Source organism: Melopsittacus undulatus, chromosome 2 (assembly GCF_012275295.1).
Source record: "Melopsittacus undulatus isolate bMelUnd1 chromosome 2, bMelUnd1.mat.Z, whole genome shotgun sequence".
Classification (NCBI taxonomy): Eukaryota; Metazoa; Chordata; class Aves; order Psittaciformes; family Psittaculidae; genus Melopsittacus; species Melopsittacus undulatus.
The window spans coordinates 104,346,104-104,489,472 of NC_047528.1; the positions used below are offsets into that span (position 1 = coordinate 104,346,104).

Sequence of the window (143,369 nt, forward strand, 5' to 3'; positions counted from 1 at the left end):
CAGGAATGTGACTATTTTTATCTTCTGGCACAAGGGCAGAGAAGTAACCTATCAGGGACAAGGTCTCTGCTTCTGCCAGAGCTTGGTCATTTTACTTGAACTCCTGTTGTCAGACACAGCCCTAGGATCATCACGTTGGCTTTCTGCAGCTTGTTTTAGGGGTTTTGCTATTGAAAGTTGCATCTGATAAACACTTTATGGTTTATGCTGTAACATACGCTGTATCCCTGTAGAGAACTAATAAAGATATGAGTGGGTAGAAAGGATCTCAGTTCACCCCTGTTCTGGTACTTCAGTATCTGGATCTCACTTTGGTATGAAGGAGGCAAGAAAAACATGTTGGTCCCTTAATCATGGAAACAGGGATGCAGGAGGTTTCACACTAATGCCCAGCTGGTTGGCTCAGGCTGGCACAGATGAGCACAGCTACTGTGCTTGCCTACCTGCTGTGGCAGCATGCTTTGACTGTCCTATGTGGCCGGAGCTTTATCACAGCCCTCTTTTGAGTAAGCAGATGAGCTGGGAATTCTTTGTGGTTACATGGTTACAGGAGAACTAATCCTTCCTGGGAGAGAGGGGAGAGCTACTGGGACCTGAGGAGGAAGATGGGCTCCTCCTGTGATGCCCTGACACTGTTTAGTGTTCTCTGTGCCCCAGGCTTAACAGAGCTGCAGAAATGCTTTGGAGATTCTCCTTTCCCATGGCTGAGGATTGGTGAGCTTCTGCCAACCCTCTGAGAGACACTTCTGGCCTTCCCACCAGCCTGGGGCTGGTGCTGGTGAGTGACACTTGCTGCAGCTCCTTGCAGCAGAGCACCAGTGCCTGCATGAGGTGGTGCCAGGGTTACTCCAGCCCAGCAGAGAAGTGTGCTCACTCTTCTGACAAGGAATAGCAGCCTGAAGCTAAGGATGAGCGCCGGATAGCAAAGGAAGGCAAGAAGCTTTCATACTGTTGGTCACAAAGTGGGTCCAAACCTGTGCTCAAGGCTGGGCTTGAGACCACCATGTGAACTGGGGGCACTTCTGTTGTCTCAGGTATGTGATGGCTAAACACACCCAAAAGCTGCCCTCAGATTCCCTTCCTGGGGAGCAGGGCTGCCAGCAGGCACCCTGATTTCAGGGCAGGGCAAAGGCCACAACAGTGGGCATTAGTGAACTGTGGAGGTACATGTTTTAATACTGCTCTCCAACTGGCTGCTGTAACCATGGGCTGAGAGAAACAATCTCAGCCTCAGCCAACTCAGTGAGGTCTCCTCTGAGGTACTAGTCTCTTTTCAGCTAAATGTTTTCTCTTTTATGTGCCAAGAGGCTCAAAGCTAAGTAAAGAGAGATTAATTTAGCCCTGTTGTGTGGATTTGCACCAAAACACAGTCCTCCATCAGGCAAACAAGCAAATACTAAGAGCACAAAGTACCCTGCAGAATGGGAGTCTTACCAGAACAATGCTTATTTTTGATTGACACCTGTTTTTTGATAGTCACCATTATTTTTGCAATGTCTCATGGTTGTTCATGATGCACTGCAATGGGCGATACTTGTACAGTCCCCAGTTCTACTTGGTGCCTGCTTGAAAAGTCAGCAATTCTTCTGAATGTGTGTCACAGAGCATTCAAATCTCAGGGGGTTATGCTGTAGAGGATGTTTTAGTTCTGAAAAACAAGCTGACAGCGTGACCTAAGAAATAAGAGGAAGTGATGGGCTCTAGTGATACACACTGAAACCTTTCTTGGTTCTTCTTTCATAGACTCATCTATCAGTGAGTCACACAAAGTGAAGTGGTTTTCCTCATTCTTCTTAAAGGGGATGAGATGGCAGGGCTGACATGCTGAGCCATGCTCTGTAAGGATGCTGCCTTGTCCTCTCTGATTGGGGAGATGTAGTTGATGGTCCCTGGGTGCTAGCAGGGCTCAGTTTCACTTTGTGATGTTCTGCAGAGCCAGTGCTGAGAGGATGGGGGGAAAGTGCAGTCTAGTGATCCAAGCAGGTCTGTAGGCATGCTGTGGTTCTGCAGCACTCACCTGTTGTGCACCCAAAAGGTTGGTTGTATACCAGATAGAAATCTTGTATCTCAGTCTTAATCCATGTGACATCAGCAGCATTTGCTGCCCAAACTTGGCCTTTCTAGTAGAAGAGACCTCCTTGTATGTCAGCCAGATCTTCGGCAGTCCAGGGGAGGCTCTCTCACTCCTGGCACAGGTGGTGCTGGAGCCAGATAGATCATGTAATTTCTAAAATAAAACTCTGAGCCTGTAAAAGGACAAGTAGGAAATGCTGGCTAGTTCAAATGTCTTTATTGGGATGCTTGACAGAATGATGCTATGGGGAAAAGACACAGTTCTGCAAAAAAACGTCAGGCTCTGATAAGGCGATAAACCCCAGCTGGAACTGTGTTGCCTTCCAGCTCCCTTCTCCATTCTGACAGACCTCAAGGCATCATCACCTCAAGTTTTCCTCCTCGGCAAGGGAAGCTGCTCTCTCCCCAGAAACAGCAGGGACCCGGGTGAATGAGCCTTCCAAAGCCTGTGGCAGAGCAGCATGACATGGCTGCTGCTCCCCTTGACCTTCTGGTGCAGAGAGGAGCAGGTGCATAAGGAGCTACCTCATGTCAGGATCAGTATGGGCATATGCCAGCTACTGCCCAGGGCTTTGCAGCTGGGGTTTGGGGTAGAGGAGGAGGGCAGGTACTACCTGAGCTGGCCAGCAGATAGGCCAAGCTCTGTGCATGTAGCACACTGAACAGGGCAGCTACAACAGGATGGGCAGGCACAGAAACAGCTCCCTAAGATGAGCTGGACAACCAAGAATCAGGATTTGAGTTGTGTATTTTACGTTCACAGTCCCGGGATGGGGCTTCTCTTTCTTAGAAAGCATTCATCTGAGCTGCAATTTACCCTTTAGGCAGGGGGCATGCGTTGGATGCCTTGCTGGGCCTCCTGCTTCCCCCTCTTTTTTAATCCCAGGACCAGCTGCCCTGTTCTCACCTCCTGTGACACTTCCCCAGGCCGCACTGCTACAGCATTAACTTCTATTCTAGCTTTCCTTCCTATGAAACGCCCACTATGGGTGGCTTATTTTTCTTCTTTGAATGACACCTCAGCACTCCACCTATATACACATCAGCTTCAGGGCAGTATGGCTACCAAGGTGCCCCTTTGGCTTCGGAGCACAGTTTCTCTTCATCATTCCTGCCCTGGGAAGACCTGCTTGAGATTGCTTTGCTGCTGTCAATAGTCTGGCATGATCCTTGTCTCCAAAAGGATGGAAGAGGAATACACCTCTTTGCTGTCTCCTGCCATGGGAAGTGGACAGCTGATGGTGAGTCCCCTTTCTCCAAGTCTTGCTGGGCATGCATTGAGCCCCATCTGCTCAGAGCCTGTGGTGCCAGCAGGCCCTGCTCTCCCCTCCCTTGGCACGTGCATCGCTGCTGTAAGTTGTTGGTTCAATCGAAGTACATGTGGAGGGAAGGAGAGGGCAAAGACTAGAGCAGAGAAATAACTAAGGTGTTTTGCTCTGCCCACCTGGCTGTCAGCAGCATTGATCTCAACATGGTTCTGATGCCTTGTGTGCCTTTATTTTGGGTGATATTGTTAGACCGTTTCTGCCTTTGGTGCCTCTGAAATGTAGTTTTTGAGATAACAGGAAGAGATAACCCCACAACAAAGGCGCTGTCTGTGCAGTCATTCTTACTGGTTGCATTTCCCATGCGCTTTCTCTGCCTACATAATAATAGCAGGCAAACATTTTGAGTTGCTGCCTGGCCTCCTATACAAATACCTGCCTTCATTTTCAACCCTCTTGGGTGGCATGGGGCAGGTGAGTGAGCACGGGGCAAAGGGAGAGGGGAGTGAGTAGAGATATGCATGGCACAGGCACTGCTGGCAACCAGAGGGAACAGCTCTGAAACAAAACTGTCTGCAGGTATCCCAGAAATGCAGTCCTGTGCTTACAGCTCCCTGGCTGAACAGCAGTGAAATGGGGACAGGCAGTAAGGCTGGTGCATTAGGGCAGCTAACGCTTGAAGAGACTTACGCTGAAGTGTGTTGCCTGCTGGGACAGTATGGGTCTGCTGCTGTTAGAAGCCAGAGTCAGACCAGCCCCTCTTCCTCTGATAGAATGTCCTGTGTTCAGCAGTAGCAGACATTTTTCTCTTCCTTAGTAGCTGGTGCAGTTCTGTGTTTTTGACTTTCAGCCTGGGAACAGTGCTGATAACACCAATGTTTTTAGTTACTGCTCAAATGTTTACTCTGACCAAGGACTTTCTGAGTCTCATGCTCTGCCAGGGAGGAGGGGAAACCAAGAGGAAGCAGAGACAGGACATCTGACCCAAACTAACCAAAGAGGTATTCCATACCACAGCATGTCATGCCCAGTGTATAAACTGGAGGCAGTTACCTGGAAGGGTTAGATCACTGCTCAGTCGGGCTGGGTATCGGTCGGTGGGTGGTGAGCGGTTGTATTCTCTTCCTTTGTTATTTCCCTTATCATTATTATTATTGGTGGCAGCAGCAGTGGTTTGTGTTATACCTTAGTTACTGGACTGTTCTTATCTTAACCCGTGGGAGTTACATTCTTTTGATTCTCCTCCCCATTCCTCCAGGAGTGGGTGGGAGGAAGCGGGGGAATGAGTCAGGGGCTGCGTGGTTCTTGTTGCTGGTTGGGCTTAAACCACGACACAGAGGCAAGGTGAGGTTTGCTATGAAAATGGGAATGAAGTAAAGGGATGCTTGTTTGCCAATGTGTTCCTATGCAAAGGTGTTTGGCTTTCTAGCTTTTCTTCCACAAAATATGTGTGCAACTCACTTGTTTCTATGATGGGCTCTTCCCAAAATCTGCTTCAGAGCTTTCTCCATTCAGCTGGGTGCCACAGAGCTGCCTGGGTTTGCTGTCAGCTTCACTGAAGGGCTCTGCTAGGCAGAAACTCAATAAGCTACCTGCTCTGTGCCAGGGGCCTGTGGGCTTGCCCTGCTCTGCTCTTACTCCTGAACTCTCATCTCACACTGATGGTGTGTCCTGTCCCTCGGTGGCTCTCCTTACCCTGAGCTATAGACGGTGAAACCTGGGAGGGCGGTCTGTAGGCTTGGGATGCTCCTGTGATGCTCCTGGCTGTATTCTTGATGGAAAAAGGGTCCTGAATTCCCCTTTTTTCTGAGAAGGGAGTACTTGTAGGAGGGTCTGGTTGAAGTGGTGATGGTCAATGGCAGCCTTGGCTGCAGTGACCATGAGATGGTGGAGTTTAGGATCCTGTGTGGGAGGAATAGAATACCTAGCAAGGCCACAGTTCTGGATTTCCGAAGGGCCAACTTTGGCCTCTTCAATCAACTGTTAAGGGAAGTCTCATGGGAAAGGGTACTAGGCGGTAAAGGGGCTCAAGATAGTTGGTCAGTATTCAAGGACCACTTCTTCCAAGCTCAGGATCAGAACGTCCCAATGCGTAGGAAATCAAGTAAGGGAGTTAGGAGACCAGCATGGTTAAACAAGGAACTGCTGGGCAAACTCATGTGGAAAAGGAGAATCTATGGATTATGGAAAGAGGGGCTGGCCACTTGGGAGGAATATAGGACAGTTGTTAGAGGATGTAGGGAGGCAATTAGGACAGCTAAGGCCTCCTTGGAAATTAATCTTGCTAGTCAGGTTAAGTACAATAGAAAGGGCTTCTTCAAATACATAGTGAATAAAACTAACACAAGAGGCAATATAGGCCTACTACTGAACGAGGTGGGTGCCCTGGAGAGAGAGGATATAAAGAAGGCAGGAGTGCTGAATGCTTTCTTTGCCTCTGTCTTTACTCTTGCAGACTCTCCCTGAGGGCCCCAGATTCCTGTAGCCCCAGAAGGAGTCAGGACAAAGGAGGAGTTTGCTTTGGTAGATGAGGATTGGGTTAGGGATCAGCTATGCAATCTGGACATCTATAAATCGATGGGTCCGGATGGAATACACCCATGGGTGCTGAGGGAGCTGGCGGAGGTCATTGCTAGGCCACCCTCCATCATCTTTGGTAAGTCATGGGAAACGGGAGAGGTGCCTGAGGATTGGAGGATGGCAAATGCCATGCCAGCCTATAAGAAGGGCAAGAAGGAGGACCTGGGTAATTATAGACCAGTCAGCTTTACCTCCATCCCTGGAAAGGTGATGGAACAGCTTACTCTTGACGCCATCTCTAGACATATCAAGGATGAGGGGGTCATTAGGAACAGCCAGCATGGTTTTACCAGGGGGAAGTCATGTTTGACCAACCTTACAGCCTTCTGTGAGGAAGTAATTAGGTGGAGGGATGATGGTGGAGCGGTAGATGTGGTTTTTCTTGATTTCAGTAAGGCATTTGATATTGTCTCCCACAGCATCCTCATAGATAAGCTAAGGAAGTGTGGGCTTGACGATCAGGTAGTGAGGTGGGTCAAGCACTGGTTGAAAGGAAGAAGGCAGAGAGTTGTGGTCAATGGCACAGAATCTAGCTGGAGGTCTGTGACTAGTGGAGTCCTCAGGGGTCGGTGCTGGGACCAGTGCTGTTTAATATTTTCATCAATGACCTGGATGAGGGAACTGAGTTTACCCTCAGCAAGTTCGCTGATGACACTAAACTGGGAGCAGTGGCTGACACACCAGAAGGCTGTGTTGCCATTCAGCGAGACCTGGACAGGCTGGAGAGTTGGGCGGGGAGAAACTTGATGGAATTCAACAAGGGCAAGTGTAGAGTCTTGCATCTGGGGAAGAACAACCCCATGTACCAGTACAGGTTGGGGGTTGACCTGCTGGAAAGGAGTGAAGGGGAAAGGGACCTGGGGGTCCTGGTGGATAGGAGGATGACCATGAGCCAGCAATGTGCCCTTGTGGCCAAGAAGGCAAATGGCATCCTAGGGTGCATTAGAAAGGGTGTGGTTAGTAGGGCAAGAGAGGGTCTCCTCCCCCTCTACTCTGCCTTGGTGAGGCTGCATCTGGAATATTGCGTCCAGTTCTGGGCCCCTCAGTTCAAGAAGGACAGGGAATTGCTTGAAAGAGTCCAGCGCAGAGCCACAAAGATGATGAAGGGAGTGGAACACCTCCCTTATGAGGAGAGGCTGAGGGAGCTGGGTCTCTTTAGCTTGGAGAAGAGGAAACTGAGGGGTGACCTCATCAGTGTTTACAAATATGTAAAGGGTGGGTGTCAGGATGATGGAGCTAGGCTTTTTTCAGTGATATCCAGTGACAGGACAAGGGGCAATGGGTGTAAACTGGAGCATAGGAGGTTCCATGTTAACATCAGGAAGAACTTCTTTACTGTAAGAGTGACAGAGCACTGGAACAGGTTGCCCAGGGAGGTTGTGGAGTCTCCTACGTTGGAGATATTCAAGGCCCGCCTGGACAAGTTCCTGTGTGATGTACTCTAGGTTACCCTGCTCTTGCAGGGGGGTTGGACTAGATGATCTTTTGAGGTCCCTTCCAACCCTTGGGATTCTGTAATTCTGTGCTGACATCAGTGTTTTATCCCATTTCTGCTTCCCTGGAGATTTTACAACTTTTAAACACACCACCTGAGGGAGCTGTGTTTCTGGTAATGGCTGTACAACACTGGACTGTATGAATGGCTGTACAGTCAACAGGCTGCACAACACAGGGGTGACTGCAAGGCCTGAGTGCTGCTGGCACACTGGTCACTGTAGTAGCCAAAACTTCAGTTTTTGTTGGCTTCAGTGTGATTTCAGTAGCCAGAGCCAGTGCGAGTGAATTGCAGAATGAAGATGTGACTCATATTACAGGGGAAGTGCCTTTATCTCAAGCCCAAAACTCAGCCAGTGAAACCTCCAACACCCTTGTGCTGAGCTTACAGTTTCTATAGACGCTGTTTCTCTTTTTAGCCATTTAAAAAGGGACCAGCTTAGGCAGAAGCTAGCCACTGCAGAAGAGGAACCTAGTAACATAATTTTCTTTTTAAAAAGCACTGACAGGAAGGAAATGTCTGCACAGCAAGTGACTTGTAGGAGCCTTTAGCCCCTGCAGGGGAGGTTAAATCCTGAGTATTGGAGGAGTTGCTGAGAGTCCGAGGTGTATCAAAGGAAGGTCTGTTTAATAAGGGGAAAAGGGTGAAAATAAATGTTGTCCTCACCCTATTATGTATCGAACATCTTACTTTGCCTAGGAATTCAGGCCACAGATGGACCACATTTAGGCCACATAGTTTCATGCTGCTGAGAACAACAAATATGTTTCTGGCTATTGCAGCCAAATATTACTCCCCCTTATCAGGCTCATTCTTGCATCTCTTCCTTGGCATCCCTGTACCAAAGGGACAGCTTTCCTGGGGTGTGTTCTAGGGAAAAGAGTTTGTATATGTATGTCTCTGAATATCAAATGTTGCCTGTTGATGCTGAGAACATCACATCAAGAAAACTGGGTCAGCTTTAGGAAAACCACCAAACTGCAGCTCTGAAGAGCCACAGATGGTGCTAGGGTTAGGTGGGTTGTTGACAAGAGAGGAGAGGCATTTCAAGAAGGCAACTGTAGAAGCAGCTCTGAATCTTCTTTCTCTCAGAGCATCTGTGCTACAGAAGAACATATGTGACAGAGCACCTGAAGCAAATGCAAGCACGATGTCTTATCTAGAGATGAAAAACTGCACCACTACCGGTGGGCATCAAAGCAGCTGTCTCAACAAATGAACACATATGTTAAACAGTGAGAATTGTTGGTCCTCTCCCTCTTCTGTATTTTGAAGGACATGTGCTTCTGAAGCCCCAGTCAGAAATAGCACAGAGGAATGGTTTACAGGCCTAGGCTGATCAGAAGGAAAGCAAAAGTTCTGCTTCTTCAAGGTATAAAAAAAGAAGATGCTGAATCCTTTTGAAAAAAATCCTGCTGCAGGAAGGTGGGATGGAAGAAGTGATACAGACGATACTTCTCCATGGGACTGCTGAGGCTTAGCCCAGCAGTGCTCTGCACATTCTCCCAGCTCCAAGTGTTGTGCAGCTGTGTGATACAAGTAGATGGTCTCATGGGGCAGTTGCATCTTGGAGTCTGGATTTTCAGGCAGGAACCCAGGCAAGGGATCTTTGCCATGGGTCTCCTGGTAGCTTTGGCAAGCTGGACATGTAGTTACCACCACTTCAGTTAGTTGTAACTCAGAGTGAGCCAGGATGGAAGCCCTACTTGAACCATGCCACTGAAAACATTCCCTAGGGGAAGCTGTGTGCATGAAACATGGGAATTTTGTGCTATGCCTGTTTTAGACCCTGAACGGCCTCTTTCCAGTGGGCCTGGGTTAAATTTTCTACCTTGAGTGATGAATAGCATAGCTGAAGAAGGAGACACAAAGCCAGATCCATGCTCAAGGGTCAGCTAGCCCATTGCTTCTCAGGGAACTAATGGCTGCTTCGTCTCACTGGAAGAGAAGAGGAATTTGTGTGCTGGCCATACAATGGCCAGAACACTTTAGGAATGCTGTATGGAAGCACAGCACCAGTGAGTTAGCTTCTGGCATACACCTTTAGGCAGGGAAGGCAATTTACAGCACAGAACCACCCAACAGCTCCTGTACAAAGCCCTGTCCTGCAGGATTTGGCCTGAGAGCTTTGTTCAGTTGCATTATCAGGGCAAGAAGTGGAAGCACCAAGCACCTGTCTGCAGCAGCCAGCTTGGTGCTGGTGGGAGAGTGGGGTGTGCAAGAACATGTTGGTGCTGTCATCTAGTGGGACAACATCAGCACAACCCAGCCATGGCTCTGTGCCGTTCCTCCCATGCCTTTTACTCCTCTCTTGTGCTAATTTATATCCAGCTAATAGGCTTGGGAGTATCTGGGAGCCATAAGGCTTTCTCCTAGAACAGGCAGTGGAAAAGTTAATGTCACAAGCTCCACGAGCTAATACAAACTCGTGAACTTGTTGGGCCTGCACGTACCTCTCCCCAGTAAAGTGTATTTTGCGTCTGTAAGAAAGATTAGCCCAATGTACAAATAGGATAATGGCCCATCTAATTTAGATCATGTCATGCAACCAAGAAGATCTGAATAGTCAAGGCTAGAGATTTTTCTTAAACACTTGATTTCCGTTATTCATATTCCAAACACAACATCATACACTAGTTTCTGTTTGTGATCTCCACTACAATCAAGTTCAAGTTTTGGTTCCTCTTCCAGCTGCTCAGACATGTTCTGCCACTTACACAGCATGTGACAAACATCCCCATGGTACACTGAGATGACTTGTATTCTGGAAGACAAAAAGCAGCTTTGAAGGCTCAGAATCTGGGATATGCTCAAGGCTGAGTGGCAATGGAAGGGCAGATGTGGGAGTAGGGCCTTGCAGCTCATTTTATGTCTTTCCCAGCCTCTAATGGCTTTGTCCTGTAAGTGCCTCCTCTTTCCTCACACAGCAGAAGGAGTGTTGGAAAATCTGATTATGCTAATTTTGGCAGAGGAACTGGAATGCAAACCACAGCCCAGGCAGGGGGCAACAGGGAACTGAAAGCAGCCTCCCAAATCAGACACACTGGCATGGTTTTGTTTTAGAGATGCCAGGATTTCTTCACCATGTTTTAAATAGAATTGTAGAACAGTTGGAAGGGACCCCAGAGATCATGTGGTCCAATCCTTCACAGTAAAGGGAACCTAGGTGAGATTATCTGGCACCCTGTCCAGCTGTGTCATGCAGACCTCCAGAGATGGGGACTCCACCACATCTCTGGGGAGATTGTGCCAGTTGTTCTCACAGTAAAAATATACACCAAGTTGAAGCCTCTCCCAGTACAATTTGTAACCACTGCCCTTTGTCTCATTCATGGGTCCCTTTACAGTTTAGATTAACATCCTTCAACTTTCCACCCCTGAAATGCTTCTCTTCATGTGTGATGGATGGCAATCTTGGATGGCGTCCTGAAGGAAATATAGTTATGAAAGTATGCGTCTCTGTTGGAAGAGCTGTCCTCTTCCACCCTTCCTTCCTACCCTTCTCCTTGTCTTTTTCAGCAAACACATTAACCTGCAGGGTTACATCTGCTTAAGTACAGTTTCTAAAGGCCTCCTGGCTTAACTTATCTTATTCTTTCCTGCTGTGTAAGGCATTCCTTGCTCTGGTTAACTATTTTGGCTCATGGTGTCAACTGCAGTGGCTGCAGCAGCTCAGAGGTGTGACCTCATGGTGAGTAGAAGAAGGTCCTGGCTGGATTCATTTTCTACAAGTGAGGATGAGATGGGGTGAGGGGAAAACAAACCAAACTAAAACACAAAGACCAAAACCCAGACATATTTGCTCATAGAAGACCGGGTTTTAGGGTCCCGAGAGCTCTGGCTTGATCGAGGAGAAACCCCAGCAAGGCCAGAAGAGGGCACCTGAAAACAACTGTTTTGTGCTCTGCCGTGCCTGCTGCTGGGCTTTTCCCTCTCCTTTTTTTCTCTTCCCATCCACCCCCTTCCTTTCCTTCACACAAACCCTTTTTCATCTTCCTGGGAATGGGCTGCTTGAAAATGTGCCTTGAAAGGAGAGCACAAAGCTCCATTAGGTGTGCGGGCAGCAGTGGGCTGTGCCTCTCCCATCTGCATCCAGCCCTGCTTTCTGTGCCCCAAATCCTTCTCCATACCCATGCTCATACCAGTGTCCAGCAATATGCTCATCTGCAACACATGCAAGCCTATTGTAACCACGCAGTGATTCAGGGTTCAAAATCAGATCTGCTTTTTTTTTTTTTTTTTCCCTCCCTGAAAAGTACCCTAGAACATGAAGGTTTTAGTAAAACATCACCTGTGCTCAAGCCACAGTGGGTCTTGGAGAAAGGAACAAACCACCCCCCCTCAGCAAGCCAGAATGGCAAGCTGAAAAGCATGTCTTTTTGAGACTCCACCTCATGCTGGCCCTCTTTGCTGGTTGGATGTTGCTCCCTGAAAAGCCTGCTTTTCCAAAGGCTGAAACATTTTAGCCAGAGATCCTGCCCATCAGACTCCAGAGGCATCAGGCCTGAGAAATGTACAGAGCCCATCTGCAGTGAGGAGTGATTGTGTGCAACACCCATATCAGAAGATTATAAAGCTCCCAGAATGTGTTTGGAGTGAATTTTAACACAGGCAGTCACAATCCAGCATCCCTGCTATGCTTCCCTTCTGGGAATGTGACCATCCCATGGTCTTCCCTCTCTCACATGTGCAGAACTACACTCCTTTACCCCCAACCCCAAATACATGCTGTTTCCTCCTCACTTCTCATGGGTGCTTGCAGATTCAAGTGCGAAAGCTCTATCAACAAATGTTTTTTACATGCTCTGCTATGAAGCCTTGTTGTATACACTTATGCCCTGACTGCATCACTTTCCTGCAATTCCCTTCCTCAGGTTAGTACCCCTCTCTCTTAGTCGACACATGCACACAATAAACATTTCATGCTCTATAGCTGTGCTCAGAGAGTCCACATATAACTCACACTTATATGTACGTCTCCACTTTCTAAGCACAGAGACATTGTCTTCTCTGTAATAAATTATTACAACAGTGTACAGATAGGCACCATTTCCACAGCTTCAAGTATAAATATACTCCTTTTCTTTGCACAAACACACATGCATACACTTACTTTCCTTTCTCCACAACAGACAAGCCTTTGTTGTCAGGTTGTCTCTGCTCCTCTGGTCTTTCTTTCCTGCCTTGTTTCTGACTTCTTTTCCCTAATGCCTGTCTCTCCTACTTGTTCAGGCTGTCAACTAAGCTGCAAGGTGCTGCAGATGAGCCATTTGAAATCACATTTGTCCAAAGCCTTTTCCTGCGGTGATGTGTGACTTGTTAAAATGGGCTCCATGAGTGCTCTCTCCGTGAATCCTTTGCCCCATTTCAAGGATACAAAATGAAGCATTCTGATGGACCATTTTCCCCTGTGGGGTGTTCTGTGCTATAGTGCCGAGGAACTGGGCTCCTCCTCAGGGAGGTGCAATATCCTTCCATTGCTGTTGCAATAGCAAAACCCCTGCTCTTGCCCGGACAGGCTGGGTGGCCCTATCCAACCTGCATGGGCTTGCCTGCACACATTGGCCCTGGGCAGTGTGCTGCCTTTACCACTCTTTTTGTTTGACGAGTAGGTTGCTCATATGCTGGAGCTGAGGGAGCAGCAGAAAACCAGAATGCAACAAGTGGTGAGTGTTGGTGGTGAATGTTGGTGCTTGGCTGTCCAGGAGGGGCCTTGGGGTGGCACACTGGTGTCAGCAAAGGCTTGTGGTTTTTGGGAGGACATCACTTGTGGTAGGGGATGCCTGTTGCTTGAATAGGAGGTGGCCAGGCTGTGCTGCAGCATTGGGAAAGGGGAGGTGGTGTGGGTCTCCTCTCACCTCCATCCTGAGCACTCAGCACTGCTCTTTAGCCATTCCTGGAGAGGTTTCTTGCACCTCGCTGCTGCCTGGTTTGTCCAGGGCTCTTAAGGATCAGTCTTGCTGGAGCATTTACAAGGGCTGCAATGTCCCTGCTCTGGGCTGCCAGCCTCTGCAGAAACACAGCCTGAGTCCTGAGGAAGGGGCTATAGCCCCAGCCAGATTTCAGGTGCTTTTCCAGCTGCATTCTGCAGTTAAATTACAGCTTCCTGCTGCTTGGAGTGAATCACCTCTGGCTGAGACGGGCTGTAAGGAGCTGTGGGAATGACACTGAGAACGTTGGCTTTGTGGGATTTGCTTGGTGCAAAACCAGCTTCTGCCTTTGCACACCTGGATGCTAATGGTGCCCTGTCCCAGTGCCAAGGCAATGTGCAGCAAAAGGAGCTGTGCTAAATGTCTCTGTCCCTCTTCCCTGTCTGCATTGACCCTAAATGCATTCAACTCTTGTGGGGGGCTCTGCTGAAGCAGGATGAATGGATGCCAACTCACCTGAAAGGGATGTGGTATACTGTGATGTGATGTAGGAGGGAGCTTTACATTTGAACATGCCTCTGACTCCACTGGGAAAGGCACAGCCAGGCTCTGAGAGTGAGTAGTATCTTGTGCTAAGCAGCATTTTTGTTATGAGGGTGACACTGGTGGCAGACTCTCAGGTGAAATAGATTCAAAGACAACTCACTGAGAAGCTGGTCTCCACTGCCTTGTCCTTGCAGTGCTGTGCCAGCAGCCCCCTTGGTATTGGACCCAATTCCCCTCCTCAGTTGGCCTCAGTCTGCTGGGTCTCTCACTGAGGTTAGAGTCCTAAATTGGTCTTCCCTTTGTTTCCTTTTCTTATTTATTTCTTCTGTTCAGAACAGACATGATGCAGGAAGCAATGCAGATGTACTGCCTGGCCTGCATGGTTTCCTTGGGACAGCCTATCTCCTCAGAACAGTGGCACTGGTACTCCCATTTTTCATCCCTTCATCTCAACCCTGTGATAAGTCACAACAGTTATCTCTAACAGAGCCAGATTTCACATAAGTTACTGTATTTTTCATCAAGCTCTCTCATCTGCTCAGTCAGCGGATGGCAGCTGGTGCTGCAGTGGTGGGGAGGATCTCCAGCTTGTTTTGCTCTGCTGCTTCATTTGCCTCCTGCACAGGGTTCCCAGCCAAACCAAAGACAGGACACAAATGTCTCTCATATACAGTGAAGCAATGGCTCCAGCTCCCCCTGCTTCAGCTGCTCGCTGACCTGAGATCTCTGGGACTAAACAAAGTGCAGTGTTAGTGGAAAACTGGTGCAGCCCCCAGAAGATCCTGGGAAACATGTGAGCCCGGATGGAGCCAGCTGTTCCGTGTGGGAAGGCAAGAGGTTAGCCTGGATGATGCAGAGGAGAAAGGCAAGCCAGAGCTGGAGCACATTATTTGTCTTGTGGCTGAGAAAATGAGTGCATTGGGATGTGGGTGAATAGTGCTTGGCCACGTTTTGAGGAGTGACCCCCAAGGCAAGCTGGAAGAGCCATAGGTGTCAGCTCTTGTGAGAAGGATGTTGGAAACCCCACAGCTCTGGGAGGCTGACAGGGCAGTGTACTCTGTAACCATTAGCTCGGCCTTTGCACAAGCTTATTGTAGCCTGCAGTTTTCACGGTGAGAGGCACAAACCCAGTAAGTGCTGGACGGCCTGTCTGATTGCACAGCTCCTTCCTTTTCTTCTGGACTGAGATTATGTAACTGATAATCATCAAGACTGCCAAAGGAGACAAAGTCTCTTCCCTATGACTCTTTGCATCCTGAGGAGGTGATTCAGGCTGAAAAGGTCACTTCAAACATCATCTGTGTTCTGTGTTCTGGGCTGGATGTGACTATGATACTGTGAAGTGCATGTGTTAATCAGGGTGATTTGTTAGTGCTAATGGGGAAGCCACAGCTTTTTAACCACCTTTTGAAATACAGCTGGGCTCTGCATGTGTGTTGAGGGTAGTCTGGACTCACACACTGAAAAACCTCCTTCACACCGCTGCCATGGCTTCAAGACTCAAAGCAGAGTGTGAGGCAGCATCCTCTTTGTGCAGTGAGTTGAAATGGTCCAGTTTTCCTTCAGAAGTTTCCGGGTGACCAGCCATGTTAACACAGCTGCAGCTGTGTCTCCACAGGAATGTTGTTTTTTCAAGCTGAAACCAAGAACAATTCCTTCAAAGATGCACTGAGGATAAAAGTGATTATTCTGTAAGGAGCAGTGCTGTCACTCAAGTGGTGCTTTGGCTCAGACCTCTCAAAATTGGAGAACTGTAGGATCAAGGCTTAATTTAGGCTGGAAGGGACCCTCCTGAAGACTATATAGGTCAAATGAATCCCAGAATGAAGTGAGGTGCTGTAACATTGCCGAGTAGAGAAACTGGAGATAAGTCTTGGCTTAGTGGGATTCAGTGGGTCTTTTGTGGTGATGTAAGAGGGGTCAGATCTGTGGATTGCATCCAGACACTTGGATGCTCATATCACCCTCCAGAAGGGTAAGGGTGCTGGTCCAAGCACAATCCTTCACTTCATTATGGATAATGCTGCTGCCTTCCCCATTTCCTGTGTTATCTGGCTGTGACAGTGTGCTCTGCACCCATCATCATGGTTGTGCTCTCCTTGCTTTGGCTGGGTAAATAATTGTCTCTTTTCCCCTCTGCACTGACTATATGACAGTGCAGTGACAGAAACACAAGGGTTACATGACACACTGCTTTGACTCCCCAGTGAAAGGATGGTAGGAACATAGCTTGTGGGGCAGGCATGCATGGACCCAGAAGCAGAGCAGCTGGGAAGAAACCACCTTAGATGTCCTACAGCTTCATGCAGGTGCTGTTTTTGCCTTGCTGCTCCTTCTTCCTGTTTGTGTTCTATGTTCCTCCCCTCCCACCCTTTTGCAGCCAGGGGAATCAAGGAAGATGGTTAGAAACCTGCCTTTTTAGAAAGCAAATATTCCTGCTAGCTAGCAGCAGTCATGCCCTGCCTTGCCCTTGGTAGGAGTTGTATCTTGTTTCACAGAAGGTTAATGCATCTGGTGTTTCTGCTCCTTGGGTCTCTGAGCACATGCTCTTGGGTGCCCAAACCATTCCCCAGGTTTGCATGAGTTTGCAGCTGTGCTTCCTGCTACTGGTTGGTGTGGACATAAAAAGGGAACAAATCCTGGATATTATTTAGCACTTCAGTCAGGTCATTCTGCAGCCAGGAAGCTCAATAGTTCATAATGGAGAACATATGGGATCTCATGCAAACACCCTCACTTGCTCTGCCCTTGCTTTCCTGCGTGTGAAATGGAACTAGTAATTCAGTGCCTCAAAGAAGAGTTGTGGGGCTTACTTAGCAAATTAAGATTTGTGAAATGCTCACAGGCCTTCACCCAGAAGGGGTGGCAGGAGGGTATTGTAAGTGCGGGAGCATTGCCAGTCTGTCTCCTTACCTTGCATCTGATGGAAAGGAGATGCTGGGTAGCCTATTTGAATAGCAGGCCATGGTGCAAGGCCTAACCACCAGGGAACTTCTGGGGTCCTGTTGTACTGGATGGGGACATAGAATGATGGCCACCCCACATACCTGATGGCAACAGTACCTGAGGCAAGATCGGTCCCACTGTGGGAGGTGTTGGATTGTTTCTCTGGCCCTGACATCCTTGTAGCCATTTGGGTCTGTTTCTCACTGCTTGTGTAGGAAACTGGTACCCTCCCATGCAGCTGTCCTTGCACAAGTGTGCTCTGTATCAAATGCTGACTCCAAGAGCAGTAGCATTGAAAAAGTCCCAAAAGATAAGAATATACCACCAGATAGTAAACAAAGTACAAGTTAAGGCAATATATTTTTCCCCTCCTCCACCTCCTTCTGCTTTTTTTAAGGTGAGGCTTTTTATTTTGACTTCAAGGAAAGCAGTAATTTATGTTAGAGCTGGTTTTAAAAAATCATTTTCCTATTCCATACTGACTTTTCTCAGGCAGATGAAAGGAACAACTTTTAAAGAAGAGAGCTGGGTAAGGCAGAAAACCTTCCTCTTCCTCCTCCCTATTCAAGGCACTGCATCCTCTCTTCCTCCTTGGTTTCTAGGACATTGGCTCCATTCTGTTTCCTGACTGACAGGCTCTGACATACACACACACACACAGAGATATGTCGGTTGATATTTTCTTGGTCTGTTTGCTCCTCCCGAGCCCAACACACTGAGGTGATGAGCCTGAGGCTCAAGAGCTTTCAAGAGTGAAAGTCTGGACTCCTGTAACAGGATGCCCTCTCCAGTTTTTTGTGGCAGGGGTTGTAAGAAGTCCTCCTGGTCCCCAAAGCCACCTGAGAAGCAGGGTGGCTGAGCTGCACTGTGACCAGTGGTGTTTGTGTTTGATCAGGGTAAGACACTGTCTCCTAGCATTTAGTATGGCCTGAAAACCTGTATGATTGAGCACACAGCGTGAAGAAGTTGCCCCTGAAACTCCAGTTGCCACCACCTGTCCAGATCAGAAACCAAACAGCTGGCAGAGCTCCAGGGGCCGACAAAACGAAAGAGGTATCTGCCCAAAGGGCAGGGAAAGAGCTGGCATTGTTACTGGGCCAGGGATGCATCCTGGCAATCCGATGTAGGAGGTAGTGAAAATCTGTCCAAGCTGAGATGCACTGAGCACACCAACTCGCCGGTAAATGAAGTGGCATTCTGCCAGAGAAATTTTTGCTCAGCAGAAACTATGCGGCTGCATCTGATATGGATTCTATAAATGGCCATTAGCCTGTTCCAGATGAGAGCAACATAATTGAATTTAAGGAAAAGGTTGAGGATGGAATAAACTTTTTCTTTTGCATAGTTTCCCAGAAACTCTTTTTATTTTTTTCTCTTCACATGATAGCTGAAAATTTTGATAGGTTTATATATAGAGACAAAACTAAGAACCAAGGGAGGGCAAATGAGAAGGAACACTAGGGATGTCCATCTTCACTAGAGCTGGGTGTATGTAGCAATAAACGTTCACAAAATGTGCTTGTGAATAAAACATGCAGCCTGTCTTCCTTAGCGATTGTGACCCATTTTGCTCCCAAACACTGCAGAAAAAAAAAGTTTCCTACCCACAAAGATGTTTACAAAAACAAGCTATCTTTTAGAGTAAAGTGAATAAATATAATTGAATGCTCAGGCTGGCATTATTCTCAAAACCATTTTGAAGAGCCCTATCAGTTACATAATAGGCTCATGGAACAATTCAGCATGATTGCAAATAACTTGCAATGAGAGGATGATTTTGCTGTGTACGAAGCACGGTGCCTAGCTAGAAGCAATAGAGGATGACTTTCATGACCAATGGCAGAATGTAAACAGTGAGTGAGGAGTAGGATATTTACAGCAAAAGGGGTCCCAACTAAACCATATGTTAGAATGCCTTCAAGCAAACTGCTTGTCACGGCCACCCAAAAAGCAGACCCAGCTGGAAGTAGACAGGTTGCTGGCTGATAATTCGAGGACAAGGTAACAGGGCCGCGTTTGTTATAGGCTTTATCTGTAGTGAGCAATTTGATCACATTTAATCATATGTGACAGCAACGTGTAGTGTAAAGTTGTGGTCAATCAGTTTTAATTAATCCCTCCATCAATGTCACTAAACTGAAGATCAGGGCAAGTTGGTGTCATTTTCTGGCTCAGCCAGAAAGAGCCATTTCAAGAGAAATGGCTCTCCCCACCTGCAGGTACTCCCACATTTCCTACCCTGGCCTACATTCCTCTTCGTGAGCATGGTATCAAAGGCAGGGATGGAAATGAGCTATTGGTTCACACAGAGTCCATTCACCTCTGGCTGTTGCAAAGTCCTCTCCAGTGGGTTTTTCATTTTTTCCTGTGTGTAGCAGCAAGTTGCATTTCATATGCCCAAAACGCCTGGGCTTTCCTCGCATCTCCCAGCTGGCTATTACACATTAAACTGTAATTGCACCGTCAGGGAGTTTTCCTTTCTGATGGCCTGCCAACATGTTCCCTTTAAAAAAATTATATCTATCGACGTTAGCAGTTTAGGCAGGAAATAATCCAGACAAATGCAGGCCACCCCATCTTCGGGCCAATTAATCTGAAACAGATATCCAGTGAGAGGGTGATAGAGGAAATGCTGAATGAGATCTGCCGGGAGCGGACAGCAATTTAGCCAGGCTGTAAACTTGCAATTCAAATGCTGGCAGCAGTGCTCAGTGATTATGGGCTATAGAGAGGGTGGAGGAGGACTCGACTGCAGTGGGCAATGGATGGTGCATTTACGGGCAGCAGCTACAATGCTAAGCACTTCAGCCACCCCAGGGCCAGCTCCATATTGCTGGGTGTTTCTAGAAGAAAGGGCCAGAAGAGCTGCTAGGCTAGAATAGCATTCTGGTGGAGATAACAGGTTAGTAAAGTGCAGGAGAAAAGTCTGCATTGCTCAGACCTCTACCCAAGAAACAGTTTTCTGTGCAGCACAGCGCAGGTAAAGAGCTTCCCCATGCAGGGGCCAGGTCTTGGTACTGCAGAGAGCGCCCATGGAAAATTAAGAGCATAGTTTTTTGAGCAGAAGTACTTGTAGAAAACTGGGTGGGGCAGTGTGGACTGCAGCAGAGCCCAAGCCTAGTGTCCAGGGTTCAGCTGTAGCAGTCATTTTTCTCCTTATTGGTAGCTGGTGCAGTGCTATGGAAACAGTGCTGATAACACTGATGTTTTTAGTTGTTGCTCAGTAATGTTTACTCTGATCAAGGACTTTTCAGTCTCATGCTCTGCCAGTGGGGAGGGTCATGGGAAGCCAGGTGTAAGCAGAGACAGGACACCTGACCCAAACTAGCCAAAGGGGTATTCCATACCACAGCACGTCATGCCCAGCATAGAGACTGGGGGGAGTCACCCAGGAGGCCCAGGTCGCTGCTTGGATCAGGCTGGGTATTAGTCAGGGGGCGGTGAGCAGTTGTATTCTCTCCCCTTCTTTTTCATTATTATATGTGGTATCAGTAGTGGTTTGTGTTATACCTTAGTTACTGGACTGTTCTTACCTCAATCTGTAAGAGTTATCTTCTTTCCATTCTCCTCCTCATCCCTCTGGGAGTAGGGGGGAAGAAGCTGGGAAGGGAGTGAGTGGCTGCATGGTTCTGAGTTACTGGCTGGGCTTAAATCATGACAGTAGGGAAATTGTGAGCACCTCGTTTCTTCACTCTAGAAACTCATCAGAGTCTGCTGCAGCTAGCAGATCCCAGAAACCCCAAGAAAGGACCACAGATGAAGAAAACGTGAACTAACTTAAAACATGGCAAAATGAAGAGGAAGAGTTGTGCATTTAATATTCTTTATTCTGTCTATGAGGATTTGAGACTTTTTTGGTGTAGAAAGAAATGAAAAATTGTTCTGAATGCTTCATTTTGACAATACTGAAATGAAAACTTTTGGTTGGTGACTCCTTTTTTTTCTCTTTTTTGGGGTTTTGATTTGTTTTTGTGTTTGTTTTTTTTTTTTTTTATGCCATCAGATTCATAGATTCATAGAATGATTTGGGTTGGCAGAGACCTTAAAGATCATTTAATTCCAACCCATGCCATGGGCAGGGACACCTTCCACTCGACCAGGCTTCTCAAAGCCCCATCCAACCTGGCCTTGAACACTGAGAGGGAGGTAGCATATATAGGAATTGTATATATACCCATACTAGATATTACTCCTGTTATCCTTCAGAAAAATAATCTAAAGAGGAAATCTGAATCTATGTTGGTGTCGTGGTTTAAGCCCAGGCCATAAGTCAGCCACGCAGCCCTCTTGCTCACCCCCCTTTCTCCACCCTGCCCCCTGCCCCAGCTCCTGGAGGGATGGGGAGGAGAACTGAAAGAATGTAGCTCCCATGGATTGAGATAAGAACAGTCCAGTAACTAAGGTATAACACAAACCACTGCTGCTACCACCAATAATAATAATGGTAAGGGAAATAACAAAGGAAGAGAATACAATACTACCCATCAATACACAGCCCAACCGAGCAGTGAGCCAGCCCTTCTGGGTAACTCCCAGTTCTCCCAGTTACATCCTGGGCATGACATGCTGTGGTATGGAATACCTCTTTGGTTAGTTTGGGTCAGGTGTCCTGTCTCTGCTTCCTCCCAGCTTCCCCTCCTCTCTGGCAGAGCATGAGACTCAGAAAGTCCTTGGTCAGAGTAAACACTTGAGCAGTAACTAAAAACATCGGTGTTATCAGAGCTGTTCCCAGGCTGAAAGTCAAAAAACATGGCACTGTACATGCACTAAGCAGGAGAAAAAAATGACTGCTACTGCTGAACCCAGGACAGTTGGAAAAAGTGTTGCCACTTGTATTCAGGTTCAGTATCATCAGTCTGTCACCATTACAAAAGGGAGAGCCATGGGATGCGGCATGAATTTCCTCCAGGAGTGCCATGAAGTCTGTGATAAGATTAGTAGCAATCTGATGAACATTAACCAATGGGGGAGGATGTGTCTAGGAAAAGTTTGATAGCAATGTCTAATAGAAGATTAGCCTGAAATAAAGAAAATGCCTTTGCACTACAAATCATTGGGAAGAAAGAAGTTTTCACTTATTCTCTCTCTTCCCATTTCATTCATAGTTATAATGCAAATAACACAATATCCATGAACCTTGTCTCAGAAGCTCTTCTTCCATTCCTGACCCTACCTCAAGAAAAAAATCAAAGCAACAGAAAACCTTAGATAAAAATGTTCGGGAATGGGTATTATGTGATATATTTTGTATAGATTTTAGTGCTGCTAGTTGTCCTATTTGAGAATGAATTGGATGCAGTAGGGAGGTCAGCACAAGCTGTTGGTAATAGCCATTCTCTTTCAAGATACATACAAAAAACCCCAAACACATTCCCTTTATGAAATAAGTAGCTAAAATGACAGGAGCTGCTATCCAAATTGCAACCAGTACAAAAGGCTGGTCAGCTATTTGTGCTATAGGAGAGTGTAATTAGAGAAGAGAGAAACTGAATGTAAGTGCAGGAGGCCAGTGTACAGCAAGGAGTGGAGCTGTATAATTTTGTGCAGAAAAGCCACTAAAATGTCACAGAAGCAGATAAAGGAGGATGTAAGCAAACATCAAAGCAGGGCTTGCAGAACTACTTAAGAGTTTTAGAGGAAATTAGCCTGAAATAGTGAATGGGAAATCTCTCCTTTGTTTCCTTTCTGTCTTCAGGAAAACAGGCTTTACCCTTGCTTACGTCCTCAGTTCGTCTTCCAAGGAGACAGAGATGTCCCCTCTAAGCAGCTCACTTCACGCCCTGCTGCAGGACATGGCATGGCAACACAGAGATGCTGAGGGGCAGCCATGGCACTTGTTTTGTCTCTAAACCCCTGCTCCCTCGTTGCTCAAAATGTTCATCTTTCAAGAAGCAGTCACTGTTGCAGGCTGGGTCTGTGCAGAGAATGGGAAGAAATGTGGTTTGACTCATTCTTAGGAAGAAAATGAGAATGTTCTTCATGGCCTTTTTGCCGAAACCCGGGAGAATACATATCTGAAATTAGGCAGGGAAATAACCTCTGCTAGAAGGAGCTCTCTCAGCTTATGTCTGCAAAGTTGGCTTTCCTTTAAGCACATTTTGATTGCTTTAAAGTCATGTACTGTGCATGTACAGTATTTTTTTGTGTGGCTAAGCTCTCAAAGTGAGCAGCTGAACAAGACTTTGCAGTCTGCATGAGTGGCTGATTTGCCTGCACAGTGACAAGTCTGGTTAAATGAGTCCCTGTCTGACCCTCTGCAAAGCTTGGAGAGAGCAGAAGACCCTGTGCTGCAGCACCTTGGTGTTTGTCAGAGGCAAAGTGTAGCTGAAATGACTGGCTGGAGAACAGGGAAAGATGTCCCCCCTAGGGCTTGAGGAGGCCTGCAGCTGCTAATGGTCCTGGAGGACTTCTAGACCTTTTAGGGAAAATGAGGTGGACAAGAGAGGTAAAAGCCAAAGTGCTGGGAGGTGGAAATGCATGTGAGCTATTCTGCTTTTTGGGTAGACAGCTATTTCTGGTAGGCAGCAGTGCTTCAGAGACCTGCAGAATGAAACCCCTATTTTCTTTCTGTTTGTCTTTAAAGGCAAAAATAACACAAGCCTTTCCTTCCTCAAGAACTAAGAAAAAATTGTAGAAAGGGACACTGAGGGGAATGGCTACCTTCTCTGGGATGGGAGCAGGATTTCTACCTGGGGTGAGTGGGGAGAAGCCATAAGGTACAAGCACCTTGCTTGAGCCATAGCATGCTGCTAGCTCCTTGCTCTCATGCTGCCCATCTCCTCACACTGCCTCCTCTCACCCCATGTGTCAGCGTCTGCCACAGGTGTTAAATCTGTTAGCCCCCAAGCACACCCTGGGCTGCTGGATGCTGATCCCCCTCAGAGAGCAGCTTTGTGCACATAGCCATTACCAGTCCCCCAGGGAAAGAGGAGAAGGGGCTGAAGCCCAGCATGAGGGTTTCTGGGTGCAGCACTGGGGACAAGCAGAAACGGGGCTGAGGCCAGAGGAGAGTATCAAGAGGAAGAAACAAATCTGTCCCACTCTTGGGTGTGTGGGGAGGGAAAGTGGGTGCCCTCCAGTGTCCTCCAAAAGCCAGGGTAGGCTGCTCCACATTTTTCCTGTCCAACAAGTCTGCTCAGAAACCTCTACTAGGGCCAGACCTTTTGGACCACTTGACTGCTGCTTCCTTCCACAGCCTCTTTCCCGCATGGGAAGGTGCGTAGCATCCTCAGAGGGCTGGGTAGCACCTCGAGACCCTTGGGAGCTCAGTCTGAGGGCTTCTGTTGTGTGCTACAGACTTAATGTGCCTGGAGGACAGGATGGTTAATGGGAGCTGGCAGTGCTGTGTCTGGCATCCCTTGGGATGGGAAGCTCAGACTGAACCAAAGGGGCCATTTAGCATTGTGAATTATTGAGTACTTTGCAACACAGAGGAGCTGTGTGAGTCAGCTCTCAGAAACACTGCCTGACCGGGGGGGGGGGCAAACTCACACTTGCAGCCCAGCAAAGCTGTGGTGGGCAGGCTGGAGCCCCTTGCATTGAGGTGGGGATGTGGAGGCAATGCTGGGGGTCTTGCTGATGGCAAGCCAGGCATTGGGAACAAGGGAGGTAGGGACACAATTTTCCTCTCGGGCTTGGGAGAGCAGGCTGTGCAGTGAGCTGCCAGTGCTTAATATCTATTAATAACTTGGAAAAGCGGAGGAAGCAGCAAGATTTGCAGATGGCATGACATTATTTAGGTTAAAGAAGATGGTGTAGGCACCCAGCAAGTCTTACTCAAGTAGGCAAAGGGGCAGGCAAACGTCACTGTTTACAAACACGGTGATGAAGGCTGGTTCTGTGGCACTGCTGCCGCCTTGCTGGGTTCTCAATAGACTGCAGCTGCATGGATGACGACCGGGGGAGTCTGGGTGTTGCCTCACACAGTTCAGTAGGAACATCTGCTCAGTCTGCAGCAGCCGTCTCAGAAGAGAACAAAATGGCTGGCTATATAAAGAACAGGATTAAAAAAAACCCCACACTGAAAATACTGCCTTTCTGCTGTCTAAGAACAGCAGGTGAATTATGGGTTGGAGTAATCCTCTTGTTGCACAAGTAATGAAGGAGGAAGAAAAATGGGCAAAGAAAATGTGGATGCAGAGAAACTGAAAATAGCAACTGTCTTTCCCCCAACTGTATGAGGAGGACATATAAAGACAAATGAGTTTATCCTCTTAAATAAGCCACGGTCAGACACCCGTTAACACTGATGGACAAAACGTCTAATATGGGCAGAAGGATGGACTCTTTCAAGCCATGTATCATTACCCCAGGGGAAGAGATGGCACAAGATACATCATGCACACCAGAAGTCCAACATGATTCAGGGTAGGACTGTAGATGTAAATGAATCACAAAGCCCTTCATGTTTTGTGATGGGGGTAGGAGGTGGTGTGGCAGGTACTAAGGTGCAGGTCCTGAGAGCTGCCTTTGAGGCCACAGTGCACAGGTGATGCTGAGCTGGGCAGGCTGGTGTGTGGCCTCCAGCAGTGCAAGGCCATGGGAACCATCACCACTTCTTCACAAAAGAGGACATAGACAGTGGGCCGACATAGCTGAGGAAAAGAGGAAGAGATGATTGGAGTTTATACCCAAACTCCTGGTCATCTTTGCCTACCCATCAGCATCCAGGACTGGGGTTCAGTCTTCTCCCTGCACCCAGATGACAGCATCTCTTGGCATGGGGCTTTCACTGCCTGGTGCAGATAGCTGTGAGATAAACACATCATACAAAGGCTGGATCTTGGTAGCTAATGGAGAAAACATGTGAGCTGGAAATAGCTTGTCTCGGAGATACATATATTCATAACACTGAAGAGGAGCTGTTTCTCCTCTAGGATTTTAAAGCACTAGGATGGTAAACGGCATTTGGTCCCTTGCACAGGTCTTTTTTACTCTTCCAGAGCAAGGCAAGGGGAGTAATCACTCATCACCACTTTATAATATTCTTCTAGGGTTGCTAAATCACTCATGCAGGACAAGCCTTTGCCTCCAATACGGTTAGGAAATGTGACCTAGTTGAGCCCAGCAGTTTTTGAGTGCCATGAAATGGAAGCAACTAGTGCTTGCTGAAGCTGGACACTAGAAATAGGGCATTCGCTGCTCTCCTGGCCAGCAGAGCCAGCAAGCTCCAGACCATGGTGTGTGCAGGTGGGTGCACAGGGAGCACCCTGCTGCAGCAACCCCATCCCAATCCTGCTCATCCAGAGCACTGCGGCTGCCCTGGCAGGTGCCGGGGACTGCTGCAGCCCCGGCCCTCCTCGCTCTGTGCCTCACTCTCCTCCATGAAATGCAATTAAAGAGTGAAATGAATTTCAGAGTCACTGCTAGGGGCTGGGGAATGTCCATGTGAGGGGGAGAAAGGCCAGTCTACTGATGTTGGAGCAGCAGAGAACTGGCTCTGGTCTTGTTTTAAGCCCAGCCCCACTGAAAAGCTGCTGCCACAGCTGCAAGAAAACTAAAAACATAGCATGCAACAATGTTATCACTTTGATGGATGCTGTAAAGGCTTTGAATGCTTTTTTTCTCTTCTTCCTTTTACACTGTGGCCTTGTACTTTGCAGCCTCCCTTGCTGCAATGTGCTGATTTCTTTTGTAACTCAAATCCTGCCCCTTTCTCTCTCCCTGTCTCTTTTAATGGGCGGAATACCTTTGTTTGCTGCCCCTTTCCTGCAGGAAAAAGAAATGCTCTACCATTTGAGGGAAAAAGCCTTTCTCCACTTCCCTCACTGTTCCCAGGGCAGGTGTAAGCCTCTCCAACACTGATTAGCATGGTCGTGACCAGAAAGGGGCTCCAGTGAAGGCTGCTCAAGTGCCTGGAGCTTCTTTCTTGAAGAGGGACTGGCCTTGTAGGGACTGCAGGCTCCTTTGGAGGAGAAAGAAACTTCTTGGTCCTGAAAATCATTGGTTTTGGCATTTTCTTCCTCAGAAATAGTTTTCCTTTTGACAGTGTTGCACTTTAGGCAGTCCACTTGAATGCACTGCTGATGTCTTGGATCCTCCAACAGTGAGGGTGAGTATAAGAGCTTGGGAGTGCACCATGGAGATGTAACCTTCATTTGCCGTTTAGGAGTTCTGTGCAAATAGCTGGGCTGGCTGATGCAATGGGTCCTTTCCCAGAAAGATCCCCTCCATCCTTCCCCACTTCTCAGCAGTTTTCCTTCATTCCTCTCCCATGCTTTCCCCTTGTGCATCCTCAGGCTGTGGAGCTCACTGCTGCCAGTTAGGAACAGAGGCCAAAAGCACACAGGGGTTTGCAAAGCAATTAGGTTCAGAGGAGAAAAAGGTCCCTGAAGGCTACTAAAATTGCAGGCACAGCCCCTGGCTGGAAGAGATGTTATAGCGTGGACTATCAGAGGCTGGGAATCCTCTGGGGAGTCACACTCTATGCCTGTCCTTTCTCCACTCTTCCCTTAAACATATCAACCTGGATGCCCACCAGGCTGGTGAAATGTGGTCATTCTTGTGTCCTGCTCCCCTGCAGTTTTCTGACCTTGTCCACCCTCCTTCTTCTGTCTCTCTGGCTGTTTCCCTGATAGGATGACTTCTTCTTTCCCCACTCTGCTGTGGCTCTGTTCTCACCTCACACCATTTGTTTCAGCATTCAGCCCTTGCTTGGCTTTGGGTGTGGGTGACTCACTCACTGTGCCTTGCCTTGGTCCCACCTCTTTGCTGTCTCTTAGACATATGCTCTGTGCTGCATCATTCAAAGGTAGCATGCATGGAAACCAGGCCCTGCTCTGTGCCCTGACACAGCCCCATTACAACAAAAACTTCCCTTCCCTAGAGAGCTGAGGCTTCACAGTGGATAACATCAACAAGAAGGAATTGGTACAGTCCTCTCCTCTTATCCCCAGCCTAAACGTAACTTTATCTCCCAGTCAGCTCAGAGTCACAAGAGCAGTGCCCATCAGGCTCTACCTGGCTACTCAGTTAAGGGAATTTTTGAGGCTTGTTGGTTGCAAGGAGCCACTCAGCCTGCTTGCACTGCTGCCCCATGGCTCCCTCCCTGCTCCTGGACCAATGTCCTGAACGTGCCTTGCTCAGTATGCTCTGCTTTGCCTGCCTCTTATTGCCTGCCTTGCTGCAGGGCTGCATAATCTCTCTGTTGAATTCCATCTCATGAGAAGAGAGGAACCAAGAGAGCTATTTCGTGCTGAGGCCCTGCTGAGAAGAAGGGCTGCCCCATCCCTGTTTGTTTCACAAATTAGAACCTCAGAGACCTCAGTTCCACAGGGGCATTGAGCAGAGGGACCTCACTGCAGAAGGAAGCATTTGTACCCAAAAAGGTGGAGTAACAGTATAATTTCTTTTGGCCTTACTTCCATATTTGCTTCCATGTAGGGCTTTGGAGAAAGATGTTGTGAATGCTCCATCCCTGTTGGTGTTCAAGGCCAGGTTGGATGAAGCCTTGGGTGATATGGTTTAGTGTGAGGTGTCCCTGCCCATGGCAGGGGGGTTGGAACTAGATGATCTTAAGGTCCTTTCCAACCCTGACTATTCTATGATTCTCTAGCTGATCAGCAAGAGTATAAAATATAACAAAAGTAGAAGGCTGAGTTTCAGGCTAGTATCGTTAGACTAGAGAAAACTTAATGAATGTGTTTTCTTTCTTCCCTCCTCTCCTCAAATGCATGCAGACCAGGCCAGTGTTTCCTTCTTGGTTAGGGATTGCTGAGCTTCTGATTCTATGGAAAATGTGACTGTCATGGGTGTGTGGCCAATTTTTGAAGATGGCATTTGTTGAGGGTTTGCTCAGTGTTTGGAATATAAAACTGAACTAAATATATACATTCAGTTGCTGTGCTAGGACTAAGGGCTTTCTGTGTGTACTGTCCAAACATGCAGGAAGGACTCTGCTGCTGGAAGCACAAACCCACTGGCCAAATTAAACACAAAGGTATGCTCTTAAAAAACTCATGTGCAGATTTGTAGTTGAATAACATCTGTGCTATGAAGAGACAAAACCCAGCTGTATTTCCGTGTGAAGACTTCCACAGTTTCTTAATGTCAACAAAAAGTTCTTTTATAGGTGCCTTTCACCTTGAAGCATGTCCAAATGCTTTGTAGATCTGTGTGTATACATGATTGTTTGCTGAGCAATGAATGGAAGGCTCTGGGGTGGGATGTAGCAGCTATTCTGTGTTACGTACAGTGCCCTTGGGCTCCTCCTCCTAGTTCCAGAGCCCTGCAGTGCACAGGCAGTGTTGTTAGCTCTCTCTAACTTCATCCTCCAGCCTCCTTTGCCTGCATGTCTCTGGGCTTTCTCCATATCCCTCTTTGCATCCTTTGCTCCCACTCTTGCCATTCTGTGCTGCGGCTTTTGTGCCTTGACAGCCCACCCTGCTTTCACCTGCGCATGCACTATTCCTATTCCTGGGCAGTCCTCTACATAACTGTCCTCCTGAAGCACTCTCCCATTCCGTCTCCTCTTACAGACTCCTCTGTATTTGAACTCTAACTTTCAGTTGAATTTGCATGCCATGCCTGTTTCAGCTTGCATGCTGCCTGGGACAGCAAAGATGTTTTATCTGCAGTGACAAATTGCTGCTTAAAGTTACGGTGCTACATGAAAAGAACAACCACCCTAACGGTATTGCAACCTGATGGCCATGATACGCCAGGAAGAAGGTTAAAGAAAACAAAGGCTGGTGCTGATATATTAAGGTCTGAAAGCAAAGAAACATACTTAAAAGGTTTGCTTACCTAGTGTTTTGCATCTAGATGCTTTCTGAGATCATCTGTCAATTTGTAGAGTTTTCTGTTTGTCATGGTTTGAACATGTTTTGAGGGTGTTTTTGTTCTAGGTTTTTTCCAGCCAGGTGGAGGAGGGGAGTCCGGGAGGAAGGAGAGACAGGACACCTGACCCAGGCTAGCCAATGGGGTATTCCATACCATAGCACGTGATGCCCAGGATGAATACTGGGAAGGAGAAGGCTGGAGGGGTAGAGCTCTGGAGGAAAATGGAGGAGGGAGCACATGGTGCTCGGCCAGGCAGGGTGGAGTGAGTTATGGGTTGGTGGCTGGTGGGGTGTTGTATTCTTTTCACTTGCTGTTTGCTGTATCATTATTATTTGTAGTAGTAAATGGCAGTAGGGGTTTTGTGTTATGCCTTAGCAATTAAACCGTTCTTATCTCAATCCGTGGGGGCTACATTCTTTGGATTCTCCTTCCTAACTCTCCGGGAGTCGGGGGACTTGGTTTAAACCACGACACTGTTACAGCAGAGAAAGGACAAACTTGCTTGCACCTCAGGGGTGGCCAGAGCGCATTGATCTGAAGAGACATCTGGTAAACCTCCACCATGCTGGGGTTCCCAGATTTCAGTTTTCCAGTGGTACCATTTGAATTGTCTCAAGTGAGGACTCCAATGCCATGAGCCCCACTCAGCCCCTACCTCCTGATCCTCTGCCATACCTGTTCTGAATTTTTGCTTCTGGACTGAGTTTATTCAGGATTTCAGATGACTTTACAAGAGTGAGGGCTGCATAAGTGCCAGCCAGTTGGCAAGCAAACTGCCCCGAGCTGCTGCTCATCATCTACCTGGCACTTGAAAATCATATTTTAGTATCTTTCTCCATGCCTTTGTCCCAAGTTTAGCTCTTCAATACAGGGAGTTGTTTATGATGTGCTAGCACTGCAGGGGTGAGGTCTCTATGTGCATTGGCAGTAATGGCTGGATAATAAATGATGTCCCTCCACCCTAGGCAGGAGCAGAGTTTATCTCAGTGCACCAGGGAGCTTGGAGCCTTTGGCCTATTCCCCCATCAGAAACAGGCTTGGGATTATCCTTACCAATTTCCACAAAGAAATTGTCTGGAAAGTATCCAGGGGACAGTACCAGGCCTTAGCTGAGTTCTTCTAGTCAGAAAAACCAGATAGCTTCTACAGCCCAAAATGAATATCACAGGTGAAACCTTAGGTTGTTGAATGAAATAGGCACATGAGGACAGTGGACAATAGGACTGAAAGGGACCTTCTGTACCATACTGGCCAATTGCCTGTTGTTTAGGGTAGCTATGATATCTGTAAAGAACTGCCTCATCTCTGTTAAAAAGAGTCAGGATTGTTGTCACAATAAAACCTCCTAAAGGTCAATCCCAGAAATGCATTTCATGGGCAGTCAGGACCGACCTCCTAATTTCCAGCTCAAATGTATTCCTGGCAAATTTATAGGCGCTTGTCTTTGTGCCAGTGCTGTCCTTCCACTCAAACAGTTCTTCTCTCTTCTTGGTGTTCTCCTCCAGGGTATTTGTAAGCAGCTAATATATCTTTTTCCAGCCTGAATTTTGCTAGACTCAAGAAACCAAGCTCATTTGGTCTCTTCTTGTAAAAGAAAGCTCTCTCCTCCACTGGTCATTTGAAGAGACAAAGACACAGAAAATGCAATTTTATATTAATTCATATTTTACATGGACATACAGTATTCTGAACTTCTGCGATGGCATTAGAATCTTGCTATTTCTGTTAGAAATCACTCATCTGACATGTCTTAGGTTTGCATTTGTCTTTATCACATCTGCATGCTATTGCCAGCTTACAGACATTTGAATGGCTAGTGTGCTTGGGTCTTTCTCCTCCTCTGTCACTTCCAACTGATGAGCTCCCAGCTGGTAGCAGAAATTCTCGTTATTACATCCTCAGGGCACGACCTCACATTTTGTACTATGAAATTTGATTCCATCTCTATTGCTTCTGTCCCTTTTTCATAGGAAAGCTGCTCTGATTAGTCACCATATAATGCATTAGAAACCTAAAGGCATACTCACTATATTTTTATTTTTAGAAACTGTTTGCTGTTTCAATATTTTCATTCAGTGAATGATGCTGAAGTCTCTCTGTATTACCACATCTTTCTAACAGAAACTCCAGGCTGACGTGGAGAAGGGCGGGGGAAATTGCCTTGCAGATGAAATATATTGTAAGAACAGGTAGATTTCCAAACAGTTTCAAGGAAATAATTAAGTTATTTGTCATTCTGCTGCATGAAATGGTCAGATTCACCGTCCAATCAACAGCAAACCAGACATGTACAGGTATGAAAGTATTCTGTTTTACCTAACTAATTGTTTTCCAAAGTGATCCACTGTTGCAGTGGATGAATCTACTTCATCTTACGTCTGGGATGTAGCTCTTGTCTACAGAGCTGCCATAGTGAAGACTCCCAGCACTTTGGTTTTTAACCATTAAGACTATTTTTATGATATTCAGAATACTTCAGAAACAACTAGTTTTATTGCTTAGTTGTTACATTCAATTACAGTGGCAGTAGGCAGCTTACGAAGATCTGCAGTGGTGAGGAGAATTCACTTATTCTAACCTCTCTCAATTACAAATAATGCTATGTAGAGATCATTTTACCCAGAGAAAGTCTGATGTAATTCAAAACAACCTCCCCATCCTCAAGATGCTGTAGCAGCTCTCAAGAGTGTCTGGTGCTGCTGGTGCTTTGCAAGGAGACACCTTTGCTTGCTGAAGAAAATTGCCACCACAAGAGCTATTTAATGGAAAAAATGTTTTCAGAAAACAGCTGGGGAGAGGTGCACACAACAGTGCTGCAGAATTTTATGTCCCATGTCTGAATTGTCTGCTACATGTTTGTGAGGTGTTTATAGGGCTCCAAGCTCTTTACTGGCTTTGTAGGTGTTTGAGCAGCACCTAAAGCAATGTGACTTCCCACCCTGAGGTCACCTCTGCAAAATCCATCTCTGCAAATGAGTATTGAGGATACTTTAACTGCTTGTGAACCAGAAAAATCTCATGCATGTAGGCAGCTGTAGTATTGACATGGTATTAAAATCAAAGGTGGTTTCAATTTGTTCTCACTTATGCAAAGAGGGCACATCCCACAGGCACATGACAATATGCCATGGTGATCCTTAGGGAAAGTCCAGTTCTCGTGAAAGAACCAAATTTTCTTTCCACACTGTGTTCTTCATATACTCTGAGGATCCCTCACGTTGGGATGATGGGGGATGGGTGTCTGAGCGGAGGACTCTTGCTGTGTGCCCATAATACAGGCTCTGATAGCACCTCAACACCCTGCTCAAAGCATCAGAAGGGCAGGATACCTGCACACCTTCCAAGCTGTGAGTCATGGGTTTTTGCCAGCAAAGTCCGTATTTCCTGCCTTGTCCAGACATGCTAACAAGGCACCCATGACATCTGACAGAGCATACCTACATAGATGTGAAAGAAAACAGCAGGACAGGGAAGGTGAAGTGTCATTTTGAACAAGAACTTCTGAAACATTAATCTGGTAAATAACTCTCTGCCAACAAAATTTCACGAAACCACTGATGTGAATCATGTTGCAGATGGCATCATCTTCCAAAGTGCTAGCAAAACACAGGGCTCAACCTTCAGTGGCCATGCATTGCTATTTCTGATCAGCATAACTCACCTGTAAAAGACAGAGCTTGTAATACTGCAGTTCAGGAAAAAAACCCACCAAACAACCTGTTTCAAATCTGAATACCTGGCTTGCAGAAGGAAAATTGCCCATTTTGCTCAATGCAGCAGTGAAGATGGGCTCATAGGATAAACAGCACTGCATGCTCTAGTAGACTGAGAGATTTGCATTGATGCTTTTTTCTAAGTGTAAAATCCTGACTGTCATTTTTTGAGTGGAAGGTGAATGTGATAGGCTTGGTAAAGTAAGACCAGTCATGGCACAAGTGGAGGGAGGAAGAAGAGATTGCATGTCAGCAGGGAACCTCTGCTTATCTCATTTCATGGCAGCAGGAAGAATGCTTGAAACATTGTTTTAAATACTAAAACCAGCATGACCTGATACCAGGATGGATAAATAGTAGTGCTCTTGGGCATGTGATCTCTTGTATACAAGCTACATCTGTTTTATCACAGCCTAAGGTCTTTTTGGCACTTGAATTTAGAGCCCATCCTCAGCGTTTCAGTAAGAAAAGATTAAAGGTCCCCATCCCCCTACAGCTGATTTCCATGCAGGAGGACATGTTGGCTCCAGATGAGAGCTGCAGTTGCTCTGAGTGGGTGCTCATTTGCATGGCCAGGACCCTGAGAAGAGCCATGGCACATATCCAAGGCACCTCTAAAAAAGGTGAGCACCTCTCCTGGGTGCCTGGGATCTGGCAGCCCCATTTCAGGTGGAATTTCAAAGGAAGGAGAACTGAGGTTTCCACCACCCTGGTTTCCTGAAGAGGGACAGCCCTCCCAGGGACACTGGTACCTGTGTCCTAGGCTTTACCTTGGCACCTGACCCAGAGCTGAGAAGTCTTTACAAAAGTTGGCCAGCCTTTGCACACACTCCCCAACACAACGATGTTAAAAGAACGATGCTGAGGATTGCTAAAACAGGCCCTCCTCAAGCAGGGAGACAATGGAGGAGAGCCAAAATAATGGCTGCCTTGAGCAATCTTATTTTGGGCTCCCTGAGTGGCTAACTCACCTGCCGTTTTAGTGCCTGGAGCCTTGCCTTAGTGCACAGGCTGCAGCTGCAGAGGAGCTGAACAGCAAAGCATGTTCAGCTTTGGATGGAGGAGGTTATTATTGCTAGTTATCCTTTTTGTTGGAGAAACTGGAAGGATGTAGTAGTTGAGGTGGAGGCTGAAGAAAGATGCTGTCTCACCAGGAAGACCCTGGACTGCTGTCCCAGAGAGCTGGACTTTCTCTTTGCCTGTGCTGCCATGTACTTGTGGGATATCACAGACATCACTTCAACCAGGTAAGGTATTCACTGACTCTGAGTGTTTTCAGGGACCAGTGCCCATCTTGAAATCTCTGAAGCAACAGAGATCAGCAAGAGTCCTGCTCTCAGCCTGTGCATGCTATGGGAACATGGTGGTCCCCAGCTAGGCAGACCCTAGGCAGCTCAAAGAAGGTATCAGAAATGACTGACTCTTCTCATGAGGTGGGGAGCTGGTGATAATAAACACAGGAGTCGCTGTAAGCACTTCAGCATTATAATGGTGTTATTGAAGAACTTGAGAGGAAACTAATAGGGCCAGAGTAACCAGACTTGAATAGCACATAGTACAAAACGCTGAAGAATCCATAAACCCTAGGCAAGACCCCTTACAGAAGATGTCAGCCCAGCCAGTTAAAATCAGGAGGCATTAGAAGACACTGAATATAGTGCCAGCGTGCATAATAGACACTGCTACCAGCTATCACAGAAATGAAATTTCATAAAGAAAAGCCCATCTTGGTGTTTCCAGAAGTATTTCCTTTAGCAGACAGCTGAGAACCTGGGCTGATTAAACACAAATAAAAGTCTGAGCAACCAGAACAGTCTATCATGTTTTACTGCACCCTGGCAGTTCCAGCTAAAAAAGATGCAGCAAACACATCCAGACCATTTTTAGCTCATCTCTGAATGTATACACACTGTGAGATAGTTAACCATTTAGTCCCTGCAATGAACATAATGCAACGCAGGGTCCATTAGCAGTCCTTCCATGGGAATGGGCACCCTGCTCAGTTCTCAGGGATGGAAATAGCATCTTGCAGCCTCTGCCATGAGACAGCAAGAGGCAAAATGCATAGATATGCTCACACCCCATCTTGCAGGCTAACAGAGAAAAGCAGGACAATGGCACTTTCTCTTGGTTAGAGAGGACTAGTCTCCTCTGTACTAGAGAAGGACCTGAAGGCAACAGTTAGCCATGAGTCTTTCCATGTTTGGCTCCACACACAGTACAGCTGTGATGCTTCATGTCTGGCCAGAGCTGCAAGCACAGCCCCACCGCTTTGAGCAATATGTTGGTGAGGTTGTTATACCTCTTTGCTGGTTTGAAAATTAGCTGCTGCCAGTTTCAGTTAAAGCACTCCTGGCTGGAGTTGAGGTTATGCTTGTGATTTTGATCTGTGATTGCCTGGTGACTTGTCAAAAGCAGTAAGTCATCAAGGAAAGAGCAGGGGTGAAACCTTGCACACTGAGCTTGTAGGCAGGGAGATCCTCAGACCTTGTTTTCCCCCACAGAAAAGTTTTGTTTGACTCTCAGAGTGATCTGGGTCCCAGTTCACTTCCTCAGGAACCCTTTGCCTCCCTGACAAATGATGTCACCACTAGTGGCTTCTAGCACCAAGCTTTGTGAAATGTCCTACTTTACACCCAGAGGTCTAGCAATGGAGAGACAATCTAGTGAAAAGAAGATGACAGTGCAATTAAGTGAAGGGGTGCTAAAGGCAGGAAAGGTTTAGATTTGCTCCTTATCAATCTTTGTAAAGCTGGATCTGAGGCAAGGCCATGATTCGTTAAACCCAACACCTGGAAGCCACTGGCAGGCTCACAGCACAGGCAGATTATTACTGCTGATGGTATTATTACCATCAACAGTACTACTAACCAAGTGATGACAGAAAAACGTATCATCCAACAGTGCCCACCCTCCATTTCTGCACAATATGGCTTTAATTACACTCAAAGGCTCTAATATAACAAATTAGGGCTTAGTCAGTGTCCCTTGAAGTCAACAAAAAGATTCTTGTTGACTTGAGTGGGTATTTGCTGAGGACCACAAGCTGCAGAAATAAGTCTGAATTGCTGTGGTCCCATACAGGACTCTACTAAGGGATGGCTTTGCCTCCATGAAAAGCCACTGATGTCAGAGCCAGCAGACCTGAGATACCATGACTGCCAAAACAGTAGTGTGGATTTATCAAAGCCCCCTTGCTGTGCTGTTCTCACTCACTTATGATCTGTAGAGGAGTTGCATTCTGGTCCATAACTCTCACCACTTACCCACACACCATCTTGTTCCATTCCTCAGGAGTCACCCTTCTGGGATTTCTATTTTCCTAGTTGTAAAATGAGACCAGGTCATCAGCTCAGGCACCAGCTCAGAATCTGGCCTCTTTTTTGTTTCTCTTCATCCAAAAGAAATGGCAATCCACACTAATTTTTAAAACTGGCAGAGCTACCAAATCAGATTCAATTAGGTTCTTTCCACCCCTTGCACATGCCTGAAATAAAGTGTCTGTTATTGGAGTTTAGCTGACAAAGCTTTTGTGTGAGAAAGGAAAGGCTCCAGATAGTTTTTCTGTAACTGAAGCCACATGGACTTGAAACTTGTTGAATCAATAATGAAACATGACTGTGTCACAGAGCAGTTTTGATTCCAAGACATACAATTGACTGCAAAGTCACGCTGCTGGTTAAAACTACTTTTTTTGTTTGTTTGTTTTAATTTGACAGATAATTTAGGGACTCAGCTGCTTGGGAGGATCTGGTCTAGCTGACTGCCTGAGAAAGCTTTAAAAAGTCCCCAAACCAGACTGAGGTTCCCTGTTGGCTCATTTTCATAATACATTTAACTACACTGTGGCAAATGCTTGCCAGCCATTTAGGCTAGTTGCTTACGACATACAAGAAGAGTAAAAATCATTTCAACCTTCTAATATCCCATCCATCCTTCCCAACACATACATGGTAGCTGCACTAAGAAGCAGGTGAGTTGCTAATGCAGATTAAGCTGTCCTTTGAGGAGCTACAGCAATTAATCCACCCAGTAAAACACTGAACAAGCAAATATTTCTGTGAAACATCAGTGTTTCCAGATTTGGAAAGGACTTGACAAATGCCTAACCAAACTTGCAAAGCAAGTGAACTGTGGTGGAGAAAAGAGTGTGCAGCCTCTGGAGGAAAGCATAGAATGGCTGAGGGTGCTACTTGCTCAATGGTAGCATTTACTTTGTTTTATTTAGGTGCTTGAAGTGAAGGAGGAGGTTGGAGGATGACAGAAATGCTTCAGCAAAGCTTGCCAGTGTCAAGAATGTTCTTCACTTTCACACAGCATGCTCTTAGCCATTTGAAGGCAATACATACAATATGAGGTATTCCCCCTCTTTTTGGTTCTTGGCCTCAGTGTCAAACGGTTTTGTAATACAGATATAAAACAATATTTTGTGGAGCTCAAAAAGCTTTGATAATTCTTTTCAGAAAGCTGAGCTTTTCTCAATGTCTTTTCTCATAGGCCCTGAGAATATTGCGTTTCATAACCTCTTGGTTCATACTGGCCCTCAGACAAGAATAAGACCCCCATGCTTTATGAGCAGGCGGAGCACTGTGTTGCATGGTGGTGGACCCCAGACTGGCAATTTGGGTTTCCTTCTCAGGGACTGTGGGACTTGATGCCTTGGAACTCAGTTTTCCCTGGGTTTTCTCTTTCTATTCTGATTCTGTGTGAGGTAATTAAGGACTGAAAGGTTGCCTTAAGTGCAGCCTTGGGAATTGTATTTTACTGAAGACAGTGTTCCCTGCTATCAGTTATTGTGTTATAACAAGGCCTAAAAATCCAGTGCACATATGATTCTTTCTTGGAAAGGTTTAGTTTTGAAAAACATTAACCATGGAGGCAGATAAAAAGATACCTGCGATTATGGTGCACTGTAGCACTGTAAATGGAGGTAACTGAAGCCAGTGTGTGCTGGAAAGAGGCAGGTGCTGCTGGCAAATTGTTCAAATTCCAGTTCGGTGCCTCCAGCAAAATTGGAGTCCTGGATCAAGGGAATGGAAACTCCATAGGGGACAAAATTGTTACTAATCAAAATAGCTGACATCATCTGTGCTTGCATGGGAACCTGCCTGTTGGTAGGGATATATCTCAATTTCCTGGTGTGAATTTTTCATAGTAATTTATAACTTTGGCAAAAATAAAAACCTCAATAAACCCCAAACAAATGAAGTGAAAAAACAAAAGAGTGCAATGTCTCATAATAAGCTTTCTCTGTTGTGGCAGCAGCTGCAGTTTCTCCTCTCAAATTTCTTTTCTGCTATTACTCAGAAAGAATCAGCAGCTGCTTAGGAAATATTCCAGAAAGATTTATTGAGAAGTTCCTGGGTTTTCTTCACATACTAATCTGATAGAAGTAATGTCTTCAAGGAAGGCACTGGTTCTTGTTTTTGTCTGGTCCTCATAAATTAGTGGCTTCTGATAACATGGTTATCTAAAAGGAAGCAACAGGAGGAAAAGTGCAGGTCCAGGTGATGGGAGACAAGTAAATTTTTTATGTTACAGAGGGGGTGTGGGAATTGCCTAGGTTATTATAATGATCGAGTTTGCATCTTTTCAAACACTTTTGCTCAACCAAACTGCTTTCCAAGTGGGTGTATCTGGAGGCAACACCCATAAGAGGGATCATTTGGAAAAGAGGCAGCACAGGCTCCTCTAAAAGTATCATGCCTTCAGGACATACTAACTCTGAAGTTATTTTGGTGCTGTTATTGTGCTCTGTGCTCTAGGGCCAGAGTGTGCTGCATTCAGAACCTGTTCAGAGAAGCTGTTGAGGTGGAGCTCAGTGGGACACTCCAAATCAGTGCCTCTGAACAGGCACTCCTATTGATGAGCTTTGCTGTTCTTTCTTGTGTGCCTTCTTTTAGCTGGGACACCTGCTTGACAAGAGCATTTCTCCCCACAATGAGAACACCTCACAAGAGTTAGAGCTGATGCCCAAAGCCAGTCAGGGAGCTGGAAACTAGTGATTGTTAAAAAGGTCAGGGAGTAGAGGTGGGCAATGGTGTTGAGGCTCAGAGTTCCTCCAAACTGTGGCTGGAAGCTGTCACCCTGAGCCTTTCACCTGCCATTGGCCCCTGGTTGTAAAATGAATCACATTCCTATTTCCATACCATGGGGGCATGCATCAGAGATGTTTGCCCATCATTCAGAATCAAAGCCTGTTTGCCCTTCCCCTGTCCTTCTGTGTTACAGGCAGCACTGGTCTGAGCACACTCCAGGCAAAATCTAAAGCTCTCATTGGCATCCACAAGTGGAGACATGAGTCTTCACAGAGCCAATATGGAGCCTTCGAAGTTCTCAAGACCATGAATCTTGCTGCATGAAGAATTAAATGTAAAAGCTGCTTCTTCCTCTTCTGCTGTCACTAGAGGAAAAAAATGCAAGCAAACAAAAAACCAAAATCTTGGGTAAAAGCAGTTTGGATCTGTGATGTCCAGTGCTGCAAAACACTGTCCACTGAACTGTACAAACTCTCAGGAATGTGGAACACATAACTGGGGCTTCATACAGCTTTTACTGCTGGCTGCCGGGCCAATTATTTCTATGGAAAAATTCTGTGTCTTTCCCTTTATTGGAGTGAGTTCATGATCATCTGTATACAAGAGAGCTGTATTCTGAGAACACATATGCATTTGCATACGGATGGTGTTCTCCAGAAAATTATTTGAATAAAAATAAAAGAAGAATGAAAATGGGAGTTTTCACTCAAGGGAAAAGTTAATGAACTCACTTCTCTTTCTTTCATTCCCTGATTAAATATTATGTTACCATTTTATCTTTGTGCATGAAGAATAAAGCATCATTCTGTATTTTGCCAGTTTCATTCATGAAGCTTTGTATTATTTTTACTGCAATAAAAAATTCAAAATTACTCTCTCCATATGAGAGCAGAACAGAGAAGAGCAGTAATTCCCTGCAGTATGGAGGAAGGAAAAAGTGAAGACTAGATAGCTCCTTTTGTTTGTCTGAATAAGCATGAGATGTGCTCCAACATGTGCTGATGGAAGCAGTTGGAGAAGACTGGCTACAGAAGCTCAACAAGAAATGCAAAAGCATTACCTACTATGTGACACCTTTCTGAAGAGTGTTTTCTCTTTAATGCTTGTTATTTCAGCGAGCCTGTGGGCTTAGAAGGAGATTGTAGGGATGTTTTAAAGTTGACTGTTTGGTCATTCTAATTCAGAACCTATGTATTTTCAGTGTTGGTAACTAGTGGATCTTCAATTGGACCAGCTAAGCACCACTGGACTTCTTGTTCTGCAGTGGTCAGGTAGCTCAGCTGAACTGGTTTTACTCACATGGGCACCACCTAAAAAGGCAGCAGCAGAAGCACTGGCAACATTCAGATAAATCCAGAAGTCCTTTGTATGGCCAAAGATTACTGGACATTTTCCAGTGACTTTATATTCAAACACTGCTTTCTCAGAGAGAACCAAAATTTGTCCTCTTCTGAAGTCTCAGTGGTCTACATTAACAAGACTCTTACATATTGTGATTTGAATCTGAATGTGTTTCCTTGCTTGTAGTCCGTGTGGTCAGAGAGTAGGCAAGGATACTTCATGCTGTAGTTTACGTTGTGGTGGGATTTTTTCTTTTTGTTTTTTGTTTTTTTTTTTGCTATCCTGGTGAGCCATAGTCCCTGTGCTGCCCATAGAGAAGCACCTTCTAAAAGTGAACATCTTCAAGTATGCAAGATTTGCAAAGGCACAGATATATGGAGCATTGTCCTAGAAGGTAACAGGAGCCCCCATCTGATGGCTGGTCTGAAGTTCTGGGGTGAGGTATAGTTTCTCTGAGAAGTTAGCATCTGAGTTTCCTCCCTTACCATTATCCAAGAGTCACAGAAGTGCTCAATGAGCTTATGAGCATTTTGTACTGCAGATACCCTCAAAATGCTGCAGGGTCAACAGCAAAGTGCCAAATCAGACACTCAGGAGTAACAAGCCAACCAATGGATTTACAGGCAAACTGTAACAGCTTGTTATCTGTTGTCCCCTGGGCATGAACACTGAGACAGCTGCAGGTTTTGACCTTTTTTTTTCTCTGCTGGCTCAATAGCTAGTTAGCTGGTCATCCAACGTGAAAACAAAACAGATAGGATAAGACAGCAAATTGCAATAGGCAGAAGATGGCAGACTATTAGGATGCTGAAAGGACTGGAAATAAAATGCTCAGGTTGCTTTGCTCTTCTTTATTATTTGTGTATCAAGATCTCAGACATTTGTTTCTGGAACTCTGTTACAAGAAGAGGTTTCAGTTTGCCGTTTGTCAGTGAACTTTAATGTTGGTTTTATTTTGCATATATTTTGCACCTCAAATCTCTTTGCTTGGCACAGCAAATTAGAAATGAACCTGAAAAACACACATTGAAACTTCACTGACTTTCACCGGTTTTTATCTGAGAACACAAAGCTCTTTTCATATCATTTTCTCCAGTACCATCAGAGGAAGGGAAGAACTCCCCAGAAGACTGATTTTTGGATAGTCCTTTGGACTGAGATCTCTGCTCCTTGGGATGTGGTGGCTGCGCTAGCTTATATCATGCCTCTCCTGTTTCCAGGCTCTTGTAAATAAAGTGTGTGCATAGATTGTCAGATGGGGTCAGGATCAGCAGCCCCAGCCTAATCTCTTAATTAACCCCTGTTAATGTAAATGAACTCAAAAAGATTCTTTTAGCCTCAGTGTTTATTCTTTTAGCTTCAAGTCCTCTTTTGAAAAGACAGCATGTTTCTTCTTTCACGGTTAGGTATAGCAACAACACTGTCTTGATGTATAAGAAGGATCTGTCATATCCTATGGTGCTCACTTCTCATCCCTGGATTATAGATTATTTTAAATCAACTCAGGATAATAGGTGACAGCTCAGTGTATGTTACATGTAGCATTTCAGTTTTGTGTAGGCAAGACTTCTCCTGGCTTTTTGTTTCCATAATTTTCATGACTCAAAATGGCCTGAAGATTGTGTAGTAGAATGTAACACTGTGAGGTTCTGGGACCTGTCAGAGATATGCACTGTTACTGTTTCTGGTTTAATCTGATTTATCTTCATCTTATATATGTCCTACTCATAGCAATCAAGGTCAGAAAAGGATTTGAGCCTGTTTCTGATGTGGGAAGACAGCAGCCTCACAGGTAAAAAACACAAAGAAGAGCTAAACTCAGACCGACCTTAGTGAATAAAGCAAACTCCCAAAATGGAGTGTAACTGGACTATATCAAGAGAGTGAATTTGAAGCAGTGTAAGTATTGTACCTGCTCATGTTAAAAGCAGACTCTTCTCTCCCTTGTGACTTCAATTTTGCCTAGGAGAATCTGTATAAAAACAAACAAAATGCCAACAGAAATGCTTCTATTGTTTTCCTCCTCTGTTTCTAATGAAAACTGTTACTTTAAAACAGAGCAATATCCTCCCCTATGATTTTTGCAGTCACAATGCAGAAAGAGAGAAAACCTGAAAGGAAAATTGACTCATTTTGATTTTTCCTAGCTCAAGACAGGAAACATGCCAGTGGGAAAGAGAACAAAAAATCATGTTGAGTAAATCTGGATTTTAAACTGCCTCTAATGATCAACAGCAATCATACAAATATTTATTTCTGGTTTTAACAGTTTATTTGTGTTTAAGCTGACAGCTGATCTTTAATTTGATACTACATTTCCTTTACATAAATATATATATCTTTTAGATCAGTTCTTTAATTATACACTTTCGTAGGCGTTCAGACAGCAACTTGTTGGGGAACAATTTTGTCACATACTGCCTTACCATGCTCTTTCTATTCACTAATTCTTTGGTTGTTGATGTTCAGTTCAGTACTTGCGATCAAATACTGTTTACACTGAAGCTGTCCAGTAGTTTCAACAGGGTGCTGATTTTATCCTTAATGTTCCTGCCACAGTGGGAGCTGCCATTAACATCTAAAACAAAATGTTTAATATCTATCTAGTTCTTTGAAGTGCAGCTCCTCACATTGGATAGTAAGCATTCACAGTTTCAACCAAAAAGCCATGGAAGGACTGCACCCCAGCTGCTGGAAGTGCGAAAGAGAGGCATGAAGTAGGAGGATGCCTAATTTATGGCATAACAGTTTGGATAACCTTTTTGCATGTGGTTTGCTCATGCGGCATCATTAACACGGACTGTGCAACCCACAGCCACAAACAGGTGTCTGCAACCTGCCTCTTTCCTAGTTACTATGTCTCCAACCTGTAGACGATCTAGATCACCTTGCTGCAGGCAAGCATCTAGAGATATGCTGCTACATCTGTATGTATTCAATGAAATATTATGACACATGGCTTTTTCTACTTGTGTGTTTAGTGCTGAAAAATGCCATCAAATTCAACAAGAGCTCAGCATGTAACATAAAGCAACTGCTTATGAATGCTTAAATAGTTAGGAACCAAACTTCAAGTAGCCAGATTTGAAAAATGCAGGCAGTCTTTGAAAGATGTTCTGTATTGAACATGAGCTGGCAGTGTGCGCTCGCAGCCCAGAAAGCCTAACCCTGGGCTGCATCAAAAGAAGGGTGACCAGCAGGTTGAAGGAGGTGATCCTGCCCTTCTACTCTGCTCTCGTGAGACCTCACTTGGAGTATTGTGTGCAGTTCTGGTGTCCTCAACATAAAAAGGACATGGAAGTGTTGGAACAAGTCCAGAGGAGGCCACGAGGATGATCAGGGGACTGGAGAACCTCCCATATGAAGACAGGCTGAGAAAGTTGGGGCTGTTCAGCCTGGAGAAGAGAAGGCTGTGTGGAGACCTCATAGCTGCCTTCCAGTATCTGAAGGGGACCTATAAGGATGCTGGTCAGGGACTATTCATTAGGGACTGTAGTGACAGGACAAGGGTAACGAGTTGAAACTTAAACAGGGGAGGTTTAGATTGGATATAAGGAAGAAATTCTTTACTGTTAGTGTGATGAGGCACTGGAATGGGTTGCCCAGGGAGGTTGTAAATGCTCCATCCCTGGCGGTGTTTAAGGCCAGGCTGGACAAAGCCTTGGGTGAGGTGGTTTAGCGTAAGGTGTCCCTGCCCATGGCAGGGGGGTTGGAACTAGATGATCTTAAGGTCCTTTCCAACCCTAACTATTGTATGATTCTATGATTCTATGAAAGGAGGATAGTCTAAAACTGCCCATGAGGTCTGACAGTTTATGATGTAAAGAAACCTGTAGCTTGCAGTGTGTGCTTCCTACTTTTCCTGGATTTCATTATGCCTTCCTGCCTGACAGAACAGCTGCAACATTAAACCTATTGAAATTTGTAAAGTGCTTAGAGACTCACTGAAGGGAGGCAGTAGAGGAGTAAAAGGTACTCAATTTTCATTGCTATTCTATCAGGGAAGATAGTTTCCAGAGTGTCTTCATAATAAGTAAGAATAAATAACTGCAAATGTAGAATCTGTTCTTTGCTCATTAATGGGTATCTTTGGGCCTGTGGTTGAGGAGAATCTCCTTTAAGTAGAAGGTGAGTATAGATTTGAAGATTTGAATTAATATTTCAATACCTTTCATAGGGCCATAGCTTGAACTGGTTTGCTTTACTACTGCATGAACACTATCCATATCTACTGGCATTTAAATAATAGTGGCAAATTGTTTGACCATTTTCTCCTGTCATATTTCAGCTAGGTTTTCCAATAAATCATTGACTAATGCTTTTTCTTCATTATTTGGTTAGCTCAATAGCCAGCTGAACAATATTAGTAAAAAAAAAATACATACTTTTCCCCCATCAATCTGCAAATAATTTATTCACAAATACTTTTTACATGAGGCAGCCAGCTCTAGCCAGGACAAATCAAGGTAATTTCCCACTCTTTTGATCAAATGCCAGTAAGACTTTATCTTGGATAGCTCAATAGAGGCAGGTTTTAATGCATAATACGTAATGGGTAAGCTAAGGTTTTCACAGTTCTGTGTGAGCTCTCTGCTATTACCCATATTTCTCAGTAGTTCAACTGAGAGAGGAACGACAGGGGGACATATATTTTCCATCCAGGTATGCTCAGACACATTTCACAAAGCCAGCTCTACAGCTCTGAGGGTGTAGGGCTCACTTCAGCCACAACCGTGATGGGGCAGCCCCTTGGCTGGAATGAGCAGAGCAGGAGTTGAGGAGAGGAAATGAAGATGAGTATTGTGCCCGCTCCAAAACACAAACAAAACTTAGAGGCAAAATGAAATCAAGCAACATGGAATTTGGCCAGTACACTGGGGATAATATCTCTAGCTTTTGAGAAAATAGTCTTTAATGAGTAGCCAAGACACAAGATGGCTCATCCCCATGTAGATGTCTCCAGGACAACATTGACACTGTGGTTCCTTTTCCCCACGGTTCTCATGCAAGAAGTTTGGAAGTCACTGACAGTCCCTTCCCACCCTTAGTTGCTGTCATATTGCTGACAGAGCTGATGAGCATGGCCTTATCTGCCTGTATGCCTACTCCTCTCTTTTGTTGGGGAGAGCTTAAGGCTGCCACACACCAGCAGCAAGGGATGTCAAGTAGATAGGACAATGGGGCCAAAAGATTTTTCCCCTGCTTAAGGTCTACACTGCATGTTAGTGCTTTTGCAGCCTCTGCCCCTGAATGTGGTGCTAGATCCTCATCAGGGTGGGTCCTTCTGCTGTTGGTTGGAGATGTATGGGACTTCTGAATGCAGTTTACCTTTGCACTCCATGCTGCATGCAGGCCTGCTACGCAGTCGTCTCAGCCTTTGTCTTCTGCTGCTCAGGCAACAAAGTGGGGAGAACAAGAGCTGTTTATCCATGTTTGTAAAGAGTGAAACTTTGCAACAGCAAGCAAATACATGTTAGAAGAGTGGCACAAAAAGGGAGTGGTTGCATATGGGTTTCTGTAGGATCAGTGTGTGTTCATGCACATATGTGCATGTATAATACTATGTCTAATACAACACTTTAATCTTGATCCTTCTTTGAGATTCTGTTGGTTAATCTAGTTATTCCCAAATGAGAGATGCCTTCACCCTGTGCATCATGCAGAAATCTAGGTACGATGAAATACAGGCAAATATTTCTGCAGCATCATTAATAAATGAATTATATGTGGTATCTACTCAAAACAACAACATGCTAAACACTGAAAGTCAAATGGGATGCCTTTCTGAGAAACCGACAACTGACCACATATTTACTCTGCATCTCACGAATAAACATAGTAAAAGTGCAAAAACAGAGGAAAATATTTATCCTAACTTTATACTTGGAGAAAGCTTTTGACTCAGTCTGGCTCTCGTAGCTGAGCTATGCAAAATGGAATTGGCAAGGGGAAAAAATGACATAATCACATATATGTAACAATCCATTGAAAGTAGGACACACAAAAAAGAAGAAAACAGGCTTTAAAGGAGAAGGTAGACTAACACAGTGGCCAGCTTCATGCCTGCTCTTTCTGTCATCTATGCTGGAGATTTATCAGCCTCAGAGAAACAGTTCTCAAACTGAATGAGGGATCTCAAACACCTGCTTAAATTGTCACAATACTACAAAATGTATTTTAACACACCCTGCTGCAAGGCCATGTAGTGAGGAAGAAAAAACGTTGATGATGAATGGTAGAATAAAGATGCTCCCTTAGAAAACACAGATGCAGAGAGAGTTGGAGATTCAACATGGGTAATGGACTCCACAAGCTTTTTGTGCAGTGTGGGCAGTTAATGGTCTAATTCCATTTTTAGAGATGTGAGAGAGGGAAACCAAACAATGACTGAGAGATAATTTTTACTTTGTGCACAGCATGTGTGTGTAGAACACAATGACACCATATCTAGGGTGGGCGCCTGTGAGTCAAAAAGTGCTTAGAAACATTGGAGAGTGAAAAACGCTGCAGTGGCTGAAACTGAATCTTACAGTGTGAGGATTCAACCTCTATTCAGTTTAACAAGGAGAAGTGGTACAAGCATCATGTATAGTTACCCATGAAAATGGGGGGGTTACAGTTTTGAGGCAAAGGCATAACAAGTCCTGATGTCTCAAATTTGGATGAATTCAGCCTTAAAGGAAGCATTTTCCTGGCAGCAAGAATAATTATATTGGAATAAATTAGTAAGTAGAGTAAGGCACTTGCCGTAACTTGGAGTCTAAGACAAGATGTGCTGTCTTTCAAACTCACTTTGATACAGCTGCTGTGAAAAAAAAAAATCTATAGTTTGTGTGTATGGGTCAGATTAATGGGTTACAGTGGTCCCTTCTGGCACTTGTTGAGAACACCACACACCATAGGTCAGAATAGCACGGATTTACCTATTTAGGATTTACCTGTTCTTTTCACCAGTGTAACTAACTGCGGAGCAGTGGTGAAGTAGATTCTGTTATCTAGCAGTTACAGTAAGAGCAATAGGGTATTCAAAATGGGACAATTGTGAGAAAAAAAAAATCCAAGGACATAATGAAAAACATCAGGTCACTGCTGTACTTTTCAGCATGGTAATTCATGTCCTGGATCAGTGCTCCTCAACTGGCAACAGAGCACACGAAATAAGAATTACAAAGCAAATGTGGACTGGGGGTCTGCAAAATCAGTGGCCTTGTGCACACAGTAAACTTTGCATCCATGACTGCATCCATGCGTATATCAGGATCACTGCTGCTAGGCTTAAGAGGCACAAGGGAATGTATTTTCAGCATGAGAGTTTGATGAAGGTGCAGCAGTTTAACCAGCATGATAGAAGGTGACCAGTAAGTGAGAGATGTTCTAACCTGTTTTCTAAATTTTGTTTAAGGGACATGGCTTAGTTTACAGAAGTGGTGTTTTTCAGTGAAGATGTATTTGAATGCTGGCCAAAAGAGGAGGTAGAGCAGAAAGATTGGAAACAGGCAGCAAGAATGAACAGGCACAGGAGGGTATTGTAAACATAGGTGAAGAGAGTCTTGTTTGGGCAGCCCTTTCTCAGTCATGCTTATTTGCAGTTTGGGAGCTAGGAGAACTTCAGTGTAGACAGAACTAGGTGGTCCCCAGGTACCTCAGGGCTGCAGTTCTGCAAAGAGATCTACTGTGTACAGGAACTCAGGTAATTGTGATTGGAGGCTGAAAGTTCTCATCATCAATTTTAGGAGGGTCTTTTTCATTCCTACAAGGAAACCCTCTCTACTGTAAAGCATTACAGAATGAGTAACAAAAGTCAAACTAAAATCCAGTCCGATAATCATGCTAAGTTATGAACACAGCACACACTTCCTGCTAGCGTAAGTAAACAACCTCACCCAAACCAAGGTATGCTCAAGACCAAGGTGCACTGGCGACACTAGAATAAATCCTAAACCAGCCATTTTGTGTGGGAGAATCAGCCCAAAACTGCATTGGCTCTGGAGATTCCCCACTCACAGAAATGGTGTAACACAGACTCAGCTCCACCAACAACAGAAGAACTGATAGCCTGAAGAGAGCCTGGGCAGCAAACTGCACAACGCACATGAGGAGAGCGTTGATTTACGGTTAAGGGGAATGAAGCAGCAGATAACTGGCTGAGTTATTAGAGAGAAGGCCAGTGCCTCAGTTCTTTGTTTTTACAAACAGGAAATTAAATCCCCGGGCAAACAAAAATCTCTGTGAGCAGGCTGGGAAAAAAGGTGGTGGAGCGGTGGCAAGAATCCCGTGTGGCAGCAGCCCTTTGCTGAGTTAACGTGGGGAAGGCAAGCAGGGGAAAAGAAACCTTGTCCTAAACAGGGCAGCGCTGCTTGTGTGGAAGAGTGACCCTATCCCCTGCTTGAGGTACAGGGCATCCACGCTGCCCCTGCACTCCCTGTCCTAACCCAGGGTATGCAGGGCAGGGACAAAAATGGACTCCCGCAGAGGTGGGTTTGGAGTCTATGGCTGCGTGGGTGGGGACACGAGCGGACCCTACAGTTAGGGCTGTGAGACCACGTGTAGGGAACCTCTGGGTTTGGGCTGTGCTCGGGTCAGCAGTCAGCCCTTGGCCACTGTTTGCGTGAAGAGATGGGGGTGACCCCCCCATGCCCGTGTTGTGATTCCGTGTGAGGGAACACTGGGCTGCCGATGTGTCCGTGAGGAAAGGGGCCCTCAGCCGATTCCTGCGGCGGGGGTTCCCGCTTGGGGTGTGGAGGCACAGCGGACACGAGGAGACCTCACCCCGGAGCGGCAGGGCTAGGGAAGAGTGCAGCAGGGCAGGAGCGGCGCCATGGAGGCCCCGCGCTCTCGCAGGGCCCAACTGCTGTTCCCGGGCGCCAGCAGCGGGGAGCCCAGCTCCGAGACCTCTCCCCTCCCCCGCGCCAGGGCCCGGGGGCTGTCCCGGGCTACGTGTGCGTGGTGGCCCCAGGAGGCCGCGACATGCGGACCCGCTAGGTGAGGGGTTCCCCGCACAGCAAAGCCTGCACCGCTCCCCTCTCAGGGTGTGTGGGCTGAGCCGGGCCGGACCCCCGCGCCTCCCCCGCTACCTGCAGAAGGGGGCGGGCGCTGGAGAAAGTTTGTCTCTGTGGTTGGCTGCGCCGCGCGGCGCGGCCGGTCGGGGCGGGCGGGCGGCTCTGTGTGCTTGCAGGGCGGCAGGACGTGAGCTGTTGGCCGAGGAGCACGCTGCTGGCGGTCCTGCTCGCGCAAGGAGAGGCACCCGCGTAACCCTGCCAGCATGGGGCATCGCGGGCTCAAGGCTTCCTGCCTGCCTCTCTTCGTTCTCCTGCTCGGTGAGTCCGCGGGCTGCGCGACCGGGGCGGCGGGGCGGGTTGTGCTCGGACACCTTACCCCCAGGTAGTGGAGGAGACCCGGGCCCGCCAGCACGGGCCGCTTGGCGCGGGGGAGACGACTGCCCGCCGTGTTGTGCCAGCCTGAGGCGCGACGGAGCGCAGCCAGGCGCAGCCCTCCGAGGGGCGGCGAGGCCGGGCTCAGCCGTGCCCAGCCCCGCTGGTCGGGCCGCCGCCTTCGCCCTCTCTTGACGCGCCCGGTGTCATTAACGGCCGGCGCAGCCCTAAAGGCTCCGCATTCCCTCAGCTCCCAGTGCTCCCTCCAAGGCCGGGGCGCGGACTGTTGCCGCCTATCTTCCCGGAACTTTAAGGGGGATGGGGCGCGGGGCGTGCTGCTTGCCGCGGTTCCCCGGTGAGAGGGATTTCCACAGGCGGCTGGCGTGACGTGACGGTGGGGCCGTAGCTGCTCTTACGCGACCCGGTGCATGGGCTGTGGTCGCTGCAAGGTAAGGGTGGTGAAATTACACCTCGCAGGGCGTGAAGTGACTCGTTTTAGGGCCGAGGGGGAGATCCTTTTCCTGTCTTTCTCCCGGTCTCGAGGGAAGCTGCAGGATGGGCCCCCGCAGCTGTCAACGGGAACTAGGGTTCTTGGGGCACCCGGTATTGAGGGGGGGAAGAGATACTTGTGCATCCTCCCCTCCTGGCTCTTGGGGTTTGCTGCCTCTGCTGTGAAGCTCTGCAAAGAGATAATGAGTAATTGTGTAGGTGATGTTTTATGGCATGTTCACGTAATTGTGTAGCTGTCGTTAGTTTAACATGTGGCGTTATTCCTTACTGGTGTCAATGCCAGGCAGGTGGTGTGCAGAAATAAAGACACTATAGCAAGAACTACACAAAAGGGTGAATGGTGGGTTTTGTTTTTTCGCTCTCCTCTCTCCTCACACACATACTCCCCCCTTTTTCCAACCCTGGACTTATAGCATTGTTGTTAACAGTGTTACTGAAGTAGCAGTATGTTTAACTAGAGAACCAGAACGTTGTTCAGGTAAGATATTTGTGTGTAGTACTTAAGTGTTTCTATGTGGTCAGGAGTACTTCAGGTCCTGATGAGCAAGCATGCCCCACAAATTGCTACACACAATTCTTGATTCAGAGCACTTGCAGGTAGTAAGTGGGAGTGTTTTCCAGATTTAGAGGGGAATGGGTAACAGTACCCCAGCCCCATGATGCAATCCTTTTCAAACAAAACTGTATTTACTTAGTTTCTGCTTGTATAATTATATAACTAACTCTTGTTTTAAAGTCTGCCAGAGCACTTTCCTCACGATTTGGCTGTCTTTCATAGCCAGGTCTGCAAAGCAGATACAGTTGAAAAGTCAGTTTCCTAAAGCTCGCTCGTTCTAGTCTCTTTGCTAAGGCTGCTTGCAGGCAGTGAGGCAATTGGGGCAGGTGGGTGTCTACAAGTCAAGATCCTACCACAGGAAGGTGTCCAGTGTGCTTTCTTTTACTTGCAGCTATCAGTCATCTCATTTATCTGTACAATACAGGCATTTTGCCAGCTGGGGAAACAGTGAAGAACTAGAGAGCACCTTTAGTGTTTCTGTTTAGAAACAGAAAAGGAATATTTTTTTTTCAAGAGAATAGTTTAGTAGGACATGCAGAAAATCAGGACTCTCAGGTACTCAGGGCCATGCAGCAAAAAGTAAAAACCATTAAAGGATGATGTACAGCAGGAAAGCTGTTACTTTATTAATTCCAGGTAAAATAATTAGAAGAACTTAAACTGCATGCACAGATATCTGAACACTGTTCATGATATGGTAAGTCAGGATGTTCTGAGTTGCCTTTTGGGGATATATGAAACCTGTGCTGTTAAAATTGAAAGTGCTTTTGTGTGCAGGAGAAAAGAAAAACAACATAAACTTTTCAGTCTTACTCCTGGTGTGTGCTGTGGTGTGGCTGTCTTTATGATACCATTACTTGGTAGCTTCTGTGAGGTATTCAAAGCGTTAAGAGGTTGGGAAAATAGTGTTCCTCTCACTCTGGATGGGAAAAGTATGCTTCTGTGAACATGTGTTTTCTAGGAGCTTTTTGTTAACTAATGTGCTGCAAGTGTTGAATTCTTGTATAAAGTGTGGTGGAGGGAAGGAGTTGAAGCATGGAAGACTTAGTCCCTTGTGTATACTTAGACTTGATTGTTTTGTTCAGATCTTTATGAAATAACCCAGCAGAAGGATGCAAATGGCTGAAGTATTTGACTGTGACAGATATTTTCTCATCCTTTTTCCTGGATCCTGTACAGTTATAATCCTTAGAGATTGTGTATCCTGAAATTAAGTCTTGATCTAGACTCTCTCTTTTTTTCCCTTCTCTGGTTTGGTTAGATCCTGAGAAGAAAGGACAGCATGAGATCATTTTGTACTGCCATTGCCTGTTTCTTATGTGATTTCATTCTGCAGTCAATGTGCGTTATCCTGTGAAATGCTCTGGAAACCAAAACAACTCTTCTAGGACAAAACATCCAAAAACCAAAGCAGGTATCTGGTGATTACCAGGTCTCAGACTCTAAAGTAAAGAGTAAGCCCTACAATTCCTGGATTATCCCCTCCCTTCCCTCCCCCCCCTCCTCCCCCCCCCGGTTCTTGTTTGAGATTTGAAGTAAGAATTTCAATGTAACTGAAAAAAAGCTTTTTTCGTTTAAGTTCTGCAGGGCTTGAGATGAGCAGGCACCCAGTAGATCCTGGTGGAAAACCATTGAATATGAGTTTCCCAGAGATGGCCTTTTTCTTACTACTGTTTAGACCTGTGTGACATTTGCTGTCCACTGTGATGAAAGTCAGTTCCAGCATGCCAGATCCCCAGGAGTCTTGTGTTTACATGAGTAGAGTTGTTTCCTACGACTCATATGTGAAATTCTTCGTTGTTTTTGTGTTTTCTCTTTTTTTTTCTTGTCCCCAGAAGCTGCAGCATTTAGGCCTTTGAATCAAGGTTTAATTCAAGCTCTAAAATAGAAAGCTTTTGGTAATTAGTATAAGTTATTGTGATCAGGAACTTCGAGGAAAAGTGTGCTTTAGTCTTTCCCTGCATTTGCAGCTGAAGTGAAAGCATTAGAAAATGGGAGATCCTCAAGGTTTACAGCAAGGGGCTGGTAGCCCAAGGTGTGTTAGTGGAATCTTCTTCCTGTTCCCTTGCTGGTGCTTGCTCCCTTGCCTGTGGACCCAGGACTGATGATGGAAAAAGGCAGGCTCAGATCCTCATTGGTACTCAGAGGAAAAGCTGTCAGCTAGGCCTGCCTATCTCTGTTGTAGTTTAAAAGTGGTTAAAAAGGCTCCCAAAGGGGAAATACCAGCAAGCCTGTCCTGTCCTTAACAGCTGTGGACTGCTAAGGCACTATAAGCATGTAGTGATCCTTGGAACTGGGTTGGTGAGGCACTGAAGGGCAGGTGGTGTTGCTGAGGAGGAAGCGCTTTCCATATTGTTTTGCTATACTGGTGTATTTCATAGCATGTTGTCTGTGGGAAGATGTGGGAACCAAAGGGAGAGCAATGTCACAACTGTTTCTCCTTGCATCCTGTGTTCTTTTGGGTTGGCAAATGATAGCTTAGTCACCTTTTCGGGCTCTCTTGCATGTTTGTAGATTCTTTTTCAGGGCTTCTTTTTAGGGAGTTTGAGTGCTTTTCCTGAAATCTTTCTACCTTTTCTCCAGGTTTCTCAGTTCTTACATTTCAGCATAGCAACAGCTTGCTCTCTTTAGATACCCTCTGTTGTATTTGGCTGTAATCCCTGAACTGTGGTACAAACCTGCCTGAACAAGATCTGAAGTAAGTGGTAAGGGTCATTTAAAAATGCAGCCGTATGCTTGATTAGAGGGGAATGTACTTAAGAAATAATGTATGTCCATCCACCTAGCTATATAAGCAAACATCTCAGATTTCAGCTTTCATATCTAATAAGTTCATGAGTTGATTTGCTTTTGTGTGATTGTTTTATTTGTTGTTGGGTTGTTTTTTCCAGTCTCCATAATCCTTGTCAAACACTTCCCTGTGAAACAGACCTGTATATTTAGTAGGGAAAAGGTTACATATCTCAATAGGAAAATTTTAGAATGTGAACATTTAAATTGTCTGGTTTTAGATGTCTTTCACTGATACATATGTTTGTGTGTGTTTGTAGATCTGTGTTTTAAAAGTAAGGAAAATGGACACATTATCTGCAAATGGAAATTCTTTTTGGTTATGTATATAAATCAGTCACTTGAAAGTTAAGTTGGGAAGAACTTCAGGAAGACATCACTGATATGAGCTGGGTCAAAGCAGGGGTTATGCCAGTGTCTATCAAAGTTTCTAGTAGTTTCAAAAGAAAGATATTAGGTGGTGTGTAAAGTAAGTGTCTGTATCAAAGGAAAGGAATGCAAAGGAAAAAAAAATTAAAACTTTGCTTTTGACATTAATTGGAGATGTTCAAGTTAATTCCCAGGCCCCTGCTCAACAGCCGGCTTTCTTAGAAGTACTGCACTAGTAAGCAGTAAGTTTCAGACCAAACTGCTTTTGGGATAGGATGATATGAAAAATAGCTTCTTGAATGCCCTAAGACTTGAATAATGTCTTTCCAGATCATTGGTATTTCTGGAATAAGAAGCAAGATGGAATGTATGGAACTTTAAGAAGTTTCTTCATATTTTGAGTTTCTTATCAGAAACTGGCTTATTCATTTACATTAAATTTTTCATAATTCTAAAGCATAACTAAATTCTTCTAACTGAGACAAAAATGAATGGTCCTTTTTCTTCCCTCTGGAGTTGAAAGGCATTTCAAAGCTGGGTTTCCAATGGAAATCATTATCACCTTAAACTTAGTCAGAATGTTCAGTTAAAAGTGAGCTAGATAGAAGGTAGAACCAGCATTGCTAAATACCTTTGCTGAGTCTTGTGAAGTTGTAAAGAAATATGGTAATGCCAGTAGATTTGAGCAGGTATGATTGACAATCGGGGCTGCTTGAAACTTGTGATAGTGTTGCAGTTGGTGCTCCTTTTCATTACACTGTATGAGGCAAGTTGCAGGCAAGTCTTATGTGAAAGGGTCTGAAGAAAAAGCCTGAAGAATAGTATATTTTGTATGTAGCAATGGCAAAATACTGCTGCAGAAATATGGAGAATAGTTGAAGCAAACCAAAGAATTTGACTAGTGTTAATCTCTGTGGGCAGCTGGAATTTGTAGGGATGCTCTACAGGATCTGAACTGTTAGGTGAGCTACAGGAAGAATAGGTAAGACCTGAGTCCTAGATAGGATTTCCTTTAAAAAAGGATCTAAGTATGGTTTTTGGCATTAATTGACTTATGAACTTCAGGAATGAGAGCTAATTAAAGACTGGAGCTGCCAGGCAAGCTGTCGCAGCTGCTGGCAGGCAGGGCTGCCCGCAATGCCTGGAGTCTGTCTGCTTGATACTCTGTTACGAGGGACGTCTCTTGAATTGTTTGTTATACAGCAAGAAATTTTCTGGCCTGTGTGTCTACCACAGATTGACTTTTCTTTTTTTTTCTAGGAAATACCCTCCACCCTGAAAAGCTCCAGTATTTCCAACTGTTACACTTGGGGAGAAGCAGGAAGATTTTTGTTTCTTCTTTTAATTATCATGTGTTCCGGCCAATTTTCCATCTTCACTCTTGAACAAATAATTGTCTCAGCTGCCAAACTGTGAAGGTCTAGCACCTCCATGCTTTAGAGCAAGAGCTGGAAATTTGGCTGGAGTTAACTGCGCATCAAAAATGTGGCTTTTGCTGTTCTTATGGAAAATGTCCAAATTTGGCCACATTGTAAAACTTGGAAAAGCACTGGTTTTTAAGTGCTGGGTAGGGAATTAGTCTTGGGTGCCTAGAGGAAGCACTCTGTCATTGTTTTTAAGGTGTCAAAGGATTACAGCTGGAACTGGGGGCGGAGAAGTGGAAGCCTCCTTTTTAGTCCCGTTTCAGATTTCTGTAAATGTGAAATCGTGCTCCTCCCCCCCCCCCCCCCCCACGTTTATATATATATATATATTTATTTTTTTTATCCTCTCTCATCCTTCTGCCAAATTGGCCAATAGTGGAGTAGCATGCTCGTCTGTGTAGGTCACTGATCATATCTGCTGTGGGAGGCTGCTGCTTGTAGCACACAAAGTGTATATATCACCTTTCTTATATGTGGATTTAAAAAAAAATCAATGTAAGCTTTATGTGTGGTTTTTAACTTGTTCTCTGGCTTCAGCTCTTCTCTGAAGCTTTTTCCCAGGTGCCCCCCATTGTCCTTTACTTCATGCTGGCTGTAAAACAACTCCTGCTGCTATAGTTGTTGCTCACTCTCTCTCAAAAATGAACTTATGCCACTTTCTGTTTAACAGGCTTGATTAGTCTGGACTTGCCTTTCTGCCGGCTTTCTTAAAGATGTTTAGCTATATGCTGCTTAGTGCTGGCTTAATGACTGCAATTTGCATGCTTTCATGCTTTCAGAGTCACTCTTTTCTTGCCGTATAAGTAGCCATTCTAAAGAGTTTGGTGGAACCATTACTAGGGGTCATGTTGGTTAGCCAGGGTCCAGTTCTGACAAAAGCTAGCTCTGCTTAGGTTTGCCACTCTTAAAAAGAATAATTACCAATGTAAAGGACTTTGTTTCCATGCGTGTTCCGCTGTTAGCTCCAACTGCAGAGGTTTAGCATCATGTTTCAGCCGGTCTTCGATGCAATGTTGCTGTGGGAAATCTTTGAGCAGGCTGTTAACTGCATTGTTCTCCTACAGGCATTAAAATGGTTGTTGCAAGAGGCATCCACGGGGACCAATGCCAGCTTCTTATTGATGTGTTCGGTTTCATCTATTGACACACTACCCTTCATTATTAGAGTGAATCCTGTGGCAGTGGAATTTGCTATTAAATCTGCTGGGCAAAAGGGAATTGGCAGAAGCTGCTTTAAAAGCAGTGTGACCACTGCATTTGCAAAGAATAGCTTCTAAATATGAGACAGATGCTGAGCTAATAGAGGACACTTCCTAAATTTTCAGGCTACCAAACATAATAATTTTGAGGGGAAAAAAATTGGAATTCACCTCATTTGTGGATAATCATTCAAGTTTTAATGCCCTTTTCCCTAGAAGCATGTATGTCAAATCAGTAGGTGTATCTATTTGTGCTTGAATACAGGAAGTAACACTAAGGTGAAGACAGGAAATTATTTGTTAATGGATACTGTTAGAATAAGGGGCAAAGTGTTAGCCTTTCCATCTGTGCTCTAATCCTCTTCTGAGTGCTAGAGGGTGGGAGAGGTGATGCATCTTCCTTTGCTTTTTGATACTGACACAGACTATTTTGTACTTTCAGAGCACCACCTGTAATATTTACCCAGATGTTATGACCTCCACCACCTCCCAAAAGAAGCGTTGTCCTTAAGAAGCCCAATGACATACTATGTAGTGGGAGGTGGTGTCAGTGAGTAGAATTTATGTCTATGCAAAGAGTTTTTATGTTGTATGTAGAGTGGGCTTGTTCATATTCAGTTCATATGGAGATTTAAATTAATGCAGAGTAATAAGTCTATTGCATCAACCTTGTTCCCTTTGATCTCTGGGTTTGGTTCTAGACAGGGCATGCTGTACCTTTTGGCTTAGAAAACCAAAGTGCTTGAAGCAGGCTTCATTAGCAAGAAAATAAAAGAGCATGACAGAATCACTCTGTGCTTGTCTAGGGGTGGAAGGTAGCAAGGTAAGCCTGTGTCTTTCATGTCTATTACAAAGGGTTGAATGGACACTAAAGCTATTGACTGAGCCCTGGTTGCTGGCAACTCTATTGATAGGCAGCTGTCAATAGCTGTAAAGCTACTGACACATAGGTTTGTGGGTTTGTTTATTGAATAAATAAATAAATTGAGAAAATAACATATATAGCCTGGGGTCAATGAGCACAGATGTGTGGCTGTTGCTAAAGGTGGGGGAAAGAGGGTGAAGAGAGAGCACTGGTGCAAGACACACTTCTCAGAGAGAAAGGGAAGTGGGTGAATAACTTGTTTAAAATGGAAAAATGAGCATCTGGATGAAGATGGTGTTGGGGCAGTTACCACCACAAGTCATCCTTGGTAAAAAACACAAGCTACTCAAAGCTCTGCAAATAAATCTTGAAATACCCTAATTTTCTATGCAGAGTTTTCTGCTTACCACTGGCAGATAAGTAGAATATCTAATTGAGGATTCCTGCAACAATTTAAAGCAAGGGCTGAAGTGAGCAAAGCAGCAGCAGGTACAGGCTGGCATCCTAGTTAACAAGGTTGCTGTCTGATCAAGGCTGAGTGACTTTGGTACCCAGTTTCCCATACAAAACAGCCAGATGTGTGTTGGTTGTGCCTGACACATGCATGTGGAGGCTCTTGAAGGGATAGCCCTGTTTGCTCACCCACACAAGTAAAACAGTCAAGAACTTTGGCCTTCAAAGTTATTTGAGTACTTCTCTGTACTATTTAACATCACAAGCTCCCCATCAGTTGCTGGTTTTACACGCATTATAACTCTGAAAGGCTCGTGAATTGATGGTTGCTTTAAGTATGTATAGCCAAGGAGATTTTAGACTTGGAATTAAGGCTTTACCTTTAAACCTAGGACTACAAGGAGGTTTTATGCCACCAGATTATGATAGGAAATCTCCTCATGATTGTTCCTCTCTGTTTAGTAAGACTCAAATTCCTCACAGGCAATTACATGTACCCACTTTCTTGTAATTTGGTCTAAAATCTCCTCCTGATTGTTACATTTATCTTATTTAAAACAGCTCTCTAGTACCTTCTCAGAGATAGTAATGTGTATGGCTAAGTCATGCTGGGTTTGAGCACTTATTTCTAAAGATGTGTGAAATGGAGCAAGTGTGGCTACCTTGTTTTGCTGTGTCATTCTTTGGGGATGGGAGGTTCATACACTGAGTGTAGCTTGGGCAGTTTCTGGGAGCTTGCAGGGACCTGTGGCTTTACTTCAGTAGTCTCTGCTGCAGGAGCCTGAGACTGTCTCCTAGCTAATCTGCCTGTACTGAGGTGGCTTTCTGAAAGGGCAGTGCATACCTGCTGGGAAATTCAAAAAGCACTCATTTAGACAGAGTTCTGCCTATCTGGTGATATATATTGTTGGCGTTTCTAGGAGAATGGAACCTTTCTTGCCCTCTTTCAGAACATCTGTTTCTGTGTACGTAGGCATCTTTTGCATGTCTTTTCATCCATTTGAATCCATTTTTACCTAAACAGCCTTCTCTATAGTATCAGAAGGATGAATGCTAGCAAAGTTTGTCAGATCATCTCAGGTGTTTTGTTCTGCAGGGAAGTCACTATAGATAGAAGATAGGGCAGAATTGTGAGAGGCCGTGGGACTTGAGCTCAGCTGAATGTGAGTTCATTGGTGCAGAATGGTAGCAAAGGTATAACTGTGCATGTGAAACTTTACAGAGGTTCCTCACTGCATCTGTCTTGGAAGAAGGACCCTTATGCCATCTCTTCTGACTATCAGCTGGTCTAATGAAAGGTCTCTTAAGAATATTGGTTTAGATCACTGTGGTTACATAAATACAGCTATTAGATTATACAGTTATTCTGTGACTTGAAGTTGTAATTCTTATAATGATTTCTGCCACATGCACTCTGAATTATGCATTTCATGGAAGCTCCTATTGCAAGTCCCAAGTAATAGTAAAATTGGAATTTAAAACCAACCGAATAAAAAAATGAAAGGTTACAGAACATTCTTTGAATTTATGGTGACAGTCGTATAGAAATTTCACTGTCCATTTCTGGATCCCCTCTCACCATCATATGACTCAGATTGTTATGCAAGGTTTTATCTTTTTTTTTTTAAATGATGAGATAGAAACTAATTGGAATGAGTTAGTGTTTTCTTTCTCTGCTCTTTGACATTTCTGGCATTTAAGAAGGAAATAGGGATAAACATTTAACAGGGTGACATCCAGGCCTAGCAGGAGCTTGTGAAATGAAGCTGAGGAATACCCTCCTTTTTAATTCCCTTTTACAGACAGAAGTTAAGTAACTTCATTTTGAAATTTTCCTGCAGCATGTTTCTTCTAAATCCAGTGCTGTCTCATGGTGTTAGGCTGACTTTGAGGTCTGCAATTCAACATTCAACTGTTGTGCATTTCCACAAACATATATAAATTCTGAAACAGTCCACAATAGTGATGTTAGATATGTTGACATTCAAGGACACAGCTTTTACTTCTGTTGTTTCAGGCTCTCTGCAGATAATTTATAGCTTGGCTTGCAGTATATCTGTTTGGGTTGGTTCCACTCAAAGTCTGGGCTAAACAGTGTATATAAATATGTATCCTTCCTGTGGAAAATAGGGTTCTTTCTGATTATGGTCTCAGATGAGTTCTGCTAACAGATGATCATTTCAGATAAGTGGTTGACTGATCATGCCTGTAACTTTTCCCTAGCAGTCAGCTGTGTAACATACCCTGTCTTCAAGTTTTTATCAGCCAAGAATAAGAAGTGCTTTTGATTACAGCACCATGCCCAAGAGCTTTCTTTTTCTACAGATTTTGTAATCTGAATACTGTGGTGTGAGTACAGCTGTATTAGAATTGTAAACTCCCATAATGATTAGAAGGGAAGAATACACCTGCCAGAAGGATTAATGAAGATGGTTCTTTTCATCAGTAGAGAGATGTTTTTCCATACAATCTCAGAATTCTGGGAGATCTTACCGATTGTAGTGAGCAACTGTAGGTGATGGACAGGTAGTGACTTTCTGATATTGAACTGCTAGTAGGTGGAAGTGCAGTAGTGTGAATGGGGCAGGCAAAATTACAAACACCTTAAAACTTAGTGCCCAGGGAAGATAATTGCTCAAGTGTTAAACTGGTTGTTTTTTTGGTTTTTTTTTTTTTTTTTTTTTTAAATCAGTTCTCTCTGGCAGAGGATCTCCTTTCACAATAAATGCTAAGAGTGCTTCTTTTGAATTTAGGGACAGGCTGTGCTTTAAGACTTCATAGCAATCCCCTGTCCAATGCTTGCTTATTCCTTGTGAAGAGGGCAAAGGTCTTGAAATAATCTCTGTTTTTCTGGGGAAAGGTAAAATCTGATCTAGCTGTGTGCTTTGTACCCTGCATTTGGAGTCTTGGTATGTTCAGGCTGTAAAATTGTAAACAGTGGAGGCACTTGTGGGCTGCTGTTGCATTGCGTTATGGTAGGTGCTCTTCTGCTTGAATTCTTTGAAATGTCTTAATTTGATAATTGGATTGTAACTGATTTAAGCTCCTGGAAAATGCTCCTCACAACATTTATCTCTAAAAACCTGTTCTTATTTCTGAAAAATTAAGTGGGGAAGCAGGGGGTGAAGTGACAGGAAAGGTTTGTGGTTAACTAAAGCTCTGTAAATGCTTCTAAACCTTCTCTGTAGGTCTTTCCTAGCACCAGGAGTGCCTTCTAGGTACTTTGCTACTTTCTGTCCTGGGTTCAGCTGTAGCAGTCATTTTTCTCCTTCTTAGTAGCTGGTGCAGTGCTGTGTGTTCCCAGACTTTCAGCCTGGGAACAGTGCTGGTAACACTGATGTTTTTAGTTGTTAACAAGTAATGTTTACTCTGACCAAGGGCTTTCTGAGTCTCATGCTCTGCCAGGGAGGAGAGGAAGCCACGAGGAAGCAGAGACAGGAGACGTGACTCAAACTACCCAAAGAAGTATTCCATACCACAACACATCATGCCCAGTATTTAAACGGGGGGGAGTTACCCGGAAGGGCTAGATCTCTGCTCAGGTTGGGCTGGGTATTGGTCAGCAGGTGGTGAGCAGTTGTATTCTCTTCCCTTGTTATTTCCCTTATCATTTTTATTGGTAGTAGCAGTAGTGGTTTTGTGTTATACCTTAGTTACTGGACTGTTCTTATCTCAACTAGTGGGAGTTATGCTCTCTCAATTCTCCTCTCCATCTCTCCAGGGGTAGAGGAAGGAAGAAGGAGTGAGCGAGTGGGCTGCACGGTTCTAAGTTACCAGCTGGGCTTAAACCACAACAGTTCCTTGTGGTACTCAATGTGGGGTATGAAGGGTTGAGATAATGGCAGGTCTGACCAGAATGTGTCTAATTGTATTTGTGAAAAAATTCACAGGAAAAAAGAGGCTTATAAAAAGTGGAAGCAAGGACAGGCCTCCTGGGATGAATACGGGGATGTTGTCCGGGAAGTTAAGGACCAAGTTAGGAAAGCTAAGGCCCAATTGGAGCTAAACTTGTCAAGGAATGTTAAAGATAACACGAAAAAAAAAACAGACTAAGGACAATGTAGGCCCCCTCCAGAAGCTTTCGGGAGAACTAGCTACACAGGACTTGGAGAAGGCTGAGGTTCTGAATGGCTTCTTTGACTCAGTCTTCACTGACAAAGGCTCTGACCGCACCACCCGAGTCTTGGAAGGTGGACACACAGACTGTGAAAACCTAGACCTTGGGCCCACTGTACGAGAGGATCTGGTTTGAGACCATCTTAAGAACCTGAATGTACACAAGTCCATGGGCCCTGATGAAATCCATCTGTGGGTCCTGAAGGAGCTGGCGAATGAAGTTGCAAAGCCACTGGCCATCATATTTGAAAAATCATGGCAGAGAGGTGAAGTTCCTGATGACTGGAAAAAGGGAAATATAACCCCCATTTTCAAGAAGGGGAAAATGGATGACGTGGGGAATTACAGACCAGTCAGTCTCACCTCTGTGCCTGGCAAAATCTGGGAGCAGATTCTCCTGGAAGGCATGCTAGGGCACATGAAAAACAACAAGGTGCTTGGTGACAGCCAGCATGGCTTCACTAGGGGGAAATCCTGCCTGACCAATTTGGTGGCCTTCTATGATGAGGCTATGGAACTGATGGACAGGGGTGGAGCAGCTGATGTCATCTACCTGGACTTGTGCAAAGTGTTTGACACTGTCCCACACGACATCCTTGTCTCTAAATTGGAGTGTCATCAATTTGATAGGTGGAGCACTCGGTGGATAAAGAACTGGCTGGATGGTCGCACTAGAAGAGTTGTGGTCAATGCTTCAATGTCCAGCTGGAGACCAGTAATGAGTGGTGTCCCTCAGGGATCGGTGTTGGGACCAGTCTTGTTTAATATCTTTGTTGCTGATATGGACAATGGAATTGAGTGCCCCCTCAGCAAGTTTGCCGATGACAGCAAAGCTGTGTGGTTTGGTTGATATGCTGGAGGGAAGGAATGCCATTCAGAGGGACCTTGCCACACTTGTGAGGTGGGCTGATGCCAACCTCATGAAGTTTAACCATGACAAGTGCAAGGTCCTACACCTGGGTTGGAGCAATCCCAGGCACAGCTACAGGTTGGGCAAAAAGGAAATTCAGTGCAGCCCTGCAGAGAAGGATTTGGGGGTATTGGTCAATGAGAAAATGAACATGAGCCAGCTTCAGTGTGCACTCACAGCCCAGGAAGCCAACCGTATTCTGGGCTGCATCAAAAGAAGGGTGACCAGCAGGTCAAAGGAGGTGATCCTGCCCCTCTACTCTGCTCTCGTGAGACCCCACTTGGAGTATTGTGTGCGGTTCTGGTGTCCTCAACATAAAAAGGACATGGAACTGTTAGAACAAGTCCAGAGGAGGGCCACGAGGATGATCAGGGGACTGGAGCACCTCCCATATGAAGACAGGCTGAGAAAGTTGGGGCTGTTCAGCCTGGAGAAGAGAAGGCTGCGTGGAGACCTCATAGCCTTCCAATATCTGAAGGGGGCCTATAAGGATGCTGGTGAGGGACTATTCATTAGGGACTGTAATGATAGGACAAGGGGTAATGGGTTCAAACTCAAACAGCAGAGATTTAGACTGGATATAAAGAAGAAATTCTTTACTGTTAGGGTGGTGAGGTACTGGAATGGGTTGCCCAGGGTAGTTGTGAATGCTCCATCCCTGGCAGTGTTCAAGACCATGTTGAATGAAGCCTTGGGTGAGGTGGTTTAGTGTGAGGTGTCTCTGCCCATGGCAGGGGGGTTTGAACTAGATGATCTTAAGTTCCTTTCCAACCCTAATTATTCTATGGTTCTTTTTACTGTTTCAGATTAGTAGTCACTCATCACAATGCTGATTTATTGCTTCTCAAAGTTGTTGCTCTTGATCGCAGAGTTTCAGCCTATTGTGCCTCACTTGCAGCCTGTATTTGCTGTTTTAATGTTTATCATCTGAGGGGCTTGGGCTAAGGTTCTTGTTTCACTGTACTTTACGGTATGTAGCTGATCTGGCTTGCATTCCCAGTGTGGTCATCATCTCTGTACTTTGGGAGATACATAATGGAAGTGTTTAGCAATTACACATCTATTTTTCCATCCTTGGGTGGTCAACCTATGGAGGAGACATTCCCACCTCCCTCACCAGGCTATTTACAGCATCATTTGAGAGCTCTGAAGGTTTTGAATGGCCTTTAGGTACCTTGAGACCTGCCTGCTCATTGTGATGGGGATCACCATGTTGGCACACATACAGAGGATGTTTTACCCACAATCATTTCATCTGATCTCGAAAGTTAAGCAGAGTCGGGTTTGGGTCTTGTCTAGGATTAGGCGATGAAATAGGAGGACCAAGAGATTTTCCCCAAGGCTGGACAGTCACGAGTGACAGGGTGTGTGGGACAGTATGAGCAAGTATCTAGGCCAGTGGGCCCTTCCAATGCTTTGGAACTTTATCACTGAACAAGTGCAAAATCTAGTAAAACACTTAAATGAGGTGTGTTGTCATTCTGGTCATACTAGAGAGGGACAAATTATAGCAATGTGCTGTGTCTTGGCCTATGCTTATGGAGCTCTATTCAACACTATCCAGCACCTTCAAAGGCAAAAAGCTGTCTCTGGATCTGATGGCAAAGCAACAGACAGCACAGCTCCAAATACAGCAGCTACCCCAACCCCAGTGACAAGTACAGCAGCTACTCAAATCCCAACAGCAATAGGCAGCTCCTGTCTGTGTCCAGGGAGGGAAAATTCTTTCCATTCTCCTCCTCATCTCTCAGGTAGCTGGGGGAGGGGCATGGAAGGGAGGAGCAGTGAGTGAGCGGCTGTGTTGTTCTGAGCTACCTGCTGGGCTTTAGCTATGACACTTTCTTACAACACTGATAATACTGATTACTCTCTGCAAAACTTATTGTTATAGGACAGTGGTGTTAACATGATTTGACTGCCGTACCAACAAGTGAAGTAAGCCCAGGGGATTTAGTAACGTACTAAAATAAAAAGTGAATAGGGAGTTTAAATAGCACTTTGAAGCTTCAAAGTATGAATTTATAAACAATGAAGAAATTAAAAGAAGAATGAAGACTTTTGGTATATTTATGTATGAAGGACTTGTCAGTCTTTTTGTTATGGTTCTTAAATTCTAGTGTATTGTTGACACTGGACATGGCTACATGCAGAGCTGGGAGGACGATCATTGACAATTCTGACTACGTGCATACAACATCTCTTTCTGAGTATTAATAAGGGCATGACTCTTTTTCTTTTGCCCACTGGGGCTTAGATATAATACTGACTTTTTCAAGCAATTTTATCTTCATATTCTCATGAAACATCAGAGCAAGGGGTATCTCCTGGTATTGCACAGCTTTCAGGGCCTTTCTTGCTTATCGCTTTTCTTGTTAATGTCCGAGTTCGTATTTTTTGTAGCCCGAGTTCAAGGCATAAGTGCCAAATGAGCATCTCTTGGGTACAGGTTGATAGGGTACAAGTGTATTTCTCATTTCTATTGTTTTTTTCTGTTTTCTTACATACGGGTACATGTTTTGTGTCTGCGTTCTGAAGGATATGTCAGTTCATACCATCTCTGGTGCTAAGGCTGGATGAACAGGAAATGGCTTCCAGGAAATTTTCTGGTAAAGAAATTGGGGCTTCCTCTGGACATTTGATAGCAATGTGTAGGCCCAGAAAACTGGACCATGAATCAGAAGTACCTTTGGGGAATATTGTCTCTCCCTGTGCACTGAGTATGTCGCCTTCGTAACCCAAGGGCTGTTTGCCCTCAAGTGAAGGGGACAGTTCAGGGAGATGCCTGCTAGCTGGAAATCTTAAAGGTGCTTAAAATGTACTACTGAGAATATTCTCTCATAGTTTAAAAGTGTGGACTGCTAATCCTAGTGTCTGTGGCCAAGTCCATCTACAGGTTTGCAGGGGAATTTTACCACCCTGGACTTTCTAAATTGGTGGTGTACTTTCCATTTCTATTCTTATGCTGCTTTATATTGTTATGCTGTTAGCTGCTGTCTTTGCAGCCAGGCATAATTTATTTTAAGTTGACGTGAAAATTGTTTTTCTGTGTTAATGCAGTGTCTGGTAGAGACTTTGGAGATTTTGTCTGCAGTGCACTGTTGCCATTGCAATGGGTATTTGCATCTTGCAATGTTGTCATTATTTCTTATGCTGCATGCATGTACCTGTTCAGGATCCAGAAAATGGCTGGCATGCTCTCTGTTGGGATGAAGTTTGGCTGTAGAAGTCTTTGTTCTGTTAAACAGTGTAGTACAGGACATAACTGTTCTTGGCATACCACATGTGAGGATGCCTAGGGTGAATGCAATCTGCTGTCTGTAAAAATGTAAGTTGTTTATAAGTGATAGTTACTGAATAATTTCAGTATATTTCAAAGTTCACCCAAATATTACAGCTACTTATTTTGTACGTAGGTTATCTTATTAAATAGTGTAACCTAGAGCAGCTCTGCAAGGAGATGAGCAGAAAAGAAGCAATTAAGCGTTTTCCCTCTGGGTATATTTCAAAAACAGTATTCTCCTCCTCCTGGTATTTTACTGTCCTGTTGGTTCTCTATCCACCTTTATCTTGTTTCATGCTCAAAAGGATTTCCTTTCTTCTGATTTTTAAGAGTTACTTGAAAATTCTGTGTTCTGTGTTTATTCCTTTTTCTTTTGTCTCTCTTCTTACTGCTGGGCACCATGTGGTCACCAGCCCTGCTGCCACTGAGGAGCAGCAGCAGTAGTAAAAGGTGTTTCTTCCAAGCTCCTATTTCCTAAAGATATAGAAAGAGAGGGAAGGCTGACACCAAAGATCCATTCAGCCTCATGTTTTGCCTCTTGACAGTGGCCAAGAGCAGATGCCTAGGGAAGAGTTAGCACACCCTGTTACTATCCTAGTGTTTTGTCTCATGATCATCTGCACCTTGGAGTTAAGTTGGTGTCCTCATGTTTAACCTTGGATACTTCCTCCAAGAATTAGCTGGCTCATGGATGTTGTATTTGGCTATCTCTGAAGCTTCATCTTCTGAATTGTGTAGGGTGTTGATGATTGATATTGGCTGATCTCCACATGTTAACTTTCCATTTCTCTTTTATCACCTGTGGTGTTGACCTTCCTATGCACAGAATGCCAGTGACAGCAGCAAAGTACAGTACATCTGAGGTACCTTTCTTAAGAGTGGGAATAACAAGAAACATTTTAAGATGCCTATTTAGGTGTGCTTATCTGAAAATTAGCAGCTAATGGCTGAATCCCAAGCTCTACTTGACTCCAAGCAGAAATACATCTGATACAGTCTCTTGTTACATGGCTACAAGTGGGTTTTCTTGTGTCTAATGGCATACATTTCCTCCAAAGCTTAAATGTGTCACATTCTGTAGTGCTGTGTGTTACTTTGTATACCAGGGGAGGTCCTGCAGTATTGGCTGTAGGGGTAAGAGTAGTTACTGCTGCAAGTGGTGTGACTTAATCAAAACAGGTAACAATGAAAACTTGCTGGCATGTAATCCAAAGGGAGAAAAGACTTTAAATTTGTGATGGGAACATGAGAAAACGAATGGACTTCTACAGCCAGGTGCTGAATTGATGAACCTTGCTATTCTGCTACTGGAGATAACAAAATGCCTGCATTGAATACAGGCAAGGTTTTCAGAGGTGATGGAAAGGCCTGAGGGCTGTGAGCCTGAAATGTTACAAAGAGACTTGCTTCTCCAGAAGGTTAATGCACAGGGTTTTTTGAAAATGGAACCTCTTAATTTCTTGAACTATCTAACTTTGGTTACAGGAGGGGAGGGTTTCTTTCTTCTGCTTGCTCTTGAAGGTGTAAGTACAAAGGATTTTATTTCTCTTCCAGGACTGCAGTAATTGGGAGTGGAGTTGTACCAGGCGTATGTCTTGCATGAGGTATTTCAGTGCTCTGCTGGTTTCTGAATCTCCTGTGTGTTGCTCACATGTACTTACCTGCCCTCCCATTCCAGAAAAACTCTTCCTTTTGTGCAGTAAAATTAATCTTCTAGTAAATTAAACAGCAGACGCATGCAATACCACTTATTTTCATGTGTGAGAACTGCTTTCTGGAAGTAGAATTTAGGGGCATGGACAGGTAATTACACAACTAATTTGCCTTTAAGCTCCTGGCAGCCAGGATTGCCAGCAAATTTTTTACTCTTGCATGCATTTTTTACATTTTGGCTGTTAAATTTGTTGATAAGGGATCAGCAACACTGCGAAGTGTGAGTGGATTTCATATACTGGCCATACACTTGTTCATGGCTCAGCTTACGTTTGTGATTTAGGGAAAAGTTCCCATTTCCACACTGAAGTTAAAGTTAAATGTGAGCAGCCCTTTAAGTATCCTTGAGGAGCATGCAGGTTGCATTTTCATTACCATATTAGTTGGGTGAAGATTGAATTTCTGAGATGAATCTCCTCACTGTCCCACTTTCTGCACATTGCTGTTTACTGGGAAGCAATCTGAGTGTGTAGTTAGGATTTCTTTGGATGTAAATGAACCAGACATGTCACTGTGGGAGTGTATCTTCTGTGCTTTAGTTGCCCTTGGGTCTTTAGCCTGTAGAACCAGGCCTAGTCCAATGCAAACTCCCAGACATGCATGAGATTCTAGAGGCCTCAGAACCAGCTGCCCCCTATAGCCTTTTCTCCTTTAGGACTGTGCCAGGTGCTAAGTAGACAGTTGTGCTAATCTTAAATTTTTATGTGATGGGGGTTAAGGTTTTTTTTGCTTTTTAAACATCAGTGAAGTAAATAGGTAAGCCCTCTTCAGTTCAATCTTCTGATCTAATACCTTATTCTCATTTTTCAGGAGTCTTAACACAATCAACCAGATGGATTTGAATGTTGTTTGTGAAGCTTTTTCCTGTGGTTCCAGAACTGTCGATGTTGGTATTTGTCTTCTTTAAAAATGAAGAGGGCTGTGGCATGCCTGTTTTAAAGCCATTTGTTTTGCAGACCCATGTGGGTGTAATTTTATTTAATTGCCTGTGTATCTTCTAGATGGCATTTAATGTCCATCGTCTCTCATCTTTTTCTTACCTGGACCTCTTTCCTCTTTTTGCCCCTCCGAACTGCTGATCCTCCCCTTTGCAAGAGGGAAACAAAAATGTAATGAAAAATGTCCTTTCCTGAAACAGAAGTAATTTCACGTGCCTGCTTTTTTTTCATGCCAGAGACCTTGCTGCCTTTTCTGGGGCAAGAGAGCTTCTCATTGTTCAGCACCACAGCAAATAATAAAAGCTCAGCCGCAACAAATACTTGTAAATACCTTGCAGTCCTGTTCTCAGTTACAGAATTAGTTATGTAAATCTTGTATTAAATGAGGAAGAGCTCTGATGTCTCCTAGATCATATTGTGTGTGCATGCATGTGTACAATTCCTTCTTGTCTAGGAGGAAAATATCTGTCTTCCTAACATGCAGGCTGCATAGAGATTAGCATACTAAACAGTATTGCTCTGTATGACCTGAAATTGGCTTTTGAGTGCTAATTGGATCTATGGGCTTTGAGAGAAGGGGGTTGGAAAACTCTGGCTTCTGGTTTTCTAGGTTGCAAGTAGTAGTATGAATATAATGGTGGTGTAGGGACCTTAGTGAAGACCTTGTGGGGACTCCTGAGCTACAGGGGTACCAGCTGATAGGGCTCAAGCTAAACTGTCTGCTTTGCATTTGCTTATGCCTTTTTCCTGACTGTACATATCTTTCTGTTTTCATCTTAATGTAAAGAAACAGTGTGATAAAGTGAGCACCAAGCCTGAGAACAGGAATGCCTGTGGTGTGTTCCTAATTGCTCTTGCTGCTACTGCATGAGTTTGGTCTAGTTGGTAAATTTGTCCAAGCTGGCAATAGGTGTGCTACTGCACTTAACCTCTGTGTGCACAGGAACTCGTTTTCATGCTGTAACACCCATTCTTTGTGCATCTGTTGTTGGCATTTTTAATGTGGCTGCTTGCTTGGAGGTTATTTGGTGAAATATTATATGGTGAAGGTGGGATTGTTAGATAATTAAATTACAGATGGAAAGGATTGCTCTATAAACAGTGAGATCCATCCTTCCACTGGCTCCTATGGCTACAAATCACTTGTGAAGCATGGAGCTAAGGTGGGCCAGTGCCATATGCTGCCAGTTCCAGCAGCCTTGCTGCCCAGCCACCTCCTTCCAAAAATCTCCTACCACAAACAAACTGAAGCTGCCTTTCAGATTCCAAATCTGAAAGTGTGAGAGCCCAGTATGTGTGTTGGGTCGTTCAGCATTGTGGCTGCTGACGTTTGTAATCAGGCTTTCCTCTGTTGCTGCTTTTGCTGAACCCTGCATGATGCCTTTGTTCATCCACTGGAATGCTTGCTGAAAAACTAGTGTCTGTGTACTGAGATTTGAAATGATCCGCAAAACCAATTTTTGAGGAGGTGGAGGTTAAGATATTAGTAATATCTGGATTATGAAAACATGGCTTTTTTAAAAAAGAATCTCATCTTCTGATCCCCTTGAGATTTAACTTGGCTTTAAACAGGACTATGTCTGGTATGGATGGTGTGTGTTAAGTTAAATTGTGGTGGATGAGTGCTATCAAATTTAAGCAGGTAAAAAAAAAACAGAAAACCAAAACCACCACCACCAGGAAACCAAACAAACACCCTCCCCAAAACCAAAAAATAAAATCCCAAACCACAACCCTTCAAAAACCCTTGCACCCCCCCCCCCCAAAAAAAAACAGCCAACAAACCCCCCCCCAAAACTCAAAGCAAAACAATGACCCTACAAAAACATCATACAAACCCCTCACTTCTTTTTGTTTTCTTTGCTTTTTTGTTTTAGTATAATTGTCAATAAAAAGTAAAAGACTTCATATTGCATTCACCACTTCCTATATTTGAAAGCATTTTGAGCAATGAAATGGTTAGTCTCTGCCCAGAGGCAATGGCAGTATAAAGCGAATGGATTTGGACAGCTCTGCGCAGTTCCAGCTGCTTGGGAAAGATTTAAGATAACAGATAAATGCAGGTTAATGATGTTTCAGAATAGCATTTATTTTAATTCCATATATTCCAGTTTGAGGACTTTGTTTAAATTGGTAAATGTTTTCACTCCTCTTGAGTTAGAATTAGTGTTACAGCTTTTAAACTGAGTCCTTCCTCCCCACTAAAGAAAATGTGAAGATACTTTAGATACAGTATTTCTGCAAGTATTTACAGCTTCCAACTGTGCTAGCTCTTCAGCTTTGAGTTGTGGTCCTTACTGCTTTGTCAGCTGTTTTCCTTAAAATGTAACATATTGAACATCTTCTCTGGCAGCACAAATTACTTCTGAGGCAGAAAAACTGAAAATCACCTGTCTTGCATGAAGGTCTAAATGCCATCTGTAGAGTCCCTGGACTTTTTTGGGTCAGATGTCACCAGGTAACCTAAATCGGCTTCTCTGACAGGCTAGGGTAAAAATGGCGTTTTGGGAGACTATTTGGAGAGAAGTAAATGAAAGTCATTAGCAGGGACAGATATTCCAGGTGAGGCCCAGGAAGAAGCAGCATATTGACTCTTGCATTTCATTGCTTTATTTTCTTCTTCTTCCTTTTTATTTTCAGCCATTTTTGGGGCTTATCAAAAGTAGTTCATTTGATACAACCTTTTATCTTCAACTGTCAGTCAGTGGTAAGGAAGGGAAATAGAGATGGAGTTGTTTGACACTCAGAGGAATCTAAAACATGATCTTTATTGTTATCTCTGTCTGCTAAATGTTTGTTCTGTTTGGACCAGTGGTGCCACAGTTCTCTGCCTGCCAAGGGCTGCTCTCTTTGGCAAACAGCCTTCTGCTTTGCACAGCTGGGAAAGGTTTATATGGCTTATCCTTTCCCCTCTGCCTGCTGTATGCCTTGCTTTACCTTCCAGTAGCATACCTGTCTCTGTCACTGGGAAGCAATGGTGCACAGTGGGATCTGTGCTGTCAACAGCTGACAGTGGTGTTTTAAATTCTAATTAGTACTGCATATGGAGCATAGTTACTGCCTTACAAGCTCCCACTGTAGTTTATGGTCTCTTCTTCTCTTACTGTAGCAGGAATAATCCACTGAAACACTTACAGTAAATTCCCATGGCTCATTTTGGCAGAAAATTGAAATGGCTTGTGTGCTTTGGTGGAAGGGACCTTCAAAAGCGTGGAGCTGTACAATGCTTTATTCCCGATAGCCCAAGAGATGGCAAGAGAGGCAATTCTACCTGTTGCATTTGCCTTAGCAGAGATACATGGCAAAGGAAGAAGGCCTTCCTTCTTATGAGGCAATTCAGTGAAGTTTTTCCAAAACAGTTATCTTTGGGCAGTGATCAGATGATCTGCTGACTATCTGTAGTGATGCAATGTTTTATATGGTGAAGTACTGTTCTCTTACTATCCTTGTCTTTTTAGATAAGGCCTTCTGTCTGCAGTTTTCAGATCTGAACTAACCAATTACTATGTGCTTATCCAAAGCAATGTGGTCCAAACACTTCTGTTGGACAGAACAGATCAGATCAGATGCAATGGATGTTAATCTGGCCCAGTTGGGCTAGATGTGGCTGGTGTATTTTGTGTATTTAGGGTAGGAGTGATGGTGGCTTTTTTTGGTGGGTTGTGTTTGTGGCTCTTTTTTTTTTTTTTAAAGAGTAGAGGAAAAGCATGGAAAATATATTTAGTTTTAATGCTGAGCTCGGGTGGTTGTCTCCCTAGGTTTCAACTATAATCAACAGTGCAAGAGAGAAGTTTTTTCAGAGAGCTTTTGTCCATTGGTGACAGATAGAGCCATATAAGGTAGCAAACATCTAACAGTTGTGTACAAGAACTCCTGGAAATGGAAAGATGCACCATAGCATAACTGAACTGCTTGGCTAATCTAGTGGCCTTCTACAATGGAGTGACTGCTTTGGTGAATAAGGAAAGAGCAACTGATGTCATCTACCTTGACTCTTGTAAGGCTTTTAGCACAGTCTGTGTCACTAAATTGGAGAGAGAAGGGTTTGATGGATGGACTACTTGAAGGATAAGGAGCTGGCTGCGTCTAAAGAGTTGCCCTCAATGGCTCAGTGTCCAAATGGTGATGAGAAAAAGCTATGTCCCTCATGGGTCTGTATTAAGACTGATACTGTTCAGCATCATCATTAATGACACAGACAGTGGGGATGAATGCACTGTCAGTAAGTTTGTGGGCAACACCAACCTGAAGGGTGCAGTTTATTTGCTAAAGTGAAGGGATATCATCCAGAGAGACCCACTGAGCCATGGGCCCATATGAACCTCATGAGACTCAACAAGGCCACGTCCTTCACCTGGATCAGGGCAATCCCCTATATCAGTGCAGTCTGGGGGATGAAGAGACGGAGAGGAGCCCTGTGGAGAAGGACTGAGGATACTGGGGAATATAAAAATGGACTTGAGCTAGCAGTGTATGCTAACAAACCAGAAAGCCAACTGTACACTGGGCTGCATCGAAAGATGTGTGACCAGATAAAGGGATGTGATTCTGCCCCTCTGCTCTGATGAGACCCCACCTGTAGTACTGCATCCAGCTCTGGGGCCCCCAGCACAAGAAAGGCATGGATCCACTAGAGAGTGTTCAGAGGAGGGCTGGAAAACCTCTTCAATGAGGAAGAGCTGAGAGGGTTGGTAGTGTTTAAGCCTGGAGAGAGCTGAGGAGACCATATTACGGCCTTTTGACACTTAAATGGATCTTACAAGACTGAGACTTTTACCAAGGCTGATAATGACAGGACAAGGGACAACAGTTTTAAACTGAAAGAGGGTAGGTTTAGTTTGAACATAAGGAAGAAACTCTTTACTATGCAGGTGGTGAGGCACTGGCACAGGGTGCCCAGAGGAGCTGTGGCTGCCCCATTGCTGACACTGTTCAACGCCAGGTTGGATGGACTTTGAGCAACCTGGTCTAGTGGGAGGTGTCCCTGCCTGTGACAGAGTGGTTGGCACTAGGTGATCTTTAAGGTCCCTTCAAACCCAAACCATTCTGTGGTTCTCTGATAATTAAGAACTATGTCCTTGTGAAAGCCTTGTGGTTTGCTTAGGTGTATTTGAAATCCCTTTTCTGGGGGGTAGTGGGTAAGGGGTGAATGGGAGAGACAGCAGGTCATTATTGTGCTGCAAAATATGTTGCTTTAACCTTTTCATGTGAATCTTAATCCACATGGTATAGATGGAGTCCAGCAGGAAAGGTGGTTGCATTTTCACCCAGCGCTGGGGATACAGCTTCTCTGAGATATCTCAGATGGTTTTGAAGATTAGAGCAATCCAGCATCCTTGCAGTTTGATAGCATTTCTGAGGCTTCACTTAAGATGCAGGGCGCGTTTCTTCATCCTGATAGAGATAATGGGTTTTAAGCAATTACACCCAGGCTAATTCTTTTTGATAAGAGCTCTACATTATCTAAAAAAAGAATCCTAACCGCCTGGGAAAGAACAATGTAAATGTCTCTCTCATGGACTGTTTCATTCACTCTTCTCTGATGTCTTCAGATGATATGCCACAGATCTTTCAGGCCTTAAAAATCCATCAGTCTTTTTTTTAGGTAGGGAGTGTTGCAGTCAGAGAAGTATAATAGTACTGCAAGGTGTGGAGGGAACTCTGCTACTTCAGATGAATTGGGACTATTATGGGGATTACAGCTTCAACATAAGGAATCGAATTTGGTCTGTCTTAAAGGAGCCCTTGTTCCCTCCCTGTGCAGGCTGTCTGGTGGTAGGGTGCAGGTTGCTTCTGCTGATTAGGGAGATGTAGTTTTGTAATTTGGAAAGTATCAAAAGCCTACCACTTTATTTAGCACAGATTCCATCGGCTACTCTGTGTTTGCACAGGAAAGAAGAATATGTTATTGTTGTGTGTTAACCAGACATTTTAAGAGATCTCATTTATTTAGATTTTTTCCTTTTCTTTTTGAGACCAGTAAAGAAATTTCAAGTTAGCTGCATTTCTGATACTTTAATTTCTTTTATTATGCTTAATCTTTCTGATTTTTCCTCTCATACACTGTAGGGTAGAAAATTTAATTGATTGTATTCAAAAAGGGGAGGAAATCACAAAGCAACCTGCTGTCTGTGTAAATGTGCCACTTCTAGGAAAATCATGGTTTATATATATATATATATATATATATATATGAAGTGTTAACATCATCGAAAGGTTTTCAAACATTGTGGGCATATTTGCTGTAACTTGCTCTTTCCCTCCTAGGTAGTCGTAGATGGCATTCTTGATGTGCAGCTGCCCGATGACAATTGGAGCTGGGAGGAGAGGCAAGGGAAAAAGGGAAAGATTGGAGATCAGGATTATAATGTCCTGTGCTGTTATGCTTTGGTTCTCCTTCCCCAGAGAAGAGTCTGTGAATGTGTGGCATGTGTCTGTCCCTTCACCTGCCTGCTGGTGAACAGCTTAGTGTGTCTCAAACCATGTAGTTAAGTAGTGCAGGACAGGAGTGGGAGATTTGGGATTTTGCTGGAAATAGGAGGCAGAGTGCACAGCTTTAATGGTGGGGATTCCATTGCTTATTCTCCTGTGTGGCACTAGAAGGGTTGTCCCTGCTCAGCCCCCTCATTTACACAGTGCTGAAGCAAAGTGGTGCCCAGATTGAAAATAAATGGAGGGGTTCAGGGAGGGAAAAGTCATTACCACCCCTTACTAATTTGGCTGTGGTATCTTTTTCCTGTCATAAACTGTTGTGAATTTGAAAGGACTGCTGTGTTTCCTTCCCAGATATGGTAAAGTTTAGTCAGCAAATGAAACAAACTTTTGTTCAAAACATTCTTTTGAGATGAAAGGCATCAGCAAAGTTGTTGCTGTGTCTCCTGTGACTGCCTTGGTCGAGGAGCTGGACTGTATGTTGTAAGTCTTCTTGATGCAGAGGCTCGAGTGCTTAGTCTGAGCCAATTTACTCACTCTTCAGCTCTTACATTTTGGCTTTAACTGGCTTCCTACTGCATGTCACATTGCATTCTCCTTTGGTTTGGCGGATGTAGAGAGCCAACCTGCCCCTCTGGGCTGCTAAGAGCACTTGTTTGCTTATTAGAGCTGTACAGTGCGGGGTGGAGGAAGCACCTTGTACAAGAGAGTGTTGAAGCAGAAGTGTGTTCTTTGCACTGATAATACCTTCTCAGCCTTGCAGTCAACTCCACAGATACTTCTCATCTTGTTCTTTCATGAATGATACATAGGTGCAAAACCTGTGTGAAGATGAAGCTCCTGAAAGACTTTTCTCATCTATAGCAATGCCCCTTATGCAAGAGTAAATCCTCACCAGCTCTTTTCTTGAGGAATTGTATCGCTTGTTGAAAGTTTAAACAGATCACTTGTTCTGTAGATCCCACACAATTTTGCTGGCTTGTTTTCTTGATTTTCTTAAAAATGACAGATTGCTATTTAATGTACTTAGATTGACTTCAAAACCTATCTATTCAGTCATCTGCTTTCTTTGATCCCCCTTTTGAAAGGATTTCATTTAATGACAACAATGAGATGGTGCATGTAGGTGATGAGGTAAATTAATATAAGTACTTCATGGACCATTGCTAGGGAACAAATACGAGCTCCAAAATGCCTAAGTTGTGTCTTGGCTCCCTTGCCACTGTATTATTGAGGTGGCAGGCCTCAGTTTATTAGGTTGGGCTATACTTTGCCTGTGTTCCTGGTAGATTATTTCATGCGTTTCTTTGGGAGAATCTTCTAATTGAGTTGCTTGACAAATGGCAGTGATGGCTCTGTGGTTGCTCTACCTTTTGTGTGTTTCTGGCCTAACCCTGCAAAAGGACCAGTGTTGCCTGGTAGTCCTGTCACCTAATGAGCCCAAGGAACAAATCTTATCCCTTGTGTTTGTGTGCTGGCATCCTTACAGGAGCTCCATTATGTTTTGTTTTGGAAAACAAATTGCGATTTCATCTGGTGGTCTGGTAAAGTTTTGTATTTGGGCTTTTAGTCTTGTGCTCAGGCAGGTTTGATGTCCAGCATTGCAGTTTATGATACAGAGCCAGTTACCGAGTTACTGCTAAATGCACATCTTTGATGGTCTCAGTGATACTGAAAAATACTGAATTGTCAAAGTTCTGTTGTTTTCTGTCACTAGTGTGTACACTGTTCTGTCCTGCTCCATGTGTTTCCACTGTTAAATGGGATTCAAATGAAATCACTAAGAACATGTCACCTTATATTAACAGTGAAATATATTAGGTGTCATGGAAAATAAATGTTTCCACAAATATACAGTGTTTGTAGCTCTTGCATCATGCATGCTGAACCTGGATTGCTTTGGGAGGATTGAGAGAGTGTTATGTGAGTAACACGGAGCACTGCAAGAATAAAACATTTGTAAAAGCTTCTCATTTTTTTTTGCCAGAGTAATATGGAGCTCACCTCTTGCCAAGATCAATGTCTGTAGCTCTGTGCCTTCTGCTACAGTTACATGAAATGTTAATCCCTAATGCACAGCAAAGAGCATAACACCGTGTTCAGTACCTAGGGATACTCTTGCTGTTCACTGTTGCAGCACAAAAGACAGAACCCTGAATTCAAGCTTGCTAGATACTGAGTGTCCTAGCTTGCCTAGAAAAGCAGCTTACCCTTTGGAGTGTCTGCCCTGCCCATGCTTCCTCCTTACCTGTAGTCATGGCACAGGAGGTGCTCTGCAGTTAAGTTCTCATTCTATTACATTGTGATGCTGACTCTGCTCCTGCCTTAGAAGAATCCTGATTAATCTTATCAGTAACAAATGTTACTGCTTGCAAAGAATCAAACTATAAATGCTACAAGATGTCCCTCTTCTGCAGCCTGTTCTTCTACCCTCCTTTCAACTTTGTGTTAAACTGGAATTGCTTGTGCGACTGTGCTGTGAGAAGGGAGATAGTCTTTGCTTCACAGCAATAGGCTACGAACTCTGAACAGATCAATTGAGGAGTCCCTGTGCCTCCATCTTTCCCTTTGGCCTGCCTTCTCTTATGAAGGTGCTAATCACCCCCTACCTTCATTTACTGTCAAACGGTCTTTAGTGACCTTGGAAGAAGAGAAACTGAACTGTCAGTGTTAATCTCAAACACAAATGTGCAGCCCATGCCACATTAGTCATGCCTTTGTGACCTCTAAGTTGGATTAGTGCAGTGGTGGTAAGTACATGGCAGGCAGTATGTGGGTCTACAGCTAAAGATACATGCAGAACAGTGTTGTCTACTTGTTTTAGTGTCACAGGAGAGTATTTTCTAGAGGGATGTCAGTGTTTGAGGGGTGCCCTCAGTCAGGATCCTGAGCTGACTTCTCACAGTGGTCTGCTGGAAGCTGGTTTGGCTGTCAGGCAGTGCTTTAAAGCTTACCTGCTGCTCTAAGAGGGTAAGTTGAAAGATTGAATAGGGCTGCAACTTAAGACCTAATGTCCTGGGTTCAGCAGTAGCAGTAATTTTTTCTCCTTCTTGGTAGCTGGTGCAATGCTGTGTTTTGACTTTCAGGCTGGGAACGTTGCTGATAGCAGTGATGTTTTGAGTTACTGCTCAAATGTTTGGTTTTGTCCAAGGCCTTTTCTGAGCCTCATGCTCTGCCAGAGAGGAGGGAAGGCCAAGAGGAAGGAGAAACATGACACCTGACCAAGGCTGGCCAAAGAGGTATTCCATACCATAGCATGTCATACCCAGGATGTAACCAAGAGTTACCTGTAAGGGCTAGGGCTCTGGGGGTGGGAGGAGGTATCGGTCGGTGCTCGGTCGGCAGGGTGGGGTGAATTATGGGTTGGTGGCTGGTGAGGTGTTGTATTCTCTTCACTTGTTATTTCCTTTGTCATTATTATTATTAGTAGTAGTAGTAGCAGTAGTGATTTGTGTTATACCTTAGTTATTAAACTGTTCTTATCTCAACCCACGGGAGCTACATTCTTTGGATTCTCCTCCCCAACTCTCTGGGAGTTGGGGGAGCAAGGGAGGGTGTGAGTTAGAGAGCTGCGTAGCTGGGTTTAAACCACGACACCTAGTAAGGAAATACATCAAGAGTCCTGCAGCTTTATTTTTTGTTGGTTATTTTTGTGTACCAGTGATTTTTACTATGTGGTGCTTGTGTTTAGAGAGATGGCTTGAAGACATCTGATTGCGGAACATTATAAAGTGGAGGTTTTCTGCTCTGATGTACATATGAATGGTGCAGAGAAGTCCAGCTTCATTATTAAGACTAGACAATCACTTGGTCAGGTACATAATAACTGTCTTCTGGGAGGGATATAAGGGGTAAGAGATTAACCCCAGTCTGCATTACAAGTAAGTTTCATGAAGTATTCATGTTGAATACAGAAGGTCATGGCAATGATGAAATTGGAATGTTATGACTGTTATGGTGTTCCTGCCCATGGGGGGTGGGGGGGTGGGGTGGGTACTTGGTGATCTTAAGGTCCTTTCCAACCCTAACTATTCTGTGACTGAGCCTGTACATGTGAACAGCCTGCAAAACAAAGAGTTAGGAACCACGGAGGTAAAGCCAGTGTCAGTCCTTGGTTCAGCTGTTTGCTGAGCAGTAACTGGGAATAAAAATACGCTTTTTAGTTATGCTTCATAACAGGTTCCCTTGTTATGAAGTGGTTTCTGTCCATGAGACTAACTTCTTTCCCACACCTGGATACCTACTGGCGTGATGGTCCTAAGCCTATGAGTGGGGTCTTAATCCGCATCAAGAAGACATACAGAGTGATAGGAAGGAAAAGGCTGAGCAAGTATATTGGGGTTCATGTCACTAACTGGTGGTTTTCCCAATGTGGCTGGTGAATTAGAGCAGTTGTGGGTTGCTGGACTTAGTGTGTTGGGCATTTTGTTTGTTTAAATTTGGCTTTGTCTCTGTGGTATCAGCTCAGCCTGTTGGTCTGACTGCTTTTGATGTTGGTATGGCCACTGTCTTGGTTTTAGCAAGATTTGCCCTTCAGTGTTCTGGCTTCTCCTATTCTACCTGGCTGCTAAAATGCTTTGCTATGGATAAGGAGGTGGTGGGATGCAGTAGGCTGTTCATGTTTGGAGGCTGATTTTAAGTGGTAATACTCTCATTCTGAAAAGATTTCTCTGGTTGGAACTATGAATCAAATTGGTTTGTTCTTTTAGGAAGTAGAGAACCTGCTAAAATTCATGCACACCTGCTGCAGTTATACTTTGGGATACAGAGCCAAATCAACCAGAAAAGTCTCCAGCTACATCTTTGCCAGGTCCCCTAGCTACTTGAAGTGGATCACACTTCAAGTAACATGCTGTTCTGCCAGCCTTCTGCAGGAAACTGCTGTTGTCCTTCTAGCAATGTAGCAGGACAAGGTCCATTTTGACCAAGTTCAGACATGGTCTGAACACTGTGTGTTCCTGTGATCTGGAGGGAGCCTTCTCTGCTCATGCTGCCCTGTTCTGGGACTTCCACCAAAGAGGAAATGTGTGCTAAAAACAGATGTGTTTGGACAAATCTGTTCAAGGAAACTGTGTCTGTTGAAATCTGTTCTTACAAAACAGTTAGGAAGGTGAGGAAGCTCACCTGTGTTAGAGAAGCCACGACTCTTCAGAGCAAGAAATGACTATGCTCATTTTTGGAGGAAATCAGCTTACTGTGCTTATGGCCCTCAAGCTAGGGAAGAATTAGTTTCCTACTATGAATCCTCTACTGATGTCAGGAGAAGTCTTATAAAATATCTGACTAAGTTATGCCCTCAATTTAGTAATGAAAACCACTTATTAGTGGTTTAAGCATCGTGTATAGCACTTAGCTTGTAGTAGAGAAACTGGTACATGTTGGATCTATGGTTACTTCTCTCACTTTTTTTTTACTTTTTATTTTTCTTCCTCCTCCTTATAGTTTTCTCTCTTGCAGTATTTTGTTACTTACTGTGTCAAGTAATGAAACAAAGACTGTACTCCCTAAAAATAGTGTGTTTAGGGTCTCCTGCTCCAATGAGATTACAAGTTACTGGGAAATGGTGTTTTCACTACTTTTAGCTTTCTGCTGTGAGATGCCCAGTCTTATTCTATGCTGTCCTGGTAATTCCTTTGTTAACTGTGTGTTCTCTCTCTATCCTCCTGCCTAGCTGTCTGCAGAGGGCGTGTTGTGAGAGTTCCCAAGGGTCCTCTTATTCGAGTCGTGGGAACGGAGGTGGAGATCCCTTGCAGCGTTAGTGACTACGATGGACCCAGTGAGCAGAACTTTGACTGGGAATTCTCCCAGGAGACTGACTTCGTAAGGATAGTGAGTACCTGGGATTCTACATTCACCTCTGAGGAGTACAAAAACCGCGTAGGCTACGGGGATATCAAACTGAGACGGAGCAGCAATGATGCTGTGGAACTTGTGATTAGGAACATCCAGCCAACTGACCAAGGGAGATACAAATGCTCCACGCCCAGCACTGATGCCACCGTTCAGGGAAATTATGATGCAGAGGTCCAAGTGAAAGGTATTTCTGAGGAGTGAGGTGTGCTCTAAATTTGTTTTTGATATTGATTATAGATGTACCCTTAAAAATGCTGAACTTGTGTTGCTTATGAGCATTGTGATTATTTTTTTTTTTACTCTTCTTCTTGTTTCTGTTTAATTCTTCTAAAGCCAGCATCAAAAACTGGGAAGTGTGATAGCAAAGGCAAGTGAGGTGAAGAAACAAAGAGAGGCTGTTTACTATAAACACCACTTTACTTTTTTCTGTCTAGTAAATATGTAAATAAAAATGGGAAAACTAAGAGGGATTTCTGAAGATGTCTGCAAATATTTAATATCCCTAAGCCTCTGGGTAGAGAGGCTAACTTCAGGTAAAAAACAGCCTGTCTTCTCGCTCATTTATAGTGTCATTTAGGGATCCTTCTGAATGAAAGAGGTTATCTTTCTTTTCCTATTTAGCATGATGATACTGCAGTCATACCCTAACTTTGCTCTCTCATTTAGGGCTCTTCAGTAATAACTTAGGAGGCTATTTTTTTCAAGTGTCTTATCTTTTACTCCCATAAAAACCAAGATGGTTCTCGATGGGAATAGTCAAAATTATGATGTTTGGATGAGAAACTAAAGCGAGTAGGAAGATAAATGAATTTGAATGCTTGTCTTGGCTTGTTTAAAATGAAGCACTTCCTTTAATGGATTTTCAGCTGAATTTCCTTGTTCCTTGAATATATTTATGTGTGGAAGAAGGAATGATTGGCCAAGTGTTGCTCTGTGGTAGTTTTACTGCCTTATATCTGGACAGGTCAGTGTGAGTATTCTTTTTCTGATTCTGTTTTATGATGCTTGTGTCTTTGATCTTTTTTTTAATAGTGATTTCCGATGGCTTGTCCGTGAGTGGTTCAAAAGCACGTTCCTCAATGTCTCTCAGGCTGTCTGAGGGTGACTCCTTCAAGCTGCGCTGCTCAGCAACTACCACCTCACCAGAGCACACTCACCTGCATGTGACTTGGCAGAGCAAAAATGGATCAACTTGGTGCGATATCTTGTCTTTGACTCATGAGGGCAAATTCCAGCTGGGCCCTGGCTATGAAGAACGCTACCGTAATGGAGATATTCGCTTGGACACAGGGTCAAATGACACGTATTGGTTATCTGTGTCCCAGGCCTCATCGGTGGATGAGGGTGTCTACAGGTGTCTTGTGAGTGAATGGGTAAGAGGGGCAGATAGCTCATGGCAGAAGATCCAGGAGAAGAGTGTGGAGATAGCAAGTGTGGCAATCCAGCGCACTGGTGAGTGTTACTTATGGGCTGGGGTCACACCTTGTAGCTACAGCAGTGCTGTGTCCATACTGTGATACTTTGAGAGCAGAAATTGGGTGAGCCGAACTAAATGAGGATGTATTCCAGGAGAACCTAGAGTACTGTTTGGAGAGCTGGCCTGTTTATATCTGAGCTGATAGAAAATGCTTGACATATTTTTTTCTAGCTTCTATTTTGGGGAGAAGGGGGATGATGGCATGGAAGCATTGACTTGGACTTCTTAGATGCCTAGATCAAGATTTTATCTCATGCTTAGTTCACTTCAGATTTTTTCTGGTTTTTTATATTTCTTATTGTATTTAACCTCTGAGCACCCCAAACCTTCCCTCTGCTCTCTCATTGCACAGGGCTGTCCCATGGCACTAAACAACTGCACTTCCCCTGTAAAAGTGGCTTGTGATTCAGCGACAGATATGAAGCTTTTCTGTATGTTATTTATTAAAATATCTTAAAAAGATCAAGATAAGCAGTGATAATTTAACATGACAAATTATCCAGTGATTTTTATCACTAGCACTGGATCACTGATCTGATTTCTCCATTGTGTTGGCAGGGGTCTAGGACAATAATGGTTCTGTTAAACACATCATTGCATGCTTGACTAAAGAGACAAATATATATATAGTGCTGTGGGGAAGATATCCAGAAATCCTTGCCCATACTAGTGTCAGCAGTAGATGTGCCTAGGCACTTAATTGTATTAGCATTACCACTGCTAGTTGGAGAAGGGTAAGTGAGTGGGTGATGCATCTTGTCACTCAAAAGGTGGAAAAGCAGGCAGTGATGGTATGTCAGAAATGTGAGATTATGACGCTCTTTTAGAAGTGTTCAGACAGTGAGGATATCTTTTCAGCTTTGTAATCCTTTAATCACTATAGGAAGAACCCAGAACTGTTGAGTTTTTCTTGCTAGCTCATCTGGATGTAGTTTTAGTATCCTGGCGGTACTTAGACTGTGAAATCTGACAGGATCAATCTGTGTCCTCTTTTTCAGGGTGCCTGTTATGCAGTAAAGCTTGCAGGTGCTTTCTGCTGAGGCAGGGCTTGCTTAATCAAGAGCTGTAATTTTCCATTTTGTCATGCTTTTGAAGAGCTTGGTTTAAGTAGGTGGGGTTTAATCAATGGCTAAAACCAGGAAGATAACCAGGACCAGTGCAGTTTTTTAATGTGGTTTGGATGTGTGGTTTTCTTTGTGTTTGTTTTTTGTTTGTTAGTGAAGTATTTGTTTGCCTTCATTTTTAGTTCAGTCACTGGCAGCACTGGCACCTTGTTGGGGCATGAAGGCTTTTTTTAAGTTATGCTAAATAGGATAGGTTACGCTCCAGCAAAATGTTGTGGGAATTTTTACCCATGCATCCTGTAGTAGGACTTGAAGTTGTAAATGCAACTTGAAGTTTTAAATGCAGTAACCAGCTATGCCTGGTAGTTTCACTTTCCTCATTCTCACCTGCTGTAACCTGTAGAGTTAAATCTTGTAGAAACAAAATTTAAAACCCCAAACTAAAAGATGAATTAACATATATAACAAAGTCATGCACAGGTTACTTGTGTAACTGTGTAGTAGGTTTCTTTTTCTCTTGCTCTTCTATCTCTTGCTCATCACTTCCATCTCCTAAAATCATGATGTTGTTGGGCCCAACTTTGTTCTCATATGTCTTTTTTCTATAGTGCCTTGAACAATAGGTATATAACTAAGGCCTTTAGACATGTCTGTAACAACAACAAAAAAAATTTGAAAATATATGTTTGGGTAAACTCTTTTTTAGAGTTCTTCTGTATGCATACACTGCCAGATTTTGAATGCCTGTCATGAAGACAGGAGTTTTCTCTCATTCCTGATGATAATCCTAGAAAGCTTTTACAGATGGGTATCTATTATATAATAGAACATGGTTTTACATAGAAGTCACCAATTTGCATCAGAGTCATGGCTGCCTGTTTAAGGCAGCAATCTGTATTCTTGCTTTTGGTCTTTGTCATGGATCTGCTGGGAAGAGCCACTGCTCTAGCAGCCCTGTCTACTGGCCTAATTTGAGACTAAGAGCAGCTGCATTACAAACTGTGGGAATGGTGCCACACTGAGATCCAGATCTAATCTTCAGGCAATGTAAAATGAGGGAATGAGCAAGTGAAGACATGTGGTAACCTGGTGAATGAATTTGCATTGAGGTTTACAAACAACACATACAGCACCCCTCGTTCACCTCTAACCAATAACTAAGGCCAGCTTTTCTACTCCTGGTCCTGAAACTTTCATTCCATGGGTTTCTTTTAACAAGCTGTGACTAGCCTGATAACCTGCAGAATGCAGAAGGTTCCATTTGAATACTGGATAATGACCATGTGTGTTGGCCATAAAAATACTGGCCAGTGGAGTAGTTTTAAGTGGCTATTGGCATTGCTTTAAAGTCTACAGTGAGTGTTGGTCAGAGCAGTAAGTGGAGAAGTTGGCAGTATAGAGTTATTGCTGCCTTCTTTTTGCTTTTGTTTCATGTCTCTGCAACACACCTGAGATCATGCAGCTTAATGTCCTGCAGACGTTTGAAGGTAGAGCTACTGAGCAGTTTCAAAAGCTTCTGTAATAGAATATGAAGTTCTGAATAAGTTACAGTGGGCTTTAAAAACAAAATAATTTTTTTGTTTGAATTTTTATCTCTTCATTTCTAAGCTCTAGATGTGGTCATCTCAACAAGCAACGTGTCTGTGACTGAAAGAGATTCCCTGGATCTTACATGCAACATCACAACAGACCGGAGTGGTATTTTCCAAGCAGAAGTGATGTGGTATTTTTCTGCATCACGTGATGCTACCTTGTCAAATGCTCAGGTTTTGCTGAGCATGGACCATGATTCTGTTGTCAGTGATTCGACTCTCATTAGCCTCAGCCATGTCGATAGGAACTCCTATCGCCTGTTGGTACGTGATGTGGATGTGGGAGACTCTGGCTACTACTTCTGCCAAGCAGCTGTCTGGGTGCCACTGCATAATGGGAGTTGGCATAAGGTGGTGGAGAGAACATCTGCACCAGTCAGTGTGGTGGTGACAGCATTAGGTGAGTGATTCTGCTTTCAGAGTTCACGGGTAATGTATCACTCATTCCTTGGTCCCGTCTTGATCCTGCAAGAGAGGATCTTGCAGAAACTCTTCTGCACAAGTTTCTCTTTTGTTTGCACCTATTATCTGTGTAAAGTATCTTTCTCACATATAAAAATACTGGTGCTACAGACAGTGTTTTGGATTTGTACATTACAGGTCTTATGGCATGTCCCACTTATGCATTCCACTTTCTGGTGTCAACAGTCTGCAGCTGGGAAATAGAACTTAAAAGTCTGCCTTGTTTTCTAGGGCCTGAAGCTGCCCTTATTGTCACATTGTCCCCTTCCATTTCCCTTATACCATTAGCAGGGCTCTGATCCAGCAACAAGCATTCTTTCTGAGCTCTGAATGCAGAGGTATCAGGTGCTTTCTCTGATTTTCACAAGTCATTAATAAAAACTATTTATAATAAAAACTTGATAATGAGAGCTTTCAAAGTTGCTGGGTTTATTGTTTTAATTGTTAGAGACACACATCCTGTTGGTGGATTTAGAATAACTTTTATACTGTTTTATTCTCTTCCCTTGAGAAACAAGTAAATTTTATGAGACCATGTCACAAAGCTGTTGAGTAGTGTGACTAAGAGAGACCTGGCTGGTGGCTAACTTAATGTTAGTGGTATTGATTAGCATAGTGGCCACTAAAACAGATTTTCCTGTGGTATTTAGTGTCCTACTCATTGTGGTGCATTTTTCATCTGGTAGTCCTAAAGGTGAGTGGATTTTTAGCCTTTTGGACAAGAAAAGGATTATCTGTGCACTTGAAGTTATGGGTTCCATACATTTGTTCAGCATTTCTGCAGCAAGTTCCTATAATTCACCAGTGGGGTGGGGGAAGCTACTTAAACTTGATGATCTCTTTATTTTATCCTTCCTTTATCTCCCAATTGTTCTTCCAAGTTTTCCTTTCTTACAGCTCTAATACTGTCAATGTCCACATTGTTTTGCAAAGTGCTGGTTAGAAGCAGCTGTGTTTAACAGTTGTCTCTTTAAGACTTGTTGACTAGGTGAGGAACAGAAAGCAGTAAAAGAGATTCAGAAGGCTTAGCTGATCTACCTGGTGCACAAGAGCAGCCTGGCAGCATCTTTTCCTATACCCCTTTCCCAAGACAAATCTGTTTTGGAGATCCACTGTTTCATATGCATACTGCAGATTGTAAAGCAAAAGCTTTGTATTATCCCAGCTGAACTCTGTTTATGTGAATATCCTTAGAAGTTGCTTGGGAGAAATACTAAAAATTAAACTCCAGCAAAATTTGTAAAAAGCCTCTTATTTTAGGGATGGGTCTAGGTGTGTCAGCCTACCCATCCTGTCTCCTGGCTTAATCCTGAGGAGAGAATAGCTTCAATTTAGAAGCAGTGAAACTCAGGATTAAGTTGCAGGATGCTGTGTAGGCAAGGTTTCTGTGCCTGCTAAAACTGACAAACTATTGGCTGTGTTGGGAACATGAATGAGCTTAGATGGGAGCTGGGGGAGAACTGGCAGAGCTGTACTGCTTGGTGCTTGTTCCCAACTTTGACTAGATGCAAGTATCCAGACCTAAACCGTCTCAATGTACCTGTTCAGAACCTCTTGTCACCAGAAACTGGTGGTGCTGTCCGGTTACAAAGGCAGAGTTCCTCCAACATAAATGTACTGAATGAGCTCTATATAAAGAGAGTCTGCTCTGAAGTTTGGTTTTCAGAAATAGCTACATCAAAAGGTTAAAACTCAGCAACAATTACTTTAAATTTTGGATTTTGCCATTGTACAGAGCAGTTGAGCCATGGCTGTTTCCACATATACTTGTAATGTATGCTAGAAGTGCTTAAGTGATGAATGTCTTCTTTTCCTGTCCTCATTCAGCCATTCAAATTGCATATTAAATTTGTAAGTGTTCCCTTCTCCCCCACTTGCATGCATGCTCATGCATGCACACGTGTTCACGCATGCACAGGTGCACTGCACGCTCATGTACTGTCTTGTAGTGTGTGTACTTCTAGAACTATTCCTTACACTCTCCATTCCAATTTGGCATTATTTGGAGCAGGATAGAATAAAATCTGCTCTTCAGCAGTTGCTTGGTTGTTAGGGCAAGGGAAAGTAGAATAAATCTTCAGCATTTCAGGTTTTCAACTGCATACAGAATTCACCAACTCCTTCTTAAATGGAGGTTAAGAGCTGCTGGAGTATTAAGTCATTGAACTATCAGTGAGGCTGTTCTTTGACAGCTGACAGAGCAGAGGAACGAGGTTTATCTAGCCAGCCTTTTATTCTTTCTAAATCCTCTGGTTGAGTGTCTGTCAGGGTGAAGCACCTAGCTGGAGTGGTGCCGTCAGAGCCAAAACTGTCTTAGTGGCCCTTCTCCTGCCTGCAAATAAACCTGAAGTGATTTTCTGAGAAAGCAAATTTTTTGCAGCTTTTTCCTTGTGTTCCTGTCTAAAGAAGAGTCTCTGCTTTCATAGTGTTTGCTGCTCTGAAAATATTAATTGGTATTGAATGCCTTCTTTTGGGGGGGGGGGGGAAGGGAAGGGGAGATGGAGTGATAAGAAAATAGCAAACCATGAGGCCCTGAAGAAGAACAGTGTTTTTTGAACAAGACAGGAAGAGTAGTGTAGCTGTAGGATCTATGGGGGCTTAAAAGTGGGGTTTGGGCACCATTAATAATCTATGCCTTGATTGCATAGATTTTTATTTTGCCTTTCTTACACTGAAAATGTGTAGAAATTAGCTCTATTTTAACTGGTAATACATACTACAGACTTCTGTAAGCAGTAATTCCATGTTTTTAACACTGCAGATACTCAGCATCTCTTGCTGGATGCAAGGACACTGCATGCAGAACGCTTAATGGTGAGAAATCTTTTCTGCAAGCAGTCAACTTGCTTGATACACTTGTTTTTATTCTTTGCATCTGAAGTCTAAGTGTGTGCACACACAATTTGCACAGCAGTTCTATTAAGATGCTTTATTATCTTGGCTCATTGGTGAGCTAAGCCTAAGTTTTAGCCTTGGATTGCAGTCCCTGTCCCAATTATAGCTTCAGTTAATTGTTTCTAGGAGGGCAAAATGCCAAGTAAGACATAAAGCAAGAAATACAGAGCCCTGAACACAATGTAAAAGCCATGTGATGAGTGCTGGACAAACAGTTGGAAATCTAGTCTTTTTTTTTCTGAATTATAGTAGACAGAAGGCAGAAAAATATTTTAACACTAGTAAATAAATATGTATTTCCTTTGTGGTGTGAGGTTGTGGCTGTAATCTTTTTCTTTTGCTATCTCAGTAGTCTGAGAGAAAATAGTCATGTGGCTGCCTTATCACTTTTAGGTTTTGGACAGCCAGCTATTTCAGATTTAAATACAACAGCCCGTTCTTAACCCATGAATTTCAGGCACTCCTCTTCAAGCTTGAGGTATTCCAGTCTCACAGCTGCATAAGATGTACTTCTCTTTAGACTGTGAAGCTCTTCTGATTTTTGACTCTTCACCTACTTAGTATTTATTATGCTGCATCTTGAAATGTACTGTGCCCCACTCTTGGTGCTGGTTGTGGCCAGTGCCAATGGTGATACCCATGCCCCCTTGTTTTGGTGTCTGGGTGGGCAAGGTGGGGTTTTTTTGGGTTGTTTTTTAGCATTCTTAAACTGTATTGTAGAGACATAATGGGATGGTTAAGTGTGGAAAAGAGGCACTTCAGGGTGGGAAATGGCCTCTTAACCTAGAGAAGAACTGGGGAAATTTGATGTCTTTGGTTAATCCAAGCTAGAGAATAAGTCCCCTGTTGCTGCAGGTTGCCCTCAGGCATTTGAATAGGTGCAGAAGGTGACTGCCTGAGCTGAAACTGAACCCACATGGTGGGTTCTCCGGGCCAGGCCTAAAGAAGGGGATGATTTTGCTCAACAAGATCTTAGTCCTGATTTTTCTAAAATGGTATGACTAAACATACAAAATAGAAACTCTTATTCAGAAATGTGGGCCTTGGGGTACTTATGTCAGACTGGTGCAAGTCTGAGAGCTGAAGTCAAAGTTCACAGTCCCCAGGTCTTGTAGGAAAAATTCATATTCTGGCATTTGGCTTCTAGCTCAGGTACTTCTGCAGAAATTATGTTAGAAGTTAGAAATATCTCTTAACAAGCTCTGACACTTCTCCTCTTCTACTTGTAGCTTCTAACCTCTTTTTTTTCTGGGTTTCCTCTCCTGCAGAGCCAGACTATGAGGTGTTTCTGAATGCCTCTAAAACACCCAAGTTTTCAGATGACCCCACAGAGCTCAACTGCAGGATCACAAATGCACAGGACACTGAAGCAAACATCCGCTTCACAGTTTCCTGGTACTACAGACAGAGCCTGCGCAGTGATGATGTGGTGACAGCGGAAGTCCTGGCCACCATGGATGCAGACTGGACTCTGCAGCTTGGGGACAGGAGCAGAGAGCGAACTCAGAATGGGGAAATTATATTCTCTAAAATGGCTGTTGACACCTTCAGTTTCCGAATCCAGTGGACTTCAGAAAGCGACAGAGGGGATTATTTTTGTGTCATCTCTGCGTGGAGCAGACACCGAAACAACAGCTGGGTAAAGAGTAAAGATGTGACTTCTGCATCTGTCAGCATTTTCTGGGCAACACAAGGTAGGAATCTTGCACCTGTTTGCTGAAAGCTTGCTAATGGGCTTTGGAAATGGGTTTTGTGTTATAAAGAGGATAAAAAGTACTGCGTAATGTAAAAGCCTCTTATCTGTGGAGGGAAGTAACTACTTAACAGCACTCACTAGTTTTATGCAACAGTTTGGAGTGGAAGTGCAAAGCAGAGGTATGTCAGTCAACCTGTGCTGAGACTTCCAGGAGCCAGGCTGTCATTGTGGCAGGGGTGGCATCACTATGCTGGGGTCATTGTACCCTTTCATCACTTGGAGTGTTTCGATCTCTATAGGATGCATCTTTCTGCTAGCAACATGGTTGTCTTGAGGTGCAGAGAGGAAAGTCACTCACTTTCAGTCTTCTCTAACTGAAGTGTTTTTTTAATCTTTCCTATAAGCCCATGTTTAGAACACACTTCCAAGGAAGTTCATGAGCACAGTAGTACCAGATAGACCATCAAAAAATAAGTGGGTGACAGAGCAAAGTAATTCAGTTATTTGCATGGATTGTGGCCTTTTTTCAGGCTGAAGCGAGCTAGCTCAGGCATCCACAGGCAGAGAACTTTATTTCAGAGACAAGTGTTTTGAGATCAGTTTACGGATAATTGCTAATCAGCAAACTGGAGAGCTTCAGCTGTGTTTCTGCTTTAGTGGAAAGAGAAACTTTGAGCTGCTTGCTCAGTACCCCCTTCATCCACAGAATGGTCCACAAAGGTCTTTTTCAACCTAGTTGATTCTGTGATTCTATGTTGGTTTTTTTTTTCCCTCTGAAGCTGACTTCTCCAGCGGCAATGAGATCTCTCATTAATGCTGAATGCTGGTCACCATTCAGTTGTTGTGGCATAACACAGAGCGTGTGTGTGCATGCGTGTGTAATGGATCATTGCCTTTGGAACAGCTAGGAAGACCAGCTGGAGTTGAAAAGTCTCAGCCTGTGTTGACATTTCTGAGGGAAAGCAAACCATGACAGGTGTGAACATTCCCTTGTTTCTGGTTTTATTCCAAAAAAGCTGCTGATTCTGCAACACAAATGTAAATGTTATAGTCTCCATGCTGAAAAATACGTTTTGTTGGCAAAACTCTGAGTTGAGAGATTTATGATCTGAAAGTGAGCTCTCCTACAAGCACTTTCTCTTCCTGAAAAGGCATGTTATATATGTAGAAGGTGGGGAGGAAAATTATATGAGGGTTTGATTTCCCCTGCTGCTTTTCCACTCCTCATGTGCATCCTCCCTCTCCACCCCCAGCTTTCAGCAGTTGCCTTTCTCTACATGTGCTGTCCCTTTCCATATTCTATTAATGTGAGCTCCAGACTTGGCTGTGAGCCCAGTGCTGTAGCCAGCAACTATGAAGGAGTTAATCTGCTGCTGCCTTTGCTCTCTGACTGTTGTTTTGACAAGCATCTCTGATGATTTGAGTCCCAAAAGCGAGCAGCCAGGTTCCCATGAGTTTGTCGAAGGAGACAACAGAAACTTGCCTCTTCCTTAGATAGCTTGTGCCTACATAGAGGCTTTTCTTCCCAACAATTTTATTACTTGCATTCTCTGTGTTAACTTTAGAGCAGTGCTCCAAGGACTTCAGAGAAATCTCACTTTGAAAAAGGCTGGTTTTGATAAAAGAGCAATGGTTTTATGTTGTTGGTGGGTCAGTCAGCAGAGAGGGCATTTGGGATAAGGATGCCTTTGCTTGAAATGTAAACTCCATGTGAAGATGTCAGTCCTTTTTGTGTATTGTATAAGAAGTTGTATATTTGCCAGTTTTGAACTTGAGAGTTTTTTGTCATCTTTTTCTATTTTGTTCCATTGGGACCAATAATGCTCACATCTCTCTGCTCACTCAACTTTAAAAATGCAACCAATTGCTATCATAGATCACCATTGATTTTGACATGGTCTGCCTGATTTGTTTCTTCTGTTTCACTTCTTTCTTTTACCCTCTTCCCTGCCAAGGTGGCAAAGAAAGCATCTTTATATCATCTCAAAAATGAAAAGCATCAGTTATGTTGTTTTCTTAGAGTACAAATTCCAATCAGTAAAAAGGGGTAAAGGAAGGGAGGAAGACTTTTTTGACTTGCTCTGTAAATGAATTTCAACCCAGAAAAGAGTTCAGTAGTTTAAAAATAATTTTACTTACTCAGTGTGAGCACTGCCTACATTTAAAATACGGTTGCTGTTTGCAGTGGAATGCAGAACTGGTGCTTTTTTCCTAAACCAGTGTTTTCAACTTTAGTTCTGCATGGAATTCTTTGCAAAAGAGAACATTATCTTCTAATTGAAATTCTAAATCCCAAAGGATTATTTGGGGTTTAGTTAATACTTCTGTCTTTAATTTACAAAGTAATTGTATTTAACATAATGTTGTGCTAAATACTTGCCTAGGCCTTCCCATCACATTTAATTGGGAGCAAGGGCATCTTAATTGTTCAGAAAGCCCTGTGAATAGAAAACAGGTGATATGCCTACACCCATTTGACTTAACCATTGCTGCTGTCTAACACACTGCACAGTACAGACAGGAAGTTCTTCCTGAGTAAAAAAATTCCCATACCCATGTCATCAAGCTGCCAGGTATATGTGCCAATTTGGGTGCAGGAACAAGAAAGTTCATTAGTAAGTGTACAAGCCCCAGTCAGGGGTGGCTGGGCTCCTTATGCCCATTGTCTGCATGAAGGTGAAGTGTTCATGTGCTTTGCTTGGCAGAGGAGCAGGCCAGTGAGGGTGGTCTAGTTGTGTGTGTGTGTGTGTGTGTGTGTGTGTGTGGCTGTTGGGAGCACCATTGCGTTGTATATACATGTGTCATCCGGCTGTGGTGCAGGCCTTGGTGTGCCTGCTGTATTTTCAGAGCTCTTAGTATCAGAGCTGCTGTGGCTACAATTATACCTCAGGATATTGTATAGCCATCTTCTCCTACAAAAGCAAAGCTGTTATTACCTTAATGGCTGTTACACTCTCTGTACTTGCAATCTTGTTAGTGCACTGGGGGATGAAGAAGCCTTTATGAATATTGAGATGGTGGTACCAGAGGCGGTTGACAAGACGTTAGGATCTGAGATTACTGTTAGCAATGGTTATCATGCTACTTTCCTGACTGGAGTCAGTGGAGTGCAGGGAACACGTTGCTGTTTCCTAAAGCTTCCTTGCCCTCATAGCTGTTAGGCTTCTCTAGCAATTTGAGTGGGTTAGATTAGGTGAAAAGTCTTTTTGGTCAGTCACTACCCAGGAAGTATTCTTGAAGCTGAGCATGCACTTTGTGGTAGAGAACAACAGGAGAATTATAGTATTTCTTAACTACTTGAACTGGCCACTGATGGAAGGCAGAGGCATGCATTGCCAGGCTCCAGAGTACAGTTTGTTACTCACATTTTATCTGAATCATTTGGCTAGGATTTCTTCTGCTGCTAGTCCTCTGTTTTGGAGTAGCGCCCAAACTTTATAAGTTTTGGGTATGGTTTACTTAGGATCTCTTACCTTACCACTTTCCAACATAAACTCTGCAGATTGCAGCCTTCTGTATATGACCAACTAGGGTGTGTCTGATCGTGCTTTACATTCATGGAGTCTTAGGAGAAAGAGATGAGACTCTGCTTGGGATTACAGGCGTGTGTGCAGAGGGGCAAGTGTGCAGAGCAGCGATCAAGACAGATACTGCTTTCTTGGCAATTCTTAGAGTAGAAATGAGATCTTAAGCTGTAGTTCTTGGAGGAAAATGTTCTTTGATCTCTTTGGCCCCTCTTATGTTATAAGATCTGATGGATAGTTTCTGTTAACATAAGAAATATGAAGAAACTTTTCTTTCTAACTTAGCTTTCCTTGCAGATTACTGTTATTTCTAAACTAAGTGCCAAATCTTTGGTCTCTTTCTTGTAACATGCAGAAACAACTACTTGCTTTTCTAGGTAGGGGTGATGGAATGCTAATTTCATCTGCTGCTTCTGGAGAACAATTTTGGCAAGTTGTCTCTTCTGAGCTACATCTGTACTGCTATGATCATGTGGAAGTGTTTGCCTTAAGCTCATGTATGATAGGCCAAATGCAGGATCTCTTTTTGGTGTCTAGGACCCAGTGCTCTGACATGAAAATTGACAGCACAAAGAATGATTGTATCAGGAGGAATTTTTGCTCAGAGCCTCCTCATAAGGCCCAAAAAGCAGCAATATGCAGCAGGAAAGTACAGCTAGCTGTTTGTTCTTCTGCTTTTGGAGCAAAGTACTACTATATTCATAAAATATGTGGCAGGCTGATCTGTGCTAGCTCCTAAATGCTGCAACCTTATGAAGAAGGTGATAGCAGAATCTCATGGACACAGAATGAGGAAAAAATGGATTTGAAGTCTAGAATAATAGGCATGATGAGCTCTCTCACAAGGGAGTGGAGAATGACTCTATGTGTGCAACTTCAATTGTGATTGTACCCTGAGTGCTTAAATGTGTCATTCTTGTATTCCTACTTAGTGGGTAGAAGTGTGTTGGTGCTTTGGTGTGGAGTATCAAGTAATTCTGTGCTCAGCTAGACCACTAGAAGCAGCTCAGCCTTCATCACTCCTGGTGTTTCTTAATATAGCTTTATACGGTGATCTGCTTTATACAGTACTGATTTAAAGTTGTCATACCCGGTTTCTCACCTTGTGGGCTGTGTTTACTCATTGTGAAAACTGCTGCTTGAAGGCAAAACACTGCAAAATGTAATCTTGACAAGTTATCTTTGTTGCTCTTGTGGGGAGGGCATAAATATTACTGCATTTACTTCAGTTTTGGGGGACGTGTTGCAATCTCACCATTGTTTATTTCCCTTTTCCTGAAAAGTTCCACCTTGCATGAAAGTGATCTGTGTAGTTTTTTGTTTAACATGTCTACACTTTTTTTTTTTATAAAGAGAAGGGAAAATATGATGCACCAAAGTAAGTCCAGAAAGTCCGACTGGCTGTAGTTTTGCAACACTGCTACTTTGGGAAGTGACTGCAAGCTATATATTGTGCCTCAGTCCTCCCTCCCTTGGGAAGAACCTGGGTGTGCAGGATGCCTCTTCATCACAGTGCCAGGAAGCAAACACCTCCCTTTCATTTATCTGGTTCTGATTTCAGTCTGTCCTCATATTCTCCCTGTGAGCTTGTATTTTTTGTGTTTTGAGGCTATGCTCCTAGACGTATAATTTTCTCTAACCCTGTAATTAAGGGATTCTTGGGGTTGAGGAGCTAGCAGACTGGAGAATGCTGAAGAAAGGGAAGGAAATTAAATAGTGTTACTAGCATTTTTTATGCCAAATGGGTGTTGGGAAGTATCAAGGCTTCTGGTAGGATTGTACTCGGGTGAATACATGAGAAGCAAGAAAAAAGAACATGGAGATAGAGGTGGAGGTTTATTGAACCTTTCTCTAAATGCAGAGGTGTGTGTATATGGAGATGCTGGGGATGGAGATTTCTTCTGTTACCACCAACTTCTTTATCATGCAGTTTCAACTAATCTTGGGAGTTCAGCCGAGTTATGTCTGTATTGCTGTTAGGTTTTCAAGGGAAATAAAAGAAACTACACTAAGTGTTGGCATTCAGTTAGTGGCAGCTTTTCTCACTGGTTGTGAATACTCTAGCAGTGTCCTCATCCAATGTAAAGCTAGAACTCTAAATCTTATATGACTAATACCTTTACTTTTGAATAAAAAAACCTTGGAGGTCCTGTCATGCTGTGACCTGTGTATTGCATTAGTTGTTCAGTATTTGGTGTTTGTTTGTTTGAAATCGTGCATCTTGACCCAAAATGGTGTGTACTGGTGTGCGCATGAGGTTGAGTAGCATTCTGGGATGTCCATATGTGTTAAGATAAATGTGCTGGGACTTGTCTGTGCTTCTTTGTAATCTTCTGAATCAAAAGTTGCTGCAGAAATTTCTGCACATATTTATTGTATTAACCCCTCTTTTGCGACTTATTTCCTTCCCTCTTCAGATTACACACTCACAGTGGAGGCGGTGAAATTGAAGCCATTCTTTGTAGCAGGCCACACCTTTGAGATGACATGCAAAGTGTCTTCAAAAAACATCAAGACACCACGCTATTCAGTCCTCATTACAGCTGAGAAGCCACTAGCAGATCAGTCGAATCCCAACGGAACTACTCGCATCATTTCCTTGAACCAGGATTCAGTAGTGCGACTGGAAGACTGGACAGACCAGACTCGTGTGGATGGCGTGGTGCTGGAGAAGGTCCAGGAGAATGAGTTCCGCTACAGGATGTATCAGACCCAGATTTCTGATGCTGGGCTCTATCGCTGTGTGGTGACTGCCTGGTCTCCAGGTGGTGGTGGCATGTGGCATGAAGCGGTGAATGGCTTATCCAACCCTATCCAGATAGACTTCCAGATGTCAGGTTGGTATAGAATCTGGCAGTGGTGTGTCTGAGCCAGAAAGTCTGTCTGTGGGAAATACCTGCTCTTTGGAACATGGAAGAGGTCTCCAAATAGTATGATGGCTGAGAGCTATGCCTGTCTCTTTTGGTGGTACTTGTGTTCTTTGTGCTATTGCTTGTTTACAGAAAGATGTTTACTGACTTCACTGTAATCATAACACCTGGGTTTTTCTTTACTAATGCAGTATTTATGGTCCTTCAGGTTCAGAGCTGGTTCTTGGTATGGAATAACTGCTGCCACATTTGCCAGCTTTATCACTAGATTGTTGTTAGGTAGTGGCTGCTTTGGAAGAACACTAATATAAGCTGGATTTCTGCTCCAAAACAAACTTGATCAGGATACCAGTAGATTACCTAAGCACACCTTCCTGTTGATGTAACTGCAGAAAATGGGCAGGTCAAGACAACTGTAACACTTCAGTAACATCTCAGCAAGTTTATCCTGACACTGGAAGCCCTTAGAGGCCCCTTGTGGCTGGATTACAGAACTCCACAAATTGGGATGAATGTCAGTACCCAGAGCTGAAACCCTAAGCCTTCAGCTATAGCAAAGCCTACCTGTTGAGATTTTTCTAGACAAGTGTGCCAGTCCTGGTATATTTTTGCAGGGAGGGAGAGATAGATGACATTGGTTTAGATCATTGGAGATGCATGTTTACACTGACTTCTTATCGTGCGGGAGGGAGTGCCTTGGGAGTTGTTTTTATAATGGTGGTGCACTTACAAGTGGAGGGGTCATCTAAGCTGTGACCTCTTGAGCACTTTTGAAGAGCTCTCAGCGTAGCCCAAAGGTGCATTCGATGTTGGAGCTCTCTCGTTAGCTGCTTTATCTCAAGCCTTCTGCACTCACCCATTGCTATTCATAAACACAGCTTGGAAGAAGTTCTCTTCTCACATCCCTTGTTTTTCATGTGAGAATGATTCTATTCTTATAACAGCACAATAGGGTTTTTAGGAAATGTATCTATGACTAGACAAGAACAGCCTGGCTTACGATTGCATCCATAACTAAGGCAATTATTCTCTATGAGGTGACTTCTGAAAACTGAACTTCCTTATACTAGGTACACCGGGAAAAGGACAAGGGCTGAGTGTAGGGGGACAGCCTTGCAGTGAGGACATCACTGTGTAGTTTTAACCTTATTACTCTTGATACCTGGGTCAGGCACAGTGGGGGTGCAGCGTTTGCAAAGGGGTGATGCAAGAAACCAGGAAGAATGAAATCTGTTCCAATTCCCTCTAAACCCTTATGTGGAAGCTTTCCTGCACAGAAGTGGTGTGTCTCCCAACATTGCTTGTGTGATGTCACTTTGAACTCCCATCCAAAAAGTCTGATGGGATGTTATTAATATCCATGGTTCAGAGAGAAACCTAGGAGCTATGCAAGGGAGGGAATTGTGCATGGTTTAGTCTTGACTTCTTTTTGCTATCACACTCCGAGCCTCTTCACCCAGATCTGGAGTGTGGATTGAAGAAAGGGAGGCAGTCCATAGAACTGCCCTGGGAATGTGTGAATTCCAGTAGCAGGGCTGAAGAAGGGGGAAGGGATGGTCCTGAAACCCTTGCAGCCTTTCATTCTTTACAAAAGAATGAAGGGAGAAATGAGATCCCAAGCACAATTTACTGGAGAGCTATTTCCCAAAATAATCTTGGCATGTGTTAAAATCTGTCTTGGAATACCTTCCTTTCTTCAGTTCATGGACGAACTTCATGTCCCTCAGTTATTGCTCAGATATCCCTGCTGGGCATTCATCTCTAAGCATGGTGAGGTCACATGCTGAGCACAGAACAGAATAACTGGAATTATTATTTGGAAAATTGTTTGGAATCAGGTATATGAGACAGATGATGTTTTGTGGGTGTGTTACTTTGGTTTTGTTTGTTTGCTGAGGTGCGTTGTCTCTGATGCAAAATGAGACTGAGTCAGGGAGCTGGAGTTAAATGGCAAAGTTGTGGAGCAGCTATAAAAGCACAGCTCAGATATCACACCTTCATCTTGCATCCTGTGGTGCAGGCAGCTGTCAGACTTGTGCTTCAGGAAAATAAGTTGGTGCCAGATTTTTCCAAATGGGAATGGTGAAAGGCAGAACTGCTGAGGTAGGTAGTGTTTTCTGGGGAGAATGAGAGGGTGCCCAAAATTGGAGGGAAAATGCTAACAGGAAAAGGTCAGAAAAAGCAATGGCATGCAGCTCTCCATGCAACTGTAAAAGCTGGGGAGCACTGCTCTGCTAAATCCTGAGTTAAAGGGAGGGTGATGAGTAACTTAAGAGTGTGTTTATTCTTAATAGGGAAACTATTAAGTCAATTGCACTGACTTCTGGGGTTCTCCAAGTGTAACAGAAAGACATTTTAACTATGGCTGCTGGAGAGGATGTAACAAGGCAGTATAATTTCAAAACCCAGAAGGTATTCCAGTCTCTTCCATACTCTGAAGGCCTGGACTTAGACAGCATTTTCATCTTGTGCCATGGGAGATGAAGTGGGGAGGTGATAGGTGTAGAAGCAACATTTTAAAAAGAAGAAAGCTCTTAAAGGATTTTATATAAAGCTTTTAGTGGTAGGAGGAATTTCTTTCTCAGTTGTTTTTATTGATTCCCATTTGATACGGGGTGGGGAAACTTGTTAGTGTTGGAAATCTTTCCCTCCAGTTTGACTTCCTTCCAGATCTCAGAGTGATGTGTCAAGGAGGGTTTTTCAGTGTGCACACACATTGTGCAATGTGATCTATTTGAATGGCAGGAGGCCTGTAAGCTTTTTATATATGAGCTGGGGACTGCACACATGAAACTTCAGTGTTTCCTGCCACAATAGGCTTGAAATGTAGCAGTGCTCTGAAATACTTTTCCATGAACATCTGTGGAAAATGTCTTGCTCAGATTCTTTCCATTCAAGGCAGAGCTTGCTGGCTGCAAGAAGGGACCTCCTCTCTTCTTTCTCCACTTGCTGTTGCAGAGGGACATATTTATTCCATTTGGTTAATGATCTCAAATGTTAATGTAAAGGCATTTGTCAAGTAGCTGAGAGCTTGCTTGAGATCAGAGTGCTTATCTCATGCAGGTCTGTGCACAGGTACCTGCATCAGGTGGCTCCAGCTGCCTGCAGCTGTTTGGTTTCTGTTTGTTTTGGGAGTGGTTTGTGTGATTTTTGCTTGTTTGTTTGGTTTTTATTTTTCTGGCATCAAAAATCTTTCTTTGGGATTTTTCCTTTTAATTTTCTATCCCCTTTATGCTGAACCCAGCAACCCAGATTAGTGTTTAGAGTGGCTTCACCCACTATATGCTCACAGGGATTTCCACAGAAGTTACTTACTTTCCTTTGAGGATAGCAGAGAGAAGGAAGCTTTTAATCTGGTATTGAGAAGTATGTTGTAAGAGAGAACAATTTGGATCTTGACTGTGCTCTGAACTGGCTTTGCCCTGTGCCATTCAGCAGAGGGTAGAAAGCTCTGGAGAGGCAAAAATAAAACAAAGCTTTAAGGGAAGTGTCTTGATGAAGTCTTCAACTCTGGATTACATCTGCATATGAGCTCATTGCACAGCAAGTTCGCTTTGGATGAAGCTGAGATAAACTGAGAGCTGCTGGAAATATGAGCTGAGTTGTGGCATTAAACTTGCAATTGAAATGAAATTATGCCCTGCAATGACCCCATGACATACGCAGTTTCAGGAAAGAAGAATAGAAAGATTCCTAAAGGAAAGAAACCTTAATCATGAAAACTTATAAAGAGCAATACAGCACAAACTCTGACAAGAAAGGGTGGTATTTTCCTGCCACTGTTGAGAAGCAGCAACATGCTTTGTTATCCTATGTGCATTAATTTGTAGCTGGAAAGGAAACCACAGAGTAAACTACTGCAGGGTTCTTCCAGTAACAGCTATTATGAGGCTTGGGGTAAAATTTGTTGGGGATCAGCTCCATGAAGAAGCAGGGAGAGGGTAGAGGGCTGGAATAGTGAGGGTAAAGGAGCTCATTATCTGGAGGAAAGCAGGTCATGGGATTCTCAGTTCAAGATTGAATGATTTGATGCCAGGGCAGATATGAGTAATATTTTGGAAGACAGAACTTGTGGGTTGCATCAGGTTTTTTACCCATTGTGGTCAGCAGTGTTGGCTGACTCTAAGTAGGGAAGTTGCATGCAGGGACTGCACTCTCCTGGCTGGGTAATGGACTGGGTGCAGGCATCTTGAATGGAGCAGCCTGTTCTAGGTCTCTGTCAGTCAGGTTACTTTACCTTTCTATGTTCTACTTTACTTGTCTGGAAAATAAAGGCAGCTCATGTCTGTAAGGAGAAAATACCTTATTTTCTTGCAGAAAAGAGCTTGCTAAAATGATACAGGAAAGGCCAAAATGTCACTTGGGACCTAAGTAATGGGATCTCTACTGTTGTTTCTCTTTAAGCACACCTAGGTTTGTATTAGTAAACTTCTAACTTCAGTTTCTTTGCTTTGTTTGAAATATACAGTGTTTTTCAAGCTTTCAGAAGTCAAAAAATGCTCTGAAAACTTTTTACTACTATCTTGACTGCAGATGTTTTTTAATATAGAATTGTTAATACTTTAATAAAGAATAAAACTTGTTTTACAAGCTGTAGCTAAGCTTACTTATTGGTTTAGTTTAAGTCAAAGGTCTCAGCAGAAGATTTCAATCTAGGGAAAGTGTCGTGATTTAAGCCCAGCTGGTAACTCAGAAACACACAACTGCTGGCTCACTTGCCCTCTTTTGTCCTCTCCAGGGGAGGAGAAGCAAAAGAATGTAAATCCCATGGGTTTGAGATAAGAACAGTTCAGTAACTATAATACAAACCCCATCAGTTTGTGAAAGAAACCACAGCACTCTACTGGCTACCAAGAAGGAGAAAAATGACTACAACAGCTGAACTCAGGACAGGAAGGTTGATGCTTAGCTCTTACAATTCAGAATGCTGGTTTGTTTTGTAAACCTGTGCCCTTTAGTTTCTGAATTAACTGAGGGCTTGTCTTCAAACCTGAAGTTATTAAAACCCAGTTATTTCTCAACTTTTAAAGTCCTGAGCAGCTTTCCTACGCTTAACTTAGCTTTGTTCTTGATGAGCTTTACAGTCATGCTTGATCTGTCATCCTGGCAATTGAAACTAAACTCTGGTTTGTTTATTCTCCTGAGTGACTACTATGTGCCAATAACAGTATTTCAAACTGTTAAATACAAGTGGTGAGGTGAGCAAAGGCACATCATCCATTAGCTCTAAAGTTCTTTTTTTTCCTCAGTATTAATGTAGCACGAACTCAGAACTCATTGAGGGAGAGTTCATGTTACATTCCCAAACCTTCTTTGTGTGCTGTGAGTGCTTGAGTGTGGTGATGCTGAGACCAGTGTCTGCTGGGAGCTGCCTGCATCTGTAAGCTTAGGGTTGAGGTTTTTCTGGTTTTGTTTTTGTGTTGGAGGGTAAAAACTTAAGCACTTGTGCTTTGTGTGCTAAGTGCTGCATGGTAGATCTAGATCCAGATCTTGAATACTGTGGTGTAATGAGGGGTGGGAAAAAACTCCAGAGAGGATCCACACATTGCAGAAGGCTTTTGTGGCACATTGTGACCTCTCGGGAGGTCTTGATGAGCCTTGAAAATGTATCTGGAAGCATCCTGTGTTTGCTCTCATGTTTTTTTTTTGCTCAGCTGCTTTTCTTGAGCCTGCAGTAAAGCAGATGCCCAGTTAGATAAAGTAATGGTTTTGCTAGTAATCCACTAACAAATACTGGTTTGCTCCTGCTTTTGCTAGAGATGGGCATACAGCTGATTCCTGCTTCTCTCATCTTGTTGCCAGACAGCTTTAGCTGAAGCCAGAGTAAATTGTTTAATCAGACAAGTTATAATCGGGTTAAAAGCACCGGTCAGTTATGCGTTTTTAAAATAAAAGCAAACAAATGCAGAAACCTTCTACAGAGAAGGGTGGCATGCAGATGACTTTCAGGGAGATATCATAGCTGTGTTATTGTTTAAAAATAGTTTTCCCTCTTCAGCTGGAGAGGGGAAAAGCACAACACTTGACATATTTCTCAACACTGTTGAAATTCAGTTTTTCTAACACAGGGCAGTGATTTCTCCCTGTAGGTACAGATGGTAATTTGCAGGAGATGTACCCTAATAGGGAAATAACTGTGGCTTACCAAAGGGAAGTACATTTGTGAAATGACTGAACAGGTGCTGCCTAGCAGCCTTTTTACAGTCCAGGAAGCTTTGACTCTTCATGTGGGAGGCAGAGTAGAGATGCATTTGGTGACCCAGAACTGAAGAGTATGTGGGGAGTGCTGCATTACCATGATACATGGCTTTTCCTGGCTGAGTGACCAAACAAGCTTAGCTTTTACCCTTGTGACGTTCTTTGTCCAGGGATGCTCAGACTCCCTTCTCCATTAGTGGTTTGTTGGCATGCCAGTGTTGAAACCAGTGTCTCTTTGATGCAGTAGATGCCTGGATTTTTAAACTAGAAATAAAGCCTGAGAAGTCCTGTCTATATGTCTGTCCCTGTTTACCCTGCCAGCGCAGGAGTGAGGCACCCCGTCCTTAGCTTAATGAAGTTGGGATCATGCAGTTCATTTCAGCATCTAGCTAGAACACAGCCTGTTTCCATGTCCCATATTCCTGACATTATGTCACCTCACTTGCTTCCGGGACTTAGGATAGACCCTGAGCTATAGACAGTACTAGGATTATTATGGTGCTGTTTTGCCATTGGTCAGTGCAGCAGAGGATATGTGCTGTGAATGCAGGGATGTTCCTGGCAGAGTCTGATAGTCTCTTTCTGTTGCTGTGACACTTCACACACAGCTTGAGGATTTTGTGGTTACAGTTGGCTGGAGTGTCTTGGTCCATGCTGCCTTTAGACTTCTAGGACCTTGAATTTCTTTCTGCACAACTCTGAAGAAGATGATGGAAATATATGGGAAAATAAATGTATATATGTAAATATATATATACAAATAATAAATGAGCTGCAACAGGAATATGTTTGGATGTGTGTGTGTGAATGTCGGGAAACAAATTGTGAATTCACATAGGAAAAGTTTGGATAGAGGCTGAGGAAGCAATCAGATTAATCTCTCCATTTCCCCAGAAAAGGATCCCATCGTGCTGAGCTGCAGCCTGCTTGTGAAATCACTACCTGAAGAGCTGAACTTCAAAGCATTCTGTGTCTCTTTATTTCTTTAAATATGTTCTAGCATAAGCCCGTAGGAATCTCATCTGGTGGTCCACATGTAACCTCTGCTGCATCTCTATCACCCTTTTATCCTTGCTTGGTGGGGTAATTTGCAATCTTAATTTATGATAGAGAGGACTTCTAATGTCAAGATGGTACAAAACTCCAGGATTGTATATTTGCATACTTCCCTTGTACACAAAGTACAACTGCTTCTGGGACAGAGGAAAGATCTGTCAGAAATCTATGCTATAACAAAGAGCAGCACAATTTCCCTGTGGAAGTTGTGGGGGGAATTTTGGAAGCCACAGGAGTAATTATTGCACTGTAATTGGAATTCATTTCTTAGTGTGCTATGTAATCTGTTCTGACCAAGACAAGCCAGGCCCTTGTAGTCTAGAACAGTTTCACCAGAAATGACAGCTCTAGCTTCACAGAACATCCAAGTTTCTTTCCAGAACCTCAGTCTTGAAGTGATGTGATAAGTACATTCAGTGTGGTGAGTTATCACCATAGCTTTCCACAGAAACCTGTTGGGAGGGCAAGGGTCAAGTGGGTTGTCTTAGATAATTTCCTTAAATGTTCTCCATCAAAAGCCTTTCTTGACACTGATCTTCAGTGGATTTGAAATTTACAGTTCCTGTACTAAAATAGTAACATATAAGAGTGGAAGAGAGCAAATATTCCAGCAGCTTTTCTGTCCTTTTTAATGCTGCTTGTTCCAGAGGTAGCTGAGACAGGTAATGATAGCAGCTAATGGATTCTAGAAAAGGTAAATCTGGCTCCCAAGTTCCTTCTTGAGTCCATGGCCCCTTCCTTCAAAGCCACCATTATCATAAGCTTTCCTCCTTCCTATTCGCCTCATTTGCCTTGTTTTGTAGAGAAATCACTAAGGGTATTTTGACATGTGCTTCAGTTTCTGCCCTGTGAAATAGGCAGTACTATCAATGTTGGCATATCTGACCAGTTGTGGTTTTGTTAATTTTGCACCAGAGATGTAGTTGTTGTCAAAATTTGGGGAAGTTTGGGTTTTTAACTTAAGCACCTCAGAAGTCAGTGCCACACATTGTTATGGTGTTTGAGTGTTTCATATCAGCCTAATGGTTTTCATCAATATCATCACCACATTACAGCTGACGGAGTTATTGTATAGTTAGGCTTTGAGACATCCTCTACAGAAAAAGCTATCTGTGGCAGAGCCTGAAGGAAAACCCAAGGAAGTGTTATCAGATGCACTTTTTGTATTGCCTGTGTTTCAGTTCTGTGTTGTTAAAATACTGAACTGTGAATTTTGCTCTAATGTCAATTCCTATCAACAGCCTCAGCCAAAAAAAGATCAATGTTGGATTAACCTGAAGACCTGAACTCCTGTGCTCTTACAGGAGTCATCAGTGGAAGACTGGCTCTTTTTGTGCAAGACAAAAGCCAGATTTGGGCAGCAGCTTCTGTGTTGGGTGACAGGTCTGGCAGTTTGGGTACTTTGTCTTGGTGCAGGAACTAATGGCTAAAAATGGATAACTATTTTGCAAAAGCTTACACAATTGCTTATCCCTGTTTCCGTGTTCTGTCTCTAAAAATGAGCAGAGGCTATTTCAAAAATTGCAAGAAAGATTTTAGACACTGAATAACAACCTGTCATTAATAATCGTGGTTGCTCTTTTCTAGGTCCTGTGTTTAATGTCTCTGTGCATTCTGACAACCCAACAGTTTACCAGGGTGAAGTGGCAGATTTGTGGTGTATCATCACAACAGAAGGAATGGCACTTGACCCAGGTATTTTGGCAAAATTATTTTACTTGGAACTCATTTACCTTCAGCAAGCAGAATAATGCCAGCAATAGCAACCCTACGTCCTTAAGTGAGGCTGGAGAATGGACAATCAGCATTGAAAATCCTGTAGAACTCAATAAATACAGGAGAGCATGTTTGCTTTACACAATCCCATTTAAAGCAACGGTGTTTTGTTTCACTTTCTGGGGGGAGGAGCAGAAAGTGTTCTTGCAGCTAAACCCCTCTGTGCTATCTGTACCAACTGACCTTACTGCTGGCAGTCTCAGCCTACAACCACTAGGGCTGTGAAAACTGTTCCTGTTTCCGTTAATGGGAAAGGAATTGTTAAATCCTCTTGGGAGAAAATGGTCATCTGTAAACAAATCTCAGTCACTTGGCTAGTCAGCTTTATAATTCAGAGTTAACTTAAGGTTTAATATATGTCTAAAAAACACATTAATTGCTGCAGCCTAAGTGTTAAAAATGAATGTTTATCGCTGATGCCTTCAGAGGTGAGCATCTTTTTTTTGTGTGAAAGAAACAAGGTGCATAATTGCTATGAAAAAGATAGCAGACACTTTAAAGGCAAATTTTTTGAAGAGCTGAAAAGTTCAGAGAATTTCTCAAAACCTAGCTGCTTGCCAAGCATAGCCTTGAGCTGCTTTTCATCACAATGCTGTGACAATAACTATGGTTATTATGCCCTAAATTCAGAGAGAGATTAGGGTTTTTTTTTTCAAGTCATTCCCTTTCTCTCTGTATATATGAATATAAAGACCTATTTAAAATCTATAACTATATATACCTAAATAAAAATGTAATGATTCATGTAAAACTTAGAAATATACATGTAAACCATGTGTAGAAAATATTACTTACAATGTAGTAGCTGATGAGATGAAGTACCAAGCTTGGTAAAGAACCATCACTTTGAAATTCCTAGGTGCCTGTTTTGCATTAAATCTGAGTGTAGCGGGGAAGCAATTTGCCAGATTGCAATTCTGTGCAGCCTGTGAAAAAAATTGTAGAAGTCTGTAGATTGTATTGTTGAAATGCTTGCTAGGGAGAAAAAGGCCGAGTAAACTTTGTCAAAAGATTCATAGCCTGGGGTATTGGACACAGTAAGCAGCGTTGTATCCCTGTACCTATACCTCAGTCTGTTCTGTAGCTTCTGCTCGGCAGGAAGCTTCTTCTAAGTTGAGGTGTGCCCAACCTCTTACAGGTACTGTTGGGAGGCAGTACTCAAAATGGCTGGCTTCCTTTGCAAAACGCTAATTGCTGGCAGGGAGCAGCTGCTGCTTCTGCTGGTGCTTCACAGGTAAAATAAGCTTAGGGTTGCCTTGTGAAAGAGACCTTAGCATCCCTGACGCACTTAAAACTTGAGGTTACTTAGTGGGGCTTTTAGTGCTCTGTTGCATTTGGGTTTGTAATGGTTTTTTTGTGTGTTTGATAGCTTGAAATGGGGAAGAAGTACTGACAAGAATAATCAAAAGAATTGAAGTAAAAAGATGTCCTCTTGAAGGAGTTGCTCATCAGCACAATTACCTTTTAACTGGGCAGCTTTGTAAGGGTTTGTGGTTGTCTGTTGAATTGATGGATGATGCCTAGACTTGGAAATGATGCTGTTTCCAACGGCTGTAAGCAGCCAGTGCAGAGTTTTAAATGTCAGCACTGCAATCTGTTCCATAAATGGATAATGTCATCTTGAACATGGCAGATGTCTGCCTCTTTGTGGTTTTGGGGAGTGGTGGGAGTTGATTCTGTTTGTTTTGAGTTGGGTTTTTTTGGGGGGGTGTTTGGGGTTGGATTTTTGTCTGTAATGGAGCAGAGGAGGCATAGGCAACAGATATGCCTGGAATTAGGTGTAGCCATGTGGCAGATTTTGAGGGAACCTTTCAGTCCATGGCTCTGAGCCTCCAGTTGCTGAATGAGCAGGATTTGGGGGCTAACCAGCCATTCTGTTCAAAGAAGCCCTATCTGTACCTTTCCCATGGGTCTGAGAAGCTGACCTGTCTACTGTTCTTGCTGATCCTCTGGATGAGACTGGCAGAAGAGCTGCAGGGAACAGCTGGAATCTGTACAACAGCTGTAGCATGTGCAGACTTCCTTTGTCAGTCTAACTTCTTGTCCTTGAGCTATAAAGGGTACTAGCGCAGTGGGATAATGGAGCAGGTTAGGTGAAGGACTTTAAGGGCTCATATGGTAACAAACAGATGTAGTTCCTCAGTAGTTCCTTATTCCCCTTTATCCCATCTTAGATCTGTCTCTGTGCTGAATCAGTATCACAATTTAATTCACAACTAGAACGGAGAACTGGCTTTTCAAATTAATGTGAAAATAACAGGGGCTGTCTCATTCCAATCAGAAAAATGAGGCACATTGTTAGTGAAAGCCTATACCAGGTATTCACATGAACAGAGCAAGAGTCGCCAGCATCTCCTAGAAAACAGATGACAGGAGCACAGGCATAGTCTTTCCATTTGGGAATATGGTGAGAAAAGAGAGCAAAGCAATTGCATTTGAATATGAGTGGGCAAGATGCCTTTCAAAGGCCATCTGCTCTTCTGGTGCAGGGCTGTGTTTTGGGTCCCTCTTTTGAGCAAGGAAGGATCAGGGAGTTTGATAGGATATCTTGTTTAATGCGCATGGAAAACACTTTGACCACACGTGGTATTCCAGCCAGCTCTGCTCTTGTATACATAAGCACTCAACTTTGCAAGCATGTACGTGGATCAGTATGTACACTTCCTGTTATAAGCTGAGGTGTCAGGTGCTACCTCTTCTCTCTTTTGCATACACAATCAGAAAAATAAAGTATTTCCAAGGAGCTGAGGAGAAGTTAAATCACCTATTTTCATTGTCCGTGCCCTTCTTTATTACAGTTAGATTGATCTATTTGTTTCTTGAAGCGTTACTTATGGGTTGGACTTTTGTCTGGTAGAGGTAATTCACAATACTCTGTGTGTGTATCTACCCTGTGGGAAGCTTTTAAAAGGATGGGAAAGATTTTGGCATGACTGCTGTGTGCTTTAATTTCCTCTGCTTCTTTGAGACCCTGCTGAAATGGAGTGTGCATTACTAAGCTCAGTACATGGCAGCAACCTCTCCATCTAACGAAGCACTTCTTTGGCTTGGCAGCTGTGGTTAGTGTTTTGAATTGATATGAGTATGTGTCTGTCGGGGGAATAGTAGTTCTTCTGTCTTGAAGATATAAAAGCTGCTTCTGATATTTCTGTTGAATACACATTTTCACAAATGATCTCTCTAGACTTCCCTGACTACCCCTTCTTGGGCTATGTGCTTAGGGATTTAAAAGTATTACTTATTGTGCCTGAAAGGAGATGGCTGTTTTTATCTGCTTCAGACATATGCTGTGGGCACTCTAGAGAATTTAACAAAACCAGCTTGTTCACCTCTTGTATGGCTTGAATTGGTTTCCTCAGCTGTCTAGGAACCCCTATTCAACCTCATTTAAATGTAGTAAACAAAAAGGGTCTAAAATTGTGATTCAGTACTGTAACAAGATGCTGAGAGAGCTCCATTCTGAGCAGTGGAAGTGTATGGTTCCTGAAAGCTGGTCTAGAAACAGAATTCCCCATTTTGAGGAGTGATTGGCCAGGGAAGCAGCTAAGACCCAGACAGCTTAGTCCTGTGTGTCAAATTGAAATGTGCATAAGGATGTGCTTTACATGCTGATGATCCTCACTAACTGAGGAGGAGAGGAAGTGTTGTGTCACTATTACTCTGCTTGCAGAGCTCTGAAGGGTCCAGATCCTGGTGCTTTGTTCTTTATGAAAGCAGCTGAGTTCCATGACCTGAGGACACTGTCTTTGATGGCCTTCTGAGCTTGGCACTGGGATGTTATGCTTTCCTGTAATACGGGACACTTTGTCCAAATGCCCTATAGTACTTATAACATTGTAGAGCGTGGAAGGAATCAGTGAAAGAAACCTTTGTAGTGTTAAGTGTGAGTGTGGTTCTTGTGGTTTGGTTTGGTTTTGTAAGTGTGGGACAAAAATTGTGAGAGTGACTTGTCAGCGTTGATACAAAGTGTGTGCAGGATGCTACAGATGCTTTTGGGAAACCTAGTGTGTGACCTGTTTTATGTTAGTAAAACTATATGTATTATCACTTGAGAGATGCTAGGCATGTTCATCACTGATCTTTAGAAAGCACCTGATTTATGTCATAAGTTTGCTAAATTTTCTGTGGTTTTATTGCATGAAAACCAGGGATATATTGAAACAAATCAGATGACTTTGCTGTATTAAGTTATTTCAAGGAAGATAGCGACTTGGAGACAAATCCTCCCTCTGACTGTCTGTAGTGAGTCACTAATTGCACACTATGTATACTGACTAACAAAATATGTTGGCATAATACTGTTGTCCCATATTGTAATTACAGAAGATAGATTCAGTTATCTCAAAATGACAGCAAGTGCCTGCACTTGTCTCTGTATGTGGAGGGAAAGGAACCTCAAATTAATTGGAACTGAAAAGAAGGAATTCTTTAGAGATAGCAAGTTGCCTGGGAATCTGAAGGCTAGAGTATTTCCTTTTTATATCCAGACTTATTGTGTAATCCTTTTTTAGCCTGTGCAATGGTGTGTTCAAGACTTGGCCTGAAAGGTGTCTATAGGCTCCTATGGTATCTGCAAATACAAGAGCTCATGGCAGTCTTGATGATCTTTGGAAGGGATTGGTTGTTCCCAACGTGCTTGCCTGTGGACCTGTGTTATTACCGTATTTGGCATAAACAGGCAGCATAACGACGAATAGTTTATAGAAACAGAGCTCTCTCCAGTAGAGGCCCCGTTTTCCACAGACGGTTGATTGAGTACACAAAGCAGAAGTCAAAGTTTGGTCCCATTAACTGAATATATGTTTATGGTAATTTTTATTAACATCACTTTCAAGAGAAGGCCTGTGCCAAGTAACCAATAGTAGTATTTGTAGTATGACAGGTAGGAGTGATTGCTGTGAGGTCTTCTGGTCCACATGACTTACACTGAGCCCCATGTAGGACTGAGAGACCTACTCCTGCTGTAGGGCTTCAAAATAGGCCAGGTACTCCCTTAAGGCTCTGTGCTGTCACCTGGAGCACCTGGCTAAGGCAGGAAATCGACTGTTGTTCCAGAAAAGAGCTTGGTTGTCCAGCATCTCTGGTAGTAACATCTGCTGTCTCACCTTTTTGTTTTGTTTTGAAGAAGTGTGCAAAACCAGCGCACCTACATGAGAGTTGAATATACCCTGAACAGTGAGAAATCTGTTTACAGTAAAGGGGAATGTTCTGCCTGGCCAGCTGATGCTATACTTCACGTAGCAGAGCTGAGGATGTCCCTTTACTTTACTTTTAAAATATCATTTTAAGGTTCCCTTCTTTCCTGAAGTGTTAACTTGCCTGATATCGAGGCTGAAAAATCATTTGCTCTTATACTTGTAAAGAATTTGAGTACAGCAGCAGGTTTAGGGCTTTAATTTTAACATTAGCCTGGAGATCAAATGTGAAAGTTTAGAGAAGAGCAGGCTCAATTAGAAAAAATATAAGCTTTAAATTTCAGGTTGCTAATACTGTATACTTCAGAGGTCTCAATACTGGAGGTCTCAATACCTCAATAAAATGGAGGTTTGATACATTGCCAAAGTCACTGGGAGCTACCTTTAGTTGTGAAAAGGTCAAGCCCTGTTCACGCGTTCTACCAGTACCCTAACCTCAGGATAGAAATAGTAACCTCTGTTTCCAGTTTGGGCCCTTCAGTTTGCAGATGTATCAGGAAGGAAGACCTGTAAATGAAACGAGTGAGCAGGCTCTCCTGTCTATGCCCTAAGTTATGCCAGGATTCAGACTCTGACACATGTTGCTAGGCTAATGTTAGCAAAGAATAGCACTGGCTTTTAAAGTAAGTACTCTGCTACATCAGTCTAATAGGGTTAAGACTGAGGTCTGCTAAAGGGGTCAATAGGATCTTGTATGAACGTTGGAAGAGCTAGATGTGCTGATGAACACTGACTGCCTGTCAACTTTGTTAAACATAGAAGGTGTTACAAATGCATTTTGTAGATTGACTTCTTGGGTGGTAAAAATTGTACAAGGCATAATGCCTAATGACGTGTGACAGTAACCCCCAACTCTGGAAAAAAAACTGTATAAAAGCATTATGGTCAGGCCTTGCTCCTGAATGCTTTGTGTTTTTGTAAGTAATTTTTTGTGCTCTGTGTAGAATCTCTGTATTCATTTAGGCAGACTAAATGTAATGAAGGAGCCTTCAGCAAAGAGTCTTCTGACTTTTTGGTTGTATAGGCCCTGCATGAAGACAGTGATTGCAAATCACTTTCTGATAGTAAATACCTAGGACTTTTACTCCCATTTCACTGTAGGCTCAGCATAGTTCTAGAACTGCTTATGACACTATGCCTGCTTGATGAAAACTTAGATCAGAGTAAGCATAAGTTTTAGGATGGCAAGTGGGAAAGGAAGAAATCTCCTCTTTGTTGTCCCTGTATTAAGTCACCCTTTCTGTGCAACTGCATCCTTTCTGCCAGTGCATTTCATTACAATTCACTACTTGAATCCTCCTAGAAAGGACATGTTCAGAGCACTCTCTTTTTCTTCTTTCTTTTCTTTCTTTCTTCCACTGTCAGACCAGTGTTGGCTGTGCTGCTTGCAGATTAATCTTTCTGCTGAGAATGACACTATGAATACTTTTCAGAGCTCACCACCATGTCTAAATTCTTCTTTGTCCTCAAACACAGATGATATGTCCTTTGATGTCTTCTGGTTTGCTGTGCGCTCCTTTGCGTTGGACAGAGAGCCCGTTTTGCTGGCCTCACTGGACCGGAGAGGGATTGTGACACAGAGCAGGAGAAATGGGAGCAGTGATCTCAGCCTGGAGAGAATCAGCCCATTGGAATTCCGTCTCCGTGTGTATGGCTGTGAGGACCATGACTTTGGGAACCACTACTGCGTCGTGACTCCGTGGGTGCGATCTGCCACTGGTGTATGGCAGCGGGAACCTGACATCAAAACCAAACCCATTTTTTTATCTGTGAAAATGGATGGTAAGAGATTGCAACATGTCTTACACAATCTCTTTGTTTTTTTAACACCTTGTTATGCCTTTCTCTGAAAAATATTTCCTATGACTATTTTTAAAGGTCCCTGTGATAATTTCAGATTTTGTTACCTTTTTCTATTGTTTGCAACTTCTGATTCCAGGCTCCTTAGACTACGTAGGCCTGAAGAGATCACAGTCGTAAGACTGAAGTATTTTCTTTCCTGATCATTTCCTGGTGATGTTTTGTATAGCTGGGGCATCTTTTAATTGAGGCATAGTATCCTCTTCAAGTGTTAACCCTTCAGCTGCCTGCATGAGGAAGCCTAGGTTTGCAGATGGGGTGTGCTGAAGTAGTTGTGTTGTGGTTAATGTCAAAGCTGGGAACAGAAAGTCGAGCTCTGACTCCTTCCTCCCTCTCCTAACCACAAGACATGCTGCTCCCTGCACTTAATGCCTTGTTCGTTTTCTAGCCTGAGTTGCAAGAGTTGCTGGACTTCATAAGAAGCAAATTGCATGATAGATGCTGCATTTCAGCATGTAGCTAAGGAAAATTAATGCAGGAGGGGTTTTGAACTAGTTGCTTTCTTCTCAATATTTCTGTGAAATGTCATATTGGAAAGTTCCATGAACTTGAAAGGAATCAAAAGTTTTGTTCTCCCTATTATATAGATAACTATGATAGCTGTACTTTCCAAACTCCTTACAGTTCTTGACCCTGCCTTTTGACTGAGCAGTAGGTGCTTACAAATCAAATTTTGTGTTTAGGTACCAACTTTGGAGGTTGATTAGACAGGGTTGTGAGTGGCAGTGGATATAATGTACAAGTAGAATCATAGAATAGTTAGGGTTGGAAAGGACCTTAAGATCATCTAGTTCCAATCCCCCTGCCATGTGCAGGGACACCTCACACTAAACCATATCACCCAAGGCTTCATCCAACCTGGCCTTGAACACCAACAGGGATCAAGCAAAGCATAAAGGAGTCCTCCTTGTCATTTGGAAACAAACTACAAAGAGTGCAGCCACAGTCTGCCTCTGATGAGGGAAGCTTGTAAGGCTTTTGTTTGGAGGAAGAGGTGATGGGATACCCCTTGGAACTAGTTCTGCTTTGCTATCTCACTCCAAGGCTTCTCTCATGCTTCCAGCCTCCCTGAGGCTTTGAAACGATGGAGGAAGAAGTGGTAGAGAAAGAATGAAGGTGAGGAAGTAAGGGAGTCCAGTAAAGCTAATTTTCGAACCCCAAAAGAAAATCTGTGTCATTTCTTTCTGAAATAATGTGCCCGTAAGTGAATACTGGGGGATTTATTTATTTATTTTTGTTTTTAAGGAAAGAACAAAAATCTCTGAATTTCTCTGTGATATCTAATGATGTTGCCTTCCTCTTTCAGTTTTGAATGCTTTCAAGTATCCCCTGTTGATTGGCATTGGTCTGGCCACTGTCATTGGACTCTTATCCTGCCTCATTGGCTACTGCAGCTCCCGTTGGTGCTGCAAGAAGGAAGTACAGGAAACAAGACGAGAGCGTCGCCGGCTAATGTCAATGGAGATGGACTAAGCATGGAGCCAGACACACTTATATTTTGGGAGAGACTCAAAGGGCTCTTGGATTGTGCTGAGACACTTGTTCGCAGGCCCAGAAAAGACAGTGCATTTCCTCTCTGATTGCAGCTTGGACCTCAAGCTTCTCCTTGTTACACATCATGCCCCAAGAGCATTCAGGACATATTTATCAACTTGGAATTCTTCTTTTCCAGCAGCACTTTCTGCACAGGGATCATGTCCTTCTAATATGCAAACTGTTGGGTCTTCTTTCAGCGGGGCCCTGTGACAAAATTCACTAAGGTTTTTCTGTTTGATTAGTTTTTTCCCCCTCTTCTTGGTTTTGAATAGATGTATGAAAACATGATGGTCAGGATGCTGAGTGGGAAAAGGGCTGGTAAAATGTCAGATTTTCATTGTATTAACCAATCTACTTTTCCTTTCCACCCTCATCACACCATCCTATTCCCTTCCTTTGTCCACCTTGGTATCTCACAGACTTTTCTGTGCTGGGTTGAAGAATGGAGAAGGTTCCTCTACTAGTTCCTCATGAGGCTGTTCCAGCAAATAATTGGTTTCTGATTGTCTGCATGCCTTCTCTACCTTGGCTTTAAAGGGTTTGCAACATAACATGCCTGGAGATCTTTGGGACACTTCTTTTTAAACTTATTTTTTTCTTGTATTTTCAGTGCTTAAAGCTCTTGGCAGTGGTGAATAGGGGCTAACTCAGCAACCCTGAAAAGTCAGTCCTCAGACAAAGATTTGTTGGATGTCTGCTTATGACCACCTTCTCGCACACCTTTTAACCTTTTTTTCTTCCCATTACAGTTGCTCATGTTGTGCCTGAGACCCTGTTCTGCTTGTGTAGAGGGGCATGTGGTGTCTAGAGACAAGGCCCAGCCTGCTGTTGGCCTTGATGGAGAGCTGGAAGACCTTGCCCCTAGTGATGGTGTGACTTATGGGGAGGAGGAAAGAGGTGGAACTTTGTCCGCTGTTGGTCCACTGATAGCGATTAGAGAAGATCTGTAAACTATGTGTTACCAGATGCACAGACCAGACTCCAGTGCTGCTTCTTCCAGTCACTCAGTGGTAACCCTTGAATGTGTGGGCAGAATGAGACCTGCAGTAGCTGAAGTGCAGCTCAGAGTAGGAATAGGAGCAAGCCCAAGAGGGCAGCAAGTATACCTCAGCTTCCAATGGTCCTCATTTTCTGCACAGGCCTGCAGCAGGGCTTTCCCTGTGGGTTTGAGACATATTTCTAGTATAGAAATCCTTTGGTCTTCCATGCATACTGACCAGGGTCCTGAGTAGGAGCAACTCCTTTTCGGGGCAGTTCTGTCTTCCCAGCACAGCTGATGTTATAAGCAATAGAAGTCAGAATAACAATACTTTATGTAAACCGACAAGGAAGTAGGACTGCACTGCAGTCTGATGTCCCAGCCGGGGCTTGGCTTGCATTGAGGAGGGTCAGAAATGTAGAGCTGAGGCCAGGGCTCAATCATTCCAAGATTATTTTGTTTTTATTTAAGATAAAAGATGCTGAAGGAGAGCATCCATGGAAAATAGTGTCTGTGGTGTGCTGTTACCAGTCTAGACATTAGTTATGTATTAGACAATCTGCTTCACTAATACCTTATCTCACTGTATATTCCAGGGGAGCTGGAGGGTTATTATTTGTGCCATGAAGGCTTCATTTAGCATTAGTGTTTGTGGGACCTTGCCGTCAACACAATAGCTATCCAAAACTGGAGGTTTTGCAGTAAGTTTTGTGGTTGTTTTGGGTTTTTTTCCCCCATCTTGCATTGTGACCTTTGTTCTGACATTGACATAAGGCTTTTGTCCAGAAGGCTGTTCTGCTTCCTGTATGCGAACATGCATGCTGTCACATATGTATACATATGTATGCATAGAGATATCCAGTGATTTTTTGAAGCTGAACATGAGGCATCTTCAAAATAGACTAGATTTGCAGAGTTGGGGCTTGCAGCTTGTCATTTGACTCTTTAAAGACACTTGATGTAATATTCCAAAACTGGGACACCCAAAGTCTATCAATCTCTGAAAGACTTTTGCCTGAACATTCATAGCAACTTTTCTTTCTGACCTGATGTTTTCCTTTCTGAAAGAGCTCTGAAAAGGCATATACTGGAGGCAGATGTAGCTGCCTTTGCTGAGGAACAGGGCAGAACCAGTATCTAGCTTTAGATGTGAAGGCCCAGAAATCTGTAGCGATGCTTTCCAAAGGAACAGAATTGAGGAAAGGATTCACTTGGATATTGCTTAGACAGAAAGATTTTTTGTTCCTCTCCTGTTTGTCTCCTATAGTGCAATCTTGCATTTTCCTTCTTGCATTAAAAACCGCTTTCTTTACAGAAGGCCTGAGGCACTGGGGCATCTTGGGAGGGATGTAGCAGTGAAGTTCGAAGCACAGCCATCTGTCACACTCTGACTCCTTGTTTATGTGCTCTTGGTTAAGTTTTAGGGAGAGAGGATCATGACCGTAATGCAATAATTAGGGAATGAATGAGCAGGGAACTGCCAGCTCTTCCCAAGCACACAACATAGCACACTTTCTCCCTGCTGGAAAAAACTCAGGGTTATTTTGGTCAGGACTCCCTGCTCCTCTAGTGAAAGGTCCCAATGTCCTTAGCTAATGCTGACATTCCTTCATGGCCTGTAACAAACCATCATTGTCATTCCAAGTGAAGCAAGTTTGCTGCTAGCTCGTACTGCTGCCAGCCTCTTGGAAGGCAATGTTGCATCCCCTTCCACCCTGTGTTTGCTGTAGTTGGAAGGCTAGAAGCTGAGGGGCTAGACTTAATCACACCAGGTTTCCTTCTACTTGTGCCAATTTTATATTATCCCCCTTTTTTTAAATGGAGTGGAAATCTTATCTTTAATGAAAACAAAAATCTAGGTCACTTTTCATGTTTTTGTTGTTATTATTTCCTGTGACCAGGGTTTGTGTGAGTGGAGATGTGTGTGCATCTGGTAGTGTATTAAACCTTCAGCGTTTCAGAAGAGTAAGCTGCCTGAGATTCAGTGCAAGCATCCATATTCTCCTGCTGCAACCTGTGGTATTGTCAAAGTATCGTAAGGGCTCACATCTTCCTCTTTTCACATTGCCACATCTTTTCATTAAGCTGATAAATTCCTCCAGACACTTGGAATTTTGATCCAGGACAAGCCTGAACATCATATAGCAGAAGGGCAAGATATTTTCTTTCTTTCATTTTAATTTCAAAGTTATAAAATAAAGTGTTTGGCGCAAATCTGGAATGCAGGTACTGAATAGTTCTAACAATGCTGTGTAAAATGTTTCTGTTTATGTTTAAAATAAAGAGTGAGCCTTTTTAATTACATCTGTCCTGTGGCCCAAGATGTTTGAGCTGTGGCAGTTCTTTTCTTGGACCTTGCATGTACGCAGACACTATTGTTGAGACAAGGGTATCAAATGTAAACGTTAGAGCCCTGTTTCCAGCACTGTTTCCCCTGTAAAATAAGCATGAGTCCTATTTTGCAGTAAGAAATATTTCTCTACATTTGTGTGATGAATTGGGGAACATAATTGTTTTGAGTCTCTCCTGTTTCCACACCACTATATACTGTTGGGGGAGTTTCCTTTTGATTACCTAGGGTCAGGAGTCACTTTCCCCAGTTCTACATACTGACCATGACACCATATGGTCTGGGATATCACTTTGGTCAGTTGGGGTCAGCTGTCCTGTCCATATCCCCTCCCAGTTTCTTGTGCACCCCCAACCTATTTGCAGTTGGATGGTGTGAGAAGAAGAGGCCTTGACTCTGTGTAAGCACTGCTCGGCAGTAACTAAAACATCTCTGCATTATCAACACTGTTTCTAGCACAAATCCCAAGCATAGTCCCCATACCAGCTACTGTGAAGAAAACTAACTCTATTCCAGCCAAAACCAACACTTGCATTCCAACAGGAAGTTGCTTGAGGCAGAAGTGGTTTGGGGATGCCAAGACAGGTTTTGGCAATCTGGGTTTATGTTCAAACTAGTGCATGTTTTGCCTGAGATGGCTGCAGTGCAGGCCAGTTGACATCAAAGTGTGTGGCTTCTTTCCAGATGATGGTGTGGCAGGCATGGAAAGGTCTCCTCTATAAACTGTACTTATGAGAAGCTGGGAGTTGGCACTAAGCTGTAAATTCTTATAGGGTGACAGGGACCATTAGCTGAGAAAGTGTCATAACTGGTGTGTGATCTCCCAGTAGAGCCTCTGTCAGATGTATAGCACATACATGTACATGAGTAATGAGTGGCATGCTTGTGGGACAGCAGTTGCTGGCCTCTAGCTGTGCAGGTTACAGCTTACTGCTAAGTTTGGAAGCTTTATGAAGTCCTCTTGCCCCCCTGACCCTTCTGGGATGACCTGAATCTTAATACTGTTCTTGTCAGTGGGTATGATTTTATCAGAACAAAAAAAAAAACAAAAAACCAGGACAAAACTTGAAGTCTGGAGATGAAGCAGGGATACTTGCAAGTAGCTGCCTGAGTGAAAGGTGGCAGCTACCAAAAGCATTGCCTTGTGTCCGCTATGGGTTCAGCTCAGCTGCCTATGAAGGAGGTATCTAGCTGCCTACTGTCATAGAGGCAATCTGAAAAGTACTTTCGTGCCAGAGACTGAGTTTAGTTGCTTCTATAGCATCTGGCTCAGGCAACGTGCTTGGTTGTGCCTGTTCTACAACAGAGCCTATTTGTGCTGTGATGGCTCTGGCTGACTGCCCTGCTTGGGTCAGGGCCAGTTTTAAAACCTCTGCTGGGCTGAAGCTGACTGGTGTCGAGTAGGATGTATGAGAAGATCTGCCTCCTCTGTCATGTGAAGATAAAGCCTGGTCATACAAATCTTCTAAGGAGACCTATGGCTTTTACCTTTTCAGTGTAACTTTCTACATTTCTATGATTGCAGTGAGCAATGATCTGCACAGCAGGTATCAGGAAGCTGGTGTTTCAGGAAACAGCCTTTAGCAACTGACTGAAGCCGTGCGATGTACTAACTGAATAAAAAGCCACTGCTCATTCTTGTGCAAGGTAAATACACCGTGAATATAGCATGTAGTCATCTATTGGACAGCCCTTTGCCAGGGATCTCCTTCTAGTACTGAGGAATCATAGAATCACATAGGTTGGCAAAGACCTTGAATATCAACAAGTCCAGCCATTACCCCAGGACTGCCAAGATCACTATGGTTTAGTAGGGAAGTAATTAAACACTGAGGGAAAACAGCATTAGGCTGTAGCCAGCCCATGATTGATGCTGAAAGCTCCAGGAGAATGCCTGGGTTATTGAGGAAGCAGGGTTCTATGGATTTCCAGGTCATTGAAAAGAGCTGCCATAAAGACAAGCTGTTCTCCTCTCCCTGGTAGTCAAACTACATTCCACAAAGTGCCAGAAGTGTAAGTGTATGTCTGCTTCTACCTCTGGGATAGAAAGGCAGGATTTTCCAAAGCAGACTTTGTGAAAGCAAGTTTCATATCATACTTTCATATCATATCATATTTCGCTCATGTGGGATTTTTATGAACTCTGGCACATACTGGGCCTTAGACCAGACCACAGATTTAGTCTGAGTACAAGTTTGCTGGCTTCAGAAGTGAATAATGAAGCTGCAGATAGATGAACATGAAGTTCTGTTTCTTGTTGGCAACTTCAGCTGGCTTATGCCCTCTGGATCCTAGTCTGTACAATCCTGCCAATGATTTGGCATATTCAACAGACAGTAAGAAGTCTCAAAGGTTCCCAAAAGTTTCTTAAAGGGTGAGGCTTGTGAGAATGCTTCCAGAGATCTTCCAGCAGAACTAGCAATAGGAGCGTACTGGTTACTGGTCATCCATGACCCCACAGAGATGTCTGAGAAGACAGAATTGGTGGTGTCTTTGTTGCTTTTGTTGCCTCTGTGCTGGCTTCAGCTCTACAAAAGCCCTGGCATAGGCTGGCATACTAGGGCTGTGGTAAACTGGGAAAATATCCATGCTGCTTAGCATCTGTCTGGGTAAGTATTTCAGCTGTGTGCACTGCAGCCAAATGCAGGCTTTGAATGCAAGTACAGTAGTACTAACCTCCCTCTTGGTTTTCAGGTACATCCTCTTTTTTCTGTCCCCAGCCTTTGTTGCTCATTTCCTCTGTTTTGTTCCCTTTGCCTCTCCTCTTTCTGTTCTCTTCAGGAGTTTTTTTCTAGCTTTCGTCTTTCTGAATCTATAAAGGATCATGCTCTTCTGTGCTCATCTCTCTGAGCAGGGGAATGTTGTTGTGGTGTATCCTTCAGTCATCTGAGAGGTCAAGATGCAGAACTCCAGCCCAGAGCCCACTGCAGATCATCTGCAAAACATGCACACAAATGTTTTGTAGTCTCTTTCCTTGTAAAGACTTCAGAAAATATGCAAGGAAGCTAAGTGTTTCTAATGGGGAAATGACTCCAAAGAGACATTCAAATTCCTTTTGCCAAAGCATAAGGACAGATTTTCTTTCTAAATAACATGGGTTTGGCCTTCTTTCCCCAGAGTGGCTGTTTGCTATCATAACACAAATACTGTTCAGTGTTTATGAGCTCCAGATAAGCAGCCGCTGTGCTAAATATTGTACTTAGTATAAAGCAATTTATCAAGATAATGATGGGATTCATCTTGAACACCCAGGTTAGACACCCTGGCTTGAGAAACAGATACCTGAAGAATGCAATTTATCTAGCCTACTAGAGACGTTTCTTTTAGAATAAGAATCTGAAGGTATCTGTTCCTCACCAAGGAAAACTCAGCTCACCTAAGACACGAGAATTAGGCAAGATACATGTAGGGAAGTATTGGCCAGGCAGGTAAGGGCTGAATGAAATGAGGTAGTGGCAACTCCCCTTAGTGATGGGCTAGAGAAGGAAGGAGGAAGCCACAACAGATAGCTGTAGTTATTATTCAACCCAGAGATGGAAAAGGGGTCTTTAAGAGCTCTGTAACAACCATTCTTACATAGATTAATAAAAAAATATTGGAAAATACCTGTAAGAAGAATTTATGCTTTTGCGAAAACAGTTCCAGGATGGATTTTAATCTCAATTTTTTTACTTGTATAATGTCTCTGCCTTTGCATAAGAATAGTCCTTGGATGGCAGTTATCAGGATGGATCCAATCCGTTCTAATTGTGCTTTTTATGCTTTGTTCTGACTTCCAGTCCTCAGCCATGCAGCTTTTCTGCCTTGTGACTTCTGGAGTCAACCAAGTCTCATACTGAGTCCCTTTGAATGTGTCTCTTCTAGTAGCTGTACCAATAGTGAGTGACCAGGCTTCTTTCAGTATTTAGAGAAAAAACATTGCCATAAGGTGAGTCTTCCAGCAATGAAAAGCATAATGTCTTTCTACTTTATTGGGTGTTTGGCCTTTTTCCACCTTACCAGCTGTTTTCAGTCACTGCACACTTTCTTCCCCACATCACAGTGGGCTGATAAGCATAGCCTCTTTCTCTAGCTCAGAAATGGCCATCTCGATGTTTCAGCTCTGAGAGCATAGCCTGGCAGAAGTATACATTTCTTTACAAATAAGATATTACGGTCCTTTTGAAACTGATGGCTTTTCTTGTAGCCTTTCAAGTCATTGCTGAGGTGTCCTTGCCTGGTGCCGTTATCCTTTTGTTTCTCCCTTCCATCTCCCACAGTCCCCTGCGTTCACCCAGGAAAGTCTGTTTTAAGTCACTATTCATTGAATTCCCCCTCCTCAATCTGACTGTATACAGTGTTAACAAGATAGCTCTCAGGAATCTTGGATGGCATTGCTGTGTTTAAACCCCTTCCCCCATTAACTTTGTCAGTGGTGGCAGAAGTGTGTCATCTGAGTGTCACTTCTTCCCAACTTGACTGTGACCCATGTTTCAGTGGTGGGAGATGTTCTCCAAGTCTCTGGGCATAGCAGGGCAGGTGCTGCAGGCTCTCTCAGGTAGAAAGTGACAGGTAACAGTGAGAAAATTGCTGCTATGTTGCAGTTCTGGGCACATGCTTCATCAGATTCTTCAGTGGCAACACTGAAGGAGTTGCTTTCATACTGAATCACAGAATCCCAAGGGTTGGAAGGGACCTCGAAAGATCATCTAGTCCAACCCTCCTAGACAACAACTAACCTAGAGTACATCACACAGGAACTTGTCCAGGCGGGCCTTGAATATCTGCAACGTAAAAGACTCCACAACCCCCCTGGGCAACCTGTTCCAGTGCTCTGTCACTCTTACAGTAAAGAAGTTCTTCCTGATGTTAATGTGGAACCTCCTATGCTCCAGTTTACACCCATTGCCCCTTGTCCTATCACTGGATATCACTGAAAAAAGCCTAGCTCCACCATCCTGACACCCACCCTTTACATATTTGTAAACACTGATGAGGTCACCCCTCAGTCTCCTCCAAGCTAAAGAGACCCAGCTCCCTCAGCCTCTCCTCGTAAGGGGGATGCTCCACTCCCTTCATCATCTTTGTGGCTCTGTGCTGGACTCTTTCAAGCAATTCCCTGTCCTTCTTGAACTGGGGGGGCCAGAACTGGATGCAATATTCCAGATGCGGCCTCTCCAAGGCAGAGTAGAGGGGGAGGAGAACCTCTCTTGACCTACTAACCACACCCTTTCTAATGCACCCTAGGATGCCATTTGCCTTCTTGGCCACAAGGGCACATTGCTGGCTCATGGTCATTCTCCTGTCCACCAGGACCCCCAGGTCCCTTTCCCCTTCACTCCTTTCCAGCAGGTCAACCCCCAGCCTGTACTGGTACATGGGGTTGTTCTTCCCCAGATGCAAGACTCTACACTTGCCTGGTTGAATTTCATCAAGTTTCTCCCTGCCCAACTCTCCAGCCTGTCCAGGTCTCGCTGAATGACAACACAGACTTCTGGTGTGTCAGCCACTCCTCCCAGTTTAGTGTCATCAGCGAACTTACTGAGGATGCACTCGGTTCCCTCATACAATTTGAGCACAAAGGAGTGAGATGTAGTGTGTACATTTGCAACTCTTCCTGACATCTCTGTTTAATCAAAGCTGTGTACCCTGCAGGCTTTCCCTAGAGTTCACTGCAGTTCCTGTCTGTTGTTTGAAGGAAATTTGGCTTCGCATAAATATAACTGAGTCTTTCTGTAACTATAGCCAAAGCGTCCCCCTTTAGTGCAAAATGAGGATACCAGCAGCAACAGCATCAGTATAGCCTATACTGTGTTCTGGTCTTGAGATGCTTGAGTGGCAATGAGGGCAACTTTGTGTGGTGTTGTCCAGAGTGCTATACTCACACCTAGGAGGGTGAAAAGGTGGCATACAGGAGCAGCGCATCTACTGCATGGACAAGTACAGCTGCCTGGTAGCTAAACACATCCAGACCTCTAAAAAGCATGTTAATACCACATTTTGAGTCAAGGTCTCCCTGACAGCCTCTCAGGCCCTAAGCTGAGCTTCTTTGAACACCTGTGTATTTGTACTTTGAGAGAAGCTTCATATTCACAGATCACAGAATCCTAGAACCATAGAATAGTTAGGGTTGGAAAGGACCGTAAAATCATCTAGTTCCAACCCCCCTGCCGTGGGCAGGGACACCTCACACTAAACCATATCACCCAAGGCTTCATCCAACCTGGCCTTAAACACCACCAGGGATGGAGCATTCACAGCCTCCCAGGGCAACCCATTCCAGTACCTCACCACCCTAACAGTAAAGAATTTCTTCCTTAGATCCAGTCTAAACCTCTGCTGTTTAAGTTTCAACCCGTTACCCCTTGTCCTGTCACTACAGTCCCTAATGAATAGTCCCTCACCAGCAACCCTGTAGGCCTCCTTCAGATACTGGAAGGCTGCTATGAGGTCTCCATGCAGCCTTCTCTTCTCCAGGATGAACAGCCCCAACTTTCTCAGGTGCTCCAATCCCCTGATCATCCTCGTGGCCTCCTCTGGACTTGTTCCAACACTTCCATGTCCTTTTTATGTTGAGGACACCAGAACTGCACACAATACTCCAAGTGAAGTCTCACGAGAGCAGAGTAGAGGGGCAGGATCACCTCCTTTGACCTGCTGGTCACGCTTCTTTTGATGCAGCCCAGGATACAGTTGCTTTCTGGGCTGTAAGCGCACACTGAAGCTGGGTCATGTTCATTTTCTCATTGACCAACACCCCCAGGTCCTTCTCTGCAGGGCTGCTCTGAATCTCTTCTCTACCCAATCTGCAGCTGTGCCTGGGATTGCTCTGACCCAGGTGTAGGACCTTGCACTTGGCATGGTTAAACTTCATGAGGTTGGCATCAGCCCACCTCACAAGCGTGTCAAGGTCCCTCTGGATGGCATTCCTTCCCTCTAGCATATCAACGGAACCACACAGTTCAGTGTCATCTGCAAACTTGCTGAGGGCACACTCAATTCCATTGTCTATGTTACCAACAAAGATGTTGAACAAGACCAGTTCCAACACCAATCCACTCGTTACTGGTCTCCAGCCAGACATTGAACTGTTGACTCTTTGAGTGTGACCATCCAGCCAGTTCTTTATCCACCAAGTGGTCCACCTATCAAATTGATGTCTCTCCAATTTAGAGACAAGGATGTCGTGTGGGACAGTGTCGAACGCTTTGCACAAGTCCAGGTAGATGACGTCAACTGCTCCACCCCTGTTCATCATTTCCATAGCCTCATTGTAGAAAGCCATCAAATTGGTCAGGCAGGATTTCCCCCTAGTAAAGCCATGCTGGCTGTCACCAAGCACCTTGTTGTTTTTCATGTGCCCTAACATGCCTTCCAGGAGAATCTGCTCCCAGATTTTGCCAGGCACAGAGGTGAGACTGACTGGTCTGTAATTCCCTGGGTCATCCATTTTCCCCTTCTTGAAAATGGGGGTTATATTTCCCTTTTTCCAGTCATCAGGAACTTCACCTGACTGCCATGATTTTTCAAATATGATCGCCAGTGGCTTTGCAACTTCATTCGCCAGCTCCTTCAGGACCCACAGATGGATTTCATCAGGGCCCATGGACTTGTGTACATTCAGGTTCTTAAGATGGTCTCGAACCAGATCCTCTCATACAGTGGGCCCAAGGTCTAGATTTTCACAGTGTGTGTGTCCACCTTCCAAGACTCGGGTGGTGCAGTCAGAGCCTTTGCCAGTGGAGACCAAGGCAAAGAAGTAATTCAGAACTTTAGGAGCTTTAAGAGGAACTGAAGCTGGCAGTTGTGAGATTTTAAAAAGACATATTCTGACTCTTATTGGACCTGGCAAAACTGCTGCTTTTCCCATGATCTCAAAGGAGTGGGGAAAGATGGAGCTGTTTCAAAAGCCTGATGCTAGGTAAGCTGTAAGCATAGTTCTGCCATTGCTATCTTGCTTTACCACTTCAGGAGCAGAGCTGTGTATCACCCCCATGATGTTTATAGTGCTGGACTGGCCACACTTCTCTGGTGCAGACAGCACTTCAGTGTCCTGGGTCTTTGTCTATGTATGTAGCAGGGTTTTCTCAGGTAGCTGTTGTGCTGCTCTGTGGGACCTGCCACCTCTACTCCTCCAGCCCCAGCCCTGTCTACAGTTCCTGGATGCTCCACTCACTGCAGTGGGTTCAGGGCAGTGAAAAATCCATGCGCTTTCACATTAATGCACTGCCTTTGGAGTAGGCACTTGCTTCCTGAAGGGCCTTGGAGAACCTCTGCCTACCTCTGAGACTAGGAAACACACCTTTTGTGCATCTTCCACACAGGCCCCTTAGGAGAACAATTCCCTACTGCATCCACTGGTTTTGGTAGCTGGAGTTGTCATTTTTCCCAGCTTAGATGTATTTGACAACTGGATGCAGCAATGGCTTTTTAATTCCCTTGCTAACATTTCCAGGGCAGCGATTTTTTTTTTTAAACCCTCTTGCTTCTGGAAATCCTGTAATCAAATCCAAGCTCTGTCAATCTAATTAGTTTTGAAGTGCAGCATCTCCATAACTTAGAGACCTAAATTAGCAGCTTAATATTCAAACTTACCTTCTCTCCCAACACATAATACACTGTTCTGTATCCCCCAACAGAAGTTCCTACTGAAGAACAGCCCACTGCAATTGCACTCCCTCTTTCCCTCTCTTAACCTCCCTTGTCTCTTCTCCAGCCTCTGACCTCTCTGTATTCATTGGAAATCAAAAATGACAAGGCACAACCCTCTGCTGCTCTGCTTCAGATGGTCTCTCATGATGCTGCTTTCTTAGAAGATGCTGATGCTGCTTTGAATGCCAACACACAAAGGTCTGGGGGCAACATGCAGCAGCTTCTGGTGGCAGGCAGGGGAGCTGCACTTGCAGACTGCCTGGTTATGTGACTGGGCTCTGCATGTGCCTGTGGGATGTACAGCAGACAGGCTGTGCTGCCTCTGAGCCAAGCCCTGCAGCCAGAGGAGCATGGCCAGATGCAGCACAGAAAAGGGCAGCTGCCGAGCAATGCCTCTCTGCTGAGGTGCTGTGCTTCTGCCTCACTCCTGGGCTGCTGTGAGGAGGGAGATTAATTGGCTCCCTTGGTGCAGCATCCCTCCTGGTACCTCCTGCATGTTGTCCCCCTGAGCTTTCTGCTGCCTGCAGCAAAGGTGAGTTGTCCAGTAGATTTAGGTCAGAAATGCACTCTTGGTCCAAACTACAAACACTGGTGGAGCTGTGACTATAGAGGAATGAGGCTTTTCAGCCCTTTCGTGGAGGTAGAAGATTAAAAAAATAAGGGTGGCAGGAAGGGACTAAAGAGCACTTTTCATTAGGATAAATGAAGCATGTGCTTCAGGCTCTCCCTGCTGCTGTGGCAGTGAAGCAGGAATAACCCATCCCACTTTCCCGAAGGGCTTCGGTGTCTCTGGAGTGCCCCAGACCATTTTGTTCTTCTTTGAATTTTGCAGTAGAAATGATGGTGCAAACCCAAGCAAGCATGAGCTCATCAAAAAAGAGCTGTGGCTCTTCTCCTAGGCCAGCCCTGACTGCTCACTACTGAGAGAGAACAGTCCTAGAAAGCTGCAGTTGCACAGGGTGGGTGTTTCTCTGCTTTCCAGCCTTTTCTGCTCATAGATTTCAATTGCCTTTCTTTAATAATGTGTTGTAGTTGCTGTATCAATAACACTGTGTTTTTCAGTGCAAAACAATCACAGCAGCCTTTCTGTGCTGCTGTGGGTTTTGCTCATGAAGACCCTGTCCTTGCCAGGCATCAGATCCATGTCCCACAAGGGCCCAGGACATGCAGAAGTTGAGTAGCAAAAGCAGTTCTTCACACTCCCGTGAGCAAAGATCACTATTTTCTTTATGTTCTCTAGGCTTCCCCCTGTTCTCATGGCTGCCTTGTCTCCCTGGGACTGGCAGGAGGTTTAGTTTGGCAGCACATCAGCGGGGAGATCTTTGTCCACCGAGATCATGCTTGGCTCCAAACAGCAGAAGGTGAAAGCCCGTGTGCTCCCTGCAAAGCAAGCCTGTCAGGAGATTCCTGCCCACAGGAGCATGCCCAGGGGGCTGCAGCTGAGCCAGCCGGCCTTAGGGAAGCCGGAGAGCTGGCCGGCTCCCGCTTCGTAACTGAGAAGCAACCAGCTGCCTTTGAAGTCTGAGCCGGGCAGAGCAAGCCTGACAGCAGACTTCAAAGTCTGTTGTGCCAGCTCCACTGATTATCTGTAGGCTCCTGGCACATCCCCCAAGACTGTGAGATTATCCCTACTAATGCTGTGCTCTTCCCTTACCCTGCCTGGCACCAGCCCCTTTGCTTTCAAGGCTGCAGCCTCCATCCCTCCCTGTCCTTGTCCCCCTCCCCAGTCACTGTGGATATGTGACAATGGCATTTCTGAGCTTGGGATACGACTCCTGAGATCTGCAAAGCAAAGGCAGAGGAGGCATTTTTGGAGAGCTTACCTGTAGCCTGCACCTCTGGACTATATGCTCCCTCCCCATTTGGTCACAAGAACAGCTTGAAATTCAGGGAGCTCTCTATGGCACCCAGGTGCTAACAACTAAGCAGGCACCATGTGCCTTCCCCCTCCAAAAAAGCCTTTGGGCAGTAGGGCTCCCCTACAGGACAGGTTGTGCAAGGCAAAGGGTGAGGGGAGGACCAGGAAGAGAGGGCTGTTTTGTCCTTACCCCTTCAGCCTCTCTGCTGGGACCTTGCCGCCTCAAATTACTCTCTAGCTCTTTTGCCACCTGTGCTCCAGTATTTTTGGGGAGCCCCAGGGTGCTTGTCTGTGTGAGTAGAGATGCAGATGGTAAGTTATTGCTGAGGATTGGCTTGGATATGGGGCTGCGGAGATGGTAGAGCCACAGCTCTGGGCAGAGACCACAGAGCTCATGCTCCTCCCAGAACAATTGGCTTTCACTTGGGATGCTGCATAGCAATGTCAAAACCCCATGGAGATCCCTTTCTTTAACCAGCTGGGTTTTATTTCTCCCAGAGCAAGCAACCTTGGCAGTGGCTGAAAACCCTTCCTGAGCAAAGCCACATTTGTCCAAGACATGGTTTGAGGTCTGCTTTCCTTTGGAAGGTAGGATTTGTTGGTACTTTCCAGCAGGTGGGTTTGGCTGTGTCCTCTGCTGTGTTGTGTGAAAGCCAGCAGTAAATGTGATGGCAGCAGGCAGAGGAAGCCGCAGGTGCCAGTAGCGTCAGGCACCCAAATGGGATGAGGGAACTCACGGGGGCAATATGGCAAGACAGGGTATCTGACTGCAGGCCTCTCCCCTGTGCTTGCCTAATTGGTTTTGGCTCTCAGCAGCCTGTTCCCCCTAAAACCCAACACTGACCATTGGGTTGCCTCCTTCATCCTCAATAGCTTTTTCTGTAGCATTTCTACCCTGCTATGGAGTGATCTGGCCTTATACCCATCCCTCTTCAGGCTCCTTGCAGTGTGCCAGGGGGGCATTTGGTCAGCACTTGTCTGTCCAGGAGGTTTCTAGGTCACTGTGGATGTTGCTGATTGCTGCTGTGCTCTTTTGGGCAGAGTTTATCTCCACCCTGGCTGCATTGGGTCTGGTGAAACTTTCCATGCTGCATTTTTGGGGGTGTTTTTCTGGGAAGCTTTGGCCCAAAGTGGCTGAGCAGCATTCAAACAAGAATGCCTGCAAAAGTGATCCATAAGGAACAAAATGAGTAAGGGGACATGCAATTATAGATGATAATCACCTGCAAGAAAGCCAAAGCTAGTGCTGCAGGCAGCCTGACCTCCAGCCTTGTGCTCTAGAGTGGGAGATGGTGGCACCCTGCTGGATGCTAGTCCTGCTACTTAGGTGCTGGAGGTAGCCAAGCTGTGCTAGGGGCTGCAGATCAATAGTGGTCAATTACTATTGCCCTGGTGCAGCACTTCAGCTCACCAAGCCTGGTTCAGAGGAAGCAAGTCCTCTGCTCCTTGTGGCTACAGATAAGAACTCTTCGAACTATCCAAGATGCATATTTCCCCCTCACTTCCTATCTGATGTCATCCCCAGCTCTCCATGGATTTGGCTTCCCTGATGTTTTTAATGGCAATGCTATCTTTGTAAGGGATTCTCTGATCCTTTTCCTTCATCCTGCCTTGTGTGTTTAATTGTCCTGCCATATGTTTGGTTGCACTGATTTCCCAGGGAGGAAGAGAGTAAGTTTTAGACTGCACAGTCCAAGGGAGCAGGAGCTGCTGGTTTTGTCCACAGAGCATCATCACTGCCAGCGATAGGACTGGGCAAGGCAATCCTATTTTCCCTGGTTTCTCTATTGCAAATGTAAGCAGCGACTCATGCATCGTTAGAGTCGCAAGTTTGGAATTAAACTGTCCCCTTGTGTGTGTTTATCTGCACACTGACTGTCAGAAGCTCACTAAGGTTGAACTCCAAGTTTCCTTTCCATTTACCCTGTTGCTGTAGCAGATATGCTATTCCCTTCTCCAGAGTGGCAAGCAGGTTGGCTTTCTGTCAGCAGGATTGTCCCCCGGGGCACTGCTGGCAGTTGGGTTGCTCTTGAAAAGCAAACCCCTTCATCATTTTTCTTCTGAAACAGGAGGGTTTCATCCTGCACAATGAATGGAAGCCTTCCACAGGGCTGTAACTGTGTCCTGCTTCTGTAGGGTGTGGGCACCCATCTCAGCAGAAGTGCTGGGGCACTCCCTTGCTTCCCAGCTTCTGCTGTATCTGCTCACCACCTCTGAGGAGTCAGCACATGCATTTCTGTCCCGTGTTGCAGCATCTTCTCCCAAAACAAGTGCTGCTCCTCTGCTCTATTTCATGGCAGTGAGGGTAGGTGGCAGGTGACAGGTTATATCCTGCAGGAATCTCTCTGCCTCCTGCAACAGCCCCTTCCCCCAGACTGGATTTGGCTCTGGAGAGCTGCGTGGTACTGGTGAGGAGCCGGCTAATGGAGGCACCAGCCTTGCAGTGAGGAGCCTCTATTTTCTGACCCCTCAGGCTATCATATGAATCAGCTTATTAAACAGGGAAAGCAGGGACCTTGTGTTTGTTTTCGTTACATGAATCTCATTCCCTCTAGGAGTCCCGTGGGATTAAGCAAAAGGACTTGTTTCACAGTTGGTTATTGTTTGTGAATCCCTGAGCTAATTTAGTCATTCAGTGGATACCCCAGCAGCACAGCGGGAGCAACATGGCTCAGGGGTAAATGCTTTGTGCTGTCATCCTTTCTGGGGAAGAACAGAAAGACTAAAAAACCTACCCCAGAACCAAAACAACAGCTCCAGACAAGTCTGTTCATCGACTGTCTCTGGTTTGAGTCCCTTGCCTCAGAGGCTGTCCGGGATGTGCCCCATCAGCCCCCCACCATGTCCTTGGCTCCAGGCCATGCAGTGCTGATGGCACAATGCCATGCAGCATCTGATACAACCACAGCACTTGCCTCTGGGGCTATGCCAGCAACTTTCTTGCCTCAGTCTTCCCAGCACAGCTCCCTGTGATCTTGCTACCCCTGCAAGCACTGCTGTTCCAGGATCCCCTGCATGAGTGCCTACCCATGGGATGTGCTTACAGGAGAGCATTCCCAGCTGAATTCTGGTACATGGTGATCCTTTGAGAGCTGCTAGACTTCCTGGGCTGGGATGGCTGTTACAACAGAAGGTCACCTGCCTGTGTAGCCAGGCTGATGTGGGAGTACTGTGGGAGAGGCACCTCACTTGGGTTGCCCATCACACTCTGAAACAGAGCTTGGTCAGCCATCCTTGGGGAGCACTATGCCACCTCAACTTGTACCTATGGTATCATGCTGCTGTCTGCAGCTATGGAAAAATAATTAGCTGTGGGGAGCTTCATCCCTAGAAATCTGCCCCTGTTCCTCACCCTCTCTGTTAGCCAAGAACGAGCTGTTTCATGGAACAAAGTGGAAGTCATGAGGCAGAGTGGCAAAGCCACTGGGCACCAGGCAGCAACAGCCTTGGGCATCAGTCACCCATGCAGCATGGGTGCTCACAGTCACCTCCCACAGGCATGTTATGTTGCACCCACCTTCCCAACCTCTTCCCGGCATTTTTGAACAGAGGAAACCACCACAAGGCAGCTTCCTCCTAGATACTTTCAAAATAAAAGGGTGGCTGTCACTACTGTGTATGAGAGCCTTCCACTGCCTCTCTGGGAGCAGACCCAAGCAGAGCTGTTTTCCATGGTGCTGGGGCTCTGCCTGCCAGCCACCTTCCTCCTCCTCCTGGGTGAGTGTCCTGCCTAGTGGTGGTGGTGGCTTTCCTGGGGTGGGGGGATATAAAGAACCCCCTCAGTATAGATGAGACATCTGCAGGTGGGTGGCTCAGCCAGCACTGCTCTGACTTGATGGTCATAGAAAGAACTGTGGTGGCACGGTCTGCTTTGGACGGTGTGCTTTCACTGCAAAGCAATAGCCTGGACCCTCACGGGGCTTTGGTGAGGGAACATGAGTGCCACTGTTGTGTGGCTGCAGGGAGCATGGAGGGGGCTACTTCATCTCCCCTTCCCTTGGGAGGGGGTTTCTGAGGGTTTATTAGGCTGTGCTGCCACCAGCTCTCTTCCTTGAGTTGGTCTCTGTGGCTCATTTTTGACTCAGTGCCCACATCCAGTGGGCATTTTGCTTGGTATGCCTGCTGGGCATTGAAACAGAGCAAGTGCCACCACTGGGAGCTCTGCAGGAGGGGAGGGTGCATGGGTGGCCATCACCTCCCCAAAGCCTCTTCAGACAGAAACAGAGGGGAGCCCTTGGGTCCTCCTGGTGCCCTCTGCCTTCAGAAGAGCTCTTGCTGGCCCCATCTCCTGCATCCTCCCTGGTTTCTGTCCATGGAGCACGTCTGCATCACCCATCCTGCTGGTTCCCTCTGCTACACACATCCCTTGGCTTCTGCCTTGCATCTCCTTCCCTTGCAGTGGTCAGCTTTGGCAACTGCTGCTTTATCCCACCCCTCCCACGCCACCCCCCCCCCCCCCGCTGTGCAGGATCTGAGTGCTTGGCCTTCTGAACTGTAACACTCCACAAGCTTCCTCCATTGATCTCTGCCTGGTTGCTGGCTAAGAGATGCTCTCCTGCCACAAGCAGGCTTGATAACCTTCCAGCCATGGTGCTCTGATCTCTGTCATTTGCCTCCCAGTGTGGTAGAGACAGGAAAGTTTAGAGGTCTGTTGTAACAGGACTTGTTCTTGCAGTCGCAAGGGGTGTGATGTTCCTTGGACTTCATGCTTCAAAGAATGAGATTGCACAGCATTTCTTTTCAGTTGTGGTCTCATGCACGTTCAGACCCACCACCGTTTTGGGTGTGCAGCCCTTGGGCAGCACATACACTTGCAATGTGCTGACTGCCAGCAGGCTTGAGCACTGGCCAGCAGCTGGTGACTATTACGAAGGGGCCCCTCTACTGCATGAGGGTTCCCACATCACACTGTGGCACAAGGTGAGTGGCTACCAGGGCCCGTCGGAGCAGAACTTCCAGTGGTCCATCTACCTGCCCTCAGCCCCCGAGCGGGAGGTGCAGATCGTCAGCACCGTCGACCCGTCCTTCCCCTATGCCATCTACACACAGCGAGTGCGCAGCCGCGGGATCTACGTGGAGAGGGTACAGGGGGGCACCATCCTGCTGCACATCACCGACCTGCAGGACCGGGATGCCAGTGAATAGGAGTGCCACACACCCAACACTGATGAGAGGTACTTTGGGAGCTACAATGCTAAGGTAAACCTCCCAGGTGGATTCTGAAAGAGAGCCTGCTTGCTGCTGGGCAGGGGCACAGGCAGGTTTCCACTGCCTCCAAGACCACAAGAAGTGCTCTACTCTGGGTTTCTGACAGAGGGGCAGCTGGGAAAAGGGGCGGTTAATGGGACCAGTGGATGCAAATTTGATTACCCACTGTAGGATTGCTGCTAGCTGCTGGGCATACCCATGGTCAAGTCCCCTTGCAGGTTGCTCTGGCCTTTGCCTCCCAGGCAGGGCAAGGGGAAGAGAGAGGAAGCCTCTGCTGTCCCATGGCCTGATTTTTAACTTCAGCTCCTGATTCAGCCACAGCATTTCTCAGCTAAGCACTTAAGAAGACAGGAGTTTTCAGGCTCAGTGCATTAGCTGTTGATGTACTCTTGTCGACTCAGGAGTCCTGGACAACGCGGAGACGATCAATATGATCAAACGATTGCCAAACTTTATTAGATACAGTGCTCTTCTTATACCCTTACTCCCTTATGTAACAGCCTTGGATACAGAGCTCTAATTGGTTGGTCTAGTGGTTACTATCGCTTACAGAGCTAATGTTTATAACTTGTTATAATTGCGATTAAATACCTTACTCTAAAAATACAGTGGGAAACTACAACCTTGGCAGAGATCATTCTCTGCACGAAAACATGGAAAATTACAGACGCCTAACAAGACAAGTGACCTTGCTTATGCCTGCCAAAAATCTTCTTACTTTACAGTAATAAGGCTCAGGGTATCGGGATCACTCACAACGTGGCCTTGGCTCTTTAAGAATTCCCACATACTCTCAGGTCACAGTGTAGTAGGACTTGACCTAAGCATGATACCCATATATGGAGAGAAGTAGCAGGGAAGGGGGAAGGTAATAGGGTGGAGAAGCAAAGGGAAAGACCCACAGAGTTATGTGGTGGTATGGTCACAATGAGAACAATCAGCCACTGGAATAATCTCCCCATGGAAGTGGTGGACTCCACAGTGTTGAAAGTTTCTAATATTCAGCTGGACAGGGTGCTGGGGCATCTCATCTAGGTCATGCTTTGCCTGAAAGGTTGGTCCAGATGATCCTTGAGGTCTTGTCCTGGGTTCAGCAGTAGCAGTCATTCTTTTCTCCTTCTTGGTAACTGGTGCAGTGCTGTGTTTTTGGCTTTCGGCCTGGGAACAGCACTGATAAGATGTACTTCTTTTTGGCGCCCAACATGGGGCATGAAGGGTTGAGATAATGACATATCTGGTCGGTGTCTAATCGTGTTCATGAAAAGCATTCATATTTTCAGATTAATACTCGTCACAATGCTGATTTATTGGCTCTCAAAGTTGTCGCTCTTGAACTCACAGTTTCAGCATGTCGTACCTTATTTACAGCTGGTATATGCTGTGCTAGTGTTTATCAGATGGGGGGCTTGGGCTGAGGTTCTTGTTTCACTGTACCTTATGGTAATGACTTGTAATACAGGTGGTCTCCGGCAGCAGGGTGGGATGGACATGGCCATGGACTTGGACCTGACCATCCTGCTGCTCTTCACAGGCCTGGCTCTTGTCCTTGCCTCTGTCTTGGTGAGGCTGTGGGGAGCCGAGGGGGAGTGGCCCTAGGAGCCAGTGGCAGCTGAAGTGGCCTGGGAGAGCAGCCCCGGGTACCAGGAGGCCAGGAGGGTGTGGCTGCCACTGAAGGAGGTTGGCAGGGTCAGGGAGGGGAAGGAGGTAGCTGCCGAGTGGCGGGAGGAGGTGGCGGAGGAGCCTCGCTTCGCAGCTGAGCACAGCTCTATGGCAGCTGAGAGCATCCCCAGCAGCCGCCTGCTGAACCTCGTGAGCCTGAGCCCCAGGAGGATGCAGAGAGCAAGATACCACCTTTGGGAGCCTCAGCTGGGTCCAGCTTTGGGCACCCAGGACAAGTGAAGGATGCAGGAGACCATGCAGCGTTTCCCAGCAAGGCAGAGGAGAAAGATCTGGACTCAGAAAAAGAGAAGCTGGTAGTGAGAGAGCTGGCAAGCACAGCAGCTACATCAGCCCCAGTGACAAGTACAGCAGCATCATTTGCGAGTTCTGAAGGTTTTGAATGGCCTTTGGGTACCCTTGGGACCTGCCTGCTGATTGTGATGGGGATCACCATGTTGGCACACACACAGAGTGTGTTTTACCCATGACCATTTTGTCTGATCTTGAAAGTTAAGCAGAGTCGAGTTTGGGTCTTGTCTAGGGTTAGACAAGGATATAGGAGGACCAAGAGGTTTTCCCCAAGGCTGGACAGTCATGAGTGTCAGGGTGTGTGGGACAGTATGAGCAAGTGTCTGGTCCACTGGGCCCCTCCAGTGCTTTGGAAGCATCGGAGATGGAAGGCAGCTGTATGGAGTCCCCAGTGACAAGTTGCAGAAACTGCTAAAGGGGATGGTGAATAATTTTGAGCCTGGTGGGCCCATGACACCTCAGGCCATCGTGGCAGAGATACAACATAGAAATGGATTCATGATTGAGGGGTGGACTTAGCAATGGATGCTATTGCCCAGGTTATTTACGAGTGTGAACACAGCACACAGCCTCTGCTGCTCTGGAAGACTGTTACAAGAGATGGAGCCTGACATCATGGACCGGATGGACTCAGCAGCTTTATAGGGATTGGTCCATGGACAAAGGTAAGAGTGCACTGAGATAACAGTGCTGATATATTGAAAATGGGGGATCTGAGCATGATGTGAATGGTATGGAATAAGGGGTGGATACTGTCCTGGGTTCAGCAGTAGCAGTCATTTTTCTCCTTCTTAGTAGCTGGTGCGTGGTGTGTCTTTAACTTTTGGCCTGGCAAGAGCGCTGATAACACAGATGTTTTTAGTTACTGCTCAAATATTTACTCTGACCAAGGGCTTTCTGAGTCTCATGCCCTGCCAGGGAGGAGGGGAAACCAAGAGGAAGCAGAGACAGGACACCTGACCCAAACTAACCAAAGAGGTATTCCATACCACAGCACATCATGCCCAGGATGTAAACTGGGAGCAGTTACCTGGAAGGGCTAGTTCATTGCCGGGGTTGGGCTGGGTATTATCAGTCAGTGTGTGGTGAGCAGTTGTGTTCTCTTCTCTTGTTATTTCTCTTATCATTATTATTATTGGTGGCTGCAGCAGTGGTTTTGTGTTATACCTTAGTTACTGGACTCTTCTTATCTCAAACCATGGGAGTTACATTCTTTCGATTATCCTCGCCATCCCTCTGGAGTGGGGGAAGTAAAGGGGGGTGGGAGGTGGTGGTGTGAGAGAGTGACTGCATGAATTATGGCTGAGCTTAAACCACGACAGGTCTCTTCCAACCTGGTATTCTATAATGCTATGGTAGTAATTCCCCTTGGTATTCATCCCTGTATTCTCTTTATGCTGGCGGTGTACCAGCCTGCACTTGGGATTGTGAGGGGCTGGATGTCAATCCCATCTCTTTGGGGTTGCCCAATTAATACTGATCATAGTTTAACTAAAGAAGGTACTGCAAAGAGCTTCATTGTTCTTTCTTGCCTGCTGAGATTTTAAGCACTTCACACACCTTTGCATCAGCTGATGGAAGCCTTGTCAATCAACTACAAAAGATATTTCTCCTATGCTGTCAGATCCATTAGGGCCTGGCCACAGTTTTGTAGTGTCTGTCACATTGCCCATTGAGGCCCAGAGACAATTTTCCCTCTGACCCTCTGCTCTCTATTTCTTCCCCATGCTTAGTGATCGCAGACACTCTGCTTCCATGGCACCACAGGTCCTCACCAGCACTGAAGGGGATGTGATAGAGCTCACCTGTGAGGTGTCCAAGCTCACCTCCGAGCACACATATCTCTCTGTTGATTGGTACCATCTTCATGGAGCAGGAGAGCACCGCTCTGAGGAGGTACTCACCCTCTCCAAGGACTTTGTCTTGAAGCCAGGGCCCTCTTACATGCAAAGGTTTCTGTCGGGAAACGTGCAGCTGAATAAGATTGGGAGCACCATCTATGTTGTGGTTTAAACCAAGTCCACACACAGTTCACTCACTCACTCCCCCGTTGCTCCCCCAACTCCCGGAGAGTTAGGAAGGAGAATCCAAAGAATATAGCCCCCACGGGTTGAGATAAGCACAGTTTAATAACTAAGGTATAACACAAATCACTACTGCTGCTACTACTACAAATAATAATGGTAAAGCAAATAACAAGTGAAGAGAATACAACATCTCACCAGCCACCGACCCATAACTCACCCCACCCTGCCTCCATCCCCCCCAGAGCTCCAGCCCTTTCGGGTTTCTCTCCTGGTTACCTCCTGGGCATGGTGTGCTATGGTATGGAATACCTCATTGGCTAGCCTGGGTCAGGTGTCCTGTCTCTCCTTCCTCCCAGCTTCCCCTCCTCCCTGGCAGAGCATGAGCTCAGAAAAGGCCTTGGACAAACCAAACATTTGAGCAGTAACTCAAAACATACCTGCTATCAGCAACCATTCTCAGACCGAAAGTCAAAACACAGCACTGCACCAGCTACAGGAAGGAGAAAAAATGACTGCTACTGCTCAAACCAGGACAATGTACAAGCTCTCCATCGAAGGAGTGGAGCTGTCTGATCAGGGGCAGTGTACTGTGAGAAAGCTGAGTGGATTGAGTATCCTGATGGGATGTGGAAGGACACCTGGGAGGATATTGCTGGTGATAATGAGCCAGGGTAAGGTCCTTGCAAGCTCACATGTTTGTTCCAACTCCTTTGTGCATTTAAGGTTCTATAGCAGTAGCCTTGTCTGTTCATGCTGTCACCAGCCTGCTGCTTTTCAGAGCAACTGGTGTTGCTGTTTATTAGACCATCCATGTGTCCCTTCCTAGTAGTTCACATATGGTAGTAACGGGACTATGGGTCAGACTGTGATTTGAAGAAGGTGCACCAAACTCCTGGCTTACACTTTAGAAAAATGTAGTATGAAGTATTTAGAAGGAGGAGACTTAGACTTGCTACCATGTGTGAGATGGACTAAAATAGGAAAGCTTAAATCCAGCCTCTTGCAAGTGATTCCCGTCCTCCCAAACACCACTCTCTGCCAGGCACCTCCTGTTCCCTCTGCCCAACAGCTTCCCATGGCTCTGGTTCCGTGGTTCTGGGCAACCTGATCTGGTTGAAGATGTCCCTGCTCACTGCATGGGGGTTGAACTGAATGAGCTTTGAAGGTCCCTTCCAAACCAAACTATTCTATGACTCTATGGCTCCTGGCAATCTCCAGGCTCTGTGCTGCATCTCCCAGGGCCAATAAGAAAATCCCTTTCTCCCCACTGCCCTGGGATGGTTGCTGTGTGTTTGCTGCCACTCATCTCAATACATGCCCTTTGCTGGCTGCAGTCATTTCCCTGCTCTTACCTCAGGTGTGTGTGCGTAGGTGTGCCCAGATGAAGGGAAAACCTCCCTTTCTTATAAGTAAATTTTACCTTAAAGCAGCCAAGACAAGTCTGCATCTAGTTGACACCCTTTAACATATGCAGTAAAATGGGAGCAAGTCTTTCACTGAAAACCTGCCTGGGGGTGTGGTGTACCCTGTTCCCACACACAGGGAGGATGAAGGAGGCTGCAGAGCTGGGGCAGGGAGGGAAACCCATGTCTCGTGGTAGGATGGCAAGACAGAGCAGGAAACTAAAGAAAGGTAAGGACCAGGCATCCTGTCTGTGACTCAGGAAGGCAAGGTACTGGGGGAGTCTCACACTGTCAAGAGTCTGGTTCCCAAAATCTGGCACAGCTTTATTCCCCTTATTACATACTGTTTGCAGTAATGGCTTTCTATGTCTGCTGCTGCATGGTGAGCAATAGCAATCATTGTGCTTTCCTTCATTCACTTGTTTAAGAGGGTTCATCATGACCAGTGTGGCTTTGGGTACCAGTGCCAGAGGATTGTTTAGAAGTAGAGAAACCTTGTCAGAGTTTACTATTTGCCCTGTGGTAGCTTTTAAGGGTATAAGGCAGGCAATAGTGGAAAGAGGACAACATGGTGGTTGTATTAGAGCTGCTGGTATTGCTGGGGGGTAAATAGCAATGGACATATGAGCCTTCCATCCTGTCAGCATGGTCCCATGGGAGAGGCCAGGCTTCAGGGCTGAGCGCCCCACCACAGCGGCAGCCAGTGGCCACTCTGGCCATGGAAACAACACTGGTTTCTATAAACTTTCCAACAAATATTTGGGAATGCAAAACACATCTGTAGTGGCTGGGATCCCTGTTTGCAAACTGTTTATGAACCAGTGTTTAAATTCACAGGGTGCTCTGCTTTCAATAAATTACTCAAGCCCTTCCAGTGGCACTCTGGGAGCTGCTCTGTTTTACCTCCAAGCTATAGCACGTGGGGGCCACTACAGTGACCCAAGGAGATGGAGAGGTGTGGGCCAGGCTTCCTGCCCATGGAGTTGGGGCTCAGCCCTGCCTCTGCTTTTTGGCTGTGTCACTGCTGTGTGGGGTCATGGCACAAGGTTTTGGGGGCACCCTGTGGGTCCCTGCCTGCAGCCACTCCTCAGCCAGACCAGTGTCGGGAGCCAGAGGCTTTGAGGCCCTGTGGGGAAGGTGAGATGTATCATAGAACCCAGAGACCGGGTCTTTACTTCAGGTGGAACTGACTGCCCAAGAGGATCTGCCAAGGAGAAAGTGGCTTTGTGCTCCCCATGGTGCTACCCTCTTTGCTCAACCTCTGCTGCTTGTCAGTATGGGGGACAGAGCAGGGACTAGGAGATGATCTCCACCTCCTCTTGCTTTCCTCCAACTTCCATGTGCTGTTACAAGTCTTGATATTTCTGCTTCCTGTGGGAACTACCCCAAAACCTCTCTATCTTGGGGAGCATCTGTTGCCCACATCCTGCAGCAGCCAGTGAAGGCTGCAGCATATGGGACCAGCAGCATCAGATTCAGAAAAGCAACCTAAGTGCCAGACCTCCACTCACCCTTTTCACAGACAGCAGAGTTAAAAACACCACTGAGTGGTAAAACCCCTCTGTGTCCCTTTCTGGCTTAAAGGATATTTGTCACATGAAACAGAACAGCTCCAGGAAGTACGACAGAGCAGCCCCCCCAAAAAACAATGCCTCTGGTTTAGGATGCCTGAGCTGAGCCAGGGGTGGCTGTGGCCCGAGGCCATCTTGGTGGGTGCTCTGCTGTAAAGAGGGGAGTTTAGCTCCACTGGGCTGTGGTACCTCCTCCACCTGTGATTGTTGGTTAGTGCCTGACAGCTGTTCATCCATGGGCAAAGTTTTCCATCCTGATGACTTTTCTTATGAAAACTGTTTCAGTAGGGAATTCCCTTGTGCTTCCCTCTGTACAGCCGTCAGTGCTCCCAGGCAGGAGAAAAGTGTGAGCAGGGCTGCCTAGCACACTCTTTGCTTTTGCTGCCCCCAGGTAGAAGCATCTCCATGGACATTGCTGTTGCTAAAAGCTCCCTTTCAGAAGGTGATGCCTTGCAGCTAAATTGCATGGTGGGAGCTGAGAAGAGCAACAACAGGCTCTTTCAAGTGTTTTGGCTCCTCAACAGCATGGAAGTGGCCAAGGCTGACCCCCATTGGGTATTGATTTTGGAGGCAGAATATGAGGAGAGAGTGAAGATGGGGCAGCTCCAATCATTCAAGCAAAGCAACAAGGTTCATGTCCTCACTATCTATGAGGTGGGGCTGAAGGACAATGGGACATACTGTTGCTCTGTTTCAGAGGTGAAGACTCCTGGAGACTTTCACAGCATCCACACCATTCTGTCATCAGACATCCAAGTGAACGTGAAGCAGAGAGGTTGATAAATCCTAGTGGCTGCTCTTCTGGGTAAAACCTGCAATGATCCCTGACTTGGGAATGTCGATGCAGGAGTCCCGGACAACGCGGAGACGATCAATATGATCAAGTGATTGCCAAACTTTATTAGATACAGTGCTCTGCTTATACCCTTACTCCCTTAGGTAACAGCCTTGAATACTGAGCTCTAATTGGTTAGTCTAGAGGTTACTATCATTTACAGAGCTAGTGTTTACAACTTGTTATAATTGCGATTAAATACCTTACTCTAAAAATACAGTGGGAAACTACAACCTCGGCAGAGATCATTCTCTGCACATTTTCAGTGGAAAATTACAGAGGCCTAACAAGACAAGTGACCTTGCTTATGCCTGCCAAAAATCTTCTTACTTTACAGTAATAAGGCTCAAGATATCGGGATCGCTCACTACGTGGCCTTGGCTCTTTAAGAATTCCCACACGGGAACACTTCGAGTCTGCCCTTATCTTGGTAGGGGCAACATAGATGGTGTTTACAGCAAGAGCGCAAATGTGTCATAGGTTTTGGTAGATAACAGTGTAGAAAGCACTTGATTCTGGCAAACATTAGCCTGACAAATGCTGCAACTCTCAATAAAGTGTAAATCTCCAGCTTGGGCTTTTTGCAGTGTTTTGGGGCAAACAGGTACAAAGTTTTGAGGAGGTTTGGTCTCCCTCTGTCTTGGAAAATTGTGAGCAATGCCTGTTGCTGTTCCTGAGGATCATGGGATGAACCCAGCAGAGCAGGGACTTCTGGATGAGGGGAGTCGTTGCCATTTCCATCAGGGTGATTTCATGGTTTTGGAGGGATTATTTGTAAGAAACCACTCTGAGAGATGTGCAGGAGACTCTTGGTTTTCTTGTCATAGCTGTATGATGACAATTCTGATGTATCAGGAGCTACCTGTTGAGACTATTTCATAAGCATTTCTTTATGTATCCATGTCCCAAGAAAGGCACTCCTTTCTGTTTCTAATATTGAGATTTGTCTAGTCTTTCCATTTAATGCTGCATTATCTCTGGCTTCTCTGAGGAGCACAACTTCCGTCCAAGTTGGTAACTGTTGTTTGCAGAGAGCTGCTTGTGCCTGTCTGTGTCCACCAGTGTGCTGCAGGTTGTGGCAGCAGATGCCCTGATCCTGCCTTGTGAGGTGCATGGAACCACCAGCCCTGTGTTGGTGTAGTGGTGGCATTTGCCACCGCAGCACCCAGGTCCTCGAGTGCTGGTGACCACCATAGAGCAAGATGGCACCCTGAGCCTGGGCAGTGCCTGCCAGGACAGCAGGATTCAGGGGAGCCTCTGGCTGGAGAAAGCGAGCTCTGGTGCTTTCACCCTGGTGATCCCCAACACATTGGATGAGGATAACAGAGGGCAGTATGCTGTTAAGTGACAGAATGGTCTCAAGGCCAGAGCTGGGGGAAGGAGAGGGAGACAGCAGTGACAGCTCCATGGGTGAGTTGGGCCACTCCTATTTCTGGGCTTTCAAGCTGGATGTGCTGGAGGCAAGGCTGGAGAAGCGGGTGGACAGAAGTCTGCTGTGCTCTGAGCTCCACTGCTGCTGTTGCAGAATGACCTGGGGCTGATCAATTGGCCCTGGAAGGCTTCAATTACCCCCATTTCTAGCAGGGTGCTTAAGTCCTTCATGTTACATGTTATCAGAGAGACAACAGCTGAGAGAACAGCTAAAATGCAGAGACCTCAAAAGCAGTGGCTTGCTCAGGAGGTCTTTCTAACTGTCTCTTAGCTTAAAATACAAAATATCTGTTCTAGCAGCATAATTACTTCTAGTAGTTAAGCTCAACAAATGCACTTGCTGTGTTGTATGGTGGCTTTTAACATAGAGACACCCCTGGTGCAGGCATCTCATCACTTCTCCTGCCCTCCTGTCTGTGCACAGAGCTGCTAACCTCCCTGGCATGCAATGCGCACAGCATTTCTTTTGATTGCTGGAATG

At 44.7% G+C, this 143,369-nt stretch overlaps 2 protein-coding genes and 1 pseudogene across 3 annotated transcripts in view; all 3 read left to right on the plus strand.

Moving 5' to 3' along the window:
- CD2 (CD2 molecule) overlaps positions 1-229 on the plus strand; it is an 11,919-nt gene extending 11,690 nt beyond the window's left edge. Inside the window, exon 5 of the mRNA XM_005144476.3 lies at positions 1-229. This exon is cut by the window's left edge and continues 1,660 nt beyond it. The gene's annotated coding sequence lies outside the window, so the exon portion shown is untranslated.
- Positions 230-49,816: 49,587 nt separating this feature from the next.
- Positions 49,817-117,910, plus strand: PTGFRN (prostaglandin F2 receptor inhibitor). 2 transcript variants are annotated; one of them, XM_005144477.4, is made up of 9 exons: positions 49,817-49,964; positions 81,245-81,610; positions 82,459-82,878; positions 85,576-85,959; positions 90,185-90,610; positions 96,554-96,973; positions 105,848-105,955; positions 112,708-113,013; positions 114,398-117,910. In XM_005144477.4, exons 1-9 carry the CDS (start codon positions 49,910-49,912, stop codon positions 114,562-114,564), a joined length of 2,652 nt encoding a protein of 883 aa, XP_005144534.4. In that variant the 5' UTR covers positions 49,817-49,909; the 3' UTR covers positions 114,565-117,910. The 2 variants fall into 2 exon arrangements, with proteins under 2 accessions (XP_005144534.4, XP_030900881.2); XM_031045021.2 differs by lacking the exon at positions 49,817-49,964 and having other exon boundaries at positions 81,346-81,402.
- A 14,206-nt stretch (positions 117,911-132,116) lies between these two features.
- The window catches only part of LOC115945748 (immunoglobulin superfamily member 2-like), a 19,253-nt pseudogene continuing 8,000 nt past the window's right edge, over positions 132,117-143,369 (plus strand).

Excerpts from the sequence above, each read along its gene's own strand:
- PTGFRN (XM_005144477.4), top strand. The coding sequence starts at position 49,910 with ATGGGGCATCGCGGGCTCAAGGCTTCCTGCCTGCCTCTCTTCGTTCTC. Across the intron at positions 49,965-81,244 it reads TCTCTTCGTTCTCCTGCTCG|CTGTCTGCAGAGGGCGTGTT; the intron begins GTGAGTCCGCGG and ends CCTCCTGCCTAG. Across the intron at positions 113,014-114,397 it reads TTTATCTGTGAAAATGGATG|TTTTGAATGCTTTCAAGTAT; the intron begins GTAAGAGATTGC and ends TTCCTCTTTCAG.